General features: G+C 48.7%; 3 protein-coding genes across 4 annotated transcripts; all 3 read right to left on the reverse strand.

Moving 5' to 3' along the window:
• Nucleotides 1-22,052: 22,052 nt before the first annotated feature.
• On the reverse strand, nucleotides 22,053-53,298 carry LOC127556784 (zinc finger protein 420-like). Its single transcript, XM_051990216.1, has 8 exons — nucleotides 53,211-53,298; nucleotides 52,018-52,137; nucleotides 51,546-51,773; nucleotides 49,429-49,502; nucleotides 44,998-45,124; nucleotides 44,640-44,741; nucleotides 41,305-43,024; nucleotides 22,053-23,545 (listed from the first exon to the last, which is right to left on the reverse strand). The coding sequence occupies exons 2-8, from the start codon at nucleotides 52,052-52,054 to the stop codon at nucleotides 22,192-22,194; spliced, it is 3,642 nt and encodes a 1,213-aa protein (XP_051846176.1). The 5' UTR covers nucleotides 52,055-52,137; nucleotides 53,211-53,298; the 3' UTR covers nucleotides 22,053-22,191.
• A 6,290-nt stretch (nucleotides 53,299-59,588) lies between these two features.
• KIAA1586 (KIAA1586 ortholog) lies at nucleotides 59,589-66,711 on the reverse strand. 2 transcript variants are annotated; one of them, XM_051990155.1, is made up of 3 exons: nucleotides 66,622-66,711; nucleotides 62,383-62,603; nucleotides 59,589-61,815 (listed from the first exon to the last, which is right to left on the reverse strand). In XM_051990155.1, exons 2-3 carry the CDS (start codon nucleotides 62,533-62,535, stop codon nucleotides 59,623-59,625), a joined length of 2,346 nt encoding a protein of 781 aa, XP_051846115.1. In that variant the 5' UTR covers nucleotides 62,536-62,603; nucleotides 66,622-66,711; the 3' UTR covers nucleotides 59,589-59,622. The 2 variants fall into 2 exon arrangements, with proteins under 2 accessions (XP_051846115.1, XP_051846114.1); XM_051990154.1 differs by lacking the exon at nucleotides 66,622-66,711 and having other exon boundaries at nucleotides 62,383-64,644.
• Nucleotides 66,712-82,277: 15,566 nt separating this feature from the next.
• LOC127556763 (zinc finger protein 260-like) lies at nucleotides 82,278-102,062 on the reverse strand. The gene is made up of 5 exons (XM_051990174.1): nucleotides 99,825-102,062; nucleotides 97,413-97,497; nucleotides 92,679-92,805; nucleotides 92,073-92,165; nucleotides 82,278-88,407 (listed from the first exon to the last, which is right to left on the reverse strand). The coding sequence occupies exons 2-5, from the start codon at nucleotides 97,455-97,457 to the stop codon at nucleotides 86,594-86,596; spliced, it is 2,079 nt and encodes a 692-aa protein (XP_051846134.1). The 5' UTR covers nucleotides 97,458-97,497; nucleotides 99,825-102,062; the 3' UTR covers nucleotides 82,278-86,593.
• Nucleotides 102,063-105,473: the final 3,411 nt, after the last annotated feature.

The following is a 105,473-nucleotide window of genomic DNA, read 5'->3' on the forward strand; positions in this document are numbered from 1 at the left end:
TGTTCTAGGATAGTATCTAGACCTGATATCCTGTGCTTTGTGTTCTAAGGTAGTCTCCGTCCCTGATATCCTGTGCTCTGTGTTCTAGGGTAGTCTCTGGCCATGATATGCTATGCTCTGTGTTCTAGGATAGTATCTGGACCTGATATCCTGTGCTATGTGTTCTAAGGTAGTCTCTGGCACTGATATCCTTTGCTCTGTGTTGTAGGGCAGTCTTGGGCCCTGATATTCATTGCTTTCTGTTTCTAAGGTAGTTTCTATACCTGAAATCCTGTGCTCTGCATTCTAGGATGGTATCTGGCCCTGATATCCTTTGCTCTGTGTACTAGGGTAGTCTCTGGCCCTTATATCCTCTGCTCTGTGTTCCAGGGTAGTCTCTGCCCCTAATATCCTTTGCTCTGTGTTCCAGGGTAGTCTCTGGCCCTGATATCCTATGCTCTGTGTTTTAGGATAGTGTCTGGGCCTAATATCCTGTGCTATGGGTTCTAAGGTACTCTCTGGCACTGATATCCTTTGCTCTGTGTTGTAGGGCAGTCTTAGGCTCTGATATTCATTGTTTTCTGTTCTAAGGTAGTTTCTATACCTGAAATCCTGTGCTCTGCATTCTAGGATGGTCTCTGGCCCTGATATCCTTTGCTCTGTGTTCCAGGGTAGTCTCTGGGCCTGATATCCTATGTTCTGTGTTCTAGGGTAGTCTCTGGCCATGATATACTATGCTCTGTGTTGTAGGGTATTCTCTGGGCCTGATATCCTTTGCTCTGTGTTCCAGGGTAGTCTCTGGGCCTGATATCCTTTGCTCTGTGTTCCAGGGTAGTCTCTGGCACTGATATCCTGTGCTCTGTGTACTAGGGGTAGTCTCTGGCCCTGATATCCTATAGTCGGTGTTCTATGGTAGTCTCTGGCCATGACATACTATGCTCTGTGTTCTAGGATAGTATCTGGACCTGATATCCTGTGCTATGAGTTCTAAGGTAGTCTCTGGCACTGATATCCTTTGCTCTGTGTTGTAGGGCAGTCTTGGGCCCTGATATTCATTGCTTTCTGTTCTAAGGTAGTTTTTATACCTGAAATCCTGTGCTGTGCATTCTAGGATGGTTTCTGGCCCTGATATCCTTTGCTCTGTGTTCTAGGGTAGTCTCTGGCCCTGATATCCTATGCTCTGTGTTCTAGGGTAGTCTCTGGCCATGATATCCTATGCTCTGTGTTCTAGGATAGTATCTAGTCCTGATATCCTGTGCTATGTGTTCTAAGGTAGTCTCCGGCACTGATATCCTGTGCTCTGTGTACTAGAGTAGTCTCTGGCCCTGATATCCTGTGCTCTGTGTACTAGGGTAGTCTCTGGCCCTGATATCCGTTGCCCTGTGTTCCAGGGTAGTCTCTGGCCCTGATATCCTTTGCTCTGTGTTCCAGGGTAGTCTCTGGCCATGATATCCTTTTCTCTGTGTTCCAGGGTAGTCTCTGCCCCTGATATCCGTTGCTCTGTGTTCCAGGGTAGTCTCTGGGCCTGATATCCTATGTTCTGTGTTCTAGGGTAGTCTCTGGCCATGATATACTATGCTCTGTGTTGTAGGGTAGTCTCTGGGCCTGATATCCTTTGCTCTGTGTTCCACGGTAGTCTCTGGGCCTGATATCCTTTGCTCTGTGTTCCAGGGTAGTCTCTGGGCCTGATATCCTTTGCTCTGTGTTCCAGGGTAGTCTCTGGCACTGATATCCTTTGCTCTGTGTACTAGGGGTAGTCTCTGGCCCTGATATCCTATAGTCGGTGTTCTATTGTAGTCTCTGGCCATGACATACTATGCTCTGTGTTCTAGGATAGTATCTGGACCTGATATCCTGTGCTATGAGTTCTAAGGTTGTCTCTGGCACTGATATCCTTTGCTCTGTGTTGTAGGGCAGTCTTGGGCCTGATATTCATTGCTTTCTGTTCTAAGGTAGTTTTTATACCTGAAATCCTGTGCTGTGCATTCTAGGATGGTCTCTGGCCCTGATATCCTTTGCTCTGTGTTCTAGGGTAGTCTCTGGACCTGATATCCTATTCTCTGTGTTCTAGGGTAGTCTCTGGCTATGATATCCTATGCTCTGTGTTCTAGGATAGTATCTAGACCTGATATCCTGTGCTATGTGTTCTAAGGTAGTCTCTGGCAGTGATATCCTTTGCTCTGTGTACTAGGGTAGTCTCTGGCCCTGATATCCTATGCTCTGTGTTCTAGGGTAGTCTCTGGCCATGATATCCTAAGCTCTGTGTTCTATGATAGTATCTAGTCCTGATATCCTGTGCTATGTGTTCCAGGGTAGTTTCTGGCCCTGATATCCTTTGCTCTGTGTTCTAGGGTAGTCTCTGGCCATGATATACTATGCTCTGTGTTCTAGGATAGTATCTAGACCTGATATCCTGTGCTTTGTGTTCTAAGATAGTCTCCGGCCCTGATATCCTGTGCTCTGTGTTCTAGGGTAGTCTCTGGCCATGATATGCTATGCTCTGTGTTCTAGGATAGTATCTGGACCTGATATCCTGTGCTATGTGTTCTAAGGTAGTCTCTGGCCCTGATATCCTTTGCTCGGTGTTGTAGGGTAGTCTTAGGCCCTGCTATTCATTGCTTTCTGTTCTAAAGTAGTTTCTATACCTGAAATCCTGTGCTCTGCATTCTAGGGTAGTCTCGGGCCTGATATCCTGTGCTCTGTGTTCTAAAGTGGTCTCTGGCCCTGGTATCCTATGCTCAGTGTTCTAACGTAGTCACTGTCCCTCATATCCTGTGCTCTGTGTTCTAGAGTGGTCTCTGGCCCTGATATCCTTTCCTATGTGTACTAGGGTAGTCTCTGACCCTGATATCCTATGCTCTGCATTCTACGATGTTCTCTGGCCTTGATATTCTTTGTTCTGTGTACTAGGGTAGTCTCTGGCCCTGATATCCTACGGTCTGTGTTCTAGGGTAATCTCTGGCCATGACTTACTATGCTCTGTGTTCTAGGATAGTATCTGGACCTGATATCCTGTGCTTTGTGTTCTAAGGTAGTCTCTGGCACTGATATCCTTTGCTCTGTGTTGTAGGGTAGTCTTAGGCCCTGATATTCATTGCTTTCTGTTCTAAGGTAGTTTCTATACCCGATATCCTGTGCTTTGTGTTCTAAGGTAGTCTCTGGCACTGATATCCTTTGCTCTGTGTTGTAGGGCAGTCTTGGGCCCTGATATTCATTGCTTTCTGTTCTAAGGTAGTTTCTATACCTGAAATCCTGTGCTCTGCATTCTAGGATGGTCTCTGGCCCTGATATTCTTTGCTCTGTGTTCTAGGTAGTGTCCGGCCCTGATATCCTATGCTCTGTGTTCTCGGGTAGTCTCTAGCCATGATATTGTATGCTCTGTGTACTAGGGTAGTCTCTGGTGCTGATATCCTGTGCTCTGTGTTCTTGGATAGTCTCTGGCCATGATATCCTGTCCTCTGTGTCCTAGTTTAGTCTCTAGCCCTGAAATCCTGTGCTTTGTGTTCTAACGTAGTCTCCATACCTGATATCTGGTGCTGTGCATTCTAGGGTATTCTCAGCCCTGATATCCTCCGCTCTGTGTTCTAGGATAGCCTCCAAACCTGATATCCTGTGCTCTGTGTTCTAAGATGGTTTCCATACCTGATATCCTGTGCTCTGTGTTCTAAGGTAATTTCTGGCCCTGGTAGCCTGTCCTTTATTTCTAGGTGTCCCCTCTGGCCTTTATTTCCTTTTTTCTGTGCCTTTTTTTCATTATACTTTTTATTTATAAAACATATGCACGGATAATTTTTCAACCTTTCACAACCTTTTGTTACAACTTTTCCCCTTCCTTCCCTCCACCCCTTTCCCAGATGTCAGTTCGTCCAATACATGTTAAATATATTAAAATGTATGTTAAATCCAATATATGTACACATATTCATACAGTTGTCTTACTTGTCCTTATGTTTTAAGTCTCCCTTCAGCCTGGATATCTTGTGTTCTCTGTTCTAGGACAGTCTCCAGCCTCGATATCCTCTGCCCTATGGCCTGTCCTAAGTTCCCTCCATTCCTGATATCCTACGATATCCCAGGGGATATCTGACCTTGATGTCTTATGTTCCATGTCCAAAGTTTCCTCCCGCCTTAGTTGCTATAATTCTATAAGTAAAACTGACATCATTTGAACTTCTCTTGCTCAGGGGAATGGATGGAGCAGAATAATAGGCAACAAAATCCCTGAACTCAGCCTTCCCAGAGCTACAGTTATTGTGTCACTAATTAGAGGAAAAACACTTCATGCAAAGGGAATGGAGGATGTCTCAGGAGAGGGAGCAAACTTTCATCCTATGAGCCAATAATTTCCATCAATAATCCCTGATCAATAATTAAGCCAACTTGAGCAGCAGCTGGAGTCCATCATCTTTCTCTTAACAAACACTGGTTAAAAGTACAACTTTCCTGGGCTCTCTGGGAGTGGGAGGGGAAAGTCAGAGCCAGAGAAGCAGGTGGGGGAAAGGCAAGAGGGGTGGCTTCGGGACCCATTAGGCTCCTCCTGGGGCTCCTGGCTCGTTCTTACCTGCTGCTTGTCAAGGTCAGAAGCTGAGATCACACAGCCCACAACACAACCCCAGAAACAGTTATTAAAAGTTTACTTTGTTCAAAGTATAGGGTTTCCAAAGTTAACAATTGTACATCCAAAAAATGACATGAATTATACACATTATCGATCCTATCTATATAATTACGCAATGCAGAGAAGTCAGGAAGGAGTGCTAGAATGCCATTACCACATCAGTGTTTACTCATCGTTATTCAGTCACTTCCATCGTGAGCCCATTTGCTTTTTCTAGGCAAAGAGATTGTACGGGTTTGCCATTTCCTTCTCCGGCTCATTTTTCAGATGGGGAAACGGGGTTAAGTGATCTGTCTAGGTGTCTGAGGCCAGATTTAAACTCAGGAAAATGAGCCTTCCTGACTCTAATTCTGGTTCTCTATCCATTGCACCCACTTAGTGGCCAGTATTTACTACAAATATACACTACACCCCTATATTGTGAAAATACAAGAATATAACACTGGAAAATGAAGATAAACTGCTTGCATTTTTGCTTTTCTTCCCAGGTTATTTATACCTTCTGAATCCAATTCTCCCTGTGCAACAAGGGAACTGTTCGGTTCTACACACATAGATTGTATCTAGGATATACTGTAACCTATTTAACATGTAAAGGACTGCTTGCCATCTAGGGGAGGGGGTGGAGGGAGGAAGGGGAAAAATCGGAACAGAAGTGAGTGTAAGGGATAATGCTTTAAAAAAATCATCCTGGCATGGGTTCTGTCAATAAAAAGTTAATTTAAAAAAAAGAGAGAGAAAGAGAATACAAGAATATTTGATTTTCATTTCTTTCTTCAAAATCCAAACCCAGCACAATAAGGTCAAGAGAAGTCAATACAAAATGTGACATTTGCTATGGAAGCAGTTTAGGCTCCTGATGGTTTTACCTCACATTTAATTTATTTTCCACTTTCCTAAATAGAACTAGATTTGGCTTTCTTGTTAAAGAGGCAGCCGGTAACAAAATATCTCATCAGTTGCCTGGGTGTAGATGGCCTCTGGTTGGGTGGCTCCATTGTGAAACATACTAAGAGGTATCTCCTCATGGAGAGAGAAATATTTCTCCACTTAACACTTTTTTCTTTTCCCTAGTTATAAGTAAAACAATATTTTTGGGGGAGGGGCTTTTGCAAATAAGTTTTTTTTTAATATATTTCCATATGAATCACTTTGGGAAAGAAAAATTAAACAAAAGGGGAAAACTACGAGAGGGAAAAAAACTGAAAAAAAAAAGTTAATATAACATGTTTTAATTTACATTTGGTCTCCATAGTGATGAATGTGGATGGCATTTTCCATCCAAGGTTTATTGGGATTTCTTTGGATCACTCTGAGAAGAATCAAGCATATTATAGATGATTATCGCACAGTCTTGCTGTTGCTGTGTACAATGTTTTCCTAGTTCTTGTTTCACTCAGCATCAGTTAATATAATTTTTTCTGAAATCAGCCTGTTCATCATTTTTTATAGAACAATAACATCCCATTACATTCATATACCATTGTAGTGTTCTCTTTAAAATGTAATGTTCTCTGTTGAGGTTTTCTTGAGGTCTCTGAGAGTAGCCTTTTTTCAGTTCAGTAATGACCACAAGTGCAGCCAGGTGTTAAGGTCCAAATCCTTTATTATCTCCTTCACTTGGGGCTCGGCTAGTTTTCTGGAGGTTTTCCGGGGTCTTGGTTTCAATGGAAAAGCGAAGGAGGATCTATTTGTTCATTTGGGTTTGTCCCTTAGCGAAATGAGATTAAGATATTTAAAGGAATTAATGCCCACGCAATACCAGTATTAACTGGTACTGTGTGGGATTGTTGGAACTGTATAATCAACAATAAGAGATTTGGAAAAAATTTCTTCACACAAACCTATGTAATATATATTTTTAATTTAAATTTTTTAAAATTTTATTTTATTTACAAAGCATATGCATGAGTAATTTTTTCAACATTGATCCTTGCAAAACCTTTTGTTCCAAATTTTTTCCCTTCTCCCCCCACCCCCTCCCCTAGCTGGCAAGTATTCTAATACATGTTAAATATGTTGAAATGTGTATTAAATCCAATATATGTATACATATTTGTACAGTTATCTTGCTGCACAAGAAAAATCAGATTAAGAAGGAAGGAAAAGAAAAACTGAGAAAGAAAATAAAATGCAAGCAAATAACAGAGAGAGTGAGAATGCTATGTTGTGTTCCATACTCTGTTCCCAGTGTTCTCTCTCTAGGTGTAGATGGCTCTCTTCATCACTAAACAATTGGAACTGGTTTGAATCCTCCATCAGAATTGATTGTTGTATTGTCTTGTTGCCGTGCATAATGATCTCCTGGTTCTGCTCATTTCACTTAGTATCAATTCATGTGAGTCTTTCCAGGCCTCTGTGAAATCATCCTGCTAGTCATTCCTTACAGAACAATAATATTCCATAACATTCATATACCATAATTTATTCAGCCATTCTCCAACTGATGGGCATCCAGTGTCCAGTTTCTTGCCACTACAAAGAGAGCTGCCACAAACATTCTTGCATATGTGGGTTCCAGTCCCTTTCCCTCCTTTAAGATGTCTTTGGGATATAATCCTAATAGAAACACTGCTGGATCACAGTTTGATAACTTTTTGAGCATAGTTCCAAGCTGCTCTCCAGAATGGGTGGATCCATTCACAACTCTACCAACAATGTATCAGTGTCCCAATTTTCCCACATCCCCTCCAACACTGGTCATTATCTTTTCCTGTCATCTTAGCCAATCTGACAGGTGTGTAGTGGCATCTCAGAATGGTCTTGATTTGCATTTCCGTGATCAATAGTGATGTGAAGGACCTTTTCATGTGGCTACAAATAGTTTCTATTTCTTCATCTGAAAATTGTTTGTTCATATCCTTTGACCATTTATCAATTGGAGAATGTTTTAAACTATTATAAATTTGAGTCAATTTTCTATATATTCTAGAAATGAGGCCTTTTTCAGATCCTTTGGATGTAAAAATGTTTTTCCTGTTTATGGCTTCCCTTCTAATTAGTTTTGTTTGTACAAAAACTTTTTAATATGATCAAAATGTTCTATTTTATGATCAATAATGATCTCTAGTTCTTCTTTGGTCACTAATTCCTTCCTCCTTCATAAATCTGAGAGGTAAACTATCCTATGTTCTTCTAATTTGTTTATAATCTCATTCTTTATGTCCAGATGATAAACCCATTTTGACCTTATCTTGACATACGGTATTAGCTGTGAATCTATGTCTACTTTCTGCCACAAAATCGATGTAATATTAATAAAACACAGGGCTCTAAGGCGGCTCTAGAAAGATGAATATTCTTTGACTAGATAGGAGGAAGAGGATTGATAGATGTTCTGAGGGCACGTAACTAACCCAAAAGGATATTTTTTCAGGATATCACTCAGGTCAATACACCCTTTACTTGGTCAGATGTCACCAAAAGTGGATCACCTATTTACAGAATCATGAAACAGCTGGTATCTAAAAGTTCCTCCTTGGGCAAAATCCCCATGACTTTGCCCCGGTCAACAATATGGAGACAGAGGAGTAATATGATACTTCTGTGTCTTGTGGATTTACTAATGGAGACAGAAGTGTTAGCTACGGCAGGTAGGGACCTGGGATTCACTACTGGAGAAAGGTTACCCTGAAGGATCTGGGACTTCAAGGATCAATGCAAGTTGAACAGAACAATAATGAAGGTTTGCCAAGCATGTCATTTCCTTTCTTTCCCTTGATCATCACAATGACCTTGAGGTGGCTGCTAGTAGATTACTATTACAACCATTTTACTAATGGAGACAAAAGCATTGGCTATGGAAGTTCAGGACCTGGGAATCATTACCAGGGAAGGATTATTATTATTATTTTTTGCTTAAACTACCTTTGTGGCCATGAGAACAAATTGCTCTCATTCTGCTCATTCTTTCCTTTTTTTTTTTTTTTTAATAACTTTTTATTGACAGAGCCCATGCCAGGGTAATTTTTTACAGCATTATCTTTTGCGCTCACTTCTGTTCCAATTTTCCCCTCCCTCCCTCCACCCCCTCCCCCAGAAGGCAAGCTGTCCTTCACATGTTAAATAGGTTACAGTATATCCTAGACACAATCTATGTGTGCAGAACCGAACAGTTCTCTTGTTGCACAGGGAGAATTGAATTCAGAAGGTAGAAATAACCCGGGAAGAAAAACAAAAATGCAAGCAGTTTATATTCATTTCCCAGGGAAGGATTACTATGAAGGAGCTGGGGACTTCAAAGATCAATGCAAGTTATGCAAGGAAACAGTCATTAGTGTGCAATTCAGAACTGCAGGCTGCACACATCGTTCAATCATGGGGGACTCTCAGTAACCCCATTTGGAGTTTTTTCGACCAAGAGACTAGTATACTTTGCCATTTCCTTCTCCAGCTCAATTTACAGAGGAACTGAGGCAGAGTTAAACGACTTGTTCCGGGTCACACAGCCAGGCTGTATCTGAGTACATATTTGAACTTAGTTTCTTCTGACTCCAGTCCTCGTTCCCTCTCCTCTGGGGTATCCAGCTGCCCTGCAAACATTTAGCCCCTATGAAAAACCCTGTGGCTTGAGGCAATCAGGCAGAATCCGTGTTTTGAGGAGGCAAAGAAGTACAAAGACTAGCAAGAAGCTCATATTCCAATGGGGAAAGAGTGTGTGTATAAATATTTATATGAAAATGTATATTACACACACACATATGTGTATATATATACACATTCAAACACATCCACAGCAAATATGGTAGAACCATTGCCCACACTTACTCATATCCGACATGGCTCCAGAAAAATGCAAAACAAGACTTTTGATATTTCCTGCTATGGCAAATCTGGGGCACCTGGCCTGGAGCTAGATGCCTCAGACCCAGATGTGTGTCTGTGGTTAAGTTAACACACTCTGCCTCAGTTTCCCCATCTGCAAAATGAGCTGGAGAAGGAATGGCCAACCCCTCCAATGTCTCCGCCAAGAAAACCCAAACGGGGTCATGGAGAGTCAGATATATATGAACCTCCTGAACAGTAACGAAGGTTTGCAAGACATGTCATTTCCTTTTTCTCCTTTAATCTCAGCAATTACCTTGTGAGGTGGATGTGCTAGGCTACTATTATACCCACTTTACAGATGATTCTGAGTCTCAGAGAGCAGCCATTTGTCCAGAATCTGAGGCAGGATTCCCACCCCACCAAGGAGGAAAGAACAGATTTCTGTTAGGTTGGTCGGGGTCTATGTGGGCAGCCCCCAAGGTAGCCTTAAAGGGGCACAGATGAGGAAGGCCTCCCAAGCTGGCTGGAGAAGTGAGTGGCCTACTGGGGACAAGGCACAGATAGAGAATGAAGGCTCCTAGTCTGGGAGTGCTCCCTCACCGGATCATTGTGCCCAGCCTCTCAGCAAGGCAGATTCTGGAGAGGGGAGTCTGGGAGTGCTCCCTCACCGGATCATTGTGCCCAGCCTCCCAGCAAGGCAGATTCTGGAGAGGGGAGTCTGGGAGTGCTCCCTTGCCGGATCACTGTGCCCAGCCTCCCAGCAAGGTGGATTCTGGAGAGGGGACACAGTGGAGGGGAGGCCACTGTCACATGCATGGATTCCCCCCCCTCCAAGCCCAGGCCAGGTCAGCTGATTCCCTCCAAAAAACCCCATCTGTAGGATCTTTGTATTTGCTGGGGCCCAACTTTGAGGCTTCCTAGAACCTCTCCACAAAGACAAAGCAGCATCCTGGACCCCAGGACTGGCTCTATGCTGATCCCAGGGCCCTGCAGAACTGTAGGCCATAGCTGTAGCCTGGCTCTGCCTTCTGGGTAGCACCAATGGTCTGGCTAGCCATGGGGAGGCAAAGGTTGGCCAGCACCCAGAGCCCAAGCTGTGGGGGACCCCCTTTGAGCTGGGTCCCCAGAAGTGGGCAGAGAGCATGGCCGCCATCTGGGACACTTCCAACTGAAGGGCCACCCTTCTTGTAGCTGGGTCCCCTGCTCTTTGAAGGGACAGAGGGGATCAGGGGAGGGGGCCAAGGGAGGAGCATGGCTTCCCTCCCACTGGGCCCTCAAGGCTTCATGGGGCCATGAGCCTAGATGCTCCTACCAAGAGGGGACAGTGTGCAGAACCAGCTCTGCCTTTCTGGGCCAGGACCAGCAGGGAGCTTCAAAGGACGGAATACGAAGGATGGAAGACCAGGCCAGAGGAGACCTAGGAAGCCTCGGCCTGGGTCTGCTTCAAGCTCAGAGGCCGCAGGAGCAGGTCCCTTCTTCCTTGGTTTTCCATCAGAAAAGTAAAGGCGACTGGAGGAGAAGAAAAGAGTCGGGGACTCCTTAGGTGAGCTGAGTCTAGTACCCGGCAAAGCTCCCAGTGCTGTGGGGGCACCAGCTGCAATTCTTATCAGTGAGGTCGGGGCTGCTGGAAGCACGGGCCCCTCTTCAGGTGGAATTGTTCAGTGAGCTCAAATACAGGGGCGGCTGGATAGTGGATGAAACCTCAGCCCTGGAGGCAGGAGGGGGCCTGAGTTCAAATGTGGTCTCAGATACTTACCACTGCCTCCTGTGTAATGCAGTGTGGATTCTCTGGCAACTTCCTGGGCAAGTCAGTTAACCCTCATTGCCCCCCCCCGCCAAAAAAAAAAAAAAACAGGTTAAAAACATACATAGGTAACAAGAGACCAGGGAGTTATATGGAAACTTTGCTGCCTCAATATTAAACATACTCAAGAGCCCCTGACCAGATGACCTTTCAGAGTGCTCCTGGGCCTCTGCCGTTACCCGCGTGCTGAGGAGGGGGCTAGCCTTCCGGTGCCTCCAATCCTGGGCTCCATGCCAACTTCTCTGGCAGTGCCAGCCCTTCACAGTCTGGGCCAACCCACTTTTCCAGCCTGATTTCTCATGACTCCATCACAGACTCTCTGAAATCGAGTGAGCTTTATTCACACAGGTTGTTGTAAAACTCCCTCCCTCCCTCCCTCCTTCCTTTCTTCCTTTCCTCTCTTCCTCCCTTCTTCCCTCTCTTCCTTCCTTCCTTCCTCCCTCCCTTTTTCCTTCCCTCTCTCCTTCCATCCCTCCCTTCCTCCTGTCTTCCTTTCTTCCCTTTCTCTCTCCCTCCCTCCTTCTCCCTTCTGCCTTCCCTCCCTTCCTTCCTTTCCTTCTTTCTTCCCTTCTTTCCTCCCCCCTCCTTTCTTCCCTCCCTCTTTCCTTCTGTCTACCTAAGGCATAATAGTCTTACCTACTGATGCTCTTAACAGCATTTTCTTTCTCTTTTGCACCTCCAAACCCTCCCAAGAAATCTTGGGCTTTCCTGGCTAGATTTCTTTCTGAAGGATCAGGCCTCGACCCAAAAACTGCTCTGATTCTCATCGACCCCAATAGGTCATTGTTTGGGTTTTGACTGAGTCATTTTGAAGGTACGTTTCTGCTTTTGCCAGAGCCCTGAGAGTCTCCCCTTCCAAATTCATTCATTCATTTATTTAGACCTTTTTGGACCAGGTGAGAGAGGCTATTCTTTGCCTCCATTGATCCCTGGCTTTGAACACTGAACGGGTATTGCCTCAGTCAGACTGAGGCTATTGAAGACCTTAATTTACTAAAAGCTTTCATCCCAGACCCTCTCCAGGGATCCTGATCCCTTTCTGACCATTGGACTCAAATAGCTCTGGAGGGGAAGGGGAGGCCTTCACTGCAACAAGAAGTTAGCATGCCGGTGTACTTGTCGCTCTCCGTATTTGGCTGTGCCTGGGATGTTTGTTAGAACCTTCAGCTGCCTTCCCAGCGTGGCTCCTCCTCCAGGAAGCTTCTCATGATGCCCCTCACCTACCCAGGGTCAGCATCCTCCTATGCCCTGAACCTACTTTTTTTTTTTAGGTGTTTACTGTGGAATTTAAAATCTTTTTTTTTTCTCACTAGTATTTTATTTTTCCAAATACACGTAAAGATCGTTTTATAAAGTCTTTGTGCTCCGGACTTTTCTCCTTCCTTCCCTTCCCTTCCCTCCTCTGAGACAGCGAGCAATCTGATCTAGGTTAGACAAGGGCGCTTCTTTTAGACATAATGAAATTACTTCGGATTTTCTTTTCCATATTTGTCTTTCATCCCCGAGGTCACAGGGAATCACAGAAAGAGGCTCTCCTCGAGTTCTCGAGCTCCACCACCGAAGGAGGATGATAAAGTTGGCTTTTTGTGCCCAAGGAAGAGCTGAAGATAGGTATCCCCCCGATCCCCCGGCAGTGATGGAGGCTGCTCTCTGAGACTAGATAGCAGGCAAGGTGCCCCGCTGTGTTGGCGAAGGGAGTCTGCTCATTGGGAATTACCGATGTCAATGACTCTCCCTGGAGCTTTGGTTTGTATGCAGCAGTGGGTGATCCTAAAGGAGCATCCTGCTTTTGACTCTAGATTCCTAGTGCTCCCACAGGGCTTGGTATACAGAAAGGGCCTAATAGATGCTTGTTGAATCCTACTGCCTGTGGGACTTCTCCTCTTAAACCTACCCCTAACCCAGTTCCTTTCATTTTACTGAGAGTAGGGTGCCTATCCCTTCATCTCTCTGCACCCTTCTCCTTCCTCTTCCTTTTTCCCATCTCCTTAGTTCTCTCCAATCTCTCTCTTTTGGTGCCTTCTTCCCCTCCTTCCTTCCCTGTATCATCCCCACTAGCAATCTTGGAGCATGTCCTGCTCCAAGGGGATGAGTGCACTGCCTGGCATACAGTAGGCATTTAATAAATCTTTTTTTTTGGAGGCAGTTGGGGTTAAGTGACTTGCCTGGGATCACACAGCTAGTAAATGTTAAGCGTCTGAGGCTGGATTTGCACTCAGGCCCTCCTGACTCCAGACGTGGAGCTCTCTCTCGCTGCCCTCCTGGTTCTCACTACTCAGCATCTTTTCCCACCTTCCATTCCACCCAGCTTGGCCTTCTTGCTGTTTCTCCTGCTCCCCAGCCTCTGCAGAGGATACCTCCCATTCCCGGAGGGGATTCCCGAGTCTCACCATCGCCTTTAGGAATCTCTGCTCCGCAAAATGCCCCTGGTGATCAGTGGGCTGCCAAGTGGTGCCATCGTGCAGAGAATGTTGGATCTGAGTCAGGAATCCAACGGATACTCATGAGCTATGTGACCTGGGTGGCTCACTTACCCATATTTGCCTCAGTTTCCCCAATTTTAAAGTGAACTGGAGAAGGAAATGGAAACCATTCCAATATCTCTGCCAAGAGAACCCAAGCAGGATCACAAAGAGTCAGATGAATGACAACAGCCAGTTGTTAATGTTCTCATCACTCAAAATTGCTTTGTATATGCTGCATATTTTTCAAAAAGAATTCTTTCTTGTTTTTATTCTGCTTTTCCCCAACAAAATGAGGGCAAAGACCATTTCATCCCTGACCTTGGATCCCCAACTCCTAGACCAGCCTGCTCCATGTGAGCATTTCACAACAACTTACTGGATCTGATTGAATTAAAAGTTTCTTTTACTCAAATGTCTTCTGCTTCTGGCTCTCCCTGAAGACCAGGGCTCGGAGCATCTCAGGGCTCCTGGGACATGGCCCTCTCGTGTACCACCTCAGCTGAGGGATGCTTTGCCAGCTTGCCCCCGGGACCCAGTACTGTGTGAAGCAGCCTTCTCTGGCCTGGAGGGGAGGAAGTTTCCCACAAGACCAATTAAGATGCTTCCTCTAATGAGGAACTATGGGAAGCTCAGCTGGGGCTCCATCATCCCTATGGCTGCTGGCAGCGGCGGAGGAGATAGGTTTGGACTCAACTGATTCTTCCCAATTGGCTCAGTGCTCTCTCTCCCCATCTGCCAGCCCCAACTCTCCCTGTCACTACTTATTATCATCATCATCAACTCCATCACATTATCACCATCATCATCATCATCATTATCTTCATCATCATCATCACTATTATCAATCATTATCATCACCATTATCATTATATCATCATCACCATTATCATCACTATCACCATCATAACATTATTACCATCATCATCACCTTTATCTTCATCATCATCACCATCACCATCATCACATTATTACCATCATCATTATCATCACCATTATCTTCATCATCATCATCATTATCTATCATCACCATCATCATAATCGTCATCATCATCATTATAATCACCATCATATCACCATCACCATCATCATCACCATTATCATCACCATCACCATCATCACATTATCACCATCATCATTATCATCACCATTATCACCATCACTACCACCATTATCATCACCATTATTATCATCATCACCACCATTATCTTCATCATCATCATCATCATCATCACCATTATCATCACCATCACTATCATCACATTATCACCATCATCATTATCATCACCATTATCACCATCACTACCATCATTATCATCACTATTATTATCATCACCACCATTATTTTCATCATCATCATCATCATCATCACCATTATCATCATAGGTTATCACCATCATCACTATCAATCATCATCACCATTATTATTATCATCATCCTCACCATCATCATCCTCCTCCTCATCCTCAGGCTTATAAGAACTGAATAGAATTGGGATCCTCTCCAGTGGATCACCTCCCTCCGATTACTGGGATAGGGATATGTGTGTTTGGCTAACTACCAGGGGATGTGTGGGGAGGGAATGTCATCAGACTCTGAGTAGAGAGGAAGGATGGTGCCAGATTATGGAAGCAGTTGGACTCGATCTTTGGGTGAGAAAGCTGTCTGGCAATAGCGTAAAGGAGGGACTTGGGACTAGGCTAATAGTTTAATCAGGTGGCTGTGTGGACCATGGTGGGTGGAAGCAGTTTTGTAAGACCCCATCCCAAGCAGGTTGGGCTAGTTTTCCTTTAAAATATAGTAAATCTATCTATGGGATTCAATTGATTCAAAGGACTAAAGCCAGATTATTAATGTAGTTCTGGATGACTAAGTTACAAAAGCAGCTGGGACACTAGGAACTGATGCTCTTCTTCCCTCTGCATTATCCTCAAAAAGCATCCCTTCTCTGCTCTGAATATCTCCCTCTTGTGATGACTAAGTAAATCTTTTTTAAACGGTTAGGATGGTTTTATGAGTGTCTTATTTCATTCCAGGTCTGAACCTGAGGCACTCAAATGGCCTGGTGAGCCCCAAACTATGACAGATGGTGGCGGGGGATAGAAAGCAGGGGAAGGATGCAAGAGACATCATGGAGGTGAAACTGATAGAGGCAGATAATTCGCATATCCCAAACTGATTGAACAGGAGGCAAGGGGTGAGACCAGGTGAGTGATGGTGCCACACACAGGACTGTCAAGTCAAAAGCAGGTGCAGGTTGAGGAAGAAGCAGGAGAGGGCTTAGAAAGAGCATGGCAGCTGGGATCAGAACACCTGGACTTGAACCCCTAGAACGTCATGTGCCTCTACTCCTATTCCAGCAGGATCCCTCCCTTTCAAAATGGCCAGTGAGGACTTATCCACTTCCTACTTTGAGAGCACAAAGGAGAAGGAGGAATCCATTGGCTCCTGAAATGAAGCCAGAAAGGGGAAGCTTTTTCATTCTGGGATCACAGATTTGTAGGAGACCTTGTAAGTTATCTGTCTAACCAGCATCTGAAACAGTACTCAAGTGAGCAAGCATTTATTGAGTGCTTGCTGTCTTTCAGGCACTGTGCTAAGCATAGGATCTATATGTCCCTCTAAATGAAAACCTATCCTGACAGGAAGCTCATTACCTTCTAAGACAGCTCAGAAATTGGAGCTTCCAGATCCAAAAAAATCTGAAAGGTCTTGGGGGGGAGGGGCAAACACTGAGTGTTGGAAGGGACCTCACTGGACATTAGTAAGATAGAGGTTGTCTAATTCCAGCCCTAATAGGGATAAATGTAAAGGTCTACACTTAGCGTCAAACAATCCACTGTACAAATACAGAAAACGTGGCTGGAAAATAATGTCAGGGATTTGGGATTTCAGTGGACTGCAAACTCAAGGCAAGTCAACAATGTGATGTGAAGCCCAAAGTTCTGATGGCATCATTTGTCCAAAGAGCGCTATCACGTTCAAAAGGAGGCGGGGGGGGTCATATTCCTTCCCTCCCTGTGCTGTATCTGGAGGATTGTGTTCAGTTCGAGGAGCTACAGTTTAGGAAGGACGTGGATAAGGTGAACATCCAGAGAAGAGTCTCAAGGATGGCAGGCGGGCTAAAAACTAGGTGCTTTGTGGCTGAGGGAACTAGGGGCATTTGGTCTAGAGGAGACTTGGGAGCGACATCGTGGTTGTCTGCCCCAAGGAGCAGATGGGGTGTGAGGTGAATGGGAAGGGCCGAACGGAAAGGCTGATCTCACCTTGGAGGCAGGAGCAATGGAGGGCAGCTCCAGGCCCTACACAGATGTGCAGATTCCCCTTAACACTGACGTTCTGTGCCCTCTATCCAAGGTGATATCCCAGTCTCTTCAGACTGTCTCTTCCAACCAGATCTTCCCAATTTCTTTCACTCTCTGATCCATTCATTTCGGACCATCCCACTGTCTCAGCCACATCCAATTTGAACCCTATCTCTCCCTGCTCCTCAGGAATCTTTGGTCATTCTCTACCCTCTGCCTAGAAAAGTTCCAATCATTTGTTTAGCACTCGAGTTTTCTAATCTGATTGTTCTCCATTAGAGTCTTATTTCTTGTTCCTGCTCTATCTACATTTTTTCTTTCCTAAGAAAAAACAATTCTTGGCAAAATACTGGAAATTGAGGGGATGTTTATCAATTGTGGAATGGCCGAACAGGTTGTGTTCTTTTAATGCAATATAATATTGTGCAATAAGAAATGATCAAATTGGGCACACCCTTTGACCCAGCAGTGTTTCTATTGGGCTTATATCCCACAGAGATCTTAAAGAAGGGAAAGGGACCTGTATGTGCACAAATGTTTGTGGCAGCCCTGTTTATAGTGGCCAGAAACTGGAAATTGAATGGATGCCCATCCATGTGAGAATGGCTGAATAAATTGTGGTATATGGATGTTATGGATTAATGATCAGGAGGATAATTTGAAAGAGGCCTGGAGATACTTACAGGAACTGATGCTGAGTGAAATGAGCAGAATCAGGAGATCCGCGGCAATACGATTATATGATGATCAATTCTGATGCACGTGGCCCTTTTCAACAATGAAATGATTCAGGCTAGTGTCAATGGTCTTGTGATTGAGAGAGCCATCTGCAGCCAGAGAAGGGTCTCAAGGATAGCAGGTGGGCTAGAAACCAGGTAGAAATTGTGGGGGGCTACCATGATCTTGGATGCGACTCTGGCCCTGAAACCCATCGAGAACACCATCATTTTCCTGGTGATGCTTGCTGTATGCCGGTGAATCTTGGATGAAGTCAAAGCACAAGGCTGGAGATGGGGGCAGCAGGTAGATTCTACTTCCCAGAATGATGGACATACAAAAAGGGTTAGAGGTCATAGGAGGGCCCAGGTCTGAATCCAGGGTCTGCTGCTTCCTGCCGGAGTGACCACAGGCCAGGCTTTGCTGGGCCTGGACTCCAAACTTTCTCATCAACAGGAAGGATCTGCTGGGGGAGAGTTGGGGGCTCAGAGAACAACAAGGAGTCTCAGAGGCCTCGATCAGGGGCTTCCATCATAGATAGGCAGGACAGTAGGCCTGGAGGGATCTCGGAGGCCTTAGTCAGGGGCTTCGATCATGGATGATGGGTGGGATGGCGGGCCCAGAGGGATCTCAGAGGCCTCGGATGGGGGCTTCACTCACAGACGGGCGGGATGGCAAGCCCAGAGGGATCTCAGAAGCCTCAGTCAAGGGCTTTGATCATGGATGACAAGTGGGATGGTGAGCCCAGAGGGATCTCAGAGGCCTCGGATGGGGGCTTCGATCACAGACGGGCAGGATGGCAAGCCCAGAGAGATCTCGGAGGCATGGCAGGCGGCTTCTCAAAGTCTCTTTTTTTGCATCCTGGTGGGTTTCTTGGCACAGGCTGCAGGGCATTTGGGGAACTGGTGCCCCTCCTAGCAAGGCTCCTCAGTACCTGGAGTGGGGGCCATCTGTCTACAAAACGTCCAGCTTCTGCTTCCTGAGCTCAGCCAAGCAGACATTTAAGGATCCACTGCAGGCAAGATTTCAGGGCCACCCTTCACTCACAGAGCTTGCGGTCGAGTGAGCAGGGCCTTAGGGGGGCAAAGCCAGGCAACGAGCAGCCCTCAATCCTGCTGCTCAGCAGGACGTACGCTCCAGAGGGCACTGCCAGTTTTGCTTCTGGTACCCAGTGCCAAACAACAGACACTTAGACACGTGCACTGCTAGCTTGGATTAAGCTTTGCCAAACCCTTCCGTTCAGCCACGGCACTTGGCAAGATCCTGGCGGGCACCGAGAGGCCGTCCCCAGTGGTGATCTGATGCCCTTACTGGTCAGTTGCAGAGATGGCAGGGACGTGGATGTGTTTGAAGTCAGGGGCCTGGGGCTCCAGCTTCAGCGTTGTGGGATTGACCGGATGAAGCTTCCTCATCTGTCAGATGAGAAGAATGAGCCAAATCCTGAGGAGCTCACGGGGCCCCCGGCACCCCCCGGGTTGTAGCTCCAAACTTACAAAGCACCGTCTCCATTGCCCAAAGTCTGGGTTCCGTGCAAGCTGTCCATTTTTCCTGAGATAAAGAAAAGGAGGGAAGAGGAGAGGAAAAGGCGGGTCAGTGAGGCACTGAGTCATGCGGACCCTTCCCCACGGCCCTCCCTGTCTCCTGGGCAGCCCCTCTAAACTTGATCTCCCCCCCGCTGCCCCCAGGCTCCCAAGGGTCAGAGGCAGGCTTTGGACAGGGCCTTCCCAAGGCCAGGATCAGGGTCTCTGCACTGTCCCCCAAATCTCCTCCTTGGGGCTCAGGAAAGGCTCCCAGAGGACGGGGGCTGCAGCCCAGCGGCCAGGAGGGACATGAGAAGAGCATGCACACCAGGCGGAGGCTCCCCTTTGCACAGATGGGGCCCCTGGTCTTTGGGGGCCCATGGTCCCCCAGGGCCAGGAGAGGCTGAGTCCCAGCTCCCTTTTAGCTTCCAGACTTCCCCGAAACAGCAGCACGTCTACAATGGCCAGCACCCACGGAGTCCCAGGATATCTCCAGTGACAGGGAACTCACTACTCGGGCAGTAGTCTTTTCACTGTCAGACTGTTCAAACTGTCAGAAGATTCCTTGTGACATTAGGTCTCCTGCCAAGGGCCTGGGTTTGGGGGCCAGAGAGGACAGATCTCATCTTTCTCCCACAGGGAGCTCCTTAGACATGAGAGCAGCCATCAGCCCTCCTGATGAACCTCAGAGATCCCTTTGCCCCTCAGCTAAACAAGGAGTGTCCTAAAAAGGGGCCTCCTATCTGTGAACAAGACATTCTGGAGGGGCTTGGCTGGAGCGGGGGCCTCTGGGACTGTGATCTCCCCAAGAAGAGCCAGACCACGTGCTTCTGTTAGCGCAGCTTCAGAGTGTGTTGGCGCTCTTGGGAGTCATACACACTCGGTAAATTCAAGCTGGGCTGGTGGTCCACAAACCTCTCCGGGTCTTTGTCATAGGATCTGTTTTCCTGTTTCTCTTCCCCATGCCCCACTCTGAGCCGTTACAATGAACTCAAATGACCCCATTTCACTCTTCCCTATTCGATGTCATTTTTTTGGCTCAAGCTTGTTGGATCTCAACCCCGTCACCCAACACAGGCTGTCCCTTCTCGCTTCTCAAGAAAACGGAGAGTTTTTTAAAAAGAACTTGAACTTGGTGAGCAGACGGGGTGACTCCCAACCAAACTTTGGGTTTTTCCCTTTGAGGCTTCTACAGTTGCATGCTGAGAGTCAGCAGCCTCTTTCTCCTGGCTCCCCCCAGCCCACCCTGAAGCAGAGCCATTTCTCTCCAGTGTGGGGGCTCATTTCCCATTGCGTCAGTGATATATGGCTGCATGGTTCAGTAGGAGGTGCAGGGGCACTTCCAGGACGCTCAGCATCTATAATGTAAATTCAAAGCCCACTTTATCCTTTCTAGCTGAGTAACCTTTACCAAGTGACTTTCCCTTTCTGGGCCTCAGTTTCCCTATGAAATTGGCCCTTCTAGTTTGGCAATCTCCCCCTCACAGGGTCCCATTTTGGCTTTTGAAGCCTGATTCACCGGCACAACAATAACGCGAACCTTTGGATCACAAAAGAGGAAGCGGGTCCTACTTTTGAACAGTCATATCTATGTCCATGTCCCACACAGGGGGACTCTTCCCTCTGTCTTTTAGGAGAGAATATGGGGGGCCAACCAGAACTCCCAGGCTCTACTTCTGGCTTGGCTGATACCAGGTGAACATGGGCTGGAACTTCTCAAGGACCCAAATTTCCTTATGGGAAAGTGGGAGAGGGCTATCCAGAGACTTCATGATCTCTACAGAACCTTTAGGACTCTCTGCTGCCTCTGACTGAAGCTTCCACTTGTTGCCTTCACTTTGGAAATTTGGCATTGTGGGAAAAAGTGTTGGAGTTGTGGGAAAAGGGGAGGAAATGAGGAAGGGAGGGAGGAAGAAAGGGAGGGAGCAATAAAGAAAGGAGGAAGGGAAGGAGGGCAAGAGGGAGGGAAGAAGGGAAGAAAGGAGGGAAGGAGGGAAAAAAAGAAGGGAGGGAAGAAAAAGGAAGGGAGGGAAAGAGGAAAAAGTGGGGGGGGGGAGGAAAAAAGAAAGGGAGGTAGGGAGATAAGAAGTACTTATTAAATACCTACTATATTCCAGGCACTATGCTAAGTGCTTTACAGATATTTTGTCATTTGATCCTTACAATGGTCCTGAGAGGTACGTGCTATTCTTATGCTCATTTTACAGTTGAGGAAACTGAGGTAGGCAACTGTTAAGTGACTTGCCTACAATCATACAGCTTTTAAGTGTCTGAGCACTTTTTGTCTAGCACAAATCTAGCCTCCGACACTTTCTGGATTTGTGTCTTGGAGCAAGTCCTGACTTCTCTATGCATCAACTTCCTCATCTGTAAAATGGGATGAAATCAGTACTCCATTGCCTTGTAAACGAGTTCTTATTCCTGGATAAAGCAGAGGGATGATAATCACTGCTCACTCCGACCAGTTCTGAGGCATGCAATGTGCTTGCCAGACTCTCTCTCCTTTGTATCTTACAGCCTCCCAGTGAGTTAGGTGTTAGGTCATTTTGTGAAGGAGGAAGTGCAGGTTACAGTCATTTGCCTTTCTCTCCATTTCCTGAGCCCTGGGAGCTCTTCAGGGCAGGGAGTGTTTCACACTGGTCTTGTATCTATAGCACCCAGTTCAGTGCCTGACCCAGTAGGTGTTTAACAAACATTAGATGAATTAAGTTACATAGTAAATTCTAGAGGTGGGATTTGGATCCAGGCCTTGACTAGCACTCCAATTCTCCATTCACTAAGTCATGGGTTTCTCCTGGTTGAAGCTACAGTGTGCTACAGATCTCTGACAAATGGAAATGACTAAACGGACATCACTACAGAATTAACGGGGAAGCAGAAAGGGATATCGTTCGTCACCTCATCTTAATTTTAGATTTGAAGAAAATGAGGCACCAAGGAGGAGACTGACCTGAGATCCTAAGGCTAAGGTTCACATCGTCTGAGCCTCCCATTTGGCAGCTGACTGACGGGACCGGGCTCACCAAGTGGGCGGCAGATCGGGGACCAGAGACTCCTGGCTCCTGCTCAGCTCACGACCTTCTGGACCTCTGACAGGACTAGGCTTTCTCTCCAGAATGGGTTCTCTGGTGGCGAATGAGGGTCGAAAACTGACTGAAGGCCTTCCCGCATTCAGTGCACTTGTAGGGCTTCTCCCCGGTGTGGATGATTTGATGTTGAGTGAGGGTTGAGCGCAACCGGAAGGCCTTCCCACACTCTCTGCACTCGTAGGGCTTCTCTCCGGTGTGGATTCTCTGGTGCTGAGTGAGATAGGTGCTCCGGCTGAAGGCCTTGCCACACTCGTCACATCTGTAAGGCTTCTCCCCGGTGTGTAGGAACTGGTGCTCCACGAGGGTGGAGCTGTGGCTGAAGGCCTTCCCGCACTCGCTGCATCCATAGGGCTTCTCTCGGGTGTGAGTCCTTTGGTGGCGAGTGAGGTGGGCGCTGCGGCTGAAGGCCTCTCCGCACACGTTACACTCGTAGGGCTTCTCCCCAGTGGAGATGATCTGGTGCTGAAGGAGGGTGGAGCTGTGGCTGAAGGCCTTCCCGCACTCGCTGCACCCGTAGGGTCTTTCTCGGGTGTGAGTCCTTTGGTGGCGAGTGAGGTGGGCCCTGCGGCCGAAGGCCTCCCCACAAATGCCACACTCGTAAGGTTTCTCTCCCGTGTGAATGATCTGATGCTGGGCGATGGCGGACCGGTGGCTGAAGCTTTTCCCACACTGCCCGCATTCATAAGGCTTCTCCCCGATGTGAATTTTCTGATGCTAAGGTAAGCACTCCGGCCGAAGGCTTTCCCACACTCGATACACTCGTAAGGTTTCTCTCCTGTGTGAACGATCTGGTGTTGGGTGATGGCCGACCGGTGGCTGAAGCTTTTCCCACACTGTCCGCATGCGTAGGGCTTCTCCCCGATGTGCACTCTCTGGTGCTGGGCGAGGTACGTGCTCCGGCCGAAGGCCTTCCCACAAGCCCCACATTTGTAGGGCTTCTCCCCGGTGTGAATCCGCTGGTGTTCGGTCAGGTAGGCGCTCCGGCTGAAAGCCTTGCCGCAGTCTTTACACCGGTAAGGTTTCTCTCCAGTGTGGGTTATCTGATGCTGGATAAGGGATGAACTGTGACTGAAGAGTTTCCCACACTCACTACATTCATAGGGTCTGGTTCCCGTATGGATTCTCTGGTGTCGAATAAGGTTGGAGCGGTGACTGAAGGCCTTCCCGCATTCGTCGCATGTGTGAGCTTTCTCTCCAGCATGGATTACTCGATGTTTGATCTGGTCTGCATTCTGCCTAAAACTCTCTGCACATGTTGCGCATCGATGGGGTCTTTCTCCTGTAGCGTCACGTGTTGAGAAGGGCACCGAGATCTGAAATCCGATTTAAGCTCTTTCCAAATTCGGTGGGTTGTTGCCCTTTCTCCTCCGTAGGGGCTTTGGTTTGATTGACTTTTAATTTCTTGAAACCTTTTCTCTCCCAGGAAAGAGATTCTTTCTGAATCTGACCTAAGGGATCCCTTTCCCGACTCTCTAATATGGCTCGGATATCCCCACATCTGTGGGCCCAGAGGGCGCGCCCTGCCGGTCTTTCTGAGATTACTCCCTGGGATCCGTCTTCAGAAAAATTGGGCTTTGGAGAAGCTGCATTTGCCTCCATATCAATCTTCTGGGCTAAATGAGAATGAAAAGCGAAATGTCACCAAAAATATCATTGGGTCAAGAAAACCAAAATAGGAGAATGGGGGAACAAGATGGGGCAGAAAGGGGAACTAGGGTCCTAGAGCAAGCTGTCCACTGACATGTATGGATGATCTCCTTGGGCCTTGGCTTGTTCCTCTGCAAAAGGAGCAGATCTCGGAAGTCCATCCCAGCTGGGATTTTCCCTAATTCCTGTGTGATGATTGGAAAGGTGATTCTTCTGGGGAGAGATGAGCTTTGGGAGCCGCATTCAGAGAGCCTCAGGAAGGTGGGGGACAGAATGAGTCACCACCAAAGGGTCTCCTCAGAGGACATGACTGGAAGGGCCTGTCATTCAATCAGAGGGAGCCCAAGGAGTATAAGGGGATGGCCAGGAGGGTCGCCACGCTTACTGACGATGTCCCAGCACCTCTTTCATGGAGCTCCGAGTTCCCGGTCCCTAGCATGGGGCTTTATTAATTAAACCATGAAGGCCAGTCAGTGGGAACTTGTCCTGACTCAGTTGCTAGCTAGACCCCATTCTTAATTTTCAAGGTGATGCTTTTTTGCAACGTGGAAATGGAAAGCATCTATCCAAATTCTGCCTCACCCTTGTTACGGTTTCCTACACGCTTTGAGACAGATGCTCCTAAGGAGTTGTCTTATCTCGGGCTTCTTCCCTAATTGCCATATGGTCAAACCAGATGACTTGTTGTCGCCAGCTCCCGCCACCCCCACCCCTTTCCTTGCCGGGCTCCCTCTGACTGCTGCAATGGAAGGAGTAGCCTACTCAGTGGGGGAGGAATCGGGGTTTAAATCCTGACTTTGACACTTATTGGCTTTGTGACTTTGGTTAAGTCACTTCTTTCAAACTCAGAGTCAGGAGATGGATTCCAACCTTGGCTAATATCCACCAGGTGTATGGAGGAAGGGCATTGGAAGGAAGCCAGAGAGTAGGAATCACCAGCCCCTGAGAGCCAAGATTAAAACATGTTGAACTGGGAGAAGCCGTAGGCATTGAATGTCAGAGGTGGGAGGGGAGATGGGAGGACATGGACTGTCAGAGGTAGGAGGGGGGACGAGAGGACACGGACTGTCAGAGATGGGGGGAGCGTAGCCCGTGGAGCACGAAGCATCAGAACTTATTAAGGGGACGGGAGAACATGGACACGGAGCACAGAAGGGGGCCCAGCATTGCCCTCAGACACAGGACGTGGAGTTCGGGTGGACAGGCTGTCCCAGAGAAAAGGATCCTTGGGCCCCCCCTCAACACCCCATGCATTCTCGGGCAGGGGGAGCATTCACCCAGTGCCTATTCTGTGCCAGACTCAGTACGATCTCCTTGCCTCCTCACACACCTGGGAGTGAGGTGCTTATCCCCATATTACAGATGAGGAAACTGAGGCAGGCAGGAGCTGAGGCCAGGCCCGGCACCCTCTGAGATTTACGCTGCATCTGCCTGACACGGATGTCTGCGACATTTCAGGGGAGCCACTGTGGCCACCTGATCTAACCCGCTGGAGCTGTGCCGAACCCTGACCCTGTCTCCTTGGGGGAGCACCTGCCCGGAAATTCTGAGAAGGGTACGCGCTGGCCCCAAGGGACCTCCGGGACCTTCCATGTCTGCTCTTTGGGCCTGGTTACTCAGGTGGGCCTGAATGGGGCACCTGGACCGGCCAGACCACGCATCTACAGCACGGTGGCTGGCAGGCCTTGGGAGCTTTGCCCAGCCCTGGGCACACTGGGTGGGGAGCCTTGCCCTGCCCTCCAGCCGGCCGGTCCTAGGAAGAAAGGGGGGAGCTTGTCGGGTGAGATGGCTCTGAGGAAGCCACACGTGCCCTTCTAATCTCGGGGGGACCCCCCAGAAGGTCGCCACTGGCCTGGAGAAGGCAGACCGCATGTCCCCTCCCTTTGGGGGTGTCTCTGGTCCTGGGGGCCCGTCAGTCCAAGGCTTTCTGCCCTCAGGGTCAGAGGTCCAGCTGCCATCCCAGAGGCCCAGCGGGCCCGGGGACACACAGGCAAACTCCCCCAGGACCCTCAGCCCAGGAACTTGGGCAATCTGGGAGACTCTGGCAGGGGAAAGGGGAGGCGCTGTCCGGAGTCCTGAACCAGGAGCCTGGGGTGCTGACCCAAGAGGGGGAGGGGTGCGCTGCCCGGAGGGGACACAGCCCAATCCCGAAGCATCATGGGCCAGGCCGGCTTCCCTCGGGGTGGGCAGGGACATGGGAGCCGCTACCTCTTGAGGCAGAGCGCTCCATGGCAGGAGATCTGGAATCCCCCATCACCAGCCAAAGTCGGGCCCCAGGGACTCGCTGCTGGGAGTCCTGGGGGCCGGATCCAACAAGCGATCCCCAAGGACAGTGACAGGGTCACCCCTGCAGCTCCCGGCTCTAGGACATTAGGGACACTAGGGAGACCTGGGTCCCTCTCATCAGGGCCTCCATCCTCGGGAAAGGGCCTCCTAAATGAGGCCACAGGGGTCGGAGGAGGGGGGAAAGTGAGAGTGGGGACGGGGAGGGGAAAGGGGGCTGGCCCGGACCCAGTGGGGACCGGGGGTGAAGCCCCCCATAGGGAGACTGGGAAGGGCTCTCTCCCAGCAGGGATCTCTGAGCACCTTCAGATCTCTTCCTTTAGGGATCTCTAAGCACCCCCGGCTCTCTCCCTTTGGGACTTTAAGCACCCCCGGCTCTCTCCCAGCAGGGATCTCTGAGCACCTTCAGATCTCTTCCTTTAGGGATCTCTAAGCACCCCCGGCTCTCCTCCGCAGGGATCGCCCAGGCCTTCTCCCCCTTCCCCACACTCATGGTGGGGCGCTCTGGGGTCTCTGAGCTTGGGTCTGGGGCCAAACCCGCGGACAGCCGCTCACCTTCTGCACTTGCCAGGGGTTAAGTTAGCCCGCCGCCTCCTCGCGTGACCCGGCGCGCGTCTCGGACTCTCTGACACTCAGTTTCTCCCCCTGTCAACGGGCTAGGATCAGGGGCTGCTGGGTCACTAAGCTCCCTTCCTGCAGAGGATGATGTTATTAGAGAGAATATTAGAGGGACTGAGAGGGGCTTGCCCAGGGAAGTGTCTCCCTGTGTGACGTCACCACACCACGCTCTCTTTTTTTACGAGGGTTACCTCTGATCCTGATTGTTGTTTTCGGCGCGGGGATGGGCGTAGCGCACAAAGGGTGGGACTAAGGTAGACCCTCACCTTTGATAGGTCCTTCTTCGTCTCCAGGGCACCGCCTCCGAGCGCGCGGGATAGGCAGAATTGCCAATGCGCTTGCGCATCCCGCCCCGACTCCGCCCGTTTTCGGGCATGCTCTTGCGCACGGGGCACCTCAGGACTGAAACGCTTTGAGTCACCTCCAGGGCAACCGGGGGGAAGGCCGGGAGAAGGCCGTCTCCATGGCAACTGAGGGAACCCCAACCTTCCCTCACCCACCGCGTCTGTCGATAGATTGGTCCGCTTGTGATCTTGAGACCTCCGGAGGTGTCTCCATGGCAACCAGTGGGGACGCGCCGGTTGTTGCCAAGGAGAAGCTGCCCAAGCCGGTTCCTCCTCCTGCACACCACGTGGGGGCGCCTCTCCAATAGTCATGCTCCTCTCTGGGTTTTAGTTTCCCTTTCTGTCAAAGGTCTCCGTATCTTCCTCCCTGGACCTATAACGAGGGGCTGGGGCAGCTCGGGTCGCCCTTCTGTGCCTCCCTGGGAAGGCCGGGCGTCGCAGCGCGTGCGTCCGAGGCCTGGGCCCGGACCTGAGTGTGCGCTGCGGAGTATTCGGTGAGGCGGCCGTGGCTCCTCACTCCCGCCCCTGGGCCTCGGGGAGTCAGTCCGGGGCCCAGCCCCTAAGCGCCTTGGGGCCGGCCCGAGGTACCTGGGAAGACATACAGTAGGCACTTAATACGTGTCCACTCTACTCGGCGTCTGGTGGAGTCTGCACTGGGGACGGGAGGACAGTGAACCGGAGCAGAGCTCAGGCGGGGGTGGGGGGGACAAGGTGGGGAGGAAGAGGGGGAAATGGGGAGGCAGAGGGGAAGGGAGAAGGAGGGAGGGAGGGAGGAAAAGGAGAGAGAGAGAGGAAAGGGAGGAGAAGGGGGAGGGGAGGGGAAAGAGCAGGTGACTTTTGGGAAGGTCCAAGACTCTAGTCCCAGACAGCAAAGGGTCCTCTCTCCAACACAAGCAGAGTGTGGGGGAGCTGGATGGCAGCCAGCCCTGTCCTTGCAGGAGAGATGAGCATCAGGCAGGGCAGAGGAGAGGCTGAAGCCCCGAAGCTTACCGACTAATGCTGGGACTGACCCACCCGTGGGGGCTCTTAGAATCTTGGAAGGAGGCAGAAGACCCGGGAAGGGGCCACCTCCTGTAGCGCTATTTTGGGAGTACATGGAGAGCTGCACAGTCTGCGCAGCCATGGATGGGGTGCAGTGCATTCTAGGTGGGATCTCCAAGTCAGTGAAGTCACAGAAGTATTTCAGTATTTAGAAAGAGACAGAAGATGCGTTAGGTCCTCACAACACTTCTGGAGGGAGGTGCTATTGTCAACCCCATTGTATAGATGAGGAAACTGAGGAGTCAGGCAGAGGGGAGGTGAGGTGAGTTGTCCAGGGTAATACAGCTAGAAAGTGAGCCTAGGTTTGAATTCAAGACCCTGGGTTTGCCTTATGCTATCAACTTTTTTTTTAAATAGCTTTTTATTTTCAAAATACATGCAAAGATAGTTTTCAACTTGCAAACCTTTTGTTCCAAAATTTCCCTTTTTTCCCTCCCACCCCCTCCCCTAGATGGCAAGTAATCCAGTATAGGTTAAACTTGTGCATTTCTTCTAAACATATTTCCACATTTATTGTGTTGCATAAGAAAATCAGATCAATGTTTGTAGTGGCTAGAAACTGGAAAATGAATAGATGCCCATCCATTGGAAAATGGTTGAGTAAATTGTGGTATATGAATGTTATGAAATATTATTGTTCTGTAAGGAATGACCAGCAGGATGAATACAGAGAGGCTTGAAGAGACTTACAGGAACTGATGCTAAGTGAAATGAGCAGAACCAGGAGATTTTTATATATTCTGATGTATTCTGATGGAAGTGGACCTCTTCGATAAAGAGAGCTAACTCAATTTCAATTGATCAAAGATGGACAGAAGCAGCTACACTCAAAGAAAGAACACTGGGAAATGAGTGTAAACTGTTTGCATTTTGGTTTTTCTTCCCGGGTTATTTTTATCTTCTGAATCCAATTCTCCCTGTGCAACAAGAGAACTGTTCAGTTCTGCTAACATATATTGTATCTAGGATATACTGCAACATATCTAACATGTAAAGGACTGCTTGCCATCTGGGGGAGGGAGTGGAGGGAGAGAGGGAAAAAATCGGAACAGAAGTGAATGCAAGGGATAATGCTGTAAAAAATTATCCTGACATGGGTTCTATCAATAAAAAGTTATTAAAAAAAAAAAAGAAAATCAGATCAAAAGGGGCAAAAATGAGAAAGAAAAAAAAAAAAACAAGCAAATGACAACAAAAAAAGTAAAAATACAAAGTTGTGATCTATATTCAGTCCCCACAGTCCTCCCTCTGGATGCTGGTGGCTCTCTATCACAAGTCTCATTACTGAGAAGAGCCATGTGCATCAGAATTGAGCATCATATGTTGTTGTTGCCATGTACAATGATTTCTTGGTTGTGATCCCTTCACTCAGCATCAGTTCATATAAGTCCCTTCAGGCCTCTCTGAAATCATCCTCCTGATCATTTCTTGTAGAACAATAATATTTCATAACATTAATATACCATAAGTTATTCAGTCATTCTCCAACCAATGGGCATCCCTCAGTTTCCAGTTTCTGGCCACTACAAAAAGGGCTGCCACAAACTTTTTTGTGGGTCCTTTCCCCTCCTTTAAGATCTCTTTGGGATTTTATAAGCCCAGTAGAAACACTGCTGGATCAAAGGGGATGCACAGTTTGATTGCCTTTTGGACATAGTTCCAGATTGCTCTCCAGAATGGCTGGATCAGTTCACAGCTTCACCAATAACATATTAGTGGAGGCAGCTAGGTGGTGCAGTGGATAGAGCACTACTTCCTAGCTGCCGTGATCCTGGGCAAGTCATTTAACTCCTTGCCTCAGGAAAAAATATATATATTAGTGCCCCAGTTTTCCCATATCATTATCTTTCCCTGTTATCTTAGCCACCACTTTCTTCTTTAGCCCCTATTTTTATAGGAACTGGAGAACAATTTTAGTGCAGGGTAAGGCTTAAAACTGCATCAAGATTTTTGGAACACCCTCTATTTGAAACAATTACTATTGTTTAAATTGATTTATTGTATTAATTTGATGAAATTTGATAACACTATCAAAACAAGGTGGTGCTGTTCACCCTTAGTTTCATCACGTTTGACTACGAACTGAATTCAAGGGGGGCAGAATTGCACAAAGTTGTCAGCCTCCCTCTTCCAAAGCCCAGTGGCAGGACCAAAGTTGAGCTGCCTGGTGATGGTCGGGATGCAGCGGATGGCGCGGTCACGTTTGAGGCCTGAGCAGGCGGTAAGTACTGCACAGCACCTGCTTCAGCCGACCTTGTTGGAGCTATCAGTTTTCCAGGGCTGTAGCCCATACTTAAAATCCCCTGAGCTTTAGCTAGAGCTCCAAGCAGCCCCTACGAGTTTTCCCCAAGAACTAAACTGGGGTAGTTGAAATAAAGGGCAACAATTGGACCCTTCACAGGAAGATGAATTATCTCAGGTTCCATCTATCACAAAGTCAACGTTCTAAACACAACTGTGACCATTGCAAGCTATATATGATTTGATACCATATGCACGATGGTGGGACTCCAACATGGAGTCACTTAGGCTAAGGAACTCTTGACCTGCGGCAGGCCCTGAGTCATTCTCCTGCCTCGAATAGTCTGTGATCCTGATAAATTCCCTGAACCCAAGCTTCCCCTGAGCCTGTGTTTAAACTCCCAATTCTGTCATCCTTCCTGTGCCATGGGCTCCATTTCACAGATGGAAAAACTGAGGCAAAGAGCGTTCAGTGAGTTGCCCGGCCGGCCCCAGTCACACAGCTAGGAAGTGTCTGAGGCCAGATTTGAAAGCATACGGTTGAATCTTCCTGATTCCAGTCCTGGCACTGCGCCATCTGGCGGCCTAAGGTAGAAATGAAACAATGATCTTAGTTTAAAAACTGGAAATGATCTTAGACATTCTCTCATTCTACCCCCTCCGTTTACAGATGAAGAAACTGAGGCACAAAGAGGGGAGTTATTGTCCCACGGCCGCAGTAAGTTGGCAGAACCAAGATTCAAACTCAGGTCTACAACCAAGTCCTTCGAGTACTGTGTCATGGATGCTGCCTTTCCCAGGATCAAATGATAATTACAGTCTGAGAGAAAAGGACTCAGACTTCCACTAGCAGTAAAAATGGGGAATGGGAAACTCTCCAGAAAAAGGATCCGAAGAGATAGAAGGGGAAAAGCTATCTCAGAAAGTTGGATGATGCTCCTCACTTCTGGTAATTCAGATGGGCACATCAAAACTTAGAAAGCACTGCCTTCATAGATGTGTGACCCTGGAGAAGTCATTTAATCCCAATCACCTCAGGAAAAAAAAAAGCACTGCCATCCTTGATGTAGAAATTTATTGTTACATATTTTGAATCCGCTTTTATGTTCTGCTATGCACATGACAATGGGTTTTTGGTTTTTTTCTATTTTATTTAAGTTTTAAACTTAAAAAAATTAAAAATTGAAAAATTAAAATGAAAGATTCTAAAAGAAGAAAAAAGAAAAAAAAAACACCGCCAAGTAAAGAACAAATTTTGGGCAAGAAATCGAAGACTACAGGGCACAGGTAGCGCTTTCATCAGTGATACCCTCTGAAGACAAGAAATAGAGAAAAGTATGTTAGGAAGGAGAAACAGCTATGGAGACTGAGAATAGGATCTGGATTTTTGGATCGACGTAAAACATAAAATGACAGGTTCCTGGTCAAGAATGTCTTTGCCTGGTGACTTGTTCATTGAATTTTTAAAATAGCTTATTTTTGAAATACATGCAAAGAGAATTTTCAACATTCACCCCTGTGAAACCCTCCCCCTCTGGTTCCAAGTTTTTCTCCCTCCTTTCCCCCCACTCCTCCTCTAGGCAGTAAGTAATCTTATATAGGTTAAACCTGTGCAATTCTTCTATACATATTTCCTCAATTATCATCGTGCATGAGAAAAAACAGCTCCAAAAGGAAAAAAAAGATCAAACAAAAAGCATTGTTCATTGATTCTAAAAGGAATTGAACTGAAAATAGAGCAAAGGAGAAAACCCTCATTATGTATAGCCACTAAAATCACGTATCCAACAAATCCAATAAACTAGACGTAATTGAGAGAAATAATCAACTTTATACCAGTTGACATACGTAGAGATTCAAGGAAACAAATATCCAAGAAATAAGCAGTAACAAAACCCACGGTCACAAAAGTCTGAATAGAAGTATAAACAATAAGAGGTCCTAGTGTAAGTATGCTATTGATACCTGACCTCATAGATATCAGTTGGAATTGGAGGGATGAAACTCATACTTGGAATATGGCTCTTTATGGGTAAGAAGGCTTCTTCAAAGGAAACACAATAGATAACAGATATAAAGGATTGCATATTAAATAAGGCCATGTGAAATGGCATGTTAAGTATTAAGTGCTGGCTACTATTCACGAGAGAAAATCCAGGAACTGGAGAGGAGAAAGTGTGATGGAGAAGTTAGATGAAAATCCAGAGGGACAAACAAGTGATTTTGCCACCAGAGTATACCACAGACCATTTGGGCAGAAAGAGGAAATCCCTGAAAACTTTGAAAAACCACAAATCTGGCAGAGAGGAATAATATAGTAGAAATATTACAAGACATTGGCCAGAGTTCTCTTCCAAGTGCAGAGAAGCTAATGATTTTATAATTTCACTTTTCAGAAGAGAGAGAGGAATTCTATTCTGGATCTAAATTCTTATAAAAAGAAATTAATAGTAGATTGCCTAAAGGTGGAGATGATGTCTTCCACAAATTTGTGATAGAGAAGATGGAACATACCATGACATACTCCCAAGACTTTTAGAAAGTAGATTTAAGTGGTTCAAGGAGGAGACAGATTGGATATGGTGCATTAAAATTCTATTGGGGAAGTCAAGAGGGAGGAAAAACTCAAAAATGAACATTTGAAAATAGAAAGTTGTGATGAATAAAAGTTTTCTGAAGCATCTAAATGCATAAGGGATTACTAGTCCATTTGCATTTTAAATATATGAGACTGTGTGTATATAAGAAGGGCATATATCAAAAGAAATGTGACAAAGTCCTGGAAGAATTTTGTCATCGATCCTAAGGCTCAGAATGGGCTGAGGTTGGCAGGAGAGTCTGAGGACAGCTAAAAGATGATGAGTGAAAATTGGAAAGATTTACTGCTTGGCGATGATAACTGGTGATAAAAGGCTGATGACTTGCTCATTGATTTTTTTAATAGTTTATTTTCAAAATGTTTTCACAAATATTTTTCCTGCTGTTCTTTGGCCTGGAGAGGGCAGAAGAAAAATGGCTAATATCAGGACACATTGCCATTTGCTATTGATAAATTCAAGTCACTTGATCCAGATGACTGGAGGATTGGAATGAGGACTAAGGTTCAATTCCCAGCTCTGCCATTTGCTAGCTGTGTTACTTTGAGTAATTCCTTTTTTTTTTTTTTGCCAGGCTCAGTTCCTAATAAAATAAGGGACTTGGACTTCATGGCCTCTAAAATCCCATTCAGTGATCAATTGTGATGGACTTGGCTCTTTTCAGCAATGAGGATTCAGGTCAATTCCAATAAACTTGTGATGGACAGAGCCCTCTGCATCCAGAGGGAGGACTGTGGGAACTGAGTGTGACTCACAACATATTATTTTCACCTTTTTTTTGTTGTCTTTTTTTCCTCCCCCCCCCTTTTTGATCTGATTTTTCTTGTGCAAATTGATAAATATGGAAATACCTTTAGAACAATTGCACATGTTTAACCTATATTGAATTACTTGCTATCTAGGGAGGGGAGTTAGGGAGGGAGAGTGAGAGATTTGGAACAAAGGTTTTGCCAGGGTGAATGTTTAAAACTATCTGTGCATGTATTTGGAAAATAAAAAGCTATTATTTAAAAAATCCTATCCATATCTAAATCTATAATCCTATATGATTGCTGTCGATGATAGCCGAAAGATTATGGAGAATAGAAGAAATACAAGCTGTGTGGTTCAAGTGGAATGAGGAAGACCTGAGTTCAAATCCAATCTCGGTACTACCTGTGTGATTCTGAACAAGTCATTGAACCTCTGTCTCATCAATAGAAAACAGAATAGAATAGAAGACAATAATAACGTGTATTTCCCAGGGTGGTGAGAATAAAATGAGGTATTTATAAGGAGTTTTCCAAACTTTAAAATGCTGGATAAATTATATAGCTATAATTACATTTTTATTAAATATATATTATTTCTTATATCCATATATAAATAAATATATTAAATATAAATATAAAATAGCTACTATTGTAGTTATTACTACTCCAGGATTGAAAGAGGGCAGAATATTGTCCTAGTTTTCAAAGAAGGCAAGAGAATGGAATCCACAAACTATTAGCACAATTTTCTATCTTTGAAGATTGGACCAATTCTGCTTTTTCAGGTAGTCTTCGGTGGATTTTTGAGCACAAAAATAGGCTAGAACATTGGGCTGAGTCTAATAAAGCTGAAATTTAGAGATGCATTTAAAGTATATTTGGTTCCCTAAAATTTTCATAAATACAGGATGGCCTAAATATGATTAGAGAGCCAGTTATCTGAAAAAAATGGGGGTTTTATTGGACTACAAGCTCAATATGAGTAGCAGTGTGATAAGGGGGCCAAAATGACTAATGCACTTTAGGGCCACATTATAAGAGGTGTAGCATCCAGGAATTCAGAGAGAGTTCCACTCCACTCTGGTCTGGCCAAGTCGCACCTGGAGAAATATGGTCAGTTCCAAACCTCAGAGTTATGGAAGGATATCGATCAACGGGAGTGTCAGAGGTCAGTGGCCAGAACAATGAGGGACCTAGAGCCTATAACACATGTTGATCAATTGGAGAACCTGGGAATGCTAAATGGAAGAAGGCTCAGGAAGGGGGTAATGGCCACTTCCAAACATCTGAAGGGTTGTCATACGGCATAGGGATCAGCTGTTCTGCTTGGCCACAGACAAGGACGAGGCCCCAAGGGCCATGGGGAAAAGTCGCAAAGATGTAAGAGCTTCCGAAAAATCATCCCAAGGTGAAACGGGAGGGGACCTTGAGAGACATCCCAGGATGGAACCAGTAACCATGAGGTAGAACAGGTGACTTGGAGACCCATCCCAGAGTGGAACTAGTGGCCTTAAAACCCATCCTAGAGTGGAACCAGTGGCCTCAAGACCCGTCCCAGAGTGGAATCAGTGGCCTCAAGTCCCGTCCCGGGGTGGAACGGGGAGCCTCGAGACCCGTCCCAAAGTGGAAAGGGAGGAGACCCTTCCGGAGTGGAATGGGAGGCCTCAAGGCCCATTTTAGAGTGGAATAGGTGGCCTTGAGACCCTCCCAGAGTGGAACCAGCAGCCTTGAAGTGGAATGGGAGGCCTCAAGGCCCATTTTGCAGTGGAACCGGAGGCCTTGAGTAGGATCTGCTCCCTTTCATTTTGACCTCTTTAAGGGAAATCTCTCTGGCCACCTGTCAGATTCCTGCTCAAGGATCCATTGGGTTAATTGACCACTGGGGTCCTTTCCGACTCTGAATTTTGTGAGTTAGTGACTAGATTACCTTTAGGGCTGCCATGTGATCTTGAGTTTGTCTCTTCTCTGGACCTCAGTTTCCCCAGCTACAGAGGATCTTGGTGGGGAAGAGGGTGGAATTGGACTGAAGGTCCTGGAAGCTCAGGTCAGACATTCTGTGGCAGAAATCTGTGCAGGGCCAGGGAAGGCAAAGGCCAGGGTTGGGATACCAAGGCACAGGCCTGAGTGTGCCAGGATATGTGGCAGTCCAGACTCACAGGGACTTGGACTTGAAAGGGCTTTTGGCCTTTACTATTTGTGGTTTTGCCGCAAGTCATGGGATGACCACTGGCAGGGCCCCGTCCTTTTTGAACCTCAGTTTTTTCCTCTGTAAAATGATGTTGGTTCAGACTATAGCGCCTGCATGGAGCTATGGGGCCTAGCCATCTATTCCTGAGTCTCAGTTTTCTTACCTGTAAAATGGAATGAAATTTAGTGACCTCTAAAGTCCCTTGCATTTCTAATATGAATAGAGATCTTAAAGCCTGTATCACACAAAGTTCCAGGGATATTTCTATATCTTATAATATAATATCTATATTAATAATATAGTTGGCTTAGTCCTGAAAAAGGAAAGTTGGAAGCCCAGCAAACACAAGTTCAAGGTCATCCCTTGAGCTGGATCCTGTCCCCTTTTGCAAGGGGATCTGCCACCTACCAGGACTCAAACTCATTAGCCAATAGGCTGACCCCTCGGCAGCCCTGAATTAGTCACTTTTCTTTCTCTGAAAAATGAGGGAGAACATTAAAAAATATACACACAAAAGAGGTCACATAAATATGGCAGTGTTGTTGCTACCACGTTCATTTAATATGCTTTTTGAAACCCTATACTATATGTAATAAGTTCATACTTTAATTACATTTCTCTTTTTTGTTCTTTATATTTTGAAATGTGCTTTAAAAATAAATTTAGGATATATTATATTTTGCTATTGTTCAGTTATTTTCAGTCACAACTGACTCTTTGTGACCCACGTGAGAGTTTCTTGGCCGAGACACTGGAGTGTTTTGCCATTTCCTTCTCCAGTTTATTTTACACATGAGGAAACTGAGGCAAATGGGATTAAATGCCTCGCCCAAAGTCACAGAATTAGTGTCATAAAGATGAGAAAGCTGGTTCTGGGCTCAGCATTCTATCCACTGTGCCATCTGTTAATACATACACATATATGTACATATAAACATTATATATATATATATATACATATATATATATATATATATCATTTATATGATTTAATATTTTCATATATTTATAATTAATATATATGCATACACACATGTGTGTGTCTATAGATAGGATGGGGTTCCATACAGCATATAGATCTCATTAGCATTCTGTGTTCTGCTGCCCCTGCTCTGACATGTTGTGGCTTTGGTTCAAAAGGTCTTCCTGATTCTGGCATTCTGGGTGCGTATCTTACACTCTAGCAATCACTTCCCATCTATCTTCATCTCCGGCACCAGAAGGAAGGCATGGTGAGTTTGTTAAGGTGACCATTGCCTCTGTTTATCCGAGGATCCTCCCAGCTCCTCTTTCAGACCGAAAGCAGAGGCTTTGGAGACTTCTTGTTCTTCACACTGAGCGCCAAACAAACCTGCATCTTCCCAATCCGGGCCCCGGGAGAACCCTGGAACACTGAGCGCCAAACAAACCCGCGCGTCTTTCCAACCCGGGCCCCGGGAGAACCCTGGAACACTGAGCACCAACCAAACCTGCGCATCTTCCCAACCCGGGCCCCGGAGAACCCTGGAACACGAGACTCTAGAAAACATAATGCACAACGTCTGACCGCCCTGGGAGTTCAGAACGAAGAGTATCAGAGCGGAAAAGGCCGTGGCCCACAACTGTGAGGGGAGACGGCTCTGAAGCAATTTAAAGCAGGCCGGAGTTTTCAGACATTGTCTCATTTCGGGCTCACGACAGTCCTTGAGATGGTGTTTTGGCCATTGGACTCTAGGGATGAGGAAACTGGGGCTTAGGGAGGACAGCTCGGAGGAACCAGCACAGCACGTGCTCTCACTTGACAGGAAGTGCGCTGACCTCCCAGTAGTCACACCTGTAATAAGTGCTGCAGGCAAGGCTTGAAGCCCTCCGACCCGTTCTCTGCCCCGCACCCAGCTCACCCCTCCCACAGTTAGAGCGGGTGCCAGACCCGGCACTCCGGCGGCCTTCCGGCACAGGAGGAGGCTCAGAGCCACAGGAGCCTCGGCAAGTACAACCCAGGAGGGGCCGAGTACCGAGACTGCTGGTGGTTTTCCGGGCCCTGCACTCTCACGTGACTAGTGAGGACGTGGAGCCGCAAGCCTGCCCCGGTCACGTGGCCAGAGCCCTCCCTCAGTCACGTGGCCAGAGCCCTCCCTCAGTTACGTGGCCAGAGCCCTCGGAGGTTATGCGCTTGGTTGATAGCGGAGTCCTGCGCTGGCCCGAGGTCACGGTTGACCCTCGCTGGCTTCCAGTGTGGTCCTAACTCGTGTTTCGGAGGTGAGCTATCCCTGGGATCTAAGCCTGATCTCCAGAGGTTACTGGACGCGGACACCAAAGGCAGCGTCCTCCTCGGGAGGCCGCTGAGCCCGAATCAGTACGGGGGGTGGGGGGTGGGGGGGGCCTCCGAGTGCAGACGCCACACCTGGTGCTCTGAGGGGTTGCGGGGCCTTCTCCGCCCTGGTTCTTTGGTAGAAGCAAAGCGATGCCCGCCGGCCGCCAGGTCGTGCCTGGAGAGGGCGGCCTCCGGACGGCTTCTGCTGCTGACAAGAACGTTGGGGGGACACGGGAGCAAGATGACTTTGCTGTGCTGTGCCCTGCCCTGACAAAAGCGCCCACATGGGAGAGAACTTGGATCGACTGAAAGAAGATGCAAACGATTTTATAGAGTGATGCAAGGTTGCAATAATTGCAAAATTTCGGGTCCCCAAAAGGATTCAAGAATAATTAAACATACATAATTGTGGTTAGAAAGCACTTCACACACATCATTTTACTTGAGCCTTTTAACAACCTTGTGAGGTAGGTAGTATAAACATTCTCTTCATTTGACAATGGAGGAAACTGAGTCTCACCATGGGCATAAGGGAATGTCCAAAGTCATAAAGCTAGCAAAAAATATTACTAGCTAACATTCATACAGCATCCACTATGGGCCAGACACAGCCGAGCACTTTATAAAGTACCCTGGGAGTTGGGTATCATCCATCTTTTTTAATAGATGAGGAAACTGAGGTAAATAGGGTTAAGCGACCTGCCAAGACTTTCACAGCCAGCAAAGTTGGGGCAGTCAGATCTTTCTGATTGCTATTCAGGAGGCCATCCAGCTGCCCCTGAGAAGGGAAGGGGCCAGAATGTGACCTTAGGTTGTTCAAGAAGCAACATGGCAGCGTGTAAAAGCAGCGGGGTGAAATTCAAGACCAGGTTCTAACTCTAGCTCTGCCACCCACAAGCTGTGGGACCTGAAGCAAATCCCTTCCCTTCTCTGAGCCTGTTTCTCCCTCTGTAAAATGAGAATCTCAGACTGAGGATCTCTAGCATCTTGCCTAGCTCTGACCTCCCATCTCCATCTTCTCCACTGGGTGCATGACACTTGCACTGGTAACGATTCCAAGCCTCCTAAGTGCCTGAGTTGTTGATTCCTAAGCTGTTGAAGCTGAAAAATCCCCATCCCTCTTTGGCCAACTTAGTGGCGAGCCTCCCTGAATGGATTTGAGGCTTCAGCCCTCCATGACAGACATCCAGATCACTGCTAGATGGCTCATATTCCAAAGCTTTCCAGCCTGGGAGGACCTGCCAGAGCTGCTCGGCCACTGGCAAAGTCTCTGGGAGCCCAAGGTCACCTCCATGTCCCGGTGAGACATCAAGGCAGGTCTTTGTGACCCTGTGACATAAACCTAGCAGATACAAACAAGGTTTTAACAACAAAAAGAATAATGCACGAAACTTGCAGAAGGTACAACCGGAAGGTCGCCAGATTCTACTAGTAAGAAGGCGATCCCCATCCACCAATCCAGCATGACTCTCTAATAAATCTCTAAATATAAACATCCGGCCCAATTGCAGGAGACACAGCAAAATGAAAGCTCGCTTCTCACTTGCTATGTGATTGTGAGGGTATATTCTGAAAACTTGGCCAGAAGGAACACGGCTCAAGAGGCCGAGTGCTGGGTCTGGAGGCCTGGATTAGAAGCCCAGATCTGCTGCTTACTAAGATATTGGACAAAATACTTCGTTTCTATTGGCCTTGATTCCCACATCTGTAAGATGGGGGATGAGGGCTAGATGACCTTGTAGGAGCCTTTTGGCTCTAAATCTAGATCTTGCAAACTTATGGAAGAAAAGAAATGTAGCTGGAATGTTGGCCAGGCCCTTAAACGGTCAACATGGCCTCCGGAATCTCAAAGCTCAAGAGCCGGCGCCTCAGAGATCATCTCTAGACCTATCAGGAAATGCCTTGGTAAAAAACATCCTGCTTCTTGCTTGAAGGGGGCCAAGACTTCTACTGCCTGGCCCTAAATGTCCAACTCCAGAGAACTGACCATTTGTTGGGAGGATGTCAGGTGATCTGGACAGGATGGAAGCATCCTGTGTGGCCATTCTATAGGCTGGGTTGAGTCCTGACAAGCACATATGTGAATAAGTTACGTGGCATTTCAGATGGAGCGGCGGCCCGCTGACTGTCAAGGGCATGACAAATGATGGTTTTCAATTACCAAGGTGCAATTGGCTATAATCAGTAAGATTATATAAATCAGACATGGGGAAAAACCAATCAAGAGGAGGAACAATAACAACATCAAAAACATGGCAATGAGCACCGTCCATGCTCAAACATTTATGAAAACTCCCCTTCCCTGACACGACACGAACCAGGAAAACACTGAAAAAGGATTTTTTAAGAAAGAAATACACAAGAGGAGAGGAGTACACAAGACAGCAAGAGACTCAAGTACCAGAAACAAAACTGGATGACACAGAAAACTTTCCTGGCACAGACACTCGTCGGGCTTGCTGTTCAAGCCTGATGCACCATCTGTTTCTGTCAAAATTCACTTTTTGGTAGTGATAAAATTAAATGTGAGACGCTGCTGGTTCTGATGTTTAGCATATTCATTAGTGCTAAAAGGCCCCTTTGTTTTCCACGATGCTCTCCCTGTTGTGGGCTCAACATGTGATTTTCTACTTTGGGCCTACAAGAGCTCAGGAGCATGAGCTACTTGGATACAGTTTGGCAGCCTCCCCCTCTCTTCAAAGAAATCAAACTTTTGCTGCCTTTGACTGATGTGGAGGGAGTGAAGCTGGATGGAGGATTTTATTATGTCACGGTAACAAGCTTTGGAGGAGAGAAAGGACTTGTCAAAGTGAATGGTCAGAAATGAACTTTTCCCCAAATTCATCCCACAGACTACTCTCCGGGACAGAATCTCTGACGTCTGCTCAGGTTTTCTTTTAGCCCATTGTGCGATAGCGGTTAATTATATGGAGAAGCCTTTGTAAAGACTCCTAAGATCTTGATCTAGTGTTTAGTCTTGTTGTGCGTTCTAGCCGAAGGCCTTCCCATACTCGGGACATTCATAGGAGGTCTCCGGCATGAATCTTCTGGTGTTGAAGAAGGTGGGAGATCTGGGTATAGGCTTTCCCACATTCGTTACATTCATAGGGTTTCTCCCCGGTGTGAATTCGCTGATGCTGAATAAGGTGTATACTCTGGCTGAAGGTTTTCCCACAGTCATCACATTCATAAGGCTTCTCTCCAGTATGAATCCTCTGATGTTGATTAAGAGAGGAGCTGTGGCTAAAAGATTTCCCACATTCATTACATTTATAGGGCTTTTCTCCGGTGTGAATTTTCTGATGTTCATTAAGGTGGGTGCTCCGGCTGAAGGCCTTGCCACACTCGCCACAGCGGTAAGGTTTCTCTCCAGTATGAATTCTCTTGTGCTGAATAAGATGGGAGACCTGAGTGTAACGCTTCCCACACTCCTTGCACACGTAGGGCTTCTCTCCGGTGTGAATCCTCAAGTGCCGTGTAAGGGAAGAATTCTGGCTGAAAGTCTTCCCGCACTCGTTGCACTTGTAGGGCTTCTCTCCGGTGTGCACGGTCAGGTGCTGCGTGAAGGACGAGGTGTGGCTGAAGGCCTTCCCGCACTCATTGCAGATATAGGGCTTTTCCCCCATGTGGACGGTCTGGTGGCGCATGAGGTGTGAGATCTGGGTGTAGGCCTTCCCGCACTCGTTGCACCCGTAGGGCTTCTCGCCAGTGTGGATGCGCTGGTGCTGGGTGAGAGAGGAGCTGTGGCTGAAGGACTTGCCGCAGTCGCCGCACTCGTAGGGCTTCTCGCCGGTGTGCACTCGCTGGTGCTGAGTCAGGGACGAGCTGTGGCTGAAGGTTTTCCCACACTCGTTGCACTTGTAGGGCTTCTCCCCCGTGTGAATCGCCTGGTGTTGCGTAAGGGAGGCGGTGTGAAAGAAGGCTTTCCCACACTCGTTACATTTATAGGGTCTCTCTCCAGTGTGGATTTTTCTGTGGCGGGCAACGTGGGACACCTGGGTATAAGCTTTGCCACACTCCTTACACTTGAAGGGCTTTTCTCCAGTGTGGCAGCGCTGGTGCTTGATTAGGGACGAGCTCTGCGTGAAGGCCTTCCCGCACTCTTTACACGAGTAGGGCTTCTCCCCGGTGTGAATGCGCTGATGTTCAGTGAGGGATGAGCTCTGGCTGAAGGTTTTCCCACATATATTACACGCGTAAGGCTTCTCTCCAGTATGAATGATATGATGCTGAATAAAGTAGGAACTATTACTGAAGGCTTTACCACAGTCATTACATTTATAAGGTTTCTCTCCAGTGTGAATTCTCTGGTGTATAATAAGGTCCGACTGATAAAGAAAGGTCCTTTCACACTCCGTACACCGAAAAGGTCTCTTCTCGCCGCTGCTTCTGGGAAGTTTAGCCGTGACTGAGTTTTGTTGGAAGCTCTCTCTGTTGTCACGACTGAGGAGAGTCTTTACGGATGGGGTCTCTCCCCGTGCTATGGAAAGGTTTCTCAGGCCCAGATTTCTAATAAATTTGTTACATTCGTAGCCTCTGTCCCCAGAAGGCAGGTCTTTGTGGGAGGTAGGCAGGGGGGTCCGGGGGGGCTCCCGGCTACTCTGCTGTGGAGCTCCTTGACCCTCATGTTCTGAGGCTTGTCTCAACCTGAAGGCCCCTGAGCCATCTCTTCTGAGCCCTTCAAGTTTTTCTTCCCGAGAGGGAGATTTTTCAGGGACATCCCGGCGTGGCCCTGAATCCAGAGTCCTGGGGCGCCCATCTGAAAAAAAAATCATTAAGAACAATGATTCCTACTCCTTGTGCAGGGGAGGATTTAGTTCCCTCTGCAGTTATCGCCAAGTTTGGGGCAGGGCCTGTATTCAGTAACGGGCATCCGGAGGTCCTGTTCTCAGGTGGCTCCGAGTTAGAGAGAAGACAAATGAAGAACAAACGAGATGGAGTCAAATAAGGATGTGAGATGACCAGAGGGGACCAGTCCCTCTGAAGTGAGGAGGAGCCTCTGGGAAAGAAGCCAGCAGAGCTGTTTCCAGAGAGATGTTGGGGTAAGTGCATCAAGGCACAAAGCGTGGCCCACCCCCTGGACAGAGCGAAGGTGAAACCCCGTCTCGTGTCTTTTCACTGTCTCCCTGGCTACCGGCCCCTTCCCTTCTGCTTCCAAACACGCTCTCAGCTCATCCGTCCGTTCCTGCTAACCCGGGTCCTGACCTTCTGCCCTTTGTAGCTGACCCCCGAAGCCACCTACAACAGGCACCCCCACTTCCTCTCCTTTGTCTTCTCACCCTCCCGATCCTGCTTCCGCTCTAATGACTGCACCTAGACGCTCTCCCTAAAGTCTCCCGTACTCTCCAGGAGCCCATCGAAGGGCCTTTCCTCAGTCCTGGTGGCCCCTTCCTGTGGCCTTGATCACTCTCTTTTCTCTAGTTTTAGGGCAGCCCTCCTCCTCCCTAGCTGACCTCTTCCCTGCTGGTTCCTCCTCAAGTCTCGCTCGGGGTTCTTCCCGAACCCCCTGCTCTTCCCCCTGGATTAATCACCCCGTCCCTAAGCTCTCGACGCTCACATCCACCTCGCTTGCCGCTGCCGGCCCCTCTCCTGGCCGCTTGTCTTGTCCCTCTGATGGCCTCTGAGACATCTCCAGCCAGATGCATCATCGGCTCCCAATGGCTAAGGCAGAGCTCATTCTCTTCCCCGTCACGTAGCCAGTCATCCTGGGCCTCACAGCCTCCCCAGGTTTCCCACGTCTCTCACTCTGTACCCGTCGCCCCCAAGCCCTTCCCTCTCTCCCCGAGACTCATCCCTCCGAGGTGGACCCTCATCGCCTCAGGCCTAGATGACGCCACAGCCTCCTGAGGGAGGGTCTGCCTAACAACCCTCCCCCAAATCCCGTCCTCCACTTCTAAGTACAGCACGTGGCAGTCTGGGGGTTCCCCGTCGCCCCCAAGAGTAGATATAAATGCTCTCTGGCATTCAAAGGCTCCTGGAGCCCCCCAACCCCCCCAACCTTGCAGCCTCCCATGTAGTCTTGGGCACAGGGCCCCCGGCCGTCCCTCCAACGAGACTCCGAGCCAATAAGGCCTCCCGGCCTGGAGCCGAGTTCTCCTTCCTCTGCTCTGGCCACTGACCTCCCTGGCTTCCTCTAGGATCCCAGCTAAAAGCCTCCTCCTCCAGGAAGCCTTCTGCAAGCCTTCATCGCTTCCCATTTATCCCGCAACAGCTCGTGCCTCTGGATCTGTTTGCTGGCCGGCTGCCACCAGACTGGCAGCTCCTTGAGGGCAGGACCCTCCTACCCAAGGCTTCCTGGCTCAGGCTGGCAGGCTGGGCACCCCCTTCTTCAGTAGTGCCCACCACGTGCCAGGCCCGGGCCTCCCTGCGCTCACCTGGGCAGGGGCCCCCCGGGGGTCCTTCCCGCGGCCATGGCTCTCCTCCACTTTGCTCCAGCTGGGAGATGAGCTCAGGTTTGGAGCTGGGGAATTCGGCTCCTGGGGAGAGAGGGGGATGGGGCGGAGGGCTTTGAGGGGAGGGGGCAGCGGGGTCCTGCCCCGCTCCTCAGTCTTCAGGAAGAGAGAAGGGGCACAGGACGCAGACTTGGTGTGGGGGGGGGGACCGAGGCCGCAGAGCAGGTGGGGCTGGGGAAGCCCTAGGCCAGCGGTGTCTGGGTCCAAGGGAAGGGAGAGCGGGGCCGGCTCTGGCTCGGGGCTCCCCCCAGTCTGAGGCCCTGAAGGAAGGCCTCCCTACCTAGCGAGACCAGGTTCCAGTAGTTCTCCAGCATCACGTCCCTGTAGAGCTCCCTCTGGTCAGGGCCCAGATAGCCCCACTCGGCCAGGCTGAAGTCCACGTACACGTCCTTGAATGTCACCGCCTCCTGAAACACCAAGGGGGCAGGGCCCCTCTCAGGGGCAAGGCAGTAGGACCGTGCCCTCCTTCCCTGGCCCCTCATACAAGAGGGGCTCAACCCATATTATGAGATGGACGGAATCCTGGAGTGAGGCCCCTTGGGCCTGAGCTGGAGGCCAGATCGCCCAGCAAACCCGCCTTCTTGTCACAGATGCCTCCCTGCCCGGCTCGGGCCTCCCTGCCCCACTCGGGCCTCCCTGCCCGGCTCAGGCCCCCCTGCCCCGCTCGGGCCCCCCTGCCCGGCTCGGGCCCCCCTGCCCGGCTCGGGCCCCCTGCCCGGCTCGGGCCCCCCTGCCCCGCTCGGGCCCCCCTGCCCGGCTCGGGCCCCCCTGCCCGGCTCGGGCCCCCCTGCCCGGCTCGGGCCCCCCTGCCCCGCTCGGGCCTCCCTGCCCCGCTCGGGCCTCCCTGCCCGGCTCGGGCCTCCCTGCCCCGCTCGGGCCTCCCTGCCCGGCTTGGGTCCCGTGTCGTTAGTTCTCCCCGGAGAAGCGTTCTTCCCCTCTTTTTGCCAAGACCTCTGGGGACCCGGGGATGTGAGGGGGCTCCCCCACCAGTCACCAAATCTCCCATCACATGCAGCCGAACCAAAGTATGTCTTTTTTGGACAAGCAACTCGCCAATAAGAGATAAGTGTATCCTGTCTTGTACCTGGTGGGCTGGCTCAGTGTCCTCCCACTTAGAGTCTCCCAGGATTCAGTCTGAGACGTTGGGGGACCCCACTGTGGTCAGCTGGAGAGCTAAGCGTGCATGTGTGCGTGTGTCTGTGAGCACGTGTGTGTGTCTGTGTGTCTGTGCACTGTGTGTCTGTGTGTGTGCGTACATGTATGTGCGCATGTGTCTGTCTGCATGTGTGTGTGTCTGCACGTGTGAGCGGCTCTCCAGGCCAGTCCTGGACTAAGGAGACTTTCCCCGTGCGTGCTTTTCCGTTCTGACCCCCGAGCCCCAAGCTGATTCTCCGGGGAAGAGCCCAAGAACATCTGCCTTCCTTCCACCTCTGACCTTCGCATCGAGTCCGAATCTCCTCAAGGTCGCCCCAAGCCAAACCAGCCCGCCGTCCTCCCCACCCCCCCTTGCCTCTGGGACCCCGCGGCCCATCTTGCCGCCGTGTGCGCAGGCCGGCCATCCTGCTGGGCGATGCCTCCGGCCCGGCTCCAAGCGCTCTCTTCCTCTCCTCTCCTCCCGATCCCAAACTGCACAAACCCGGTCGGTTCCACAGTGTTCTCCGCCCTCAGCCCCCTCGCCTCCTTATCCGGGGGGAGCGGAGGCTGGAGCCGCCAGCGCCGACGGGCACGTTTCCGGTGCAAGCGCTAACGTCGCGGTTTATTATTTCATGGCCCGTCTGCGGCGGAGAGCCGGTCATTGAGTGCTCACCGGCATACTCCCGACCTCACCCTTGCCACGAGCCCCCGCCGAGGGCTGCCCCGCCTCCTTCTCCCCCAAAGTGCAGTGGGACACAGCTGGGCAAGGCCGTGGGACCGGGACCCGCCCATTTCGCCAGCTGGGCTCTCCCAGCCGCCCTTTGGCTCCGAACTCGGGATTTCTATCCCATGCGTTGTGGCGGCTCCGAACCTTCTCAGTCTTCCTCGCCCCCTCCCGGCCTCCCTGCTGAGAGTCCCCTTTCCTTTTCTCCTCATTTCTTGTCCCCCGACATGACTCCCTCAGGATTTCCTCCTCTATTTCCCCCCATGAGGAGGTAGCCACTCCCCAGCCTGCTCCCCCGGCCCCCCACTGGCCAGCTCCTTCTCTGCTGCCCTTCCCCGTGACCCTTAAGCGCCCTCCCCGGATCCCTCAGCCACTGGTGACCGACCGCCATCCTCGCTTCCTTTCTCAGCCAAGCTCCCATCCGGCTGTGGCCCCCGCTCCTCCCTCTGCTCCTGCGCATTTACGGCCTGAGGAGCGGCTCCTGACCTCGCCATCCCACTGAAACCGCCCTCTGCAAAGTCACCACTGGCTTAGTTGCCAAATGCGACGTTCTTGCCTCAGTCCTCGCTTCCCGCACCTCCCTGCGGCTCCCGACTCCATCGCCGGCCTCCTCCTCGCAGAGACTTTCTCCTTTTTGGGTCTTCAGGCTGCTCTCTCGCAGTTCCCCCTCTCCCTCCCCCCGCCTGTTCGATCGTCTCCTTTGCTGGATCTTCGTCCTTACCACGGACACTGACGGAAGTGTTTCTTTCGTTCCCCTCCTCCCACTAAAACCGCTTTTATTCAGTCTGACAGAATTCCCAGCTCGGGACGAGCTCCTCCTGTTCCCTTCCCTTTCCCGCAGTCTCCCGGCAGCACAAGGCCGAGGACCTTTCCAAGGTTCCTGGGAGGGTCCGGAGGCTCAGAAGTTAGAACCGCATCAGTCGCCGCTGCCGGCAAGGGGAAACGAGACCCCGTTGCTTCAGGACGGCCCACGAGTTTGGTCTCCATTGCGGCTCTTGGAGGCCCCGCCTCGGCCAAATCCTCCTTCCATCGGGGCTGCTCCTGCCGTGCTCCCCGTGAGATGCTGGCGCTCAGCTGGCGCAGGAGACCGTCGCTTTAGCTCGTCCCCCCTGAATTCCTTCAGCCTTCTCCGAAAAGCTGGACCCCGGCAGCCCCTCCTCCTCTCGGGCCGGGCCCGGATCTCTTGCCAAGGGACCTCCCGGCTCCGTCGAGCTGCCTTTGGCCGAACCCCGACCTCGGCCAGGTTCCCGAGGCTTCTGCAGCTGCTGCTCCACAGAGGGTCCGGACTATTCTGGGCCACGTGGCCCGGAAAGCGGCTCCTGCAGGTGATGGCCGCGCTCTGTCCGGGACTCCTCCTCTCCATCCTCTCCCCCTTGGTCTTCCTCAACTTCTCCGTGCCCGTTCCTTCGCTCGGGTAATGGTCCTGCGAGCGAATGCTGCCGGGCACGGTCTGGCACTGGCCGCACCAGGGAAAGCGGGGGTCAGAGGCAGGACCTGGATCTGGGTCCTTCCCAACACCGGGAGGCGCTCTTGTTGGCAGGAAATGGGATCGTCTTGCAGGACGTCCCCCCATTCTTCCGAGAAAGACCTCGAGGCCCCGAAGGATCAAACAATTGGTCCAGAGCGGCAGAGAGCCCCAAAGGAGCCCGGGAGGGGGTCGGTGTGGGAGGAGGACCACAAGTCCCGGCTGCAGGAGCAGAGAGCTGGGGCCCCGCCACCCAGCCCGGGTAGTCCCAGCAGAGCGAGAGCTCCCTGAGAGCAGCGACTCCTCCCTTTTGTCTCTGCACACACCCCCCCCCCCCCCGCCCAGGACAGTGCCGGATACCGAGGAGGTCCTTCTGCTTGGCCGAGTTATAGTCAGAGCGAATGAAAACGGGGGAACCTTGGCACGGGAAGGGACCTCGGCGCGGGAAGGGACCTCGGCGCGGGAAGGGACCTCGGCGCGGGAAGGGAACCTCGGCGCGGGAAAGGAACCTCGGCGCGGGAAGGGACCTCGGCGCGGGAAGGGACCTCGGCGCGGGAAGGGAACCTCGGAGTGGGAAGGGACCTCGGAGCGGGAAGGGACCTCGGAGCGGGAAGGGACCTCGGAGCGGGAAGGGACCTCGGCGCGGGAAGGGACCTCGGAGCTTAAGGGACCTCGGAGCGGGAAGGGAACCTCGGCGCGGGAAGGGACCTCGGCGCGGGAAGGGAACCTCGGAGCGGGAAGGGAACCTCGGAGCGGGAAGGGACCTCGGCGTGGGAAGGGACCTCGGCGCGGGAAGGGAACCTCGGAGCGGGAAGGGAACCTCGGAGCGGGAAGGGAACCTCAGAGCGGGAAGGGACCTCGGAGCGGGAAGGGACCTTGGCGCGGGAAGGGAACCTCGGAGCGAGAAGGGACCTCGGAGCGGGAAGGGACCTCGGATCGGGAAGGGACTTCGGCGCGGGAAGGGACTCACCCCCCCGCCCCAGCCTGGTCTGCACCCGCCAGTGACAGCCACAGACCCCAGGCTTCTGATCCTGAGGATGTTCTGGCTCCAGACTCGGAGCTGGAGCCTCCAAAGGCACTGAGCCGGTTCTCTCTGAGCTGCCCTTCCTTCTGATTCCCCCCCCCCCCAGGAAGAGCCTCCCGACTCCTGGCCCCGAGCCTCTCCCTCTCTAGCCCACCGCGGCCCCTGACATACTGGGGGCTGGGGTCCCACCACCCGCCTCTGAGTGACAGAGAGAGAGCTACTGGGGGAGAGCTCCCGCCAAACGGTCCGGCAGAGAGGCCCCAGACAGGGAGAGCCAGGGGAGCGCACAGGGAGGGCTCCGGAGCCGGGGCCAGCTGCCTGGGAGGCCCGGGAGGGTGGAGGGCGAGTCGGGGGCCTCACGTACCTGCACCCTGAGGAGGGGCGCGTGCGCTGTCTCGTGCTCCTCGGCGGGCCCGGGGCAGCCTGGAGCTGGAAGAGCTGCGGAAAGACAGCAGGCCGTCAGAGGGGTGGGGCGGCCTCTGGGCCTCCCTTTCACAGGGCGGGACACGGCGGGCGGCTGAGGAGGTTCCCGGCCCAGGGAAGGGCACTCGGGACCGGAGCCCTCCGGAGAACGAGGGACTTCCGGGCCGCCCGGAAGAAGGGACCATTAGTCACGGGAGGCGGGGGAAGCTGGGAGCCGGAGATGGATGGAGCAGCCGGGTGAGGCCACCGGGGGATCCCTCGAACCCGGCAGACCCTCATTAGCTTTCTCCGAGAGTCAAAGCAAGGGCCTCGAGGCTCCCTCCTGACCAAGACAGAACCGGCAGCCTCTCGCCGGACAGACCTCTGGGACGCTGCCCTTGGGGAAGCCGCCGACCTGCCCCGGGAGAGGGACTCGTCTTCCCGGGAGTTACCGCAGCCCCAAACCAGAAGGCTGGTCCTCATCTTCCGCCACCTGCCCCCCCAAGGTCTGTCCCACCAAATTCATGACCTTGACCTTGCGTCCTCACTGTCCCTCGTTCCTGGGCAGCCAGGGGATGCCACGGAGCACCAGCCATAATCCGGGAAGACTCGTCCCCGAGTTCTAATCCGGCCTCAGACACCTGCCGGCAGCCTCCCGCGGCCTCCGCTTCAGAAGGAAATGCCAGGAAAATTCGAGGGGGCTCATGGGAGTCAGACAGGCCTAAGCAAGGCGCCGAGCCCTTCTCCCCACATCCCCGCCCCTCCCCTTCCTCCCCCTCACAGCATGGGCTTTGTCGCCCCCCTGACCCCTGGGGTCCCTCCTAGATGCTCTCCTGCCTTCCCTTCTGCCCCCACACAGCCGCTAAAGGCCCAGGCAGGAAGGCCCCGCTGGGTCCCTCCTCTGCTCAAGGAGGTTCAATGGCTCCCTGTGGCCTGTGGGGTCTGTGGGTGAATGAGCACTGCACAGCTGGGCTCTGGCTCCGCTTTCCAGGGTCAGTCCGGCCTCCTTATCCAGGCCTCTGGAACAGCTTCAGCTCTGCTTTTTGGGGATCCTGCCAGGTTCCATTTAAGTACTGCCCCTTCATCAGACCTTTCTGGTCCCTCTCCTATGTTCCCTCTCCATCCCCGCCTTGCACCCCCCATGTTCTGTTCCCTCTCCATCCCCGCCTTGCTCCCCCCATGTTCTGTTCCCTCTCCATCCCCGCCTTGCTGACCGGGACCCAGCTGTGTCAGAGCGGGAGAAAGCGGGGTTTTGTCTGCCCGAGCTGGGCCGTAAGTGGCGCTTACAGAGGACAGATTTAGGGGCCTCGGAGGTCACCCAGGCAACACGCCCCGGTTTCCCGAGGAGGAGGAACGATTCCCAAAGAGGGGAAGCCAATTCCGAGGTCACACCCGGCGGAGCAGAGGTGGGCCTTGGCAGCCGCCCCGCCCTACGTTCCAGAGACAGAGAAACACTGAGGGCAGAGCCGGGAGGATGGAGGGAGGGCCACGGGGACGGGGACCGAGGCAGACCCGCTGTCTCAGACACGGGGAGAGCAGCAGGTCTGGGCAGAGGGGGAGGCACCAGGGAGGTGTGGTCTCACACACACACACAGGGGGTTACACAGAGACAGAAAAGAGACGGAGAGACAGAAAGAGACACATGTGGAGAGATAGAGACAAAGAGAGAGACAGAGAAACAGATGGAAAGACAGATGGAAAGATCATCAGAGACAAGAGCGAAAAAGAGAGAGATGGAAATGGAGAAAGACAGATGGAGAGACTGAAAGAGACGAATATGGAGAGACAGAGAGACACAGGCAGAGAAATAGAGACAGACAGAGATGGAGACAAAGAAACAGAGACAATGAGACAGAGATAGGCAGTGAGCGTGAGGGCCCTTCCCAGAGATGGTCTGAGATTCTGAGCCACAGACAGAAAAATGAGGAAAAAACAAGAGAGATGCTCGTGGGAGGAGAGGCAGCCTCAGACACCGCCCCTTCCTCGGAATGCGGGCCAGAGGGGACAGGGAGGGGCAGGGCAAATGAAGCCGGGGTCTTCCTCCCCCGCCCCCCGCCGGGCCTCCCCGAGCTCACTCACCCTGGTCCCCTGGAACAAGGGGTCCGGCCTCCTTGATGCTGTCCAGTCCTCCTCCACCACAGCCGCTTCCGAGGCGGGAGCACGGGGGTTCACAGGGGGGAGGTGACTTTTCCAAGTTCACGCAGTGAGTCAGAGGGGGAGCCCAGGGGCCCCAGCTTCCGGCCCAAAGCTCTCTCCTCTGCCCCCGGGCGCCCGGAGTCACTGGCTGGGAGCTGAGGCAGACTGGAGCTGGGGAGGGAGAGAGGACAAGATGGGAGAGGAGCATGGTCGGCCTCCCGGAGCCCCCTCGGCCCAGGGCTGCCCGGCCCGGCCTCCGGGGGAGGAGGGCCAGGCGAACGCCAGCCTCTGGGCGGCCCGTCTCAGGCCAGGTAACGGGCGCATCTCTGGGCCTCTGTCAGCAGGAGGCAGCCAGTCTGGCCAGACCAGCTCCGGGGCCGCGCCGGTGGGCCTCCCCAGGCCCAGCCACTCTCACCTCGCTCCTCCCGCACTTGAGTCCAAGGGGCTTCCATGGTTATTCCCTTCCTGGGAGCCGACCTCCCAGAGGCCTCTGGTGGGGGCCGCAGTCTTGGTGCCTCTGGTTGGCTCTGGAGCCCTGGGAAGGAGGCAGAAGAAACCTGGCTGGGAGACTCCAAGCGCCACTGTCAGAAGTGGGGGCCGCCCCGCTGATGCCGAAGGGCCCGCCCCGGCTCCCAGCCCTGCAGCTCAGTGGAAGGCCAAGGAACCAAGAAGCATCTTCGGGGACGGCGGAGGGGGAGGGGGAGAGGGCCCCCTGGTCAGCGGACTGGGCGGCACGTGGCCAAGCCCTTCCTTGCCCTTCGTTCCCGGCGCCGCTCTGGGCCCGGCAGGAGAAGGCCTCGGACTCACAATAACTCCCACTTCTACACGTCTGACGGGAACGAGGCTGGTGCCCCCCCCACCCCCAGAGAAGACCACATAATGAGTCACTCCGGCCTGCGGGCTCAACTGCTGTTTGCTTTTACTTAGGAAACACGTCTGTGGAATCATGGGTCCCGAGAGCTGGACGGAGCCCGAGAGACCAGAGGGCAGGTCCCTCACTTGGCCGGATGGGGAAACTGAGGCACAGAGCTCAGGCTGCCACAATTCCCGGCCAGTCTCACTGAGCCACCGGTCAGGGCCCCCTCCCAAGGGGGAAACCAAACGCAAGGACACACGAACTAAACACAGACGGGGCGACACCTTGGAACACAGCGGCCGTGCGCACGCCCGCCCCCTGGCCCGCAGTCCCAGAGCGCCCCCCAGTCAGCTTCGCACCCGCTTCCCCGCCCCGCCCCATCCGCCAGGCCCGGGAGCCCCCCAGCACGTTCTCTCTGCGAATGACTGAAAGTGACTAAGTAACTGACAAGCCGGTACATTTCAGACTGCACCAGGGTAGAGTTTTGGTGGGAGGAGGGAGGGTAGAAGGGGCGGGACGAGTGTCTCACTTAGCCCTGCCCTCACGAAGGGGGAGGACTCTGCTCCCGCTCTTCTCCTAAGCCAACGGCCCCTTGGCCCCGCCCCTCCCCACCCCCGCCCAATCTCCGCCCCCTGGGCCCGGCCTCCTTAGCTTCCCTCCCCCGCCACCTCAGGTCCCCCTCCCCTGGCTCCCCTCGGCTTCTCTCTCCCTCTTACATCCCCTCCCCCTGAAGTCCCCCGGGAAGGACTCACCCCCCGCCCGCGCTCGCGGCGTCCGGGCCGGGACAAAGGCCGCTTCCTTCCTTCGCTCCCTCCCTCCGGGCCCGGGCCGGGTTCCCACTACGCCTGCGCGCACCTAGCGCTCGGACTCCGCTACCCAGAGGCCTTAGCGGCGCCACCTGGGTTCTCCGAGGGACACTGAGGTTTCTATCGATTGTGGGAAATGAAGTCCAGCGTCCTTCAATTGGGCCAAGGGGCGGGGCGGAGGCGAGACGGAGGGAGGAACATGGAAAGCGGGGAGGAGCTCGCGATGCGCAGGCGGTTTGACTGAACGGTTAGGGCTCGGAGAGGGAAGCCCAGCGCGTGTATGACATCATAGGCTGGCTCCCAGACTCGCAGAAGATCAGCGAGGGAAGGGGAGAGGAGGGAAACCCCTAATTAAGCCCCCACTGTATGCCAGGCCCGGCGCTAAGGGGAGATGTCAGCACGCGATTGTTTTTCAGGGGTGCACTTGTGTCTGTATGTTTGTGGAGTTATTAGCGTTCGTGTCTGTGCAACTGTGTCTGGTTTTGAGTCTTTACTAGGGATTTGCGTTGTACGCGTCTGGCACTCTCTTCTATTTGTGCCTTGTTTGTGTCTGCGTTTCTGTGTCCTTGTGTTTATGTCTGCACGTCTGTGTGTCCTTGCGTTTGCGTGTCCACTTTGTGTCCTTGCCTTTGGAGCGTCCTCTCTGTCGGGGCTGCCCACGGGGCGGGAGGGGGGGTGAGGGGGGTCGTGACTGGTGGCTCCCAGAGAGGAGGGGCAGGGAGGGCGGCTGCGTATCCGTGGCTGGGAAGGGAGCCGGGGACAGTCCCAAGCCAAGCCTTCACCTGAGAGGGACAGAAACACTAGCCACGCAGCTGGCAGGGCTTGTCATCAACTGCAGAGGGCGCTCTGTCCTAAAAAGTCATTGATGTCAACTGCTCATTGGGTTGCTTGGGATCTCTCGGCTGGCGCACTGGAGAATCTAGGTCACTGGTGGCTCCGAATCCTGGGACTTCTCGTGACCCGCGTGGGGTTTCCTTGGCAGAAATATTACAGTATTCGCATTTCTTTCTCCAGCTCATTTTGCAGGTGAAGAAACTAAGGCAAACTGAAGTAGGTAATTTGGCCAGGGTCACGCAGTGAGATTCTGAGGCCGCACCTACCTGTCAAAAAGCACCTCCTCCCCCCCATATTAAACACCGCCTCAGGCTCGGTGGTTCTGTCTTTAGATTCAGCCTTCAGAAGAATGACGGGAAAGGGGGAAGTGGAATTATGGATCCTGGCCTTCTGGAAGTAGAGGTGGAGCTCGGGGATCCACTCCTCTATGGGGTGATGATGGCCATCTCAGAGAGTGAGATTTAGATTTCTGCATCCATGTGATGCATAAAAACTTTTCCCCCCAGCTGCTCATTTGTATTCTGGGTTTCTCTGTGTTTTGTTTTGTTTCTAGTGCATTTCTTGTATTTGGAAGTTTGATTTTCAAATCTAATCTTTTACTTTTTTAGTTTATTGGATTGTTTAATCCATTCACATTTAAGGTTATAAAGGTTAGGTTTATATACCTCCTCCTTTGTCTCCGATTTTTTCTCTCCAAATGAGTGTTTCTACTTTTCCCCTTCCAGTACAAATACAGTGTTTTGTCTTTGGTTATTTTAGCTTTATCTACTCTAGGAAACCTTGTTTCCATTGGCTTTCTTCCTTTTGCCTTCTAATCTTCTCCCATTTTTCATCATTGTCCTAGTATTGTTTAATGGAAGGTAGCTGACACAATTGAGAGAGGACTGGATCTGGAATTGAGAAGTCCTACTTATTCCCCATGATTGTTGTGAAAGTCAAATGACAGAACATTTGTAAAGCACCTTGTAAACCTTAAAGTATTATACAAATGATAGCCATTGTTATTATTTGTTCATTTTCTTCCTCTCTTGTTGGACAATTCATCAGCCTCTGTCTCTGTCCCAGGTGACCTTTGAGGAAACAAGAATAACTCCAACTGGATTCTGGACTCTTTCAGGTTTGGAGCAGTGTCCCATCCCATCCATGAGAAGGCTCAATTCCTTCTGTTCTTCATGTCCCTTTTTTCTTTCTTTCCTTTCTTTTTCTTCTTTCCTTTCTTTTTTTATCTCTTTCCCTTCTTCCCCTTTTTTGAAAAAGTTTTACCAATTTGTTTTGAATTTATATGACAAACATTTGTAAATTTTCACTGTGTGAGAGATTAAGTAAAACTAATAACTCATTAACTTCATCTGAAAGTGCATGAAGTATTCTTCTACCTTTCCATTTTTAAGTGAATAATTACCTTTACTTTCTTCACAAATCAAAAAAAGAAAAGATCCAAAGTAATTCCAATGTACTTTGGACAGAAAATGCCATCTGCATCTAGAAAAAGAACTAAGGAAACTGAATGAACACACACTATGTTCACTTTTTTTTCTGGTTTTTTATCTCTTGTTTTTCCCTTTTTCTCAACATAATTTATAAAGCAATGTGTATCAAAAATAAATACAATTTTAAAAATAAAGTCAAGTTCCTTACTATAAAAAAGAAAAATTTTCTTGTAACAAATATGCAATCAAGCAAAACACATTTCAATAACTCTATATATTAAAAGTTTCATTTTGCACTCCAAATCCATCAATTTTGCCATTAACAGATAACATGTCTCATTTTTAGTCCTCGAGTATCATTAATTATCATTGTATTATTTCTAACAGGTCGTTCTTACATTGTTGTTATTGTATAAATTATCTGTAGAGGGCAGAACTTTGGAGAAGTAACTTGAAAGAAGTATACTTGAAATAAGGTGTTAACTCAGTAGAACTGAAGAGATAATGGTTTTCTGGTGCACATATATCTAGTATGATATAATGATATAATCACTTTAGATTGGCTTACACTAAGTATGCTGTGATGATGTAATTGTAATAGGGTATTTAAACTGGGGACAAAGTCAGACTCAGGGGGAGACTGGTTGAGATTGTCAGACTGGCAGACTGCTGGAGGAGACTGGGTCGGACTGAGACAGACGCAGATTGTGTAAGAGAAAATAAAAACTTTGGACTCTATTCTTGTCCATTCTTGTGGTGTCTGTTCTGCTGAGACCAAGGCTCTTCTAGAGGACCCCCAGAAAGCTAACCCGAACATTACGATTATCCTCCTAGTTTTGGTCATTTCATTTATCAATTTATAAAAGTCTTCCAAATTTTTCATTTTTAAACTGATGTTATCATATAAATTGTTCTTCTGGATCTGCTTACTTCACTCTGTATAAGTTCATGGAAGTTTTTCCATGTCTTTTTGAAATAATCTATTTCTTCTCTTTTTTTAATTTAACAGCACAAAAATATCTATCATGTTTCATAAACTACAACATCTAATATTCTCACTTTTAAAGGGAAGCAGATGGGTGCAGTGGGTAGAGCACTGAATTTGGGCCAACCTGGATTCCAATGCAAGCCTGGGAAAAATCACTTAATATCTGACTCAGTTTCCCATCTGTAAGATGGGGATGAAGACAGCTGGGAGGTTACAATGGTTAAAGTGCTAGGCCTGGAGTTAGAAGGATTCAAACACTTAGTGACTCTGAGCAATCCGTTAATCTTCATTGGCCTTAATTCCTCATCTTTAGAACTGGGACCCCCTGGAGAAGGAAATGGCAAACCACCTTGGGATCTTTGCCAACAAAAAAAAATCTTGTGGACATGTCCATAAGGTCACATAGACTCAATACATGACTGAAAAACTTCAAAAAGTGGGGATAATAACAGCAGCAACTCCTAGGATGGTTAGATGATCATATGAGATAATATCACTAAATGCTTGACAAACTTAAAAGTCTATTAGAAATGTTAGCCATGAATAATAAGACTATGATTAATCTTGACAGACATGGCTCTTTTCAACAATGAGATGATCCAGACCAGTTCCCATCTGCACCCAGAGAGAGGACTGTGGGAACTGAGTGTGGATCACAACATAGCATTTTCACTCTTTTTGTTTGCTCTCATTTTATTTTCTTTCTCATTTTTTAATTTGATTTTTCTGGTGCAGCAAGATGGAGGTGAAAAGGGAGGGGAATTGGAACACAAGATTTTGAAAGGGTTAATGTTGAAATATTATCCATGCATACGTTTTGAAAATTAAAAAGCTTTAGTTAAAGCAAAAAATGAAGGACAGGATGTATCTGATTTAATTAATGCATACTCTGTGATTGAAGAGCTTGACTCTTCAGATCAAAAAAGGAGAAGATACACTCCTTTTGATTTAGAAAAAATCAAGGATTTGAAAAAAGGTTGCACTCTTTATGGGGCTACATCATCTTATGTTAAAATGTTACTAAATAATTTGGCTTATGAAATCCTAACCCCCAGTGACTGGAAATCCATAGCAAGGACATGTTTAGAACCTGGACAAAACTTGTTGTGGCTTTGTTGGGCTTTCAGAGTATCATGAATTATGTAGGATTCAAGCCCAATGCAATAGGCAAACTGGAGTTAATGTACAAATCACTTTTGACCAGCTAGCAGGTGAAGGTCAGTATGTAGAGAATTCAAAACAGATTAATTACTCCATAACAGCTTATGAACAAATTGCTGCTGCTGCTATAAAAGCTTGGAATTCTCTCCCAGGACAAAAAGGTCAAGGGGAAGCCTTCACAAAAATAGAGCAAGGTCCCAATGAACTCTTTGCCGATTTTGTGGGATGTTTGCAAACAGCTGTCACAGGAACTATTGGAGAAAATGTAGCTACAAGAATTATGCTAAGACAACTGGCTAAGGAAATGAAGTTTGCAGAAGAATTATATGAGGACTACACAAAGATACTTCTTTAGAGGAGATCATAAGAAGTGGGCCACACTGTGGCCACAGTGGGCATAAATGCTTATTATACCCAGACTATGATGAACATGGAAAGACAGAGTCCTTCTTGGCAAGGAACTTCTAGAGAAACTCGTCGATGTTTTCAGTGTGAAAAAATAGGACATCTGAGAGCTCAGTGTAGACATAGAGAAAGAGTGAGAGGACAGAGTGAGAGAATAAAACCCCAAACCCTACGTCCAAAATGCCACAGGGTTTCCACTGGGCCTCAGAATGTAAATTGACCCAGGGAAATGAAAGGCGGGGCCCAGCTCCAAGATATAAATCAAAAGACAGGTGGGGCATGATGGCAGATGAGTTTATACCCAGAGAGTCTTTAGAAGGTCAGGACTCTGATGTGATCAGCCAAAAAAAGGAATCACGTGGCAGAAAAGGATTACATGATCAGTCATCCAAAAAGCAATCACATGGCAGAAAGGGATTACAATTGGGGAAAATACAGGCATTTTAAACCAACAGGGTTGTGTCTAGTGCAAAAAGCTCCAATGTATTTGTCAGATGATGAGGAGAGATTTAGAAAGTGGTAAATAGAAGGGAATTAGATAGATTAACTGGTTGGGAGAAAGGGTTTGCTTGCATTCTTACAGATGGAGAAGAAACAGATGGAGAAGGAAACAGATGGGTAGCAATGAGCACCTGGAGAGTGACAGAAAAAGAGAAAAACCTGGAAACAAAGGAGAAGACCTAAGGACAAAATCTGCAGAAATCATTGGATTCCCTACCACAAGATGAGACTGTTGCAGGACTTGAAAACCAGGAGGAATCATTGGATTCTTTGAGATGAAAAATTGTTGAGTCTATTGCAGTTCTGCAAAACTTGCAGGAATTATTGGATTCCTGGCACATGAACTAATGGACAATAGATTCCTTTTCGACTATTCCTAGGACTTATGGACAAGTATAAATCCTCCTGTTGATTTATGTTATTTGTTACATCACTACTAGCCTGTGTTATATAGCTATATGCTTATGTAATTTATGTAATTATGTGTAATATCTCCCATATTGATGGATTTATGTATACCTGTTTTAAGAGTGAGACCCTTCAGAAACCCACTAATCTGATTTCCCATTTCCTTTGGTATTTTCATCTCCCTTCCTGAGACATCAAGGAGGGTGTGACCACCTCCTTTTTATGGTGTTTTCACTTCTTTTTTGAGCAGTCAGGGAAGGCATGATCACTTTCTTTTTTGGGGTTCTCACTTCCTTGAGAAGTCAGGGAGGTCATGACCACCTATGCTCTAAATCAAAAGAAAGCAGGAGATGCAGGATTCTTACAAGGTGCTAAGTCACTGGAATTGATAGAATAATTATGTACTTAATACTTACTAGAGTTCTACAAGATTCACACCTTTAAGAGAGAATATATAAGCTAGGAGCCTCAACCAGGATTGACTACAGGAGATTCAAAAAAATACACACACACACACACACACACACACACACACACACACACACACAAAAGCTTATTATAATAAATTATATCTAATATAAAGGAAGCATAGCATATAATTTATAATTCTTACTGAAATATACAATACTCTTTATTGTAAATTCCATGGAGCCAATGGATTTTTACAAAATGTTCTCGATGACTTTTGCCGAACTCTTGTATCTGTAGCCAGTCTATGGTTGCAATTTAACCATGATTTAACAAATGGAGTTGCATCCCAATCTGCTAATTCTTTTCCTAATAAATTTATTGTCACTAAATCAGACACATGATTTACTGTTAAACTATTTCTCACCCTCGTACAAATTATATTCATTAAACGGAAACCTCTTTCGATTTCAGCTGTACTGATGGCAATAGTACTAACAATCTTTTTAGCTTTCTGTATGGTTACAGGTATTGGAACATTGTTTGCTTCTATATTATTATCCACAAAATCACGAAAGTCATTTAAATCAATTTCATGTTTTAAAATTTCATTTAAGTGATGTACATTTTTTTCACCAGTTCTCCATGGTGAAGTTAGTTCTTCAAAAGGCCAAGTAGATGGCTCTAATAAATCAAGATAATGAAAAGTAGCTTCATCACTTCTGTCAGAAAAGAGACGTAAGTTCATGTGTTGAATTATATTTTCTAGAAGCATATTCCTAGGAAGAGCATTAAATGTGTTATGTTTACCAAATGGAATATCTTTATACTTGTCTGACTTCATTAAATCTTCAACTTGAGATTCATGCTTTCCAATACTAGTCTTCAATCTTTCCAAAGCTCTTATGGTGCATTTGATTAGTTTTTGTGCTTTCTGAATGTTGGTTGATCTTGACTGCAAATGCAATGCAGCTGAAAGCAATGAAAGTTCTTCAAGAATGTCAATCATCAGAGCAAGATCTTGCAAGAAATTAATGTTAGCCAATCTCTTTGCCAAACCAGAGTAAGAAGAAGAATGAGAAAAATGCATATATAATGTAGGATATGCGTGCCATACAGCAGTGGCAACTCGTAAACTACATGCTGCCCATCTTGGACCCAAAACTTGACCGATTTGAATAATTTCAGTTTCAAGTTCTTTAGCTACAGTTTCTAGCTCAGTTTGAGTTTTATTAGATTGGTGATAAATAGAATACATTTTATCCAGAAATATTTTAAAATAATTAACTTGTTTTATTTCAGATATTGAATCATCAAGCGATAATTGCAGTCGGTGATTTAAGCAGGGCCAAAAGATGATTTTAGGAAAATTTTCTAATAGCTTTGTAGCTACTCCAGACTTTCTTCCCAGAATTTTATTAGCCCCATCAGAACAAAATGCAACTAAGTTCGCTTTCAAATATTCATTATTGAAGCCGTAATTGTCTAACGTAGACAACAACGTATTGAAGATGCACTCTGTTGTGGTCGACACCAATTCTTTTAAAGCAACAAATAACATGACGGGGGCAGGTGCAGCCTGAACCGCACACTGAAGATAAATCACTAGAGTGCTCTTCTTTGAAATTGTCGATATCTCGTCAATGATGATGCAGATTTTGGCATTCTCTTCTACGATATTCTTAAATATCTTCATCTTAATTTCTTTTGCAATGTGTTCTGCTATTCTTGTTGCACTATATCGTGTCCGCAAACAATTGCCTATATCTATTCCATTTTTCTCTTGTAATTCTATTGCCCTCTCAATATCAGATAAAGGCCTATTACGTTTGATTAAACTGTAAACTGTTTTGAAAACTCTTACAGTAGCATCAATATTTTTATTATTTAGTCTATGTATTATATTTGAAATGGAGTCATTTGCTGATTCTTTTAACAAATTCTGAATTTTACTATGGGCTTTAGAAACGTCATGTTCCCTAATTTTTTTTCGCAGAGAAGCTTGCCTTGTAATTTTATTACTACCATTTGGAGTTATTAAATATGCACTCCATTCCTTGGACACATGGATGTGCTTTTCTGCTGTCACTCCTAAATGCCGAACTGTTGAACAATACTTACATCCTAATTTCCCCTCTTTTATTTCAAGCCATTTGTACTGTTCTGTAAACAGAAATGCTTGTTTTTTGTTCCAACAATCTGGGAGAATAAGATTGTCTATTTTTTCCTTTTGGGAACACGATGGTTGCTCTTCAATGACTAGTCGTTCAAGAGATTCAAAATTGGGTTCCATTGGTTCCAGTGCTTCATAATGATCCTCATTCCTATGATCATTTTCTGTGTCTGTCTTCACCTTCTTCACATTAAAAAAATTCAGTAGATCGCTTTGTCGTTTAGGTGTTTTAGGGAACATAATCTGAAAAATAATTTTATGTTAAGTTAGTAAAATTCATGATACTGTTTGAATATTATTATAAAAATTATCATAAAAATTCTGGCAATTTCTCTGCATAATTTTTGATATAACATGTACTTTAAGCTAACAAACTTGTATTTGAGTGTTTTCACGTATACTTTGAGTAAGTCTGGCGATTTCTTGTAAAATTCACTGTCAGTTTTTATCGTTCTATCACCAACAATAATGCCACACTCAGACTACAAAGAAATGCTTCATTATTGTCTGATTCAGCAAAGAAATCCCTCATGTCATTGACAAACAAATGGAAGAATGTAGTTCCAACACAACATTCATTGACATTTTCATCTAAATTAATGAGAAAGATTAACGTGAAATAATTTGTCCCTCAACTGGTCCATGATGCACATGACTTCTTTGCTGAATTGACCAATCATTTTCAAGGAGTGGAACACTCAAGTGTAATCTGCTTTCTTTGGGTATTCTCCATTGCTCTTATAAGTCCTGGAGGGAAGGTGGATCTGGGACTGAGACATCTCACCCAGGTCTCACTTGGGGGATGCTCACCTCACTAAAAGTGTTCTGCAGAGGGCCTAGGGCCTCAGGAGCCTGTGTTTCCTGGCTGCTCTCCTGTGTCTCTGCCTCAATTTCCCATTCTCCACACTCTCCTCTGCTGGGGTACCAGGGATTGTGCTTTGGTTCTTTCTTCTTGGCAGCCATGCCCAGGCAGACGCTCTGTGTCACAGCCAAGTCTGTGGCTTCATCCCAAGGCTCCTGATGGAGGGAATCTGAAGGAACAGGTAAGAATGTGTCATCAGCCACTCTCTCCCCTTTGCCTCCTAAGTTCCAAGCTCGGTAGTTTCCATCAGAGAGGAAGAACCTCAGTTTGGACCGGGGCACATGGAGATAGTCAAGGGGGAACTGGAAGAGAAAAAAATAGTAAATCATAACAGTAAATAATAACAGATCCCCACAATAAAATCATTTATGTGCCAGGGTCCTGTAAGGACTTACGAATTTCAGTGAAAGCAATACGCTCAACAGCAAACATATAACTCCTGATGGGCACAATGACAGTCACACAAGAGAATCTCAGAAAATCATTCAAATGAAAAACAACTTGACATCTCAGCTCCCAATACAAACCTTGGCAGAATAATATTTCTTGAAACAAAACAAAACTTGCTCTCAGTGAGCCAGAATAAGAATGATACTGGTCTATAACAACAAGAATGAAGCAGCCTTGTATGGGAAGAATTGAAATGAGTGAGGCCTCAGGGTAAGGCAGAACATGAACCTGACCACTCCCCGAGCAGCAAGGGCATTAAGGGAGCATCACCATGTTAACCGCACGGTTAACAGTCCAGAGGCACGGAAGTTTACGGACACATGTGCAATCACTGACAGCCTCAGGCTGATTTTGTGCTCTGTACTTGTTTTCTCATTGTCTTTTCCAAGTTCCTTGTACACATGTACGATCACTGAGAGACTCGGGCTGATTGCGTGCTCTGTACTCGTTTTCTTGTTTTCTTTTCCACGTTCCATTGTACACACACACGTGTGCAATCACTAGCAGCCTTGGGCTGATTATGGGCTCTTGTTTTCTCCTTTTTTTTTTCTCCACGTTCCATCGTAGACACACACATATAATCACTGACAGTCTGGGGCCGATTGTGTGCTCTATATTTGTTTTTTCATTGTCTTTTCCATGTTCCATTGTACTCACACATGTACAATCACTGACAGCCTCAGGCCGATTGTGCACTCTGTACTCATTTCCTCCTTTTCTTTTCCATGTTCCATTACACACACACACACACACACACACACGTAGTCACTGACACCTTGGGCCGATTGCGTACTCTGTACTTGTTTTCTCCTTTTCTTTTCCACGTTCCATTGTGCACACACACACATGTGTAATCACTGACACCCTCAGGCCAATTACGTGCTTTTTACTCATTTTCTCCTTTTTTCCCCCACATTCTATGTACACACTTGAACACCTGTAGTTACTCAAATACAAGTGATTATCCAGAACAGTTTACTCTGAGGCTGAATAAGAGAGTGCTCCTCTTGGCCAGTGTCCTCTCATTCACAGAAGAGGAACTGGAGCCCAGAAAATCCGGGTGTCTGTGGCAGGCCAAGAGCCCCAGATTCCTGACTCCCAATGCTACTGCTGCCTTCTTCGGGTACACTGTTTACTGGTTCTTCACCCCCACTCTAAAGTGACCCCACCATCCTGATAAAGAGTTTAACCCAACAGTCCAGCAGACCTTATGTACGCCATGTTTGTCTTTGATAGTTTTTTAGTCATGTCCAACTCTTCAAGACCCCACTTGGGGTTTTCTTGGCAAAGACCATTTCCTTTTCCACCAAACTGAGACACAGGGTAAAGCGACTTGCCCAGGCTCTCACAGCTAGTGTCTGAGGTCAGATTTGAATTGAAGTCTTCCTGACTCCAGGCCCGGTGCTCTAGCCACTGTACCATCCAGCTGCCCTTATTCTGTACCCTTAATCCTCTACCTCTCTATCGAGACGGGGATGGGAGAGAACACAGAGAAGAAATGTTATCCAATATTAAGGCTGATCAACAGCACTCCCGAGAAGCTGAGAGTTGATGAGAATGTGGTTACAGTATATGATGGGGAGCTGACAAACACCAGCCAGCCGCCTGATCTGACCCACCGACTTTTCCCTGACGGCCTTCTGAGCAAAGAATGGTTTTTTACATAATACTTTACATAAATATTTTATTTAATAGTGTAAGAACCATTCGTAGCTCACGAGCATCCAAAATAAAGCATACCGGCCCAGAAGTCATAGTTTGCCACTCCCAACCCCCACTCCACCCCCTGTATTCTGTTCTCCCGGTCCTGCAAGGCCTGAAGCAAGTTGTTCTGCTTCTCTGCATTTTTCATATTTGCCACTCCTGAAAATGAAAGGTGGTGCCACTGCATCCAGGGACCATAATTTATTCAGATGGTCCCTAATTGATGAGCAGCCTGAAGGAGGAGTTGCACCTTGTAATGTCCTGACTTCTTTATGCTCAGAGGCCCAGGGAAAAGCAGCCCAAGGGCCCCGGCCCTTATCTGTCTCATCCAATTAAGTCTCAAGGCCCATTTCAACGCCCTTTAAGCCAATACTAGCATGGGCTACGTGCGGTAGGGCCTTAGGAAAAGCTTGCTCAGCCTACACCGCGGGGCCCTGTGAAATATTGTGAAAACCAGTGAGGGGCGTTGTTGTGTCTAATTCCCCCTTTCATTTTTATTCTTTTTTAGAAGTGACGGCTCTCTGGCTGGAGAAGGGAGAAGAGACATGTTGGGAAATTAAAGAAGTCTAAATAAAATACAGCAATAAATTTTTCAAAACAAGACATCTCCCCTAATGCCAGAGTTGAAATGTTCTGGCAAGGTGTTCCTCGAACAAGTAAACACTCGCAATTAAGCAAATGAAGTCGCAAATTAAGCAAAATCTTTCCTATTAAGGAAAGAACACTTTCTTCCATGAAAGAGAAGTTAGTTTGGAGCATCATTTACATTCTAAGACTATAAGAATTTTCAAGTAAACATGACCCCGTACATTTTCTATAAAAAATAAAACAAATTCTCCCTCAGGAAGAAAATCATCTTAGCAGGCTATTTAAAAAGTATATTCAAAAGCTATGATTAATACTTCCTAGCTGTGTGACTCTGGGCAAGTCACATCACCCCAATTGCCTCAGCAAAAAAAAAAAAAAAAAAAAAAAAGCTATAATGAATTATGACAAATTCATTACAAGAAGAAGTCCAAAGGGTAAGGAGAAGGTGCCGTGGAGAGCCCATCAGGAAGATTCATCTGCCTGAGCGCAAATCCAGCCTCGGACACTTATTAGCTGTATGACCCCAGGTAAATCAGGTTGCCTTGCTTACCTAAGTTTCCTCATCTGTAAAATGAGCTAGAGAAGGAAATGGCAAACTGCTCCAGTACCTTTGCCAGGTAAAATCTCCTGGGGGAAGGGAATCACTGAAGATGACATTAGTAAGTCACATTTACTTATTCACAAGTAGGAAGGCGGCATTCTCAATGGAAAAATCAGAAATGATTGATTTCTGTCCAAACTCTTTATTCATTATAAAATATAAAAGTAACTCTGAGATGTTCTACCTTATTATATTATATTATTATTATGCCCATTATATTGGCACAAATGATCTTAACAATTCATTGCTGAGGGGATTCCAATGAAATGGACCAACTGAAAGAGTTGGGAATTGTTAGGAACTTATTGGAAAAGATGGGGCCAGCGTACGACGTACCAGTGTATGGTAAGAACTAGCAAGTGTTTGTGCGGCTGCACCCAGGGAGCCCTCGGGCAAAAGCACAGCCTTCGGAGGCTCCCCAAAGGAGGGCAAAGGCCCTTATACCAAAGTACTCCCAACAGCAAACTCTGGGGGAACCTTGGCCCGATGACGGCCAAAACCCAGGGAAGGGAGTCTGGCGGAGTCCCTCAGGCCTCGGAGGGGGCCAATGCCAGCCTGAGGCTGCATCTCCTGGCGGGGATGTGGGCACTAAGCGGGCGTTATCTCAGAAGATGGGCACTCTGTGCCCCTCTCTCTGGACGCTTCCTGGGGCCGTTCATCTGCCAGGGACTAGAACTCACTCGGGGAGTCCGGAATTCACCATAACCGGTGGCACCAAAGGCAAGAGCTCCCCTCCCCCTCCCAGAAGGCTAAGCCAGGGCCGCCACCTCGGGATACAAAGGGGGGGCCTCCAGAAAGGCCAGGACAGACCCCCCCCTCAGGGCACCTGCCGCCCCCCACTCACCTGCACAAAAGGGGCTGGGAACGCCCGCCTTGAGCCTCCATGGTGCAGCTCCCCTCTCCAGCTGGGAGATCACCTCAGGCTTGGATGGCGGAAGCCCTGCTCCTGGGGATGGAAACCAGGGAAAGAAAAGGGACCTCCAGAGGGTCCCCTGGGCCTAGGCCGGGCTGGGGCCTCCAAAGCGGAGGCAGCTCAGGAGGAAAGCGCTCCCCTGCCCCTGCCACAGGGGAGGATCCCTCGTCATCTGCCTTGTGACTTGGCCAAGCCAAGGCCAGCCCGGGATGGCACTGGTGGGCAGGGAGCGCCCATGGCGGGCAGGGAGTGCCTATGGCAGGCAGGGAGCATCCACAGTGGGCAGGGAGCGCCCAATGGCGGGCACAGGCTCTGGACCAGTCTTGCCGAGTAAGCAGGGATTTGGGCAGACCCTGGGGGGCCATGGGGAGGGGGCCCAGAGGCCGGGGGTCATCGATGAGGAGGCTGAGGGCCCGCTTACCCACGGACACCAGGTTCTCGTAGGTCTCCAGCATCACATCCCTGTACAGGGCCCTCTGGGCCGGGCTCAGGCCCCGCCACTCCTCCCGGGAGAAGGCCACGGCCACATCACCGAAGCTCACGGGGGGCTGAAACACGGAGCACAGCCATGCTCAGGGGGCCCGGGCTGGGAGGGGTCCCTAAAGCCGAGAATGCCGGCTAAGGCGGCCGGTGGCGATCCCCTTTGTGGGGGCAAAGCTCGGGCTGGCCGGGGGCATGGGCCGGCCCATCTCTCCCTTCTCCCGCCTTTAGTCCCTCGGGAGGTGGGGAACCTCCCCCAGCCCCCTGGGCGTTCTGGGCCCGGCTGTCTGCTCTCCCAGAGCAGAGCCTGCCGTCCTTCCAGAAGACCCCGGCAGCTCCAGAAGGCCACAAGCCATGGGCCCCTCGGGTCTGGGGCCCCAGGTTCTCCGGAGGTTCAGGTCACTGGTGACCCAAGCGGGGGAGGTGGCTCTCCTCTGGCAAAGGGGGGGCAGGGCGGCTATCAGGTTACAGCGCCCGGTCCGGAGGGCTTCGGAATCAGGCGTAGGCGCTGGAGGGGCTGGAGGGGCCGGGCAGGAACCGCGCCCGAGGCCAGGCTCTGGCTAGTGAAAGGCCTGATCCCGCCAGGAGGCACCAGCTCCAATGGGAAAAGTCAGTGGGGATCACGGGGCCCGCATGGGAGGGGCCGAGGCGGAGGGCCCCGGGCAGAGCCAGGCCACAACTGCAGAGGGCGGGGCAAGCGGCAGGCGCGCCAGAGGGCCCCCCCTCCCCGGGGCGCTCAGAGGGAGGGGGACAGGACGGCCAGGCAGGAATGGAGATGAGGGAGGGGGTGGGGACAGAGGCCCAGGGTGGGCTCTCCTCCTTCCCCCCCCCCCCCGCCCTCCCCAGTGCAGACAAAAGCGGGCTTGGCCACCCCTCGGCTGCCAGGAAGGTGGCGCCGGGCAGGGACCACGGCTTGGCCGGGGGGAGGGTCTGAGCCCTTGCCCAAGCGCCCCAACTCTCAGAGAAGGATCTGAAGCCTCAAAGCCTCCATAGGGACATGTGGCCCAGAGGGGCCGGGCCCCGCAGGCAGTAGGAGGCATCCCCGCTGTCCCCCCAGGCGGCAGCAAGGCCTGTCCCGGCCACGCAAAAGCCCAGAGGGACCGGCCAGGACCCGAGGGGAAGGTGCCAGACTCCCAGTGTCCCGAGGAGGCTCCTTGAGGCCGCCGTGTTCTGGCCTCTGAAGGCTGGTGCAGGGGCCGCCAGGAGGAAGGCGCTTTGTCCCGAGGGCACCGTGCCTGGGGGGCTGGCCGTGCTCCGCCCCGCTCCGCCCATGCTCCGCCCCTCTCTGCCCATGCTCTGTCAGGCCCCGCCCACACTCCGCCCGGCTCCGCCCGGCTCCGCCCCACTGAACTAGAGCCCTTTCCTGCCTCCTTCACGAGCTCCCCAGGGCCGGGCACAATGTCTGCATGTAGTAGGTGCTTAATAAATGCCAGCTGAGCTCGGATCCTCCTTTCCCTGGGCCTCATTGGGCCAGCCTAGCCCGCAGGCTCTCCCCAAGGGGCCCCACAATCATCAGGGGGCCGGGAGCTTGAAAAGGCCCTCGGAGCCCCAGCTCCAGGGAGCCACGCCCCCAGGTTCTGGGGCTCCGCCCTCTGGGACCAGTCTGGGGGGAGGGGAGGGCTTTGGAGCAGGAGGTGACTCACCTGGAGCCCGGCGGGCCCTGACGTCATTCCTCCCTCGGGCGCCTGTGGGAAGAGAGCAGAAGGGAGGGGCCGTCACCCCCGGGAGCGCCCCAGCTCCCCGTCCCAGGGGCCAGAGGGGCTCAGGGGCAGACGCTCCCTTCTCCAGGGCCTCTCCCACCTCCTTCCCCTCCCCTCCGCTCACACTCAGTCCGCTGGGACCAGTTATCCAGGCTGGCCCAGGGTTCAAATTCAGCCTTGGATCTTTTTGTCGGTAAACCGTTCGGCACCGGCTGCCTCATCTCCCTCATCTGGGAAATGGGGCTCCCGAGCTATCGGGACCGGCGCTCTCCGAGCCTCCCTCCCCCCCACCCCGGGCCGGGGACGGGACTTCAGGAGATCCCAGTGGGCGCGAAGGACAAGGGCTGGAGGACGCGGCGTCACCAACAGAGAACGACCGCGAGGGGGCGCGCACAGTAAACTGGGGACGGGGCCAGGCCCGACTCCCCAGCACACAGTAGGCCCTCTAAGAACGCAAATGAAAGCGCCAAAACCCTGACCGACCGACCGACCGAGCCTGGCGCCAGAGGGGCCAGGAAACCCAGCTCCGCCTTGTCCCCGCAGAGGAGCCCCGCAGAGGAGCCCCCGCAGAGTGTCCCCGCAGAGGAGCCCCCGCAGAGGAGCCCCCGCAGAGTGTCCCCGCAGAGGAGCCCCCGCAGAGGAGCCCCCGCAGAGTGTCCCCGCAGAGGAGCCCCGCAGAGGAGCCCCGCAGAGTGTCCCCGCAGAGGAGCCCCGCAGAGGAGCCCCCGCAGAGTGTCCCCGCAGAGGAGCCCCGCAGAGGAGCCCCGCAGAGGAGCCCGGCAGAGTGTCCCCGCAGAGGAGCCCCCGCAGAGGAGCCCCCGCAGAGGAGCCCCCACAGAGTGTCCCCGCAGAGTGTCCCCGCAGAGGAGCCCCCACAGAGTGTCCCTGCAGAGGAGCCCCGCAGAGGAGCCCCCGCAGAGTGTCCCCGCAGAGTGTCCCCGCAGAGGTGTCCCGCAGAGGAGCCCCCGCAGAGTGTCCCCGCAGAGGTGTCCTGCAGGGTGCCCGGGCGGGAGGACTTGGTCCCTCTCACTCCCTCCTTTGTCTGGGGGCCCCTCTGGTGGGGGGATCTGTGGAAACAAGGGGATTGAAGCAGAGATGTTCTTTTAAAGATGTTTTTAAGGGGATGGATATCCAGGATGGCAGCAAGAGCACAAGGGCACAGCACGGCCGAGGGGCCTTCGGGGCTGGCGAGGACCCGGGGACCAGAAGTCGGACAGCAGGGCCATCCTCCCGGTGAGAAATCTCTCCCAGGGCCTGGCGCACAGTAGGTGCCTAATGTTAATTGGCCCGTGTGTGCTTCTGCTTTCTTTGAGAAGATGGCTACGGCCCAACGGGAGGGAATAAACACTTGGGAAGCACCTGCTAAGCTGAGCACTTTACTGACTTTCCTGTTTGACCCTCCCAATAGCCTCCGTAATGTTAAGGAAACTGAGGCAAAAGGGATCAGCACCCAGTGGGTGGTTTTCACACTTTCTTCCATTCACTGACCAAAGCCGACAATTTCCCAGCGGTTTCATCAGAGGCAGCAGAGGGCGCCTCCCCCATCGGACATCCCCCAGCTTCCTCAGCTGTGAAACGGGGCTCCGAATGGCCCCCACCTCCCAGGGTTGTCGAGGGCCGTCGCTGTAAAGTGTGAGGCACACAGGAGGTGAAACAAATGCTGTTTCCCTCCTGACTTTCTGGAAGCGGATGGACACAGGAAAAGTAGAAGCCCTGGCCCAGCGGTCCCAGACCATTTTAACGGGCTTCCCTGTCCAGGCACCTAAGGCCGGGCCACCTGCTGAGCCGCTTGGTGAGGTGCTTCTGTTTATGCCTTTCTTGTCAATCCCCCCGTAACAGGGGCTGGGGGTGCAGGGGACACACGCTACCAAGGATGGAAGCGTCTACACTAAGCTAAGTGCTGAGGGACCAAATGCCACCTGGGGGCCGGTCCGAGGGCGGAGTTGGAAGGCAGGGGCTCGATGTGCCAAGATGGCCCTGATGCTCAGGCACGCTGTCCAGGCCCCTGAACCCCGGCTTGGAGAAGCCACATGACGTCGGGCTCACTGTCAGGGGAGAGGGGCCTGCCAAGCAGTGTTGGGGGCACCTGACAGAGCAGGAGCAAATACAGGGGTCCCCCATCAAGTAGGATCACATGGCTAGAGTGCAGGAGGCCGAGGGGACCTTCCTGGGGGTGGGGGACACATCTTGCCTCTCCACATTCTGTTCAAGCAGCTGAATGTCTGCCCCGGTTCCCACCAGGCCCGGCTTGAGCTCCTGTCTTGGACAATCAGTCCCACCATGGGCCCGCCCCCATTAAAGGGCCAGGAAGACTGTCCTGGCTTGGTGTCCTGGGTTTGGCCCAATGCCAGTCACACGGGAAGTGCCCACCCCCGGCCGCCCTCATCCTCCCACGGTCCCACCTCTCTTCCGCTTCTGCGCTTCCTGTCTCCTAGTCTGGGTCTCCCTCAGGATCAGTCCCAGCCCAGTCTGAACCCCCTCCCGGGGCTGAGAGGACTTGAAATAAATGGACTCCATGTTTGACCATCCTCATGGGTCTCTTCCATTCCTCCACTAAGACCAAGGACTCGGGCTGGTCCCAAGATCCTCCAAAGAGCTAGTCCGGACAGTATATTTTAATCACCAGAAATGGGGGCTCTAGAAAACAAGGGTATGCTTTGTCACCCCCAACTTGGGGGTTCTAGAAAGCACACTGCACACATCCACACCAATGTGCACGCACATATACATCTGTGTAATATTACACCACCTGTGTGCGCACACACCTGCACACATACACATCTCTGTCCAAGTACACACTCCTGTAAAATATACACCCACCATCTATGCATATACCATTGTTCATGCATACACCTCTGTGTAATATACACCCACCTGCGTATATCCACACCCCTGTGCAACATGCACACATCCACCTGTGCAGATCCACACCCCTGTGCGTGCACACTCACCCCCACACATCTGTGCAATATATACTCAACCACTTGCGCAGCGTCCTCCCCCCACGCAGGCACAACAGGAGCCCACTACTCTGGGGTCAGAGGCGGGGCCACAACCAACCTGACCCTCGATCAACTCACCCAGGATACTTATTAATAGCCTGCTGTGTGCCTGGCACTTAAAGAGAGAGCCCAAGGGTCCGGAGGTGGGGTAATAGGGAGCCACAGGGGGTAAAAGAGTTGGGCAGTGAGCGGAATGAAATGTTAAACAGCAGGGGGCCAATTCATGGCTAGGTCCAGCACTTCTCACGTGCCAGATGCTGGGGATGCAGAGTAAAAAAAGACTAAAAACCCATAACTGATGGGACCCCAGCTGGCAAAGGTGGGAAGCAGCGTCTCTGCGCATGTGCATTCTCATTCCACTTTCTTTCCTTTCCCTCCCCGTTACCCCCACAATCTGTCCCTTAGATGGAGGAGCCTCTTTGCATGCTCACTCTGACCCCCTCCAGGAACCGCTCCAGTCCCTGACCTCGAATTGTTGAATTTCTGCGCATGCTTACCCTCACGTCCTCACCACCCCGACACTCCACAGGGCCTGGGAGACTCTGCGCATGCTCAGTGTCACCTCCTTCGGTGGACGCTGTTCCACGTTCCGCAGTCATGCCCGCTGCGGGGCCTCCGCGCATGCCCAGTCTGCGCCCAAGGCTTCCCCTAGCCCTCTTTGTTAGGAGGTCCCCTCCCACTCAGCCCTCCACCCTCCAGCCCCGTCCTTCTCTTCCCCCGCCCCAGCCTCCGTGGGTGATGCCTACGCTGCTCGTCTTCCCTCCCCACCCGGCTCTAAGCCAGCACACCTGGCTCACCGGCTGTGCTCCCGAACGGCGGCCACGCAGCGCACACAGGCGCACCAGGCTGCCTCCCCCGAATCAGAGTCCTCCATGCCTCTGCCAGCCCACCAATCACGGGCCGAGCTGCTCGTCCCGCTCCACCTCTGCAGCAGGGCTGTGCTGGAGCCAGCTCGGGAGCCCGTTGTTAAATGTCCAGGCTGAACATTTAAAGATTGCGAGTCAGAACCTGGTTTGTGCTTTAGTCGGTTGTCCAGACTTTTAAAAGCAGTAGGGAGAATGTCGATATTCTCGAACTGAAAAGGGTATGGGTACAATTTCTCCCCGGAAAGCTGGTTGTTAAACATTGCCCAGCGCTCCTTGCCGGTAAGGCCAGGGCGCACACAGCCTGCTCTTCCTGCCTTTTGATACCGAACCAAGCCAGCCGTATTCTCCAAAGAACCAATCTGTGGCCACCCTCAGAGCCCCTGGGACTTCCATGTCTCCCTCACGGCCGCCCAGATGTCCAGGAAGGGGCTCCAAGGGGCCCAAGTCAAGCTACAAAACCCTGGCTTGTCGGTCCGCGTCCCATTATATTCACAGACCATCGATTGCTGGGCACCTACTGTGAGTCCAGTTCTTAGCTATCACAAAAGTGCTGCTCTAAACATTTGAAAGTATGTGGGTTTTTTTTTTTTTTTTCCTTATTGACGCTTTCTTGGAGTCCCTGGTTCAAAGGGCCCGGATATGTTTAGTCACTATTTGCATAATTCCAAATTCCTTTCCAAAATGGCTGTAGCATTTCCCAGCTCCACCAACAATGTATTAGTGTGCCTATATTTCTACAATTTCTCCACCACTGAATGGTTTTGTTTGCTTGTTTCTGTCATTTTAGCCAATTTGCAGCGTGAAACACGAGGTTGTTTTGATTGCATTTCTCTCATTGTTAGCGATTGGGAGCATTTTTTTCCTCGGGGTTGTGAATATTTTGAAGTCGTTTTAAGAACTGTTGATTTTCTCTGGATATTCATCTATTAGGAAATGGCTCCATATATGTTTTTAATTGTTTTTATGTCTTGGATAGCAAACTTTTAGCAGAGAAATTTTATACAAAGATTTTTTTTTCTTCATTCAACTACATCCCTTTTCATCCTAGGGGAGTTCATGTTGTCTGGGAAGTTTTTCAAGAAATCAAAGTTCTCGCTTTAATTTTTTGTAAATGTCTTTGACCAGTGACTAAGACTATATCTGCTCCCCATAGCTGGGAGAGCTATATTCTCTGTTTCCTTTCTCATTTTTTAACAGCATGTGACTGGGTGTAACTAGCACACTAGGTGGGGTTGGCAGAGGGAGACTGAAGTTATTGATAAATTATTCCCTGAGGCAAGCAGGGAAGGGAATCAGTTTGACCTCTGTGGAGGTCCTGGGTGGTCCCATCTTGCTGTGTCCAGTCAGAAATCCAAGTTATGTCAAACCCTTGAAGTTAAATTTCCCCTATCAATCTGTCCATGGCCCATGCTCTCTGTATCTCTGTCTCTGTCTATGTCTCTCTGTCTCTGTCTCTCTCTCTCTCTCTGTCTCTGTTTCTCTGTCTTTCTCTTTTTCTGTCTCTCTCTATGTCTCTGTCATTCGTCTCTGTGTGTGTCTCTGTTTCTGTCTCTGTATATCTCTATCTCTCTGTCACTGTGTGTGTGTCTCTGTCTCTTTCTCAGTTTCTGTCTGTTTCCTGCCTGTCTCTTTCTCTCTGTTGATATGTATGTCTGTCTCTCATCTCTATCTCTTTCTCTGTCCCTCTGTCTGTCACTGTCTCTCTGTCTTTCTCTGCCTCTCTGTGTGTCTCTGTCTCTTTCTCTCTCCTGTCTTCTCACCCCTTTCTTTGTTTCTAGCTCTCTGTCTCCTCTCTTTCAATCTCTCAGAACTTAAATTCTTATTCTGAACAAATAAATACAAAACAAAATAGCCATTGCTAATATACATAGTAAAACAGGAAGAGAACTGTACATGAAAATTTGGATGAATGGCTTCCTTTCTAAGTATACATTCAGTATATAATTTCCTTTTAAAATTTTACTTTTATAAAGATCCATATTCTTTCTTTCCTAATCCTCTTGCCTCCCTCTTTCCCTAACCCCCAAAGTGAGCAAAATGAACGATCACATTGATGTTAAAAAATAAATCATGACTGTGTGACCCTGGGCAAGTCACTTAATCCCAACTTGCCTCCGCAAAAATCAATCAATCAATCAATCAGTATGTGAAAATCAGTATATGAAAAAATGAATCAGACACTTCTTTTTCTTTGGGATTAAGGTTTATATTATTGTTAGCTTCTGTCTGATTTTCACACACATAGTCCCATCAAAAAAAAAAATTAAGATAAAACCATTGTAACAAATATAGGGAAGCAAAGCAAATGTCAACATTTGTCGCCTTTAAAAATGTGTTCTTTCTCTATGTCTCGTCTATATATAGACACTTGTATATAGAAACACTTGTATAGTTCAGTGAAAAGATGAGCCAGGCCGTGGAGTGTTACCCAACACAGCCCGGTTATAGTGCAGAATTTTGACAAAAAAGGACCCACTGAAAAAGAAAATGGCTCACCAGTCCAGTGTTTTTGCCAGCGGAACCTCCTAGACAGTTCTGAAATGATAAAGAGATGAGCCCGTCAGGTGGGGAAAGAGCAGAGAAAAATTACAGTAGTTCCATTGGATAAGTCTGATGATGAAAGCCAAGATTAATATTCAATAGGAAGTTGGAATGTAAGACAAAGGTAAACTGGACATGGTCAAACAGGAGAGGAAAAGACTTAACATCGGCAACTTGGGCGTCAATGGGCTTCAAGGGACCTGAATGGGCGAGTTTAGTTCTGACAATCGCTCTATTTACTACTGTGGGTGAGGATCCTGTAGAAGGAACGGGGCAGCTCTCACAGTCAATCCGAGGGGGAGGAAAGCAGTCCTGAGGTATATCTCAAAAACAACAGAATGATGTCTGTTGACTCCAAGGCAGGGTGCTCAGTGTCTCAGCAATACAAGTCTATGTTCCAAACGCTGATGCTGAGGAGATCAAAGTTTATACATTCTATGAAATCTGCAATATGGTCTAGAAATACGCCCCTCCCCTCCAAGCCACGTTCATCTTTGGGGACTGGAAGGCTAAAGTAGGGAATCCAAAGATAATTGGAATAACAGGAGAGTCTAATCTGGGAGGACAAAATCAAAAGGGCAGAGACTAATAGAATTTTGTCCAGATAACTTACTAGTCATAGCAAACGCTTAAAAAAAAAAACCCAAAAGGTAATTCTGTACATGGACATCACCAGATGGTCAGTATTAAAATCAGATGGATGATATGTTTTGCAGCCAGAGCTTGGAGAAGCTCTCGACAGGTAGTTAAAACAAGACCTGGATATGGCTCTGCCTCAGATCGTGAGTTTCTTGTCGTAAAATTCAGACTTAAAGGAAGTAGGGGAACCATCAGACTACATAGTTGTGATTTAAATAACATTCTTTATGAATATGAAGTGAAGGTGAAAAATAGATTTAAGAGATTTGATCTAATAAAGAATGAGAGGATAAACAAATTAGAAGAATAAAGGATAGTCTGCCTCTCAGATCTGTGAGAAAGGAAGGAATTTGTAGCCAAAGATCTAGAGCACATTATGAAATGCAAAATGGATAATTTTATGAAGTATCATATATATATATAAATTATATATTACATACATTAATTATGTATTAAGATAATTATATTAATATATTGATATATTTATTATTCTATTTTAATTTTATTAATATTGTTATATATTATATTATTAAGGTGTTTCTATTAAGTTTAAAAGTTTTTGTACATATAAAACTGATGCAGACAAGATTAGAAGGGAAGTTGTAAAGGGCTGAAACTCTGAATAGATGCACTGGAATCAAACAACCGAGCACTTAAAGCTAATTACCTATTGGACAATTATTAGCATATGCTTGGAAAATGGCCCTTTTCACTATTCTGTGCTGGCTCCGATCTTTTGGTGTATACAGACAATTGTAGGTGGGATTAAGGGATGGAGTAAGACAAGCCAGGGACACTTTGCAGGAGGACAAGGAGGAGAGAGGACGTGGGTGGCCAGCCTTGTGGAGTTAAGTCCATCTCCTTTACTTCTTCCCCTAAATACCAAGGACTTTTGCTGATCCTGACTCTGGCCAATCTTGAGGTCAACAGGGAGCTAATTCGGACTTCACAGGAAGTAGTAAGCTGAGGGAAAAATTTACATCCAAGGGTTCTGATAAAGATCTAATTTCTAAATTTTACAGAGAATTAACTCAAATGTATAAGAATACAAGCCATTCTCCAGTGGATAAACGGTCAAAGGATACAAACAGAACATTATCTGATGAAGAAATTAAAACGGTTTCTTGTCATATAAAAAATGTTCTAGAGCACTATTGATCAGAGAAATGCAAATTAAGACAACTCTGAGATCTCACTACATACCTCCCAGATTGGCTAAAATGACAGGAAAAGATAATGAGGGGATGTGGGAAACTGAGACATCGATGAATTGTTGGTGGATTTGTGAAACGAATCAATGACTCTGGAGAGCAATATGGAACTATGATACCGAAAGGGCTGTCAAACTGATCCAGCAATGTCTCTATTGGGCCTGAATCCCAAATAAATCATAAAAAAAGGAAAAGGACCCACATGTGCAAAAATGTTTGTAACAATATCTGTTGTAGCAGCAAGAAACTGGAAACTGAGTGACTGCCCATGAGTTGGGGAATGGCTGAACAAGTTATGGTATACAAATGCTATGGAATATTATTATTCTATTAGAAATGATCAGAGACTTATGTGAACTGATGCTGACCAAAACGAGAAGAACCAAGAAAACATTATACAAAGCAATAACAAGATTATACCATGATAATTCTGACAGATGTGACTCTTTTCAATAATGAGGTGATTCAGATCAATTTCAATAGACTTATGATAGAGAGAGTCACCTGCACTCAGATGTCTGGGGGAAAAACATAGTATTTTCACTTTTTTGTTATTGTTTGCATTTTGTTTTCTTTCCCATTTTTCCCTTTTTGATCTGATTTTTCTTCTACACCATGATAAATGTGGAAATATGTATAAAAGAATTGCACATGTTTAATATATATTGGATTACTTGCCATCTAGATGAGGGGATGGGGAAAAAGGGGGAATAAATTTGGAACACAAGGTTTTGCAAGAGTGAATGTGGAAAACATCTTTGTATTTTGAAAATAAAAGGCTTTTATTTAAAAAAAGAAAAGAAAAGAAAATGTAAGGTAGTTTGAAATACAAAGAGAAATACAGAGACTGTAACAGAAAAACTCTAAGAGGCCAGCCCAGCAGACACGGACACAGAGGAAGGGAGCTTTTAGATCTTAGAGGTCCACAACATCACTACTATTTGAGGATGTATTCTGATGGAAGTCGATCTCTTCGATAAAGAGAGCTAATTCAGTTTCAATTCATCAAGGATGGACAGAAGCAGCTACACTCAAAGAAAGAACACTGGGGAATGAATATAAACTGCTTGCATTTTTGTTTTTCTTCCCGGGTTATTTATACCTTCTGAATCCAATTCTCACTGTGCAACAAGAGAACTGTTTGGTTCTGCACACATATATTGTATCTAGGATATACTGTAACCTATTTAACATGTAAAGGACTGCTTGCCATCTGGAGGAGGGGGTGGAGGGAGGGAGGGGAAAAATCGGAACAGAAGTGAATGCAAGGGATAATGCTGTAAAAAATTACCCTGGCATGGGTTCTGTCAATAAAAAGTTATTTAATAAATAAATTAATTAAGTTTTTGAAAATAGATCCTAGAGGTCCAGATGTTAAGGTAGTTCCCTTTTGCAATGTTGGGGAATGCCAACATCCCTTAAAAAACAAAACTAAAATGCTATACTCAAGCAACCTTGCCCACTCCTCCGGGTCCCAGAGAGAAGTTTTACATGCGATTGTCCCCAGAAAAGGACTTGACCTATTTGGAGCACTCCCCTATTTTAGGTCCATCACTCACCCCGCAGTGAGCAAAGATATAATGAGTATACCCTGAGATATTGGGTTCCCAGTTATACTCTGCCTTAGTTGAGGATAGGAAGAAAATAGTGGGGTGCATTTCTTGCCTTTTTTCAAGAAGGCCTGAGGGTTTTAGCCACCAAATGGTGTTCAGGGTGGCAATTCCTAGTTCCAAATGCTGTGTTTGGGAATTAGCACCAGATGTTAGGGTTCGGTCATGTAAAGAATTCACAATGGGCATTCTCTTTGGCAAAAGGTAGGTTTACTTAGAAGAGGTTACAGAAAAAATGAAGAGATACAGAAGACATCAGGAATATGGACTATCGTCAGCAAGGAAAGGGATTTTAACAATTAACAATGAAAAAGATAAGTTCCCTAGTGGAACTCAACAATTAACTAGGATAAAGGAAATACTCCATGAGGTATGAGAATGCCCTTAACTGGTGAGAGCGACTTAGCATCCTAAAAGAGTTAGTTATCAGAAGGAGAAAGACATCATGCAGCAACGTGGGGACCATGAGATCCTCAGTGTTGGATAGGGCTAGTGGAGGAATTGATAAAAATTAATTCCTAAGGCAGGCGGGGAGAAGGCACTGATGAAGATCAGCTTTGCTCCTCTGGGGAGGTGGTCCAGTCAGAAAACCAAGTTATATCAAGCCCTGAGACTCCCTCCTCTGTAGGGGCCTTGGGCAACCTCCTCTTGCCATGTCCTGTCAGAAATCTCAGTCATGTCCTCAGGTGAGGTTTTCCTGTACAATGTCACAGACTCTCTACTGACCCACTTTTCCTCCTCACAGCTAACTCTTTTAGGGCATTTAATCCCTTTCAGGATTTAGCCTCAATCTTATGGCCTGTTTCCTTTCTCCTGGTAAATGCAAGTTCCACTAAGAAACACGCCCTTCCCATTATTTATTAAAACCCCTTTCCTATGCTCTCCCACTCTATTTCATATTTACCATTCCCAGTGTTTATTTGTCCCTTCATTTATTCCCCCAAATAAATTTACCTTTTGCCAAAGAGAGAATGGCCATGGTGAACTCTTCACATGACCAAACCCAGCTTTTGGTACCCTCCATCATCTGGTGTCTACATCAGTCACATGGGGGATGACATGAGGGCAGGGTGAAGGGAAAGTCACCATGAGGCAGAATGGTGGTGGACTCAGAAGGGGTTCAGCAAAGATGGCGTGGGCCCTTTGCAGGGGAAACAACCTCGGTGCTTTGACATAACTCAGATTTCTAGCTGGACTACCTCCAGAGATAGGAGTGGAACTGATCCCCATCAATGCCCTTCCTTGCTTGCCTCAGGAAGTAATTTTATCAGTATTTCAGGCTCTCCTTGCCAAGCCCATCTACTGATCCAGGACCTCATCACTTCTAAGTTCCTCTTGGAATTAAAGCTTCAAAGCTACCTAGTTTGGGTTTCTTCTTCTAAAGAATCTCTAGGTTCGTCTTGTGGACTGTCCCCCCATCTCTACCTCTCTTTCCTGTTGTTCTCACTCTTAGAAATACCAACTTCTGAAGGTGATAAGGGGGGATGTTGACCATCTAGTGAGTGTCTGAAGTTGAATTTGAATTCATGCTTTCTTGATCTCAAATCTAACATTCTATCCACTCTTCCACCCGGCTGCCTCTGACATTTCCTTTAATCACTTAGATATTTCATTATGAGCATACATTCTTGATATTATTTGTCTCTGGGCACTCTTAAGCTAGTCCCCAAATACCTTTTTAAACAATATCCATCATTTACTGTTGCTTTTTGAGATTTTGGTGACCTGATTTTTTTTTTAATTCATTGAAACACGACAAATTCTACTCCCATTTCATCATTTTAAACTCCACAAACTTTTGTTTCAAGTCGCTTGAAAACAGCATTGCATTCTATTTTAGAATGGATTCTGGCATTTTCTTCTAAATTCATACCCTTCTTTATTGCTAATTTTTAATTTTCCTCCATCTTATCTCCCTTCCTGTTATGGGCCAGAACTCTGAACTTGAAACAAGGATTCTTACAAGGTGCTAATTAAGTGGAATTGATGAGACAATGGTTGTCTAGTTTAGCGTGGTGCTTAATAGTTCTCTAAATTCAGTATGATTGATTTAATCCTACAACAAATAATGGTTTCCTAGTGATATGATTGGTTTATATTCAGTGTAGAGCATATAAGCAGGGAGCCTCAGCCAGATACAGAGCGGACTGGAGGCTGAAGCACAAGCCCTTGGATTCAGATTCATTCATCCCATCTCACACCACCTTGGTGGCAGGCTCTCCTCCTTAGTTTCTCCACTGAAACCAAGACTCCAAAAGGCCTTTAAGAAAGCTAACAGGCCATAGGAAAGGAGACAAGATCTTGAGATAATAAAGGATTTGGACTTTAACCCCTGGCTACTCTCATGGAAATTACTGAACTGAAACAAAGGCTGCTCCCAGAGATCACCAAGAAAACCGAACCAAAGAACAGTACACCTTCTTCTCCATCTCTTTTTACACAAATGAATGTGATTGACGTGATGTGCAATTGCAGCAAACTGCCTCCCCTCAACCATACCCGATCACTCACATTTACATTTTCATTTCCCCCCTCCCTTTAGGAAACATCCTTAGAAGTTGAAGTTTTTTTTCATCAGACTATTTTCATCAATGCTAAACTCCCTCTTAAATCCCAACTTTTCCACTCTTTTTTTTCTGTTGGGTTAAATATCTTTTCACATCATTCTGTTAAAACTCTTTTTGGGGGAGATTCAGAGGAGAATAGGGTTCATGCTAATGCCTGCTTCCTCGACACCTGAAGACATTGGAGTTCTGATGGGAAACTTCCCTCCTCCCACAGCAAGCAAGTGATAATAGCAGTTTTCAATTGCTCGAATGAATCCATCCATCTAGATTTCTCCAATATTTGCATTGTTTTCTTGGTTCCGTTTTTACAGGGAATGCTTTTAAATCTTCCACTAGAAATCCATTTTCCTCTCGAGGATCATCCTGACTAAAAGGTTATTGTTCTTTACAGTCTCACCCCTGTGGAAGTCTTGAGTAACCCCACTTTACTGTATCTAGTCAAAAAGTCAACTTCCCTCAAACCCTGGAGGTTAAATTTCCCCTGTAAATCTACAGCCCATAGCATCTTTGCTAACCCCTTTTGGGTCGGTCTTTCCCGGCGTTCTACCTTCTCTCTTCCCCTTCATGTTTTTCCTTATAGCTACCTCTTTTAGGGTGTTAACTATGGTTTTAGCCTCCCAGTTAAAGACTTACTTTCAACTCATGATGTATTCCTTTTCTCTTTCTCATTTATATGCTCTCACAAGTCTCTCTCCTTTGGCCAAGAGAATGGCCGAACCCCAATTATTTGGCACTGAACCTCAAACACATCATCTGTGTGTAAATGGTAAACTTTGGGACCACATAGAACCCCTCACTTATTTCTGCATTTTCAGATTGCACCGCCACCCACCAGCCAGCAGAAGCAGACATGGACATTTGCCCATCCATCTGAGGGTGTGAGCAGGAGCTTGTGACAACACACTGATCTGTACGACAGCATGGCTGCCGTGTGGGTGCTGTAAAATCAAATTTTACTGAGAAATTCAGACTCACTGATCAATCCTGGAAGGATTTCATTTATTTTACATTCTTGCAAGAGCATGTGCCTAGCCAGTAAACACATATTTGAAATTGCAAAGGCATTTTTATTTCTTATCCTGAGAACAAGTCCCTCCCAATTCCCAACCAGCCAGCCAGCCAAGCATGTTGTCAAACCAACCCTGGGAACACAAATGCAAAAAGAAAGCCAGCCCTTGCCCTCAAAGAGCTTACATTCTTGGAAAATGACAAATCGAGGAAGGAGGGAAGGGAGCAAAGTCCAGAGAATTTTTCAAATCTAACCCCCCCATCTCCAATTACATCTTGTTCTAGGTCCCAGCCTCCTATATCTTAAATTTCAATTTTCTAATTTGTTTCATTTCTCTTGTCCAATTCAATTTTTGTAATTGTGGAAATTAAATTCCCATCCAATTCTTACAATGAGACTCCTAGAAGCTGAGACTTTTGTGTTCCTGCCACAGAATAGTGACTACTGTCTTAAATCAAACAGTTGCTCTATAAAGCATTGGAGTTTGGTTAAATTTGTTTGCAAATATTCTTAATTTTATTTTCAAAACACTGGGAGGCAAGTGCTATTACCATTCTTACTTTGCAGATAAGAAAATGGAAGCAGTGTGATTTCTCTGGAGTGATACAGCTAGTAAATTATGTGAGGTCCATACAGTATATGGGTTGTACTACCAAACTGCCCCAAGGGAAACTTCAGGATTCTTTTGATTTGCTTTTGTTATCTTAGGAGGATCAGTCAGTGCATTATGATCAACTTTTTGAAGGAAGGCTCTTTTGGTTTTATAGATTTCTCTTGTCTTGGATACCAAACTCTTACTCAGGAAATCTGGCGCAAAGATCGTTTCCTTCCCTTTTGACCAATTATCTTTGGACAACTGGTAAAACTTAATTCTATGAGCTCATTATGTCTGATAAAATTTATATCCCACAAAGAACTATTTCTTCATCTGTTTACTTTTCTGATGAGCAGCTTGGTAGGTTATGATTGAAGCAACCTCAAATAATGTAAAATTTGATTATGATACAAATTGCAAAATACCAACTGCATTTAGTGGATCAAAATTCAACACACACGACACATGAGCTTGTCAAGGAATTTTAGCAGGCAGTCTGCATTTTCCTAACGTTGTGTGGGGATATGTGCTGCTGCAAATCATATTACCAACAGTTGCACTGATTTTCTATTTTAAAAAGCTTTTAACAAAATGGGCAAAAGTGAGAATACTTCAGATGGAAGCAATGTAACCACACAATGAAGAGGCTTGTTCTTACAGAACAAAAATTTGATGTAACTGAATAGCAATGAACAGTCATAGTTAAGTCTAAATAAGATGCAGATAATAAAGCATACATACATGAAATGAAAGAAAATAGTAAATGAAATTAAAAAGGTCAAGATTTTATGGGTTTTAAAAAATTCTTGATAACTGCATAACTGCTGGAGGGATAGACATGGATTTCATTCTGGCTGTATGAAGACTACAATAAAAAGCACATCCTCAGCAGAGCAGCCTTTCAGATCAAAGCCTTTTTGAGACAGTGACAGAAAGTGAAATTGGCCAAAGAAACTTTTTACTGCAAGTTCCAATCGGAGTGCTCTTTTAATAAGTTCAACTCAGTGTTAAATGATTAGAGTGGTGGCCAGTGCAGACAAGGATGCTGAAGCTAAAAATTCTGGTGTTCTGAAGAAAATCATTGAAGGTGTCGTTTGCACTGATCTACAACATATTAATGTGGATGAAACAGGCTTACTCTGGAAAAGAATATGGGTATTTTTCCAAGACACGGAAAAAACCTTAAGATTAAAAGTATCTAAGGATCACCAAACACTTTTGTTGAGCGGTGATGAAGATAGGGACTTATAATCAAAGCCAATCCTTGTGCTGCAAGAGGCTTCCAGTTCATTGCCAGTGAAATAAGAAATCCTGGGTGACTACAGCTGTTTCCAAAGACTGTTTGTGAAGTTAGGCGGGCCTATGCGGGATCACACCATTTCATTTAAAACAGTAGTGATTTTCAGATAATGCCCCAAGTTATCAACTCCATTTGTTGTTCATTATGTGAAAAAGCAAGCATGCACATTCTCCAAATGAGATGTGGAAAAAGCTCTTTGCATTTATAAGCATACGTATGAAAAGTTAAAGAGAAGGTAGATCTATGTGAGCAAAATATTTTTAAAATGACATTTTGTCATATCCTGAGCATAAGCTTGCCTTTAGGTATACTTAGTAAAATTTAAAATTTATTTCCCACAACCTACTACTTTATAATAAAAGAATCCAAAATGTTTTTCCTTGCTATATTATATTAATAAAAAGATCAAAACTAATTAAAAATTTTTTCATTGCATATTTCCATTGGGTTGGAACCAATTAATACATTTGATACATATCTTTTAATAGTGTGAATCTGAGGCGTGTGATGACTACATGGGATTCACTATTTGCACTAATCAGGATCTAGCTATACTGCTAGCTCGGTGAGTAATCGAGTAGCAAGTGGTAGGCACTTAAATGCCTGTTGATACAAAGCAACGGTTACATTCATTCCCACAATGGGGGCCTTCTGGTTAAATGTGGAAGCACTTCTCTCACTGCTAGAAAATACACTTAGCTTGATACTGGCTGAATTTTCACATGAACATAGCTCAAACGCTGGAAGGGACCTCAAGAGAACATGTAAGAACATGGACCACCACCCACTCCTTTTTTTACATTTGATGAAAGGAAATCCCAACAAGGTCACCCTTGTGATAACTGGTGACATGATTAGAGTCTGGGTCTCCATACTTTTAATCTAGCACCATATTACCTACCTCTCTGATTCACAGAATCCATCTAGTTCAAGTATAAGGCAAGAAGGAATTAAACTACGTTCAGCACCTCCATCTCCCCTTGGAAAGAAGTTTCCTTTCCCACCCATATGCAGTTACAAATACATATTGTCCTTCCTAAGTTCCATCATCATCATTATATTCATTTTATTCCAAGGGACTATCACCGCATGGCAGATGGGCTCTTCTTGGAGCTCATTTAGCTGAATTTCTATCATTAATCTTTCTCACCAACGAGTGTGCTTTGTTTGCCTACCGGCAATAGTGCTTGCTCTCTAGAAAAACATTCAACATGTATAGCTTATGCTTCCATAACAGTTGAACAACCTGGTGACCTGGATGATGACCTGTCACTATTTGAATACATTTTTTTTCTACCTCCTTTCAGAAAGAAAAAAGTCTATACACAAAAGTTCCAAAGACTTATGATGGTGCTTTGAAAGCTGGTTGCACATTTAAGGACACTGAGCACAAAACTCAGCTTTCCATCAGCAACATCAGCTGTTCTTTGGGGCTATTAGGATACTTGCCTCAATTTAGAGTTCTCTCGATCAAAGTATTAACCCCCCTCTCCCCAGTATCATTTAGTGCTTTTATAGTGAAAGAGAACAATGCCTTCAGTAGCTGTCACTTAGCACTTAGGTCCCAGCACTTTGACTGCATTACACAGTTCCAACTTCTGCCATTTGGGTTCACTGGGGTTCAGTTCTGAGTTTTTGAACTAGTAACACTTTGCATAGAGCCCCATCATATAGGTGCTTCCACCAACGTGTCATCCAAGGAAAACCGATGAAAACCCTAGTCAAAGACAATTAGCTGTTCAGTTGTTTCAGTCATGTCCAACTCTTCATGACCCCATTTGGGTTTTCTTGGCAGAAATATTAAGGCAAACAGGCTTAAGTGATTTGCCCGGGGTCACATAGCTAATAAGCATCTGAGGCTTCATTGAGGAGGTGCTTATTTGTATTGATTCAATGGGTTTTGAGCAGGGCTCTCTATCAGCTGTTATATTAAAGAGCTTTCCTGCAGCCTGAGTTTCTGTTCACGACACTTTCTATTGAAAGCTTCCCCATTCACTGGATTTTAAAAGGCATTCTCTCGGTTTGCATTCTTAGATGGCCCATGAGGACTCTCCAGGATCTGATTTTTTTTCCATCCTCTGCATGTTCTGCTCTGGCACACGTACTCCCTATGACTACAACCTCTCCCTGATGGCTTCCTCACTCTTAGTACATTCACTTCAGCAGTAGGGATTGGATGACGTCCAATAATGGTCTTAGGGCAATTTCCTACACAATTTGCATGCCAGGGTTTCACTGCACTACAAGATTTTCTAATAATAAGGCCTCCCAGGTGGTTGACGACACCTCTACATTAAACAGATCTCACTTCAATGTGAGTGCTGAAGGCTTTTAAGGTATTCCTTAAGCCTGAGACTTTTCCAGATCCCTTCTATTCAAAGGGCTATATTCCAGTATGAGTTCTCTGATGTCTATTGAGGCTTCCTCTCTGGCTAAAGGCCTTCCCACATTCATTACATTCAAAGGCTCTTGCTCCAGTATGAATTGTCTGATGACTGATAAGGTGTCCTTTCTGACTGAAGGTTTTGCCACATTCATTGCATTCAAATGGTTTCCCTACAGTATGAATTCTCTGATGTCTTATAAGGTTCTGACTAGCACTGAAGGCTTTCCCACATTCGTTACATTCAAAGGGCTTCCCCCCAGTATGAATTCTCTGATGTCTAATAAGGTTCTGCCTGTCATTGAAAGCTCTTCCACATTCATTACATTCAAAAGGTTTCACTCCAGTGTGAGTCCTCAGATGTCTAATGAGATTCTGCCTGTCATTAAAGGCTTTCCCACAGTCATTGCACTTGAAGGGTTTCACTCCAGTATGGGTTCTCTGATGTCTGATAAGGGACTGCCTGTCATTGAAGGCTTTGCCACATTCACTACATTTAAAGGGTTTTACTCCAGTGTGAGTTCTCTGATGGATAATAAAGTGTCCCTTTTGACTGAAGGCTTTCCCACATTCATTACATTCAAAGGGTTTCACTCCAGTATGAGTTCTCTGATGGCTTTTAAGACAATCCTTCCGCATAAAAGCCTTTTCACATTCATTACATTCAAAAGGTTTCACACCAGTATGAGTTCTCTCATGTCTAATCAGGGTCTGCCTCTCATTGAAGGCTTTCCCACACACATTGCATTCATATGGCTTCACTCCAGTATGAATTTTCTGATGTCTAATAAGGTTGCGACTATCATTGAAGGCTTTTCCACATTCACTACATTCAAAAGGCTTTACTCCAATGTGAGTTCTCTGATGGCTTTTAAGGTAATGCTTCCGTCTGAAACCTTTCCCACATTCGTTACATTCAAAGGGTTTGATCCCAGTATGCGTTCCTTGATGGCTAACTAGATTTTCCCTCCAGCCGAAGACTTTTTCACACTCGTTACATTTAAAGGGTTTCACTCCTGAATGTGTTCTCTCATGTCTAATAAGGGATTGCCTCTCATTGAAGGCTTTCCCACATTCATTACATTCAAAGGGTTTCACTCCAGTATGAATTTTCTGATGTCTAATTAGGTTCCGACTGTCATTAAAGGCTTTCCCACATTCATTACACTCAAAGGGTTTCATTCCAGTGTGAGTTCTCTGATGGCTTTTAAGGTAGTGCTTTCTTCTGAAGCCTTTCCCACATTCATCACATTCAAAGAGTTTCTCTCTAGTCTGAAGTTCAGTAACATTTGCTCTTTTATCAAAGGCTTTTCCACAGTTGTCATATTCATACAGGTTTTCACTAGCACACACTCTATGACATTTGATGAGGTCTGAATGGTAACTGGAAGTTTTCCTGTCTGAATTATGCGTATCAAGTTTCTTCCCTGAGGTAACTGCATTACGCTGAATTCTGTCAGAAAACTGTCTGAAATTCTTTCCAAGAGTATTATATTTATGAAGACTTTTTCCAATAGCAGCTCTCCATTGTGGAAAAAAATTGAGCCCCAGACTAAAATGTCTCACAAAGGAATTACAGTCAAGGACATTTGCCTTACAAAATGTTCCTCTGTGAGTGGCTGTTAACTCCTGGGACTCTCCCTTGTAGGGACCCTTCTGGCTCTCAAAGTTGACCTCACATCCCTCAGAGTCTCTTATGTTGAGATACCAGGGATTGTCCTGTGGCCCTCTCTCCTTGGCCAATGCTTCCAGGCAAATGTCCTCAGTCAGAATTGTCATCTTGTTTTCATAGCTAGTCTCCTGATTAAAGGAATCTGAAAGAAATAAAAATGTGTCAGAGGACATTCTCTTCTCTCCTTTACAACTTCTAAATTCTGTCTCTTCCATCAAGGAGAAAAATATTCAATATGAACTAGGTGGAATGAACATTGTAAAAGGGGAACTGAAGTGAAAGTCAGGTGAGGAGAATAACAAGGAGCCTATAGCTATGAAAAAGACAAATCACATTCTGGACTTGGCTCTTTTCAACAATGAGGTGATTCAAGGCAATTCCAAAAGATTTGTGATGGAGAGAGCCATCTGTATTCAGGGCTTTGGGGACTGTTTAATCTATACTGGATTACTTGCTAAGGAAGGGGGGAGGTGGGAAGTAAGGGAAAAATGGGAGAAATATTTGCAACACAAGGTTTTACAAGGATGAATGTTGAAAACTGTCTTTGCGTGTAGTTTGAAAAATAAAAAACTATTACTTTAAAAAATAATAAATCTCACTCCAATATACTGAAAGCACTTATATGCCATACTAAGCATATAATAAGCTCGATGAAAAAGAGATTATCTTTGGATGGACACAATCACGGAAGCAAAATCGGCTCAGAGAATCACTGAAGTGGAAATCTTTTCGGAATCTATGACTACCTATACCAAAATATTCCTGGAAGAATCATCTGCTTGTCTGAAAACAACAAAAACGTATGCATTGACTAGGGAATGTCTGAATAATATTTAGTATATGAATTTAATTGTCAGGGATCTTATGCCATTAAAAACAAAAATGAAGCATTCGGAAAATATGGAAGGATTGAAATGAAGTGATGCAGAAGGAAGAAAGCAGAACAGCCCATAGTGACTGTGATTCTGTGTCTAAAGGTAATATTGACAGCTACAGACAGAAAAGAAAGTAACAAAGGTTGTTGAAAGCAAAGATGCGGTTCTGGGATGCGCTTAACGGTCAGAAAATAACGGAAGCTGTTCATGTGTTCAATCGTTTGTAACCTGTTGGACTTTTCATTTTTCTGGGTTTCTTTCCTACACTCTATGCATCTACTGAATAACTATAAATCATCACTTTGCTTTAGTTTTATTATTCCCTCTTGCTTGTTCATCAACCATCAATTCCCTTAATCCTGTCCCTCCTTACCTCTGCTGTCTCATCCTGCCACTTTCCCAATTAACATTTCCTTGTGATAGTAAATAGTGACTGTAACAGGAGGGAAAAGGAGGGAAGAAACATTAAGTGCTTACTAAGAGCTAAGCATTTTACAAGTATTTCCTCATCTGATACAACAACGTGGGAGGGTAGTTATTATACAGTTGAGGAAACTGAGGCAGGCAGCTGTTCAGTGACTTGCCCAACATCAGCTAGTGTCAGAGGCCAGATCTGAACTTGGTCTTCCGAATCCAGCTCAATGTTTTCCCACTGTACCACTTAGCTGCACACCACGTACTGAATCCTGCCTCTTTAAGAGGGAGGATTTAGGTTCCCTCATCAGTTATCTCACGCTAACATCTTTCATTATAATTCATCAGGGTTTGACATTCTTGAAATATGCTTACAATTTACAAGAGTACAGTCACTATGTGTCTTGTTTTCTCGGCCCTTTCTTCCTTCTTCAATAATTCTTAAATCACTCCCCATTTCTCTGAACAAAACAATACCAGATGGCATCCCCATATCATAGCTAGTTCAGTCATTCTCTCACCAATAGGTTTCCCAGCACTTTGTTACCCAAAAGTATGGCAGCACTATTCTATTACATAGGAGACACCTGTCTTTTTGGTCTGGGTTGAGAGTTGCCATTGGTTTAGTGAATTTCTTCAAATAACTCCATTTTCCAGAATATGCAGACAATCTCACCAACCATCTATTAGTATTCCTATCTGTCCATCGTCCCTTATCATTGACTGTTTTCAACATCTTTATTATCTTTGTCAATTGTTTCAACTGTTGGGTGTGAGATGAAACTTTGTGGATTTCTCTTATTAGTGACTGGGAAAGTTTTGGCAAGGTAGTCGACCATTTGCATTTCTTCCGTAAACTAGAAATCAAGCAACTGCTTTCGAGAAAGGGTTTTCTGTCTCCCACACACACATACACACATGTACATGTCGATGATAGATTTTTATCAGAGTATCTTATTCATTTCCCCAGTGAGAATCTCTTCTCTCCCAGTTGTGGTAATTTTTTATTTTTTGTTTTTAATTTTTAAAAGCTTTTTAATTTTCTATAATCCAAAACTCTTGTTATGTTATGATACCCTCTACTTGCTTAAAAATGATTCCCCTAGGGGCAGCTAGTGTAGTGGATGCAACACCAGCACATCTTACTCAACATATCATAATGAGATAAACAATATAGGAGGAAAATAAAAAGATAAGTGACCTCAACATTAAAGATTACATCATAGAATATTTAGAAGAGAACTACATCAGCTAAGTTTTAATACTATAGCCAAGAGGAGGATTCTCAACTGTTCGGTTCTGCAAACATGTATTGTATCTAGGATATACTGCAACATATCTAACATATATAGGACCGCTTGCCATCTAGGGGAGGGGGTGGAGGGAGGGAGGGGAAAAATTGGAACAGAAACGAGTACAAGGGATAATGTTGTAAAAAAAATTACCCTGGCATGGATTCTGTCAATATAAAGTTATTATTAAATTAAAAAAAAAAAAAAAAAGAAGAGGATTCTCAGTCAAAAGCAATCATAAAGTTAGATAATTTTGATTTCAAGAAATTAAAAATTAGCATTTTTTACTAACTAAACTCAACAAAGAAAATTCTGGAAGAAAGTCAACTGGGGGAAAAACCCTTTGCATTAAGTATTTCTGGTAAGAGTTTGGTACCCAATATATGGAGTACTAACAGAAACAAATGATTAATGGCAAGAATAATTTCCCCCAAAGATAAGCAGTCAAAAGATAAGACGATTGTAAACATGTAACAATCATGAAAAGCTTGTCCAAATCAATAATCAAAATAATTGTGAGGTTTCACTTCACCTTCGGCAGACTGGCAAAGAGAACAAAAGGTGAAAATAATCAGTGGTGGAAAAACTGGGAAATTTTAAGTACACTGATGTGGGGGGTGGAGCAGCAACTCTTGAGGAACAATCTCAGTTAACCTCAGAATGCAACTAAAATGTCCTTCATAGAGATCTCAATAAGCAAACACACCAAGGAGCTCAAAGACAGAAACTATATTTGACGATAAAGTAAAAGGAAAAAACGACACAAGTCGAAACTGCCTCAGTTGTAACAGATGAGGTTGGGAAAGGGGACCATGGAGATGGACCGTAGCAGACACTGCCTGCTGCTTCAGTAGCCTATGTTTCAGACCAGGAGGAGATGAGGGGACAAGGCTATTAAGCAAGGAAAAAGGAGCGCAGGGGAGCACTCCAGAGGTGCTCTGCCAGGCAGAGAGGGAGGAACCTACCTTTTGATCGAGCTCGTTTGTTTTGGAAGCCGGGGCTCCACGATCAAAGTCTTTTACTTCACCTATCTAATTTAGTTCCGATGCCTGTTTTAATAACACATGAGGAAAATCTAGCCCAGCTTAAGCTCTGAGGTTCTCCCAAAGTCAGTGTGAGCGTCAAATCAGATAAAATGCTTTGCAAACTTCAAAGTGTTACATAAAAGTTAGCCACTGTTGCTGCTTTTATTGTCATTCTCCCATCAGCCCCGGTCGCTCACTCACCTGGGGAAGGGCCATTTGGGAATTCTCCCTCAGGTATCCACGGCACTTCTTTCTCCAACTGGGAAATGACGTCTGGTTTGGGAATGGAAAGCCCTGATTATGGAGAGAGAAATGGGAAGGACTGGGGTCAGCGGGCCATCTCAGAGTTTGGTTTTGGCCTTTCTGACTTCAGGGAAAAAGGAAGGCTAGAAGAGACAGGGGATGGAAGAAAAGACCTCAGATTTTTCTCATCCCAGAGTGGATCGCTAATCTGATTTGGACTCAGAAGGAAACCATTTGACCCAAAGCCTGCTAAGAGAGCCAGATCTTTTCATGTCTCCTGTCAGGTGGCGTTACCAAGTTTTTCTTTTCACGTGAAGGAAGCAAGAAAGCAAGAGCCTCAGGGCCAGTACTAACTTGGGGATTTCTACCTGAAGAAAGCAGAGACTTTGCCCCTGGGAATGATGACAAAAAAAGTCTCAAGACTGCCGTGAGTTTTGGCCTGTCTGCCTGTCCCACCGTATCTATCATAAGGGTGAATATTGCTGTCCCCCGGGCTAAAAATCAGGGCAGTCCTCCGAGCACTGGCAGTCGGCCGGTGAGGCACAGGGAGCTGTCCTTCCTTACCCACAGACACCAGGTTCTCGTAGGTCTCCAGCGTCACCTCTCTGTACAGCTCCCTCTGAGCAGAGGTCAGTCGGCTCCACTCCTCCGACGAGAAGTCCACGGCCACGTCTCTGAATGTCATCGGACGCTGAAACGGCAAATACTTTCCTGCTCATCTGGGGACGGGCCCCTCACAGTCCAGGAGGATGCAGCAGGAGTTCTGCCTGTGCTGGCTATTCCAGGCTGACTCTCAGAGAGGTGGGAGAGGAGCAAGGGAAGAGGGGGGGCTCGGGCAGACTGAAACAGCAACCACAAAACTGTTCTGGAGAAAGCCCGGCTGACAGATGGAGGGGGGAGCTGTGAGATGCAGGGAGCGGTGAGATGGGGCGAACAGAGAGCCAGCACAGCCGACTGGTGGAAACGGGGCTGGCTGTGACCCTTGGCTGGGCAGGGTCCCAGAAGGAGCTCCGGAGGGAGACCCAAGGCTTCAGGGAGAGGCAGCCAGGCTGCGGCACATCTCCAGGACTAGGGGAGCAGGGCTGCCTGTGGTCCTCAGGCTGGGCACGGGCCCAGGAGGACTGCCGTGCTCTGGAGTTCTGGAGGAAGACCCAAGCCTTTGGGGAGAGCCAGCCAGGTTGTGGCCCTCAGGGTGGGCAGGGGCTCAGAAGGATCACTGTGCTCCAGAGGGAGACCCAGAGGTACAGAGAAATGTCCCCAAAATGTCAAAGGGGGGAGAAAGGAAATGGAGTGGCCGGAAACTGGACCCTGGTTAGGAAGGTGGTGAGTGGAGGATGTTTCCTTGAAAAGAAGGGGAAGAACAAGGAAGAAGCCTCACCTGGGAATGGCATGGCTCCTCAAGGAGAGACAGAACAAGAGCAGCGTTGTAGGGGGAGGGGGTGACTGGCTCTCAAGAGGCATCCTGGTAACAGATGAGTGGGGTCTCTAGTCCTCCTGGGGCAGCCATCAAACACCCAGATGAATCCCAGAGAATCCCCCTCTAGGACTCCCATGCGCACTCCCATGGAAGGAGACTCAAGGGGACGGCCCAGTCTGGACCAGAGGGAGCTGGCAGGGTGCTCCTCCTGGCTGCCCACTAAAGCCTGGAGATGGAGGGACAGAAGTGATCAGTTCTCTGGGAAGATGGGAAGAGAAGGGGATCCCGGCCAAAGGAGGTGACAGATCTCCAGCTAGGGATGAGGTGGAGAGACCTCCCAATAACTGGCAAAAATATAGTTATTAAGCTTACAGCAATGCTAAAGATGTCAGAGGTCACCGAGAAGCCAACCTCTTCCACAAAAAGCCCTAAAAGCATCAGAAAGTTGTCCCCACAAAATCAAAGCAATCTAGAAAGCTTCTGCACTAAGCCTTCCGTCGAGACCAGCAATGGCCCAAAATGGGGCCACGAGGAGATGGGGGGCAGGTATGGAACCAGCCACGTCAGGGAGAGCAGGCGGACCAGGGCAGACCAGGGTGGAACAGGATCGACCAGTGCTGGGAACAGCAGCTTCCCTAGCCTGGGACCGGAAGCCAGGTTCTGGGCCCTCTAGATCAATGTCCATAGGGACTGGACCTAGTTACGTCCTCCTCTGAGCCATAACAGGAGATAGAGCCAATTCACCAGCTGGGCACAGAGACCAGGGAAAACCCCCAAAACCTTCCTGGGGCCCAGAGCAGCAGGCAAACCCTCCGACTGGAGGAGCTTATCCAGAGAATGGGTCTGAGCCCACAACGGACCATGGATGGCAAGCTGTAAAGGAGGATAAGCTCAGAGGCAGACTGCAGGAGCCAGGCTCAAACAAAGGTTGATTAACAAAAGAGAATGCCCAACACAAATATCAGAGGCTAAGAAAGGTCCAAGAAGGGATCACAGAAGGGAAGGACCCAGCAGCAGCTACAACAGGAATCATGGCACAGCCACAAGGGCGACTGGAGCAGCTGGAAGAAATCACACCACGGAGAAAGCAATGAATCACAAATGAAATGAGAGTTTGGGAGGAAAAAAGGAGAATCAATGGGATAAAAAAAGTGGTGGATGGCCTTACCAAGGAGGCAGCCCCCTGAGAAAGGACAGCAAACAACTGAAGGACTTCACAGGGCAATAAGAAAGATTGAAAAATAAAGCAGAAGAAAAGGTAAAATGCTTACCATCAAAAACAAGGGCCTAAAAAATAGCTGGAGAGAGATCATTTAAGAATCATCGAACTTGATCGTCTCGATAGATAAAGAGTGTGAGGTTTTCCTTCTTTTTAAAATATAATTTCTTTTTATAAATAGGATTTTATTTTTTCCAATTATATGTACAATTAATTTCAACTTTCATTTTCTTTTTTTGGGGGGGCAAGGCAATTGGGGTTAAGTGACTTGCCCAGCATCACACAGCTAGATAGTTATTAAGTGTCTGAGACTGGATTTGAACTCGAAAGTCCTCCTGATTTGCTATCTAGCTGCCCCTTAACATTCACTTTTTATAAGATTTGAAGTTGCAAATTTTCCCCTTCCATTCTTCTCTCTCCCCCCCAGGATAGAAAACAATTTGATAAGAGGTTTAACGTGTGTAATCAGGTTAACCACGTTCCCACATTAGTCATATTGAGAAGGAAAAAAACCAAACAAAAGGGGGAAAAGAAAAAGCAAAATAGAATACTTTAACGTTGGTTCACTTAAATCTTTTCAGGCTTTTCTGAAATCAACCTGTTTACCATTTCTTTTAGCACAGAAGTATTCCATTACACTTATACCACAATTTGTTCAGCCATTTCCAACTGAGGAACATCCCCTCAATTTCCAATTCTTTGCCATCACAAAAAGAATTGCTAAATATATATTTTCTACATAGAGGTCCTTTTCCCTTTTTTAAAGTCAATCTCTTTGGAATACAGACCTAGTAGTAATATTGCTGAATCAAAGGGTATGCGGTGATTTCAACTTTGGACAGAGATCCAAATCGTTCTCCTGGACGGTTAGGTCAGTTCACAACTCCCCGGTTTTCCCACATCTTCTCCAACATTATCATTTTTCATTTCTGTCATATTGGCCAATCTGATAGATATGGTACCTTAAAGAGTTGTTTTTCATTTGCATTTCTCTAATCAAGAGTGATTTAGGCTAATTTTTAATATCACTATAGTTTAAACTTCTTTTATCTGAAAAATACCTGTTCATATCTTTCAACCATTTATAATTATAGAGAATGACTTGTAGTCTTATACATTTGACTCACTTCTCCATGAGAAAACGAAGCCTTTAGCAGAAACACTTGTAAAAACTGTTCCCAGCTTTCTGTTTTCCTTTTAATCTTGATCAAGTTGGTTCTGTTTGTGCAATTTAAAAAAATTTAATGTAATAAAAATTATCCTAAATTTAATTTTTTCAACATTAAGTATTTTTTTTCTCTTGAGGTACTGGATGTACAACAATACTTCTATAAAATAGAAAATAAAAATAGAAAACTAGAAAGAAAGGAGTGCTCTTTTATCAGGGAATGGTGAAACATGATGGAATAGGCAGTTTTACAGGAGATAGTAAAGTGATAGAGGGAAATGAGCAGAAGTAAGAGAACAATTTCTAAAATAACCACCACATTATAACGGAAAACAGTTTGGAAAGACTTCAGAGTTCCGATTAGTCAAGACGGCAAGAAGTCATGTTTCCAGACAGAGGATGAAGCACGCTATCTATCCCCTGCTGCTGTAGTTGTGGCCAAAGGGAAAATTTTTGTTGGACTGTGCATTTGTATCATATATCATATTTATAAATTTTCTTTTTCTTTTTAATTCTTCAACTGGCTAAAAAGTTGGAGGAAATGATGATAAATTCTCGTTTGAAAAAAAGAAAAAGAATTGGCCAAACTCTCTGAATGCCACGGCTAAATCAAAAACCTGGAAACCACTCAACAATGACCTTTAGGGAACATTTATGAAGCTTTGTGGCACCGAGTCTTGGGGGCTTTGGAGGCCTGCTAGCTCAGGGGTCAGGGTGGTCTGGCAGCCCCCAAAGCTAAGCCCCCTTGGAATGCACGGGACAACGCATGGGACCCAACGTTCCTGGATTGTGGGGCGCTGGATTCGCTGAAATAATGACAAACCAGAATGTCCCAAGGAAGGTGACCGGGATGCTGAGGGGCTCCGAGTCGTGGCCCACAAGGATCCTTTGAAAGGAATGGCTAGAGTCTGCTAGAAAGGGGGCCTGGGAGCACGCGCCAGTTATGTTCAAGTGCTGGAAGTTGTCCCACAGAAAAGGGATTAAACAAGTCCTCTCTGGTCCTGCTCAAAAGCGCTAAACGAGTTGCACGATATATAGGGAAGTTTCCTGAACAACTAGAGGCCTCTGGCAGCCTCTCCTCCCAGGGGAGGCCGGGAGTTCTCCTTCCCAGAGGCCATCAAGCAGAGGAGGGATGGAAGCGGGTCCAGTATTTAACTGGTTATCCCTGTCCTGTTCTGCCCCTGGCAGGGGGTGGGGTCCCCTTCAAGGAGAAGCCTTCACTCTGCGCTTCCTCATGCGCCGGGCTCTCTACCATGATGAGGAGGTCACTACTGATCACATTCCCACCTAGAAACGAGCCCCAAGAAACCGGCCCACGGACAGACGACTGCGGTCAGACTTGGTGCAGAGACCTCTCATCGGGCTACATGCAAGCCGGCTGCGGGGGGCGGGGGACACCCTCTGGTGCCCACCACAATGGCAGAGTCAGGCCCACATGGGGGAGTGAGGGGAGGACAGGCTGGGAGGAGGGAAGAGAAGGCGGCCCTAACTCACCTGAAAGGTGGCCGTCCGCAGCCCAGAAGGCGCTTCTCCCTCCATGCTCCTGCCCCGAGGAGGGCACGTTCCCGGGAAGGGCAGGCTGCGAGACGAAAACCAGAGTGAGACACACAGGCTCCCCAAACAGGTTCCCCCCGACCCCTCCAGGCGGTGCCCTCACCACCCTCACCAGCTCTGTCCACCTCCGGCTGGCTGTCCACCTCCGGCTGGCTGCCGGCCTTCTTCAAGGCCCCCTCAGATCCTCTTTTGCCTCTCCCATGACCCCCCCCCCAGCCCAAACCCACCCTTCACTCACCCCACAAGATGAAATCAGGCAGGTAGCACCTGCAGGGCCACCTCAGCCTCCCTCCGTGTCTTTCCTGTCCCACTCTCCCTTCCCCACCTCTAGGCTCCTGTCTCCTCCCACCCTCCGCGCAGACCGGCCTGGGGAGGAAGCCCTGGGGAGGAAGCCGCCGAATCCTGGAACGCCCCCAGCCCCTAGGGACCGTTTCAGACCCCAATTCGGGCAGCTTCTCCTTGGGGGAATGGGAGCTCCGCCTCTCTCTGGGTCCTACACACTTAACATGCACAGAGGAGTGACGAGTGTTGGTCTGAGCTCCTCGGCAGCAGCCACGTTTGTCCTTGGGCCCGTTCCTTCACCTCTACCCTTCGTTTGGCACAAAGAACACCCATCACTTTGCTGAAGGAACACGGCTGGGATCCCGCTCTACCAGAACAGCGGGCCCAAGGCCAAAGCCGAGCGTGGCAGGGAGCAGCTCCGCGGGAGGCCCAACGTGGGGCGAGGGTCAGGGTGACCAAAGACTCAGCAGCTGGAACGCTTCACATCACCACAGGGCAGTGGAGAAGCTGACCCCGGCAGCAGCGGGTCTCCAGAGCCCAGCGTGGAGGCGGCAGGAAGGGCGGGGGGATACCAGAGCCCAGCGTGGAGGTGGAGGCTACAAGGGTTCAATATAATGGGGGGGGAGGGGAGGAGACTTGCTACCAGAGCCCAGCACGGAGGTGGCAGGAAGGGTGGGGGGGCTACCAGAGCCCAGCGTGGGGGCGGCAGGAAGGGCAGGGGGCTACCAGAGCCCAGCACAGAGGCAGCGGGAAGGGCGGGGGGCTACCAGAGCCCAGCATGGAGGTGGAGGCTACAAGGGTTCAATATAATGGGGGGGGGGGGGGAGGAGACTTGCTACCAGAGCCCAGCACGGAGGTGGCAGGAAGGGTGGGGGGGCTACCAGAGCCCAGCGTGGAGGCGGCAGGAAGGGCAGGGGGCTACCAGAGCCCAGCACAGAGGCAGCGGGAAGGGCGGGGGGCTACCAGAGCCCAGCATGGAGGTGTGGGGGGCTACAAGAGTTCGGCACCCCCAGAAGGCAGGAGCAGCTTACTCTGCGCCACCAATTGTGCTTAGTGCTGAGGACCCAAAGGAGAGCGGGTGGTCCCTGCCTCGAGGAGCCCCCGTTCCACTGAGGACACACACAGATCCACACCGTGGGCTCGGGGGGAATGCGCTGGCAGCGGGGAGGGAGCCACGAGCGCTGCAGGAGTGAGCGAAGTCAGGTGGAAGTGAGGAGGGAGGGCAATGGGACGAGGAGGCCTTAGAAGAGGGAGGAGGGAGGAGATGGGAGCAGGCGGGGAAAGGGGGCAGGACCGGCCCGGGAAGGGGGAGCCGCTCCCATTCTCAGAGGACGCCGCCCCCCACTCTCTCCCCTGCGTTTTCAGGCTCGGCTCTGGGGATCAGGGAGGACGGGAGTGAGCACCTCCTCAGCGCTGACTCTGGGCCAGGCCTGTGCTGGGCACATGGGACTCACAGCAACCCCTGGGAGGGAATTTGGGGGGAAGCCGGGATCTGTGCTGGACCCGGGGCCGTTTCACCCTTGAGTGATCTGGATAAAGGGCCGTCAAATGCGTATGTGATGAAAAGGGAGAAAGAAGAGCTAATGCAGAAGGAGTGCGGATGGACCTCAGGTCTGACAGGTGCAGAGTCTTGTCCCTGGGTAGGAAAGCACCCAGTTTCCCAAGGAGACAGTCAGACCGAAGGGCTCAGCGGGTTGCGGGACCCCCCAAGTCCCACCGGGGTTCTAGGGCAGCATGCAGAGGGAAAGGGAAGTGAGAGCCTCCGACTTGCTCGGGAGCACTGGGTCCACCCTGCACTGAAGCACGCCCAGGAGAGAAAACCAGGATGTTGACGGGCCCTGGATTTCACAGGAAGATGGGCTGAAAGACCTGGGAATGTTTAGGCTGGAACTGCTAAGAGCCAGGGGCACGCTGAGAGAGGCAGCCTCGCCAAATGCCCTTTCCTGTCCTCCCCAAGTCTCAAACCACCCATTCGCTCCTGCTGGAGAAGGACCTCCACCCTAGGGGCCCCCCTTCCTCTCCGGCCCCGCCACGCGGCCCCAAGCCCATCATTCCGCCCAAAGTGCTCACCAAATTCCCAGTGGTGTCTCAGCTGGCAAAGCCAACGGCCCGTATCCAGTCCTCCTCCTCCTCGGCCTCCCTGCGGCCTGGGACCTTTGGGTCACTCTCTCCCCAGGTTCTCAGGCCCTTCTCGCTCGTAGTTCTCCTGCCTGTCAGAGCTGGGGATCCAGCCAGGTTTTCACCCGCTGACCACGGCTGGTCTCCCTCTGGACTACTTCACTCGGCCATCTCATCGGCTCCCGGGGACGCCACTGTCTCCCCTAGACAGATCCGCTCAGACCCCCCGTTTCCGGCCGGACCGCCTCCCTGACTTCACTTGCAAGTATCTCCAACAGGAGCCCTTGGGCGTCCCGACTCCCCAAGCCCCAAACTCTGCCCTCCACGCCCATGCCATGTCCAGGATGGTCCAAGACCCAGGCTCCCAGCAGCCGTCATCTCCCTCCCTCTCGGCCCTCTACTGCCAACATGGGACCAAGGCCCGTCCCTTCCGGACTCCGCTCCGCTTTCACACTGGTCTCCCTCAATCACAGATCTTACTACGTCATTCCCACCTCACCCCTAACTCGATGAATTCTAGTGTCTCCTTATCACATCCAAGAGCAAACAGGAAATCCTCTTCCTGGCATTCAAAGCCTTGTATAATCTGGCTCCTTGCCACCGTTCCAGCCTTTGCACACCTCCTTTACTTCCTCACTTTGTTTTACAGATGAGAAACCTGAGTCCCGGGGTGATTTAAGGGACGGAAGGATGTGGCCTGACCCACAGGCACAGCTCCCTCCCCTCTGACACGGAGGCGGAAGGCTGGCTGAGCTCCCAGAGCCCCCCAGTCCTGCCCTCGAGGAGGGTGGTCAAAGGGGCAGGGAAGGGGGGGCAGGGCAGCCTGTCAGACTGGGTCCTCCCGGGCCCGGCCAGCCCTGAAGGGGCCGACGTCCCAGTCAGATACTGCGCAGAGTGAGGTCGTTTCAGGAAAAGTCGGTGATGAAGAAAGTGACAACGACCCCCTCGGGAACATGCTTTCAAGGAGCCACGGAAGCCGGGCAGGGGGTTTCTCCCGGGCATCCCAGCTGCGAGGGTCAGAAGAACAAGGGCCGGGGCACCAGGAGCCTAACGGGAGCCAAGAGAGCGGACGGTGATGAGCTACAGGGTGAGACCGACGCAGAATGAGCTCGTATGGATCTTGTCTCTTAAACCGAAAGCTTCTTTTTCACCACTGGGGACAAGGTTGGGGGGGACCGGGGGTAACGGAAAACAGAGGAAAGGCGAGAAGAGCGACTCAGTGAATCTCTCTAAGAAGGTAGAGAGGAGGCAGGTGTGGCCACGAGGGGTGGTGTTACCGCTATAATTAATTACACAGTGCAAAGCAAAAAAAAGACCCCACAGAGTAAGACTTTCGTGCTTTCAGATACTGTCTCTTTTTCATTACTCTTTGCACCTTGACCTAGTCAAGTTTCTCGAAGGTATAAATGAACATAGAAAAAAGAAGGAACTCGATGGCAGCGGCGGCAGCAGCAGCATGGAGTCTCCTGGCTAGAGGCCTCACCCATGGGAGGGGCCCAAGGAGGGAGAACCAAAGGAGGGACCCCGTGTGCCAAGAGGAGGGCCCCCAGACGGGACGCGGGGCAGCCGCTCCTTTCCAGAACGGCCCGTGGGCCAGGAGACGGGTCCAGAGCAACGCCGGCAGACAGCCTGTGCCAGCCGGAGCCAGCCCCCAGTACCTCAGGGGCACCTGGACTAGAGGAAGACCCCGGAAGCGTGGCTGTCCCTGGAGGGACAGCTGGGGGCAGACGTCGGCAGAGCTCAAGAAGAGGCAACGGGCCCAGGTAGCGAAGGCCAGTTCTCAGGGTCTGCCCGATACGGGGGTCCCCTTAAGGAGGAAAGCCTAAGGAAGGAAGGGGGGAGGGGCTTCTCGGCCAGCCCCGCCAGAGAACATTCCGGGGCTTTTGGGGGCATTTGCTTGCCACTATGGACAATGTGGGAAGAATCATCTCTATGGGGATCGCTGAGGGGTCCAGTGAACTCTCTCATGGGAACAGGCTTTAGAAGGCTTAAAGAAGAGTCATTTACAGCTGAGAAAACCGAGACCCAGACGGGGAGGGACTGCGCGGCGGTCCCCAGAGCAGCAGGCCCAGCGCTGGCCCAGGCTGGCGGAGCCCCTTTCTCCAGCGCGGCTCCCTTCTCCGGGGAGAACAGGAGGGGGCGGGGCAGAGGTTTCCGTCTGGGAAGAGCCCCGGGGGGCGCGCCGGGGAGGCAGGGAGCCAGGGGGGGGGCGCAGCTTCAACAGTGCGGACAAGAAGCGGGGGAGGGAGGGGGGGAAGGCGGAGATTGCAGAACTGATCTAAGCCGGCCAAGAGCGGCCCCTCCGAGGAGGAGGAGGGCGCACACAAGAGCAAGAGAGCAGCCTCAGGGCAGAGCTGGGACCCAGGGAGGGCTCGCTCCGGCTCCCTGGGATAAAGGGCTGGAAAGGGACGCTCCGGGATAGGAGAACCTCCAGCGACTCTAGAATAGGATTGGAGAACAGAAAGAAAGGAAACTGACTCACCTTGTCCCCGTTAGTGAGGAACTCACCAGGCGCTCGTTCCCGCTCTCTGTCCGCCTGGAGGGCCACACGATGTCCCAGAAAACAAAGCTGGGAGGAAGGAACTCCCAGGAGGACCCCAGAATCCCCGGGCTCACGAGGCTGGAAATCCTCCCTCCCACCCCCCTTCTCCCAAACATCGGCGGCGGGGGGAGGGGGGCGTCTCCCATCTTCTTTATGGGACAAGGAGCCTTCTCCTGTTCTCCCAGGAACGGGGCCGAGGGGCTTCAGCGCCTGAGAATCTGAGCCCCGCCGGCAGAGCAGCAGTCACGAGCCAGGGCCCAGAACCCAGCGCCCGCTCCTTGGCACCTATGTCTTCCTCAGACTAGGACCTAAGGACCCGGAGAGGGGCGGGGAGATCCAGGGGAGGAAACGCCCTCTGGCGCTGCGGCCCACAGCCCAGAACGCCGGAGAGTTGCCTATGTTACAAAGCCAGTAGGGGGCAGCTCCGAGGCACATGGGAGAGCACAGGATCTTGGATTAGAAAGCCCAGACTTCCCATCTAGCCTCTGGCATTTCCTCCTGTGTGACCCGGGGCAAGTCACATGACCGGCCTGACTAAGGATGGCCCCAACGCTGGGGAAAAGCATCTATTTGTAAACCTTAACCCTAAATGCTGCCTATTTATGACAAGAACCGCTGCGAGTGAAACATTATTGTAAATTTCACCGGATCCCGTCACATATACCCGCGACGATACTTGTCATCAGTACCGTTAACTATCAGTTTCATTGGCCTTCTGTGTTTTGTTATTCAGATTCCCGGAGCCCTCCCCCAGTCTTCCCTCCAAGTCGACAACAAGCTAGGGAGAAATTTTGCCGTCCAGAACATCAGCCAGTTTCCAAGGCACCGAACGCAACAGGTCTATATCATTCTCTGCAAGAGCGCGAGCCCCGCCGTCCAGTGCCGAGATCTAGGAAAAGGACTCCCCGACTCATCGGCCAGAAGCCCACCGAGGGGCCTTAGCGGGCCCTCGCTCTTCGGGAGCAGCAACGCCCGGTGTTTCAGTCCGTCAGTCATCAGGGAGTTCTAGGCTCCCTTTCCGCCACAGCTATTCTAAGTGCTGAGGCTACATAGAAAGGTGAAAAATGCAGCCTCCAACTTCGAGGAAGGCTAACAGTGCAAGGGAGGAAGGCGGAGAGAAGAAAATGACATTGAGGGTGGGGCCGCTAGATGGCGCCACAGTGCATAGAGCATCAAGAAGACAATTTCCTGAGTTCAAATCGGGCATCAGATACCATGTGACTTTGGGCAAGTCATTTAACCCTATTTGCCTCCGTTTCTTCATCTGTAAAAGAAGCTAAAAGCAGGAAACGATAAACCCCTTTGCCACGCAACCTCAAAAGGAGTCACAAAGAGTCAGATAGGACTGAACAACAAAAACAAGGCGCACACGGAGAGGGAGACGCTCACTCAGCTCGCCATTCACCTCCCTGTTCTAATTAGCCGCCCAGAATCCAGTTCAAGTTCGCTGTTCCACAGTTTGCGGACGCTCCCGTTTTGAGAAAATCGGGCCAACAACTGCCCTCCTCCGATCCCGCCTCACCCTCCCGTACGGATAATCTCAAGGTGGACAGACTTGGCCAAACCCGACCCGCTAGCTTTCAACGCTCGGACTGTGATCTGAGCTCCTCTAGGCACCTCGAAGCTCCCTTTCCGGCCCTACTTTTCCTGAGAGCCAGCGGTCTCAATCAGAGGCCTCGGGCCACAAGCCACCGACTTCGGGGGCCCGAAAGGGGCTTCTCAGGGTCGGCTCACAGTGGCAGAGGCGCCAGACACTCTCCACGAGAGATCCCACAAACCCTGCTCGGGGCAGGGCAAGGGGTGGCTGGAGACCCCGAAGGCGCCGCCGGAGTTCGCTCAATGTGAGCAGAACAGCAACGTCTCCGCGGAAAAGCCCGTGCCCGCAAGCCCCAGGTGGGCTCCTCCTGCCTCCCCCGGGCCAGCAAACTCCGGGTGGCATCCTCCAGCTCCGCCCTCCCTCCTGCTCCGGCTTCCCTTGCCTCCCTCCCTGCCCAGCCTTCAACGCGGGATGACCCCGTGGTTATTAGGGGGTCTCTCGCCCCTTAGCCCCAAGCCTGCCCTCACAGGAGCCCGGCAGGTCCATACGAAACACCTCCAAGGTCACGAGAATGGGGAGGGGGCACCAGGCTCGATCTCTCCTCCCTCTCCCCAGCACAGGCTTAGTTCCCACAGCCCTACGCCGCTCACCTCCCGCCTCCGCACTGCAGCCTTGGTGCCCCTTCGGCAACCTCCGAATACTCCATCCCAGCCTCCCTTTCGGACGCCCCCCGGCCTTGTAGCTTTCTTTCTCCCGATCCGCCCACAAGGTCAAGGACCAGCCTCCGCGCATGCTCACGTTTATCGCCATTTCCCCCAATTCCTCCTCCCCGCTCCTCCCCGTCCCACAACCGCCTAGAGTCTCTCGTAGAGACCGTTGGATTATCTAGACAACGCGCATGCTCAACCTCCTTTCCACAAACGTTCTCAAAGCCTGGTTGTTTCGTCAGTGCGCATGCTTCAGATCAACTCCACACTCGGCCCCCCCCCAAACCGCTCAGAGTCCGTTGTGACGGCCGTTGGATTACACAGCCATCGCGCATGTTCAGCCCGTTCCTACAAAAGGTCCCGCCCACGTCCCGCCCATGCCGCGATGTGCTGTCAGTGCGCATGCTTCGGATAAGTTCTACACTCACACCTCACCCCCCCTTCCCTAAGCCGCCGGGAGTCCGCGGTGTTTGCCGTTGAAGCAGGCAGCCATCGCGCATGCTCAGTCTCGCTCCCACACGTGTCCTCGCTCACACTTTTCCAGGACGCAGCTTTTGCACAATGCTCAGTCTCTCCCCTCATATTCTTGGCCCGCTGCTGCGCTCTCAGCTCTCCTTCGCATCCTCTAGCCCTCTCTCCGCCGTCCTCCCCGCCTCCCTCGGGGTTCAGTCCCTCCTCACTGAGACTCTCCCTCAACGCCAGCCTTTGCCCCCATCTGTGAATGGTACAAACGCTCCACAAGAACTTGCAAGAAAATCGGGAGGGGAAACCTCGTTCGGCCAATCAGCGCCCATCGGCCTCGGCCAAGCCCACCA

Source organism: Antechinus flavipes, chromosome 3, assembly GCF_016432865.1.
Source record: "Antechinus flavipes isolate AdamAnt ecotype Samford, QLD, Australia chromosome 3, AdamAnt_v2, whole genome shotgun sequence".
Lineage (NCBI taxonomy): Eukaryota > Metazoa > Chordata > Mammalia > Dasyuromorphia > Dasyuridae > Antechinus > Antechinus flavipes.

What these genes read in the sequence shown, in the direction of transcription:
- LOC127556784 (XM_051990216.1), bottom strand. Translation starts at nt 52,054, where the DNA reads ATGGAAGCCCCTTGGACTCAAGTGCGGGAGGAGCGAG. An exon ending in CTGGAACCTGGTCTCGCTAG is followed by an intron (nt 44,742 to 44,997) that starts GTAGGGAGGCCT and finishes CTCTCTCCCCAG; the next exon opens with GAGCCGAATTCCCCAGCTCC. An exon ending in CTTCAACACCAGAAGATTCA is followed by an intron (nt 23,546 to 41,304) that starts TGCCGGAGACCT and finishes AACACGTGACGC; the next exon opens with TACAGGAGAAAGACCCCATC.
- KIAA1586 (XM_051990154.1), bottom strand. Translation starts at nt 62,763, where the DNA reads ATGATTTACTATTTTTTTCTCTTCCAGTTCCCCCTTGACTATCTCCAT. An exon ending in TGCAGAACACTTTTAGTGAG is followed by an intron (nt 61,816 to 62,382) that starts GTGAGCATCCCC and finishes ATTATTTTTCAG; the next exon opens with ATTATGTTCCCTAAAACACC.
- LOC127556763 (XM_051990174.1), bottom strand. Translation starts at nt 97,457, where the DNA reads ATGGAGGGAGAAGCGCCTTCTGGGCTGCGGACGGCCACCTTTCAG. An exon ending in CGAGAACCTGGTGTCTGTGG is followed by an intron (nt 92,166 to 92,678) that starts GTAAGGAAGGAC and finishes CTCCATAATCAG; the next exon opens with GGCTTTCCATTCCCAAACCA. An exon ending in CCCAAATGGCCCTTCCCCAG is followed by an intron (nt 88,408 to 92,072) that starts GTGAGTGAGCGA and finishes TATTTCTTTCAG; the next exon opens with ATTCCTTTAATCAGGAGACT.